Raw genomic sequence first — 144,179 nt, 5'->3', positions numbered from 1 at the left:
GTGTCATCTGCATACAGGTGGTCCTGGAAGCCATGGGACTTTGAGTTGTCCTAGGCCAAGAGTATAGATGGAAAAAAGTAGGGGCCCCAAGACAGAGCCTTGGGGGACTCCAACAGATAGAGGGCGGGATGAGGAGGTAGTGTCGGAGTGGGAAACTCTGAATGTGCGGTCAGAAAGGTATGAGGAAATCCAGGACAGGGCGAGGTCTTTGATGCCAAGAGAAGAAAGAATCTGTAGTAGGAGGCAGTAGTCGACTGCGTCAAAGGCAGAGGACAGGTCAAGAAGGAGGATGGAGAACTGTCTGCTAGCTTTGGCTGTAAGTCATTAGTAATTTTGGTCAGGGCAGGTTCAGTGGAGTGGTGGGGGCGGAAGCCAGATTGCAGGATGTCAAGGAGGGAGTTAGATGAGAGGTGGGAGGAAAGTTGAGCATGGACGTGCTGTTCAAGGAGTTTGGAAGCAAACGAGAGCAGTGATATTGGGCAATAGCTGGGCAGAGCAGTTGGGTCAAGGTTTGATTTTTTGAGGATGTGTGTTATTGGTGGCATGTTTGAAGGCAGAGGGGAAGGTACCAGAAGTTAGGGATAGGTTGAAGAGCTGGGTTAGGGCTGGAATGATCATGTTAGTGAGGTTGGGGAGCAGGTGGGAAGGGATGGGGTCAAGTGCACAGGTGGTGAGGCGTGATTTGGAAAGGAGATGTGTAAGCTCTCCTTCAGTGATGTTGGAGAGGGAGGTTATTAGGGAAGGGCAGAGGTCTGGTATGTGGAGCGGATGGGGTGGTGGAACTGTAAAGGTTTGCCTTGTTTGGTCAATCTTGTTTTTGAAGTAGGTGGCAAAGTCCTCAGCAGAGATGAGGGGAGTTGGAGGTGGCAATGGTGGGCGGAGGAGAGAGTTAAATGTGCTGAACAGTTGTTTTGGGTTGTGGGATAATGAAGATACAAGGTTTGTGAAATAGGTCTGTTTAGCAGAGGTGAGGGCTGATTTGAAGGCAAGTGTAGCTTGTTTGAAAGCAGTGAAGTCATCTGGCAGGCGTGTTTTCTTCCAATGCTGCGCTGTGACCCTGGATGCTTGTTGAAGTTTTTTGGTGAGGTTGTTGTGCCAGGGTTGCCTATTGGTTTGTCGCACTTTGCCATGCATGAGAGGGGCGACTGAGTCTATGGCTGATGTGAGGGTGGCGTTGTAGAAAGCGGTGGCACTGTGTGTTGTGGAATGAAGATACAGATACGGTACAGTACAGGGGGATATAAGAGGAGCAGTGATGCATAACAGAGTGTGACAAATCAATAGACAACCCTGGCACAATAACACCACTAAAAAGCTTTGGCAAGCATCCAGAATTGCTGAACGGCGCTGGAAGAAAACGCATTCCCAAGACGACTTCACTGCACTCAAGCAAGCAACACTCGCATTCAAATCTGCCCTCACCTCTGCTAAACAGGCCTACTTCATAACCCTCGTATCATCTTTATCCCACAACCCCACACAGTTGTTCAAAACTTTTAACTCCCTCCTCCGCCCACCACTGCCTCCTCCAACCTCCATAATCTCTGCCGAGGACTTCGCCATGCACTTCAAAAGCAAGATCAACCAAACACGGCAAATCTTTATTATTCAACCACCACAACCCCTTTGTATAACAGACCAATGCCCAAACCCCATAACCTCCGTATCCAACATCACTGAAGGGGAGCTTGCTCATCTTCTCTCCAAATCGCACCTCCCAACCTGTGCACTTGACCCCATCCCATCTTCTCCCCAACCTCGCCACCACTCTTATCCCATCCCTAACCCACCTCTTCAACCTATCACTAACGTCCGGTACCTTCCCTTCTGCTTTCAAACAAGCTACAATCTCGTCTATCCTCAAAAAGCCAACCCTCGATCCAACCGCTATGTCCAGCTGTTGCCAAATATCGCTGCTCCCATTCGCTTCCAAACTCCTGGAACAGCATGTCCACGCTGAACTTTCCTCCCACCTATCATCTAACTCACTCTTTGACAAACTACAATCTGGCTTCCGCCCCCATCACTGCACTGAGACAGCCCTGACCAAAATTACTAACTACCTACTTACAGCCAAAGCTAACAGACAATACTCTATACTCCTCCTTCTAGACCTGTCCTCTGCATTTGACACAGTTGACCACAGCCTCCTAATACAGATCCTCTCCTCCTTTGGCATCAAAGACCTTGCCCTGTCCTGGATCTCCTCATACCTCTGCAACCGCTCATTCAGCGTCTCCCACTCCCACACCACCTCCTCATCCCACCCTCTCTCTGTTGGAGTCCCCCAAGGCTCTGTTCTAGGACCCCTACTCTTCTCAATTTATACACTTGGCCTGGGGCAACTCATAAAGTCCCATAGATTCCAGTACCACCTTTATGCTGATGACACTCAGATCTACCTCTCTGGCCCAGAAGTCACCTCTCTGCTGTCCAGAATCCCAGAGTGTCTATCAGCCATATCCTCCTTCTTCTCCTCTCACTTCCTCAAACTCAATGTGGACAAATCTGAACTCCTCATCTTTCCTCCATCTCACAGATCTTCCTTACCTGACCTATCACAATTAACAACATCACGCTTTCCCCAGTACCGGAAGATCGCTGCCTCGGAGTAACCCTTGCCCTGTCCTTCAAACCGCACTTCCAAGCTCTTTCTACCTCCTGTCGCCTCCAGCTCAAAAATATTTCCAGAATCCGTCCTTTCCTCAGCCCTCAATCTACTAAAATGCTTGTGCACGCCCTCATCATCTCCCGCCTTGACTACTGCAACATCCTTTCCCGTGGTCTCCCTGCTAACACCCTCGCACCTCTCCAGTCCATCCTTAACTCTGCTGCCCGACTAATTCATCTCTCTCCTCGCTACTCCTCCCCTCTGCAAATCTCTTCACTGGCTTCCATTCCCTCAGCATATCCAGTTCAAATTACTAATACTGACCTACAAGGCCATCTATAACCTGTCTCCCACATATGTCTCTGAATTAATCTCCCGATACCTTCCCTCACATAATCTCCGGTCCTCCCAAGACCTCCTTCTCTCCGCCACACTTATTCGTTCCTCACCCAACCGCCTCCAAGACTTCTCCTGGATAGCCCCCATCCTCTGGAATTCTTTGCCCCAACATGTCCGACTATCAACCACATTTGGATCCTTCAGACGGAACCTGAAAACCCACCTCTTCAGGAAAGCTTACAGCCTGCAATGACCCCGCTGCCTCCTCACCACTACCGGAGCTACCGCCTCACCAACAACGGAACTGCTGCAACCCCCCCAACCTACTGTCTCCTTCCCCACCATCCTGTAGAATGTAAGCCCGAAAGGGCAGGGTCCTCTCTCCCCTCTGTATCAGTCTGTGATTGTTAGTTTACTATAAGTGATATAAGTAATTTGTATGTAACCCCTTCTCATGTACAGCACCATGGAACCAATGGTGCTATATAAATAATAATAATAACTCATCTTTTTACAGTACAGGATGATATAAGAGGAGCGGTGATATCACATCTTATTACACTACAGGGTGATATAAGAGGAGCGATGATATCACCTCTTATTACAGTACAGGATGATATAAGAGGAGCGGTGATATCACATCTTATTACAGTACAGGGGGATATAAGAGGAGCGGTGATATCACATCTTATTACAGTACAGGAGGATATAAGAGGAGCGGTGATATCACCTCTTATTACACTACAGGGTGATATAAGAGGAGCGATGATATCACCTCTTATTACAGTACAGGAGGATATAAGAGGAGCGGTGATATCACCTCTTATTACAGTACAGGGTGATATAAGAGGAGCGGTGATATCGCATCTTATTACAGTACAGGAGGATATAAGAGGAGCGGTGATATCACACCTTATTACAGTACAGGGAGATATAAGAGGAGCGGTGATATCACATCTTATTACAGTACAGGGTGATATAAGAGGAGCGGTGATATCACATCTTATTACAGTACAGGGGGATATAAGAGGAGCGGTGATATCCCATCTTATTACAGTACAGGGGGATATAAGAGGAGCGGTGATATCCCATCTTATTACAGTACAGGGGGATATACAGTCATATGTTAAAGTTTGGGCACCCCTATTAATGTTAACCTTTTTTCTTTATAACAATTTTGGTTTTTGCAACAGCTATTTCAGTTTCACATATCTAATAACTGATGGACTCAGTTATATTTCTGGATTCAAATGAGGTTTATTGTACTAACAGAAAATGTGCAATCTGCATTTAAACAAAATTTGACCGGTGCAAAAGTATGGGCACCCTTATCATTTTCTTGATTTGAACACTCCTAACTACTTTTTACTGACTTCCTGAAGCACTGAATTGGTTTTGTAACCTCATTGAGCTTTGAACTTCATAGCCAGGTGTATCAAATCATGAGAAAAGGTATTTAAAGTGGCCACTTGCAAGTAGTTCTCCTATTTGATTCTCCTATGAAGAGTGGCATCATGGGCTCCTCAAAACAACTCTCAAATGATCTGAAAACAAAGATTATTCAACATAGCTTTTCAGGGGAAGGATACAGAAAGTTGTCTCAGAGATTTAACCAGTCAGTTTCCACTGTGAGGAACATAGTAAGGAAATGGAAGAACACAGGTACAGCTCTTGTTAAGCCCAGAAGTGGCAGGCCAAGAAAAATATCAGAAAGGCAGAGAAGAAGAATGGTGAGAACAGTCAAGGACAATCCACAGACCACCTCCAAAGACCTGCAGCATCATCTTGCTGCAGATGGTGTCACTGTGCATCGGTCAACAATACAGCGCACTTTGCACAAGGAGAAGCTGTATGGGAGAGTGATGCGAAAGAAGCCGTTTCTGCAAGCACGCCACAAACAGTCGCCTGAGGTCTGCAAAAGCACATTTGGACAAGCCAGTTACATTTTGGAAGAAGGTCCTGTGGACTGATGAAACAAAGATTGAGTTGTTTGGTCATACAAAAAGGTGTTATGCATGGAGGCTAAAAAACACAGCATTCCAAGAAAAACACTTGCTACCCACAGTAAAATTTGGTGGAGGTTCCATCATGCTTTGGGGCTGTGTGGCCAATGCCGGCACCGGGAATCTTGTTAAAGTTGAGGGTCGAATGGATTCAACTCAGTATCAGCAGATTCTTGGCAATAATGTGCAAGAATCAGTGACGAAGTTGAAGTTATGCAGGGGATGGATATTTCAGCAAGACAATGATCCAAAACACCGCTCCAAATCTACTCAGGCATTCATGCAGAGGAACAATTACAATGTTCTGGAATGGCCATCCTAGTCCCCAGACCTGAATATCATTGAACATCTGTGGGATGATTGGAAGCGGGCTGTCCATGCTCGGCGACCATCAAACTTAACTGAACTGGAATTGTTTTGTAAACAGGAATGGTCACAAATACCTTCATCCAGGATCCAGGAACTCATTAATAGCTACAGGAAGCGACTAGAACTAGAGGCTGTTATTTTTGCAAAAGGAGGATCTACGAAATAATAATGTCACTTTTATGTTGAGGTGCCCATACCTTTGCACCGGTCAAATTTTGTTTAAATGCAGATTGCACATTTTCTGTTATTACAATAAACCTCATTTGAATCCAGAAATATAACTGAGTCCATCAGTTATTAGATATATGAAACTGAAATAGCTGTTGCAAAAACCAAAATTGTTATAAAGAAAAAAAGGTTAACATTAATAGGGGTGCCCAAACTTTAACATATGACTGTAAGAGGAGCGGTGATATCACACCTTATTATAGTACAGGAGGATCTAAGAGGAGCGGTGATATCACATCTTATTACAGTACAGGGGGATATAAGAGGAGCGGTGATATCACATCTTATTACAGTACAGGGGGATATAAGAGGAGCGGTGAGATCACATCTTATTACAGTACAGGGGGATATAAGAGGAGCAGGTGAGATCACATCTTATTACAGTACAGTGGGATATAAGAGGAGCGGTGAGATCACATCTTATTATAGTACAGGAGGATCTAAGAGGAGCGGTGATATCACATCTTATTACAGTACAGGGGGATATAAGAGGAGCGGTGATATCACATCTTATTACAGTACAGGGTGATATAAGAGGAGCGGTGATGTCACATCTTATTACAGTACAGGGGGATCTAAGAGGAGCGGTGATATCACATCTTATTACAGTACAGGGGGATATAAGAGGAGCAGGTGAGATCACATCTTATTACAGTACAGTGGGATATAAGAGGAGCGGTGAGATCACATCTTATTACAGTACAGGGGAATATAAGAGGAGCGGTGATATCACATCTTATTACAGTACAGGGTGATATAAGAGGAGCGGTGATATCACATCTTATTACAGTACAGGGGGATATAAGAGGAGCGGTGATATCACATCTTATTACAGCACAGGGGGATATAAGAGGAGCGGTGATATCACATCTTATTACAGCACAGGGGGATATAAGAGGAGCGGTGATATCACATCTTATTACAGTACAGGGGGATATAAGAGGAGCGGTGATATCACATCTTATTACAGTACAGGGTGATATAAGAGGAGCGGTGATATCACATCTTATTACAGTACAGGGGGATATAAGAGGAGCGGTGATCTCACATCTTATTACAGTACAGGGGGATATAAGAGGAGCGGTGATATCACATCTTATTACAGTACAGGGGGATATAAGAGGAGCGGTGATATCACATCTTATTACAGCACAGGGGGATATTGGTCACATATGATATAACCGTGTATGGGGTTATGAGAGCTGATAATAGAACAGTTGAGTGTCACCTCCCACGCAGGACGGCAGCAGACCTCCCTTTTGTTGTGCCCGGCGCCCTCTTACCCCTCGCTGATTGTTGGCGCCCTCTTACCCTCCGGTGGCGGGGGGCTGCTGGCGGTGGCAGCTCCGGACATCTCTCTCCTGACGTCACAATGGCTTTTCCATTACATCAGAACTTCCTCATTGCTGAAGCAGCAGATAAGGAAGAAGAACGTAAATGGAGGAGACGAGCAGCGTAAAGTCTGAGGCAGGGTCAGCATCACGTGACCCCGGGGGCAGCACCTGCATCCATCCCCCATGATGGAGGACAGATCTCGTAGAGCAGCGCCCCCCGCAGGTAACGCCTCCAGGATTTCCTTATTATGGCAGAAGATGTAATTATTATCAAGGTGTCAGGAATGGCCGCAGGTTCTCACTGCTCCGATCCTGAGGACATAAGGAAAACATCGGCTGGGGCCGTGACGACAGGATTTAGGAAAAACATATTTTTCATTTTACTCCACACACAACTTCCATCTCCACGATTCAAAGAAAGTTCATTCTGAGCCGCCTGCTTCATGAAATGAACACAAGAACCACAGTAAGTACAGACACAGGGAGGCTGAATAGTGGCGACTTGTACATCCAATATGGGGCCAGACGGTGCAAGCGGCCACATTACAGCCAAAGCGGTGGTCACCGGGATCAGCGAGAACACCGGGGACTGACAGATCCGCGATCCCTATCACCCACATAGACAATCCCAACAGGAGGAAGCCAGAGGTGGCACTTCAAGCACGTAGTGCACTAGTCACCTCCAGAGCTGCACTCACTATTCTGCTGTTACATCGTGTCTTATCTTCCAGTCACCTCCAGAGCTGCATTCATTATTCTGCTGTTACATCGTGTCTTATCCTCCAGAGCTGCAGTCACTATTCTGCTGTTACATCGTGTCTTAACCTCCAGTCACCTCCAGAGCTGCAGTCACTATTCTGCTGTTACATCGTCGTGTTAGGGTGTGTGCACTGCGGATTTCTATTTCCACTGATTATAATGGCACTGTACACGGCAGCAGAATCTGCAGCGTGCGCACACAGCCGCACACTCCAGTCTTGGAAATTTCCAGGGGGCAGACACTTGATGAGGGGCTACACAGACCAGCCAGGCCCATAGACCACAGGAGAGAATAAGAGGTCACATGACCGGCGGCGTGGAGTCGCGGCCTTAACGTCTGCAGTAAAGAAGGTAATAACACAAGTGTCCCCACATCCAGGTGACGAGCACCGAGACCCCGAATGCCTGACTCCTCCCCCTCAGCGCCGGCGCTCTAATATCAGACCACAGTGACCGCTCTACACTATATACTCCTATATATCCAGCCCTGACCTCGGCCCCAGAGCTGACGCTCTAATATCAGACCTCAGTGACCGCTCCACACTATATACTCCTATATATCCAGCCCAGACCTCGGCCCCAGAGCTGACGCTCTAATATCAGACCTCAGTGACCGCTCTACACTATATACTCCTATATATCCAGCCCAGACCTCGGCCCCAGAGCTGACGCTCTAATATCAGACCTCAGTGACCGCTCCACACTATATACTCCTATATATCCAGCCCAGACCTCGGCCCCAGAGCTGACGCTCTAATATCAGACCACAGTGACCGCTCCACACTATATACTCCTATATATCCAGCCCAGACCTCGGCCCCAGAGCTGACGCTCTAATATCAGACCTCAGTGACCGCTCCACACTATATACTCCTATATATCCAGCCCAGACCTCGGCCCCAGAGCTGACGCTCTAATATCAGACCACAGTGACCGCTCTACACTATATACTCCTATATATCCAGCCCTGACCTCGGCCCCAGAGCTGACGCTCTAATATCAGACCTCAGTGACAGCTCCACACTATATACTCCTATATATCCAGCCCAGACCTCAGCCCCAGAGCTGACGCTCTAATATCAGACCTCAGTGACCGCTCCACACTATATACTCCTATATAACCAGCCCAGACCTCGGCCCCAGAGCTGACGCTCTAATATCAGACCTCAGTGACCGCTCCACACTATATACTCCTATATATCCAGCCCAGACCTCGGCCCCAGAGCTGACGCTCTAATATCAGACCTCAGTGACCGCTCTACACTATATACTCCTATATATCCAGCCCAGACCTCGGCCCCAGAGCTGACGCTCTAATATCAGACCTCAGTGACCGCTCCACACTATATACTCCTATATATCCAGCCCAGACCTCGGCCCCAGAGCTGACGCTCTAATATCAGACCACAGTGACCGCTCCACACTATATACTCCTATATATCCAGCCCAGACCTCAGCCCCAGAGCTGACGCTCTAATATAAGACCACAGTGACCGCTCCACATTATATACTCCTATATATCCAGTCCAGACCTCAGCCCCAGAGCTGACGCTCTAATATCAGACCACAGTGACCGCTCTACACTATATACTCCTATATATCCAGCCCAGACCTCGGCCCCAGAGCTGACGCTCTAATATCAGACCACAGTGACCGCTCCACACTATATACTCCTATATATCCAGCCCAGACCTCAGCCCCAGAGCTGACGCTCTAATATCAGACCACAGTGACCGCTCCACACTATATACTCCTATATATCCAGCCCAGACCTCGGCCCCAGAGCTGACGCTCTAATATCAGACCTCAGTGACCGCTCTACACTATATACTCCTATATATCCAGCCCTGACCTCGGCCCCAGAGCTGACGCTCTAATATCAGACCACAGTGACCGCTCCACACTATATACTCCTATATATCCAGCCCTGACCTCGGCCCCAGAGCTGACGCTCTAATATCAGACCACAGTGACCGCTCCACACTATATACTCCTATATATCCAGCCCAGACCTCAGCCCCAGAGCTGACGCTCTAATATCAGACCACAGTGACCGCTCCACACTATATACTCCTATATATCCAGCCCAGACCTCAGCCCCAGAGCTGACGCTCTAATATCAGACCACAGTGACCGCTCCACACTATATACTCCTATATATCCAGCCCAGACCTCAGCCCCAGAGCTGACGCTCTAATATCAGACCACAGTGACCGCTCCACACTATATACTCCTATATATCCAGCCCAGACCTCGGCCCCAGAGCTGACGCTCTAATATCAGACCTCAGTGACCGCTCCACACTATATACTCCTATATATCCAGCCCAGACCTCGGCCCCAGAGCTGACGCTCTAATATCAGACCACAGTGACCGCTCCACACTATATACTCCTATATATCCAGTCCAGACCTCAGCCCCAGAGCTGACGCTCTAATATCAGACCACAGTGACCGCTCCACACTATATACTCCTATATATCCAGCCCAGACCTCAGCCCCAGAGCTGACGCTCTAATATCAGACCTCAGTGACCGCTCCACACTATATACTCCTATATATCCAGCCCTGACCTCGGCCCCAGAGCTGACGCTCTAATATCAGACCTCAGTGACCGCTCCACACTATATACTCCTATATATCCAGCCCAGACCTCAGCCCCAGAGCTGACGCTCTAATATCAGACCTCAGTGACCGCTCTACACTATATACTCCTATATATCCAGCCCTGACCTCGGCCCCAGAGCTGACGCTCTAATATCAGACCTCAGTGACCGCTCTACACTATATACTCCTATATATCCAGCCCAGACCTCAGCCCCAGAGCTGACGCTCTAATATCAGACCTCAGTGACCGCTCTACACTATATACTCCTATATATCCAGCCCAGACCTCAGCCCCAGAGCTGACGCTCTAATATCAGACCACAGTGACCGCTCTACACTATATACTCCTATATATCCAGCCCAGACCTCAGCCCCAGAGCTGACGCTCTAATATCAGACCACAGTGACCGCTCCACACTATATACTCCTATATATCCAGCCCAGACCTCTGCCCCAGAGCTGACGCTCTAATATCAGACCTCAGTGACAGCTCCACACTATATACTCCTATATATCCAGCCCAGACCTCAGCCCCAGAGCTGACGCTCTAATATCAGACCTCAGTGACCGCTCCACACTATATACTCCTATATATCCAGCCCAGACCTCGGCCCCAGAGCTGACGCTCTAATATCAGACCACAGTGACCGCTCTACACTATATACTCCTATATATCCAGCTCAGACCTCAGCCCCAGAGCTGACGCTCTATTATCAGACCTCAGTGACCGCTCCACACTATATACTCCTATATATCCAGCCCAGACCTCGGCCCCAGAGCTGACGCTCTAATATCAGACCACAGTGACCGCTCTACACTATATACTCCTATATATCCAGTCCATACCTCGGCCCCAGAGCTGACGCTCTAATATCAGACCACAGTGACCGCTCCACACTATATACTCCTATATATCCAGCCCAGACCTCAGCCCCAGAGCTGACGCTCTAATATCAGACCTCAGTGACCGCTCCACACTATATACTCCTATATATCCAGCCCAGACCTAAGCCCCAGAGCTGACGCTCTAATATCAGACCACAGTGACCGCTCCACACTATATACTCCTATATATCCAGCCCAGACCTCAGCCCCAGAGCTGACGCTCTAATATCAGACCTCAGTGACCGCTCCACACTATATACTCCTATATATCCAGCCCAGACCTCAGCCCCAGAGCTGACGCTCTAATATCAGACCTCAGTGACCGCTCCACACTATATACTCCTATATATCCAGCCCAGACCTCAACCCCAGAGCTGACGCTCTAATATCAGACCACAGTGACCGCTCCACACTATATACTCCTATATATCCAGCCCAGACCTCAGCCCCAGAGCTGACGCTCTAATATCAGACCTCAGTGACCGCTCCACACTATATACTCCTATATATCCAGCCCAGACCTCGGCCCCAGAGCTGACGCTCTAATATCAGACCTCAGTGACCGCTCTACACTATATACTCCTATATATCCAGCCCAGACCTCAGCCCCAGAGCTGACGCTCTAATATCAGACCACAGTGACCGCTCCACACTATATACTCCTATATATCCAGCCCAGACCTCAGCCCCAGAGCTGACGCTCTAATATCAGACCTCAGTGACCGCTCCACACTATATACTCCTATATATCCAGCCCAGACCTCGGCCCCAGAGCTGACGCTCTAATATCAGACCTCAGTGACCGCTCTACACTATATACTCCTATATATCCAGCCCAGACCTCAGCCCCAGAGCTGACGCTCTAATATCAGACCACAGTGACCGCTCCACACTATATACTCCTATATATCCAGCCCAGACCTCAGCCCCAGAGCTGACGCTCTAATATCAGACCTCAGTGACCGCTCCACACTATATACTCCTATATATCCAGCCCAGACCTCGGCCCCAGAGCTGACGCTCTAATATCAGACCTCAGTGACCGCTCTACACTATATACTCCTATATATCCAGCCCAGACCTCAGCCCCAGAGCTGACGCTCTAATATCAGACCACAGTGACCGCTCCACACTATATACTCCTATATATCCAGCCCAGACCTCAGCCCCAGAGCTGACGCTCTAATATCAGACCACAGTGACCGCTCCACACTATATACTCCTATATATCCAGCCCAGACCTCAGCCCCAGAGCTGACGCTCTAATATCAGACCACAGTGACCGCTCCACACTATATACTCCTATATATCCAGCCCAGACCTCAGCCCCAGAGCTGACGCTCTAATATCAGACCTCAGTGACCGCTCTACACTATATACTCCTATATATCCAGCCCAGACCTCAGCCCCAGAGCTGACGCTCTAATATCAGACCTCAGTGACCGCTCCACACTATATACTCCTATATATCCAGCCCAGACCTCAGCCCCAGAGCTGACGCTCTAATATCAGACCACAGTGACCGCTCTACACTATATACTCCTATATATCCAGCCCAGACCTCAGCCCCAGAGCTGACGCTCTAATATCAGACCACAGTGACCGCTCTACACTATATACTCCTATATATCCAGCCCAGACCTCGGCCCCAGAGCTGACGCTCTAATATCAGACCTCAGTGACCGCTCTACACTATATACTCCTATATATCCAGCCCAGACCTCAGCCCCAGAGCTGACGCTCTAATATCAGACCACAGTGACCGCTCCACACTATATACTCCTATATATCCAGCCCAGACCTCGGCCCCAGAGCTGACGCTCTAATATCAGACCTCAGTGACCGCTCTACACTATATACTCCTATATATCCAGCCCAGACCTCGGCCCCAGAGCTGACGCTCTAATATCAGACCACAGTGACCGCTCCACACTATATACTCCTATATATCCAGCCCTGACCTCAGCCCCAGAGCTGACGCTCTAATATCAGACCTCAGTGACCGCTCTACACTATATACTCCTATATATCCAGCCCTGACCTCAGCCCCAGAGCTGACGCTCTAATATCAGACCTCAGTGACCGCTCTACACTATATACTCCTATATATCCAGCCCAGACCTCGGCCCCTGAGCGGACGCCCTACAGCAGCATTCACCCACCCTGTGTGGAGCCGCTCGGTGGCCGCAGACCTCACCCGGTTCCCGGTCGCTGCTCCGGTTGTTGTTCTGCTGCTTCCTCTTCTCCGGAGACTTCAATGAATAGAAGTAAAGTATCTTTTCCGGGATGTGATTGGTCATTAGGCTGCGGAGAGCGACATCTGGTGGAGGCAATGTACAACTGCACCCACCGACCATGCATAACCGTAATTCACCACAAGAGGGCGACCACTATCCACAAGAAGGGGCTGGAAACTTCAGTATACTGTATATGTGATCAGGAAATCAGCAGAAAATCATTATACATAAAAGGTGAAAAAAAAAAAAAAATCTAAACAAATATGAAAGGACTATCTGTAATTCTGTCTATGGAATGCTATGGTGTAAGCAGCCAGTGATGACGCTCCCCCTAGTGGTGGCTGCAGACAGGATCTTATCATGTATCTCTGTATACAGGGAGCTCCCCCTAGTGGTGACTGCAGTCAGGATCATATCATGTATCTCTGTATACAGGGAGCTCCCCCTAGTGGTGACTGCAGACAGGATCTTATCATGTATCTCTGTATACAGGGAGCTCCCCCTAGTGATGACTGCAGACAGGATCATATCATGGATCTCTGTGTACAGGGAGCTCCCCCTAGTGGTGACTGCAGACAGGATCTTATCCTGTATTTCTGTGTACAGGGAGCTCCCCCTAGTGGTGACTGCAGACAGGATCTTATCATGTATCTCTGTATACAGGGAGCTCCTCCTAGTGGTGGCTGCAGACAGGATCTCATCATGTATCTCTGTATACAGGGAGCTCCCCCTAGTGGTGACTGCAGACATGATCTTATCTTGTATCTCTGTATACAGGGAGCTCCCCCTAGTGGTGGCTGCAGACAGGATCTTATCATGTATCTCTGTATACAGGGAGCTCCACCTAGTGGTGGCTGCAGACAAGATCTCATCATGTATCTCTATATACAGGGAGCTCCCCATAGTGGTGATTGCAGACATGATCTTATCTTGTATCTCTGTATACAGGGAGCTCCCCCTAGTGGTGGCTGCAGACAGGATCTTATCATGTATCTCTGTATACAGGGAGCTCCACCTAGTGGTGACTGCAGACAGGATCTTATCATGTATCTCTGTATACAGGGAGCTCCCCCTAGTGGTGGCTGCAGACAGGATCTTATCACGTATCTCTGTATACAGGGAGCTCCCCCGAGTGGTGATTGTAGACATGATCTTATCTTGTATCTCTGTATACAGGGAGCTCCCCCTAGTGGTGGCTGCAGACAGGATCTTATCACGTATCTCTGTATACAGGGAGCTCCCCCTAGTGGTGATTGCAGACATGATCTTAGCTTGTATCTCTGTATACAGGGAGCTCCCCCTAGTGGTGGCTGCAAACAGGATCTTATCACGTATCTCTGTATACAGGGAGCTCCCCCTAGTGGTGACTGCAGTCAGGATCTTATCATGTATCTCTGTATACAGGGAGCTCCCCCTAGTGGTGACTGCAGACAGGATCTTATCTTGTATCTCTGCATACAGAGAGCTCCCCCTAGTGGTGACTGCAGACAGGATCTTATCTTGTATCTCTGCATACAGAGAGCTCCCCCTAGTGGTGACTGCAGACAGGATCTTATCAGATATCTCTTTATACAGGGAGCTCCCCCTAGTGGTGACTGCAGACAGGATCTTATCAGGTATCTCTGTATACTGGGAGCTCCCCCTAGTGGTGACTGCAGACAGGATCTTATCATGTATCTCTGTATACAGGGAGCTCCCCCTAGTGATGACTGCAGACAGGATCATATCATGTATCTCTGTATACAGGGAGCTCCCCCTAGTGGTGACTGCAGACAGGATCTTATCCTGTATTTCTGTGTACAGGGAGCTCCCCCTAGTGGTGACTGCAGACAGGATCTTATCATGCATCTCTGTATACAGGGAGCTCCTCCTAGTGGTGGCTGCAGACAGGATCTCATCATGTATCTCTGTATACAGGGAGCTCCCCCTAGTGGTGACTGCAGACATGATCTTATCTTGTATCTCTGTATACAGGGAGCTGAGGGTCACCGAACCCTCATCCATGCCACCAGGGCGATACGGGTGAGCCCGATGAAAGGCACGCACCAATCTTTCGGCATGAATAGCAGAGGCAGAGACCCAGGAATTATCCTCCTGACCATAACCCTTCCACTTAACCAAATACTGGAGTCTCCGTCTAGCCAGACTGGAATCCAGTATCTTCTCTACCTCATATTCCATGTTACCTTCAACCAATATAGGGTCTGGAGGTGCCACCACAGGAACTACTGGTTCAACAAACCTCTTCAACAAGGACTTATGGAACACATTATGGATCTTAAATGTGACAGGAAGAGCCAAACGAAAAGAGACCGGATTAATAATCTCCAAAATCTTGTAAGGTCCAATAAATCTAGGCTTAAACTTAGGAGAAGCTACCTTCATAGCAATATTTTTTGACGATAACCACACCTTATCACCCACCTTAAACTGGGGACCAATGGTCCTATGTCGATTGGAAAACCGCTGGGCCTTTTCCTGGGAGAGAGATAACTTACCCACTACTTGGTCCCAGATCTGGTGCATTCTCTCCACCACAGTGTCAACACCTGGGCAGGCAGAAGGCTCCACCTGCCCTGAAGAAAATCGAGGGTGAAAACCAAAGTTACAAAAAAAAGGTGACATCAAAGTGGCAGAACTAGCTCTATTATTTAAAGCAAATTCGGCCAAGGGCAAAAATGAAACCCAATCATCCTGATCAGCAGAAATAAAACATCTCAAATACGACTCCAAGGTCTGGTTTGTTCTCTCTGTCTGCCCATTGGTCTGAGGGTGAAAAGCAGAGGAGAAGGACAACTGAATTCCCAGCTTGGAACAGAAAGTCCTCCAAAATCTAGACACAAACTGAACTCCTCTGTCAGATACAATGTTCTCAGGAATCCCGTGCAAGCGAACCACCTGTTGCAAAAACAGAGGCACCAACTCAGAGGAAGACGGCAACTTTGGGAGTGGCCAACAGTTCCCGATTCCCCACATCATAGTTACGTTCAGATGAAGAGAACTTACGGGAAAAGAAAGCACAGGGATTCATTTTAGATGTTACCGGATCCTTTTGGGCTGCTCCACAAGATCAGACACTTCCTTTATCTCCATTGAGAGAAAAAAAAATTCCCCCTACGGCCTCAGAGATATAGAGGAAAGAATATACACCTTTTTCTTTCTTTTTTTTTTTTTTTTTTAAACACAATTCTTTCCTGCTATAGAGTACCCCAGGATCTGCGGTATGGCGGGTGATTCTGTTATGATTGAGTCACCGTAGGAGGCAAAAACAGAAATGCTAGCTAAGTCCAGAAAACCAGAGAAGTTGGCAACTCTCAGATTGCAGACCCCTGAACCTATCAACACAACTAGCAGTAGCCGTGGGGGGTTCCTACGATGACCTAGACCCCTCGATCACAGCCGGAGAGATACATAGGCCTAAAGAAGGAAAGGGGAAAACTAACTGCCCCAGAGCAGACCCCAAAGCAATAGGCAGCCCCCCACATATAATGACGGTGAAGCAAGATGAAAACACTTACACAGACAGAAAGACAGGCTGAGCAAAGACGGGGCCCAAAAACTACCTAGATAGGAACGGATAGGAAGGCTGCTGTCTGCAATCTGCAAAAACCCTATCAGAGACAAAAGCCAACAAGCTGATATAAAAATGGCCCTGAAGCAACTAAGCTTCAAAAACTAAATCAGCACTCAGGTACCTTCAGAAGACAGAGCTCACGGAACACTGCACACTCCAGCAGGGAGTGGCAGAATCCAAAAGCAAGAAAAACAAAAACAAATCTTAGATGCAAAAAGGCAAAACAGAAAACTTAGCTTCAGGAGAGCAGGAATCAGACTGGTGTCCAAGAGTCCACAGAGAAATCACCCGCAGGGCAGAAAGGGTGTAGGCTGCCTTAAATCCAGTCAGTGACTCCACTCAGCCAATCGTCTTCATCAGTCCCAGGTGTCTGATAATCAGGCTCACTACCTTCCTTCACTAGAATAGGGAGTTCACCAGGCCTCAGTGACGGAGGGGAAAATGAACTCACAACAATCGGGTATCGGCTGATATTCGCTGTATCGGAATTCCGATACCGAGTACCGATATTTTTTCAATATCGGAATCGGAAGTTCCCATAATGCAAAGAGCCACTGCTGTGGCTCTGATTGGCTGCCGAAATGACGTCATCATGATGCGCGGTCTGTGCGCATCATGATGCGCCGTCAGTTCGGGCCTTCCGGGGGGTCTGTATCGGTCTGCCCGAGTGTCTGTGCCGGCCTGCCCGGGTGTCTGTGCCGGCCTGCCCGGGGGTCTGTGCCGGCCTGCCCGGGGGTCTGTGCCGACTACTCGGGGGTCTGTGCCGACTGCCCGGGGATCTGTACCGGCCTGCCGGTGGTCTGTGCCGACTGCCCGGGGGTCTGTGCCGGCCTGCCCGGGGGTCTGTGCCGGCCTGCCCGGGGGTCTGTGCCGGCCTGCCCGGGGGTCTGTGCCGACTGCTCGGGGGTCTGTGCCGGCCTGCCCGGGGGTCTGTGCCGGCCTGCCCGGGGGGTCTGTGCCGGCCTGCTCGGGGGTCTGTGCCGGCCTGCCCGGGGGTCTGTGCCGGCCTGCCCTGGGGTCTGTGCCGGCCTGCCCGGGGGGTCTGTGCCGGCCTGCTCGGGGGTCTGTACCGGCCTGCCCGGGGGTCTGTGCCGACTGCCCGGGGGTCTGTACCGGCCTGCCCGGGGGTCTGTGCTGGCCTGCCGGTCGTCTGTGCCGACTGCCCGGGGGTCTGTGCCGGCCCATGTAACATGGCCTGCCATAAGTAACACACTACGCCACCATGGACTCAGATCCTGCAGTGCCAGACGTGTCCCACTGCTTAAGCCTGTACATGTCCGGGCCCGTCTGAAGTTTGCTAGAGAGCATTTGGATGATCCAGAGGAGTTTTGGGAGAATGTCCTATGGTCTGATGAAACCAAACTGGAACTGTTTGGTAGAAACACAACTTGTCGTGTTTGGAGGAAAAAGAATACTGAGTTGCATGCATCAAACACCATACCTACTGTAAAGCATGGTGGTGGAAACATCATGCTTTGGGGCTGTTTCTCTGCAAAGGGGCCAGGACGACTGATCCGGGTACATGAAAGAATGAATGGGGCCATGTATCGTGAGATTTTGAGTGCAAACCTCCTTCCATCAGCAAGGGCATTGCAGATGAAACGTGGCTGGGTCTTTCAACATGACAATGATCCAAAGCACACCGCCAGGGCAACGAAGGAGTGGCTTCGTAAGAAGCATTTCAAGGTCCTGGAGTGGCCTAGCCAGTCTCCAGATCTCAACCCTATAGAAAACCTTTGGAGGGAGTTGAAAGTCCGTGTTGCCAAGCGAAAAGCCAAAAACATCACTGCTCTAGAGGAGATCTGCATGGAGGAATGGGCCAACATACCAACAACAGTGTGTGGCAACTGTGATAAAACACTCCGGGATCGCCTTTGCTGGGGTCAAAGGTCACGTGCATTCAGCATGAAACTCAGGCGCAGAGCGGGGATTCGTGTATAACTGACCCTGGGTCAGGTTTATTAACGGTGAAAGCAATGCAAAAGGAAATAAAACATAAAACAAATCCTTGCCTGTCCGGCACTAACTAAACAATGGACAACCTAACTACCAACTGGCGGGCTTCTCCCGTCCAGCCAAACCACAGTTGCAGTGGGCACTGCTTCCACTCACGTGTGTCTCTCACACAGACAGGCTCTCTGTGTTCCCAGGCTGAGACCCTCACACAACCACCTGGCATCCTTATATATCCACCTCCCATTATCCATTAGTAAGCAGGTGCGATACTGACCAGACTAGGCCACATAGGAGAGGAATCTGGGCGAGATATACCTGCCCTCATCCACTATTCCCACATGATTCTCACATATCCCCCCCCCCTCTGCTCAGACCACTCTGGTCGAGCAATGACACCCGCCAAACAGTGCACTCGGGACAGGGCATCTGCATTCCCCATCTGTACCCCTGGGCGGTGCTCCACCGTAAAAGTGTAGGCCTGCAGGGCAAGGAACCACCGGGTCACCTGGCTATTCCGTTCCTTGTTCAAGTGCATCCACTTGAGAGGGGCATGGTCAGTGATCAGCCTGAACTTTCGGCCCACCAGGTAATATTTGAGGGCCTCTAGAGCCCACTTAATGGCGAGGCACTCTCTTTCTACGACTGCATACCTTTGCTCGTGTTTATTCATCTTCCTGCTGAGATAGAGGACTGGGTGTTCCACTCCGTCCCTCACTTGTGAGAGTACGGCCCCGATACCGGTATCAGAGGCATCTGTTTGTACCACAAACTCGCTGCGGAAGTCTGGAGTCACCAGTACGGGCTGAGAGCAAAGTGCCCGTTTTAGGCTATGGAAGGCTTCTTCAGCCGCTAAACTCCATTTAATCATGACGGAGTCTTTCCCTTTTGTAAGATCCGTCAGGGGGTAGCGATGGCTGCAAAATTGGGTATTAACCGGCGATAATAACCGGCGATCCCCAGGAAGGCTTGCACCTGCTTCTTGTTGACAGGTTGTGGCCAGTCCTGAACCGCCTGAATCTTATCGAGCTGGGGTTTAACAACACCCCTCCCAATTACATACCCCAAATACCGGGCTTCTTCTAGCCCGATGTGACATTTCTTGGGGTTCGCGGTTAGACCTGCCTCCCACAGGTCGTCAATCACAGCTTGTACTTTCTGGAGATGAGTCTCCCAGTCCAAGCTGTAAATGACAATGTCGTCCAAATAGGCCGAAGCGTACCGCCTATGTGGCCTCAAGACTCGATCCATCAGTCTCTGGAAGGTCGCCGGTGCTCCGTGCAGTCCAAACGGCATATACACATACTGAAATAGACCTTCTGGGGTAGCAAATGCCGTCTTTTCTCTGGCAGCCTCCGCCAGAGGGATCTGCCAATACCCCTTTGTTAGGTCTAGGGTCGTAATGTACCGGGCTTTTCCTAACAGATCTATTAACTCATCGACCCGGGGCATAGGGTAGGCATCAAATTTTGAGACTGCATTCAGTTTCCTGAAGTCATTGCAGAACCGGATGGTGCCGTCCGGTTTAGGAATTAGCACAATCGGGCTGGACCACGCACTGTGCGATTCCTCAATGACTCCTAACTCTAACATTGCCTTCACTTCTCGGGAAACGGCTTCACGGCGCGCTTCCGGGATTCGGTAGGGCTTTACGTGAACTGTGACACCAGGTTCCGTTACGATGTCATGTTTCATTAGCATAGTCTGCCCGGGTTTTTCTGAGAAAAACTTTTGGTTGTGAAGTAGAAACTGCCTGACTTCCGTCTTTTGCCGCTCCGAGAGAGTCTCTGCAACCCGTACCTCCGGAACGGTATGCGAGCAGACGGGACGGGCCAGCTCCGCTGACAAGGCAGACCGATCCTTCCAGGGCTTTATCAGATTTACATGATAAATCTGCTCAGGTTTCCGTTTACCTGCCTGGTATACTTTGTAGTTTACTTCACCAACTCTTTCCTTGATCTCAAAGGGGCCCTGCCACTTTGCCAGGAACTTACTGTCCACCGTGGGGACCAGGATCAACACCCTATCTCCGGGTGCAAACGTACGGATCTTGGCGCCCCTATCATAGATTCTTTTTTGGGCTCCTTGAGCCTGTATCATGTGTTCTTTGACGATAGGCATAACAGCCGCAATACGGTCCTGCATTTGTGTGACGTGATCTATCACTGTTTTAAATGGAGTGACCTGACCCTCCCAGGTTTCTTTTGCAACGTCTAACAGTCCGCGAGGACGTCGGGCGTACAATAACTCGAAAGGCGAGAATCCCGTGGAAGACTGGGGTACTTCCCTGATGGCAAAAAGCAAATACAGAAGTAAATAGTCCCAGTTCTTCCCATCCTTGTCTATCACCTTTCTCAGCATCTGCTTCAGAGTTTTATTGAACCATTCGACCAACCCGTCTGTTTGAGGGTGATACACGGATGTGCGTAACGGTTCGATTTGTAACAATCGGCAGAGCTCCTTCATTATCCTGGACATAAAGGGGGTCCCCTGGTCGGTGAGTATCTGTTTTGGTATACCGACCCGACTAAACACATGCACCAGCTCCTTGGCAATCGTCTTGGTGGCCGTGTTACGCAAAGGGATGGCCTCCGGGTAACGAGTGGCATAATCCAAGATGACCAGGATATGTTGGTGTCCACGTGCAGGCCGTGGAAGGGGCCCAACTAAATCCATCCCAATCCTCTCAAACGGGACTTCAATAATAGGTAGGGGTACCAAAGGGCTACAGAACTGGGGCTTAGGTGCAGAGGCTTGGCAGTCAGGACAAGACTCGCAATATACACGAATATCGTGATGCATGCCTGGCCAAACAAAACAGTGTAATATCCTTTCGGTGGTTTTCTGGACTCCCAGGTGACCTCCCATCACATGTCCGTGGGCCAGGTCCAGGACCTGCCGCCGGTAGGGTTTTGGCACGACTAATAGTTGCACCGTATCTTCCCCCTTTTTCTCTATCTGATAGAGTAATTCATTCTCCAGAACCATGTAAGGATATGCCAGCCTAGAGCCAGGTTCTACGGGTACCCCATTTATCACTTTCACATTTGTCCTAGCCTGAGAAAGGGTAGGATCCTTTATTTGCTCGCTTTGGAAGTCATCTTTCTGAACTTCTAAATCCGGCAAACGGGGAGGTGGACGGCTGTCAGCCTCCTCCTCTTCCCCGGTCTCCTCATTATCACCCGCCATGACTGAAAACGGGAACTGCAGGTCATTTCCCGCAGACTCTTCCCCCGAGTCTTCCAGGGAGACCTCTTCCAGGGGTTCGGGACCCACACGCTCCCTGGGAGAAGAATCATGTACACTATTACCCGAGGGCATCAACTGATTCTCCCACAATTGCCAGAAGTGGGGAAAATCCCGGCCCAGGATAACATCATGCAATAACGCCGGGACGAGTCCCACTTTATATTGCACAGACCCATAGGAAGTTGTAATGCATATGACTGTGGTGAGGTACGAACAGGTGTCTCCATGCACACACGTTACAGAGAATTTGTCTGATGGCCCAGTCGGGGTTGGCACCAGACTGGCCTTCACCAGAGTCACCACACTTCCCGAGTCTAACAATGCCACCACATTTTTGCCATCAACAGTTAAATCACACAAGTGTTTTTCCACATCCTTTTGACCGGCATTCACACTCACTACCCGTGCAACCATAGACATGCGGTTTTTAGAGTCTGTGACGTCGCACTGCATGGGTTCAGTAGTGACCGGACAGTTCGCAGCAATATGTCCCATCTCTTGGCAGCGGAAACACCTAACGGGCCCCTTGCTTAGACCATAGTTCGTTACTCTCGGCCTCGCAGTGCGGGCAGTCCCGTTTTCCTCCCCCACTGTCTTAGGGATTTTTCCATCTCCCCTACTCCCTGGAACAGTCTTACCGGTTCCACGTGGAGACGATGAAGAACGAGGTGGGGTAGCGTTGTCTCGGAGTCCTTCCGCCACGGAGTAACGTTCAACCAGATCCACCAGTTGATCTGCCGTCGTAGGATTTCCATGGCTTACCCACTTCCTCAGGGCTGGCGGTAGAGCTCTCAGGTACTTGTCCAGGACGACTCTCTGGATTATCTCTGGCGCTGTCAACACCTCGGGTTGTAGCCACTTCTTCGTCACGTGGATCAGGTCGAACATCTGGGACCGCGGTGGTTTATCCGGCTGATAAGTCCATTGATGCACTCTCTGTGCCCGGACAGCGGTCGTCACTCCCAGCCGGGCCAAGATCTCGGCTTTCAATTTGTCAAAGTCCTGCGCAGCTTCAGGTTCCAGGTCATAATACGCCTTTTGGGCCTCACCGGAAAGAAACGGGGCCATCAGGCCGGCCCATCGTGCCTTCGGCCATTTTTCTCGCACCGCCGTCCGTTCAAACGTGGTCAGGTATGCCTCGACGTCATCATCAGGCGTCATTTTCTGCCAGTACCGACTCACGTGAATCACTCTCGACTCGGCTTCCAGGTTAAGCTCAGGTAAGCTTGCCAAGCGCTGCGCCACCTGCTGGAGAAGCGAACGATCGGTAGCTGTCATGTCCACCAACTCCTTCAGCTGGGCCATCATCACCCGATTTGCTTCTTGCTGGACGGCGGTGGACTGTACCAGCGCTTTCACCACGTCCTCCATGCTCATGCTTGCAACGTGATGCCCGCATTCTCCACCACAATGTGATAAAACACTCCGGGATCGCCTTTGCTGGGGTCAAAGGTCACGTGCGTTCAGCATGAAACTCAGGCGCAGAGCTGGGATTCGTGTATAACTGACACTGGGTCAGGTTTATTAACGGTGAAAGCAATGCAAAAGGAAATAAAACATAAAACAAATCCTTGCCTGTCCGGCACTAACTAAACAATGGACAACCTAACTACCAACTGGCGGGCTTCTCCCGTCCAGCCAAACCACAGTTGCAGTGGGCACTGCTTCCACTCACGTGTGTGTCTCTCACACAGACAGGCTCTCTGTGTTCCCAGGCTGAGACACTCACACAACCACCTGGCATCCTTTTATATCCACCTCCCATTATCCATTAGTAAGCAGGTGCGATACTGACCAGACTAGGCCACATAGGAGAGGAATCTGGGCGAGATATACCTGCCCTCATCCACTACTCCCACATGATTCTCACACAACCTTGTGAAGACTTACAGAAAACGTTTAACCTCTGTCATTGCCAACAAAGGATATATCACAAAGTATTGAGATGAAATTTTGTTTCTGACCAAATACTTATTTTCCACCATAATATGCAAATAAAATGAAAAAAAAAACAGACAATGTGATTTTCTGGATTTTTTTTTCTCAGTTTGTCTCCCATAGTTGAGGTCTACCTATGATCTAAATTACAGACGCCTCTCATCTTTTTAAGTGGTGGAACTTGCACTATTGCTGACTGACTAAATACTTTTTTGCCCCACTGTATGTATGTTGCATGCATGTAGTATATATGTAGTATATATGTATGTTGCATGCATGTAGTATATATGTAGCATGTATGTAGCATGTATGTAGTATGTATGTAGTATGTATTCAACACATTAGCGGATTATGGGACCACTACTGTCCCATCATTGGCTAATGTGTCAATCACCGTCATGGTAGCAGGCATCACCCGATGGGACTTGTAGTCCCATCGGACGATCCTGCACAGACCCCCGGACAGTCGGTACAGACCACCGGCAGGCCGGCACAGCCCACCACAGCCTGCACAGACCCCCGGACAGTCGGTACAGACCACCGGCAGGCCGGCACAGCCCCCCGGCAGGCCGGTACAGACCCCCGGCAGTCCGCACAGACCCCCGGGCAGTTAGTACAGACCACCGGCAGGCCGGCACAGCCTGCCGCAGCCTGCACAGACCCCCGGACAGTCGGTACAGACCACCGGCAGGCCGGCACAGCCCCCCGGCAGGCCGGTACAGACCCCCGGCAGTCCGCACAGACCCCCGGGCAGTCGGCACAGAGCCCCGGAAGGTCCGTACACCCCCCCGAGAGGCTGTACAAGGACAGAAAAGGGTTTTTCTTGTTCCGATACCTGAAGTCCCATAGACTTGAATGGGCGATACCCGATACTTTTTTCGTATCGGGCCGATACCATCCGATCCGATATTTTAGGGTATCGGATGGTATCGCTCAACACTACTCAAGAGGTGTCAGTATGATAGACACACATCTTTAGTTTTTGAGAGGGACTTCGGGAAGTACCGCTCGCCCGACCCTTACAGAAACTGTAAGATGTCAGTGAATTGTAAGATGGTGACAGGACTGATCGACAGTACGGGATCTCTGAACAGATCCAAATCTGGGATCCTGGAGGTGGTCAGGTCCTTCTACTCGCACCTATTGGAAAAGAAGGATATGGATCGGGACAGGATGTTGGCTTTCCTGGCTGAAACCGTCCCTGAGCCAGGGGATGATCCCTCTCTTGGTGTTTTGGCAGAAGAAATCAGGGAAGAGGAAGTGAGACTGGCCATTGATGGGCTTCGGCCCAAGAAATCACCAGGTCCGGATGGCTTAACATCCGAGTTTTACAAGACTTTTAGGGACTCCTTGGTCCCCCTCTTGACAGGGGTGTTTAATGAGTGTCTCTCCTCGGGCACTCTTCCCTGCTCAATGAGGAAGTCAGCCCTGATTATTGGCCAAGGTGCTGTTTAATTGGCTGGTGAAGTTTGCACCCCGGCTCCTTTCAGGGGCTCAGCACTGCTCTGTTCCAGGCCGCAGTAATTTTAGTGCTGTGCTCAGTGTCCGAGAAGCAGTGGAGCAGGGTAGGGCATGTCACTGGAAGGGGTACTTGCTGTCATTAGATCAAGCGAAAACCTTTGACCGGGTCAACCATGAGTACCTCTGGTCCGTCCTTTTGAGGTACGGTCTGCCTGGGAGGTTCGTAAAATGGTTAGAGATCTTGTACCAAGGGGCTGAGACTTTTCAGCTGGTGAACGGTTGGTCGGGACGCCCTTTTGAGGTGGGTTCTGGGGTCCGTCAGGGCTGTCCTCTGAGCCCGCTCTTATACGTGTTCGCGATCGATCCCTTCCTGACGAGGGTAGATCGTGGACAGTTGGCGGGAGTCGGGATGGGCCAGGCGGGCTCTGGGTCCTCTCTGAGGGTGGTGGCATACGCCGATGACGTTTCCCTCTTCGTATACTCGAGAGGGGAGGCGGATTGGGTCATGTCTGAGGTTGTGCGCTACTCGGAGGCATCCGGGTCCATGATCAACCGGGATAAGTGTGAAAGTCTCTGGCTGGGAGGGGGAGATCCTAGCTTTGATCTCCCGGACACCCTTCCAGGGCCCCAGGCCACCACTAAAATTCTAGGCATTGAATTTGGCCCCGGGGACTACCCCCAGCAAAATTGGGAGGGCAGACTTAAGATCGCCTCCGAAAAGGTGGACCAGTGGATAGGTTGGTCTTTGACCCTGAGGGAAAGGGTTGCCCTGGCTAAAGGCTTTCTGCTTCCTTTGTTAATTTACCTGGGCAGCATGTGCATCTTGCCAGAACCTCTCTGGACGCGGGTCTACAGCCTGTTCTTCCAGCTATTGTGGGGGAATAGGCTCAACCTAATCAAGAGAGAAAACTCAAGATAAAAAGCGGACGGCACCGCTGTTACCGTGTGACTTCAAATGATGTGCGGCATACAGAAGCCCAACAGCTGGGAATCTCGGGTGCCAGACCTGGAAACAGTCAATCCTGGGAATCCATGCAAAGAGAAAAGGTCGCACTCATCGAGATGGAAGTTTCACTGATTTATTGACATATCATGAACATGTCAAGTCGGGGGAGTGACATAAGGAGTGCAAGAAAGGCTAACAACGACCGTTTTGCACTGCTCGAGCGCTTCAACGGGTCCGGCTAATCAAGAGAGAGGTTACATACCGCACGAGGAGACTAGGTGGGTTGGGTATGGTCAACCCAGTAGTGTTCTTAGTGAACACCTTTCTTAAGGCCAACATTTCCAACCTCTGGCTAGAGAGGGCTCCTCCGTGGGTAGTCTCCTGCAAGGGTTGGCTTTGGCCTTTCTTCTAGGAATGGGAGACAGGAGGACAGGTGAAGGACCTACGCACACCTCATGGGCATCTCCCGGCTTATGCTACCCCGGTTCTGAAGGTGATCCGCCGGTGGGGTCTGGGAATGTGAGAAATCAGGACCATGTCAAGGCAATGCCTTGACAGAAGGGTTCTGTTGACCCATTTCCAGAATCCCCTGGCCCTTAAGGATCGCCCAGGCCGGGATCTGGAGGTGGGGCTCGGGCTTTAAATTCTAAGCGGATCCCCATGAAGTTTTGGGACTTGGTCTGGGCGCTGCTTCCACGGGAGGCTGTATGTAAAGGACAACTTGAAGTGCAGGAACTCCGATGATCGGGGTTGTCCCCGTGAGGAGTGTGGCGACGTACTGGAAAGCATGGAGCACTTCCTGCTTCAGTGTCCCTTTAATGCAGAGGTTTACAACAGGGTGGATGCTTCCATACGTTGGCCGCGGCTGACGTCCCTCTCCTACGCCGAGTGGGCCTATGGAGCGTTCAGATCCCTGGGTGGCCGGGACCCGTGTACTTTATTCCTAGTCAGTGTAGTGGTTAGGTTCTACACTTGGAATACACGGTGTTTTGTGTCGACGCGGCAGAAAACTCTCCCAAGGGACGAGGTGGTTAGTAACATCCTGGGTGACCTGGTGAAGGTACGTTCTTTGGAGTTCGAGAGGTTGGGTGTGAGGAAGGCCTCTTGGCTTTGGAGGGGTCTTTCCTTTTAAAAGAACACTCTAGGGAGAGCCAGGTTTTGTGTGAATGTGGGTAGGGACAGCATAAGGTGGTGTGGGTCAGAAGTAGGGGCAGATAGGGACAGGCACTGAGGGCCAGATAGAGAGTTAGTTATGATAAGGTAGGTAGAGTAGGGGCAGGTAGGGACAGATATGGACAGTTTCCTTAGGGACAGAAGTATGAACAGTCTTAGTTGTTGAGGGACAGGGTGAATGGGTTAGTGAGGGATGGGGCCTCCAGAACTCCTTTCCTGGTGTTGGGCTGGTGCATGTCACTTTAGCTTTTTGTTTTGGAAGCATGAAATTTAATGGATATTGGGCTTGCAGGCACCAAACTTGGGCCTGTGGCAAGGTTTTTGGAAATGTGGTTAATACTGATTGTTTGGGTAATATTATGGTTGGTTATATAAGCAGGTCGTATCTTAGGTGCATTACAAGTGTAGTATGTGCTTTTTGTGTATATGTATGCAGTATTGTATGTATGTCGTTAGGATGGTGCTTTTAAAATGTATATATTATAGTTAGAAAAGGGGGAAGGGGTACAGTCAGGTTGGGCAGGGGTTTCTTGCGGGGGGAGGGGGGAAGTTTGGACCCTGGAAAGGACCCTGAGAAATCAAGGGCCGAAGATCAGAAGGAAGATGGCCTGGGAACTACACTAAGGACCATGTGAAATACATAAGGAAACGTAGAGACGGGCCATAAACTTTCTTGGACCCTGAAGTGCTGGGTTTTTTTCTGAGGCCATAAACTTTCATGGACCTAGGTGTGGAAAAGGCTACGAACTTGTGGACCTGTGGTGTGGGTGGTGGAGAGGAAAAAAAAAAAGGGGGGGTTTTCTTGATGTGTTGAGGGGAAGTAGTTGAGGGTCTGCCAAGATGGCTGTTTTTTCTGTTTAAGGCAGTGGGCCAGAAAAAGTGTTTACTTTCCTGTTTAAAATCCAGTATATAGGAATGAACGGGAGCATGAGTGAAGGGGTGAATGGGGTTGAATGTGAAGGAATGGATTTTTGTTTGTTTTCTTTGGTTTTTTTTTTGTTTTGTTTTTTTTTTTTGGTTCCTGCTGGGGGTCCCTCAGGCTGCAAAGCCTGGAGACACTGCACTATGTCCTTCAGAGATGGACTGTCGTAAGCTAGCATATTTGCACAAGTTTTTTTTTTGTATGTCGGTGTGGTTTATTTTAGTTCATGTATCATGGTTTTTGATTTCTGGAATGTTGTTTTTGTCTGTCTTATGTATTGTGTTTTTGATATTTTTATAATAAAAGAGATACAGGATGTAACTCAGGATCAGTAATGTACTGTATGTACACAGTGACTGCACCAGCAGAATAGTGAGTGCAGCTCTGGAGTATAATACAGGATGTAACTCAGGATCAGTAATGTAATGTATGTACACAGTGACTGCACCAGCAGAATAGTGAGTGCAGCTCTGGAGTATAATACAGGATGTAACTCAGGATCAGTAATGTACTGTATGTACACAGTGGCAGCACCAGCAGAATAGTGAATGCAGTTCTGGGGTATAATACAGGATGTAACTCAGGATCAGTAATGTAATGTATGTACACAGTGACTGCACCAGCAGAATAGTGAGTGCAGCTCTGGACACGCCCAGGAAGAGGAGGAGCGTCGCAGCTGAGCGTCTGCAGGCTGGGGTTTTGCTAAGCTCCTGGGAAGGGAGGTTTTTTTTCCTGCAAGGACTTTCCATCTGCCCCCTTCCCAGGAAAGAGGACTCTACCTGGGACTGAGCGCCGGGGCTGTGCCCCTGGCTCCCACCCTCCGGCAAGCCAGCTGGGGGTGGGGGGCCTCATCCACCACCAGGAGGCCCAAGGCACAGTCAGCCAGTCCCAGGGATGGGGAAAAAGCGGACCCCCGAAGTGAAGGCTGTGGCGGGCCCTTCCCCCGGAGGTGCAGCAGCCGGCAGAGGTGAGGCAGGGCCCCCCCTTAACATCTGGGGCTCCAAGGTTGCGGGAGAGCCAGCTACCACCTACGCCTCCCGCATTCATGCCCACCTCTCCGAGTACGAGGAGGCCGGCAAGCAGCTCAGGAGACTCCGGGGGGAGTTGGAGGGAGCCCGGGTCATCAGTAAAAACAGGCTCCCTGCCTCAAAGAGAGCGGAGGTCACCGCCACGGTCAAGCGGCTGAAAGGGGAGATTCGGGCCCTGGAGGACCGGCGAAGTACCATCATGGCCGGCAGCGGCCCCTTCCAGGAAAAGCTTCAAAACGAGGACCGGTTCAGGGCCATGGCCGGTGGGTCTCCTGGGGGGTCAGGAGTCCCCATCCAGGTGGAGGAAAGCGAGGAGGAGGAAGAGCAAGATGGCGCCCACACCACATCCGGGCCACCTCCACCTGAAGACCTGGCGGACACCAGCGTGAGTCAGGTAACATGCAGCGGGATAGCCCCCGAGCAGGTGGCCCTCCCGCTGGACTCCAGTAACGCGGAGGAAAGCGGGAGCGAGGGGGAGGATGGAGGGAGCGGGAGTAGTTCTGAGGGGGGCTGCCTCATCCTTAAACAAGTACGGCAGACTGAATCCCCAGCACGGTTTGGCACGCTGTTGTTTGGGTATGAGGTCTGCCAGGAGGATGAGGCAACCGGGAGGAGGAGAAACAGGAGGCGCAGGCGTAAGGCCTCTGAAGGCGTGGAGGAACAACTGGTTTTTGCTCCTCTTCCCGGGGCCCCTCTGTCCCGCTGTGTGGAACCCGCTACCCACCCCGGCTCGAGCGAGGGAGCGGGGAGAGAGATGACTGTTGTGACCTGACTGTCGCATCTGGTGACAGTTCAGACCAGGGCAGCGACATGGAGGTCGGTGCTGGTTGTGGTGTTGGTGGTGGTGTCCAGGCTCAGCCCTCGGTGGCAGGGGAGGCTGGCCTGGCACCAGGTAAAGTTGGTACAGCCAGGGCCGCACCTCCGGCGGCGAGTGCTGGGGCTTCTGGACCCCCCACGTACGGATCCGCTAAGTCTGGATCGCTAGTGGGGGTCCAGAAGCCTAGGAAGGGCGAACAGAACATCAAGCAGCAGCTGAGGCGGTGCAGAGTGCTGGTCGCTCCCATGTCGGCGCCTGTGGTGAGAGCGGGGTCTCCGGCACGTCGACCCAAAAAGGGGTCCGTGCAGGGGGCTCCGCCGCCGCTGGGCGACGAGGGGGAGTGGCCGGCCTTGCCTGTCTCAAGTGGTGGGCATGGGGTGGCAGCGGTGGTCCGTGAGGGGGGCGTGGCCTCCCCGAGTGTTGCCCGGCCTGCAAAGGCTGTGGCGTGCGGGGGGGGCATGTCCTCCTCGGCCGTCATCCCACCCGCTGCGTCTGCGTCGCCCGGGGGGGCATGGCCTCGCAAGGGGTCGCTGCTCTGCCCATGGTGGCTGTGACTGGCGGGGGGGGCGTGGCCTCAGCGGTCACGACTCCGCCCGCTGTGCTCGCGTCACCCGGGGGGGCCGTGGCCTCGCAGGGGGCCGCGGCTCTGCCTGGGGTGGCTGCGACCGGCGGGGGGGGCGTGGCCGCTGCGGGCCCGCTGCCCTCTGTCCCACCCACCCTTCCAAGTAATGCTGTGCTGCCCCCAAAAGCTGGCGGGGAGTTGTCGGGGTCCCCGGCCCACCTACCTTCATCTGAGGGTGCGGGGACTCTGGCGCTCCCTGGCAAGCCGGCGGCGGGGGTGAAGAAAAGTGCAGGGCAGGGAGCGGTGCCAGTGGCCGTCCCTGCCCAGAGTAAACAAAACTCAGCAAAAGAAAAAAAAATGGAGCTGAAACCAGGAGCTGCTGTTGCTCCTAGGCCCAGCCAGGGCAGAGTGCATGATGTCATCTGCACTGAGGCATTTAAAGGGGCAGCGGCGCTCCTGGACAGGAGCTGGAGTAGCTCCCAGCAAGAGAGCTCAGGGCCCCCAGCAGGCAAAGAGAGGAACTACACTGGTTTGGGAAATGTTAAAAATGTAAAAAATGTAAATAATGTTGCTATGTTCACCAATTGTGCGAGTGAGAGTGAGTATGAAAGCGGAGTGGACATATTTGAGGAGATGTTTGCTGAAGTGAATGGTGATATGAGTGACATGGATGAGGGAGTGAGTGCTACTGTGAATGTGGGTGAGTGTGCTGGAGTGAATGCAAATAATAAAAGAGTGAATGGGAGAGTGAGTGGCAGGACGAATGAGGGTGCTGGCACAAGTGGTGGTAGTGGTGGGAGGGCTGGCCCGTCTGCCCCCCTGGCCGCAAGACCCCAACATAGTTATGCGGGGGCCGCGGCTGGGGGTCGGGGTGGTCCTCGGGGGTCTCCTCGCCTCCGTGCTCCAGGGACGGCGCTTTGCACCACCGTTTCCTGGAGGCCCTCAAAAAAGGAGAAAGGTCGATAGTGGTAGAGGGGAGGACAGTGGACTTGTCTTTCTGGATAGAGAGACACGGCCTTGCTGCCTTCCAAAACCAAAGGGAGGGAGGGACTGTTTGGTCTCTCCCCACAGCCGGGCAGGGGCCGCAAAGGAGGAATGTGGTTCGTCTTAGGTGGGGGGGCAGTGAAGCTTGTCCACCTAGGAGCAAGGTGGTGGAGCTCCTCCTTAAGATGGGCTTCGGGGCGAATGACATCTTTGCCCTGATACATCCTTCGGCGTCCCGCTTCTTCGACGTCAGCTTTGTGCGGCCAGAGGGGCTTGAGCTCTTCTGGTCTAACTATGAGCTGGTGCGGGAAGAGCCCGGATGGCGAGACTTCGTTGCACAAGCGGTGTCTCGCCAAAATTCCGTCAAGCGAGTGACCGTGGTCACTTGTAACGAGTCACTTGCCGGCGTGGACATTATGACGTGGCTTTCCCGTTACGGGGAAGTCACCGAGGTCCCCAAAAAGAACAGGGACGAATTCGGCATCTGGTCGGGGGGCTGGACCTTCATGGTTAAACTGAAGGTTTCCGGCGGCACGGTCACCCACATCCCTTCCTCGGCGTTCCTGGGAAGGGACAGGATCCTGGTCTTCTACCAGGGGCAACCGAGGGTCTGCCACAAGTGCGGCGACCCCACTCACTTCAGCGCTAGCTGCAAGGTACAGAAATGTGCCTTGTGTGGTGGGGTAGGTCATCTGGCCGCCTCGTGTAAAGACATTCGGTGTCACTTGTGTGGTGACCTAGGTCACCCTCTCAGCCGCTGCCCTCGCTCCTTTTCTAATGCCGCTGCAGGCCCGGCGGGAGGAGTCCGTGAGGGAGAAACCTCTGGCGGCGCTCCTGCAGCTGTGGCAGGTGGTGGCGGAGGGGAAGGGGCTGAGGGACCGGTGAGGAAGGGCAATGCCAAGGTGAGGGGCCCCGCGTATGTGCGGAGGCAAGAAAAACGCCATGGGGGTGGGGGGCAGGTGAAGTCTCGGGCAACCGGGTCGATGCCTGCTCCTCCCTCCAGGCCCGTGGCAAAAGCCTCTGAGGTCCTGAGGGAGAGTGTGGTGAGAGAGGAGATCAGGAGGATGGAGAGGGAGGATAAAGCGGCTGACTCGGACGGGTCCTCACAGTATGAAAGTGTTGATGAGGAGGTCCAGGAGCAGCCTACAGCAGCGGGTGGCAAAAGTAAACGTGCCAATCGTAACAAATCGGGGGGGAAGAAGGCTGGCAAGCCTTCAAAATCTCCCCCGCCCCCGACCACCAGGGTGCGCACGGAAGGGCCCGCTGACCCCCCTCTCATTGATCTCTCCAACCGGTTCAGCGTCCTCGGAGGCTCGGATGATGGGCCGCAAGACGAGGATGCTGGGCCGGGGGTACCACCGGAGGGTCCTTCGGGGGATGGTGGGGTCCGTCCCTCAGGGGGCAGTGTTCCTCCTGGGGGGGGACAGACCTGGAACCCGGGGGCGAGGACACCGGGGGGGGTGGGATGGACACAACGGGAGCTTCCCTGAAAAGGAAGGTGTCCGACCCCTCCCCAGGTGGAGGTGATAGCAGTGGTAAGAAGTTGGCCATCCAACTTGATCACCCATGATGGCGGAACTCGCCCCGTTGACGCTGGCATCTATTAATGTTGCCAGCATAAAGTCAGATGCGGCTCGCTTCACGGCCTTTGATTTTTTCTCCCGGATTGAGGCAGAAATTTTATTCTTGCAAGAGACCAGACTAACAGACATGGGGGCCATCTATAAAGCACGGAGGGAGTGGAGGTGCGGGCCCTCATACTGGCCTCTTGCGGCCGAGCCGTATAGCGGGGTGGCAGTCCTTTTTAAGACTGCAGCTGTTGAATGCCGACGGGTTACTGAGTTGGAAATGGGGAGGTGCCTGATCCTAGATGTCTTCATGAGGGGACAAGAGCTCCGGCTCATCAACATCTACGGCCCGCAGTCCAAGTGGGACCGCAAATGTCTCTTCCTGAGGATCAAGCCCTTTCTTTTTACGAGCCGGCAGGTGGTCTTCGGTGGGGACTTCAACACCATTACGAGGTCCCGTGACCGGGGGGGGTCCCGGAGATCGCCTGGCTTATGATAGCGTCGCGTTGAATAGCATAGCCAGTGAAGCTCGCCTGGTGGATGTCCACATCCGGCACACCCCAGGTCACGGAGGTTTCACCTACCATAGGGGTAGCTGTAGGTCTAGAATAGACAGGTTTTTTTTGAAGGAGGACGCCATCTTTTCTGCTGTGTCCGCCGTTGAGGTGGAGTTCTCCGATCACTGTCTAATTTTCTTTTCTCTGAATGTTGCAGAGACTCATCGGATGGGAAGAGGGCTGTGGAAGCTCAATTCGTCCCTGCTGGAAGAAGCGGAGGTGAGACAATCCTTCGAGGACTTTCTTCAGAGCCAGGTACCGCTGTTGGATCTCTGTAGTAGTAAGTCAGAGTGGTGGGAGATCTTCAAAAAGCGGGTGGCAGGGTTCTTCCGTCAGCTCTCGAGCCTCAGGAGTCTGAACAGGCACCGCTTGTACCAGGCCCTGGGGAGGAAACTCGAGCAGCTTGTCTCGACTGGAGGTGACCGTGAGGAAATCTCCAGAGTGAAATCTTTGCTCAAGAGGTGTCAGTATGATAGACACACATCTTTAGTTTTTGAGAGGGACTTCGGGAAGTACCGCTCACCCGACCCTTACCGAAACTGTAAGATGTCAGTGAATTGTAAGATGGTGACAGGACTGATCGACAGTACGGGGTCCCTGAACAGATCCAAATCAGGGATCCTGGAGGTGGTCAGATCCTTCTACTCACACCTCTTGGAAAAGAAGGATCTGGATCGGGACAGGATGTCGGCTTTCCTGGCTGAAACCGTCCCTGAGCCAGGGGGTGATCCCTCTTTTGGTGTTTTGGCAGAGGAAATCAGGGAAGAGGAAGTGAGACTGGCCATTGATGGGCTTCGGCCCAAAAAAAATCGCCAGGTCCGGATGGCTTAACATCCGAGTTCTATAAGACTTTTAGGGACTCCTTGGTCCCCCTCTTGACAGGGGTATTTAATGAGTGTCTCTCCTCGGGCACTCTTCCCGACTCAATGAGGAAGTCAGCCCTCATTATTCTGTCAAAGGGTAAGGATCCGTCCCGTATCGAGAATTGGCGTCCCATAGCGCTTCTCGATACGGACCGGAAGGTTCTGGCCAAGGTGCTGTTTAATCGGCTGGTGAAGTTTGCACCCCGGCTCCTTTCAGGGGCCCAGCATTGCTCTGTTCCGGGCCGCAGTACTTTTAGTGCTGTGCTCGGTGTCCGAGAGGCAGTGGAGCAGGGTAGGGCAGGTCACTGGAGGGGGTACTTGCTGTCATTAGATCAAGCGAAAGCCTTTGACCGGGTCAACCACGAGTACCTCTGGTCCGTCCTTTTGAGGTATGGTCTGCCTGGGAGGTTTGTAAAATGGTTAGAGATCTTGTACCAAGGGGCTGAGACTTTTCCGCTGGTGAACGGTTGGTCAGGTCGCCCTTTTGAGGTGGGTTCTGGGGTCCGTCAGGGCTGTCCGCTGAGCCCGCTTTTATACGTGTTCGCGATCGATCCCTTCCTAAGGAGGGTAGATCGTGGACCGTTGGCGGGAGTCGGGATGGACCAGGCGGGCTCTGGGTCCTCTCTGAGGGTGGTGGCGTATGCCGATGATGTTTCCCTTTTCGTGTCCTCGAGAAGGGAGGCGGATTTGGTCATGTCGGAGGTAGTGCGCTACTCGGAGGCATCCGGGTCCATGATCAACCGGGATAAGTGTGAAAGTCTCTGGCTGGGAGGGGGAGATCCCAGGTTTGATCTCCCGGACACCCTTCCAGGGCCCCAGGCCACCGCCAAAATTCTAGGCATCGAATTTGGCCCCGGGGATTACCCCCAGCAAAATTGGGAGGGCAGACTTAAGATCGCCGCCCAAAAGGTGGACCAATGGAAGGGTTGGTCTTTAACCCTGAGGGAAAGGGTTGCCCTGGCTAAAGGCTTTCTGCTACCTTTATTAATATACCTGGGCAGTGTGTGCATCTTGCCGGAACCTCTCTGGACACGGGTCTATAGCCTGTTCTTCCAATTGTTATGGGGGAATAGGCTTAACCTAATCAAGAGGGAGGTTACATACCGTACGAGGAGACTAGGTGGGTTGGGTATGGTCAACCCGGTGGTGTTTCTAGTAAACACCTTTCTTAAGACTAACATCTCCAACCTCTGGCTAGAGAGGGCTCCTCCGTGGGTAGTCTCCTGCAAGGGTTGGCTTTGGCCTTTCTTCCAGGAATGGGAGACAGGAGGGCAGGTGAAGGACCTACGCACACCTCATGGGCACCTCCCGGCTTACGCTACCCCGGTTCTGAAGGTGATCCGCCGGTGGGGTCTGGGAATGTGGGAAATCAGGACCATGTCGAGGCAATGCCTTGACAGGAGGGTCCTGTTGACCCATTTCCAGAAGCCCCTGGCCCTTAAGGATTGCCCAGGCCGGGATCTGGAGGTCGGGCTGGGGCTTTTAAATTCTAAGCGGATCCCCATGAAGTTTTGGGACTTGACCTGGCGTTGCTTCCACGGGAGGCTGTATGTAAAGGATAACCTGAAGTGCAGGAAATCCGATGATCGGGGTTGTCCCCGTGAGGAGTGTGGCGACGTGCTGGAAAGCATGGAGCACTTCCTGCTTCAGTGTCCCTTTAATGCAGAGGTGTACAACAGGGTGGGTGCTTCCATACGTTGGCCACGGCTGGCGTCCCTCTCCTACGCTGAGTGGGTTTATGGAGCGTTCAGATCCCTGGGTGGCCGGGACCCGTGCACTTTATTTCTAGTCAGTGTAGTGGTTAGGTTCTACACTTGGAATGCACGGTGCCTAGTTTCGACGCGGAAAAAAACCCTCCCAAGGGATGAGGTGGTAGGAAACATCTTGGGTGACCTGGTGAAGGTCCGTTCTTTGGAGTTCGAAAGGTTGGGTGTGAGGAAGGCCTCTTGGCTTTGGAGAGGCCTCTCCTTTTAAAAACGCACTCAAGGGAGAGCTAGCTCCGTGTGAATGAGGGTAGGGATAGCATAAGTTTCACTGGGTGTGCTAGGGACAGAAGTAGGGGCAGATAGGGACAGGGAGGGACAGGCACTGAGGGACAGATAGAAAGTTAGTTATATTAAGTTAGGTGGAGTAGGGACAGGAAGGGACAGATAGGGACAGTTTCTTTAGGGACAGAAGCAGGGACAGTCTTAGTTGTTGAGGGACAGGGTGAATGAGTTAGTGAGGGACGGGGCCTCGAGAACTCCTTTTCCTGGTGGTGGGCTAAAGCATGCCACTCTAGACTTTTGTTTTGGAAACATAGAGCATTAATGGATATTGGGCTTGCAGGCACTGATCTTGGGTCTGCAAAGGAAAGTGTGTGGTGGCAAGCCAAAACAAATATGGTAATAATGTTATGTGGTGTATATGTAGATATATATCGTATATTTGTATTTTTGTGTATTATACATACTTTCTTTTGTTTTAGTTAGGAGTGCATGGGAGGGTGTAGTGAGGTTGGGAGGGGGGTGAATGGGGGGGTGAGAATGGGAAAAGAGGACCTTTATCCGAAGGGAAAGTGGATGGACAAATCGTGGAAAGGAAAAGAAGAATGGACCACGTGGTAAATAGCATAGGTTTTGGGTGGAGCCGGGTGAGGGTTTTCCTCTTGGAGCATAAACTGTTTTTGCCAAGAGATAGATGTGATAGGCCATGAACATTGATGGACCTTGTGTGTTTCGTGTAATGGGCCATGGACTTTTGGACCTTGGGTGTGGTGGGGGGATGATAAATAAAAAAAAAAAAATAAAAAAAAAAATTTATTAAAATTTAAAAAAAAAAAAAAAAAAAAAAATTCGTAGAGGTGTTAGGCTGGTGCTGGGGTTTTGCCAGTATAAGTGGCTATGGTTTTTTTTTTTTAAGGCAGAAGGGCCGGAATATGGTTTTTTTTGTTTATTACTTGTATATAGGTATGGGTGCAAAGCGCGAATGGAGTGTGAAAGGGTGTGCGTAGGGGATGAATGTGTTACATAGGGGTTTCTTTATTTCAAGTTGTATAGGGGTGGAGGGATCCTGCTGGGGCCCTCTAGGCTGGAAAGCCTGGGGGATCAGGTAAAATTGCGAGGTTTGCACAAATATTTATGTCGGGAGCATTGTTTGTCTGCTATGTATTGTGTTTTGTATTATGTAGTCTGTTATGTATTGTGTTTTGATACTTTTATAATAAAAAAGAGCTACAGGATGTAACTCAGGATCAGTAATGTACTGTATGTACACAGTGGCAGCACCAGCAGAATAGTGAATGCAGCTCTGGGGTATAATACAGGATGTAACTCAGGATCAGTAATGTAATGTATGTACACAGTGACTGCACCAGCAGAATAGTGAGTGCAGCTCTGGACATGCCCAGGAAGAGGAGGAGCGTCGCAGCTGAGCGTCTGCAGGCTGGGGTTTTGCTAAGCTCCTGGGAAGGGAGGTTTTTTTTCCTGCAAGGACTTTCCATCTGCCCCCTTCCCAGGAAAGAGGACTCTCCCTGGGACTGAGCGCCGGGGCTGTGCCCCTGGCTCCCACCCCCCGGCAAGCCAGCTGGGGGTGGGGGGGGGCCTCATCCACCACCAGGAGGCCCAAGGCACAGCCAGCCAGTCCCAGGGATGGGGAAAAAGCGGACCCCAGGGGGCCGCAAGGCTCCAGGGTCCGGGACCCCTGAAGTGAAGGCTGTGGCGGGCCCTTCCCCCGGAGGTGCAGCAGCCGGCAGAGATGAGGCGGGGCCCCCCCCTTAACATCTGGGGCTCCAAGGTCGCGGGAGAGCCAGCTACCACCTACGCCTCCCGCATTCATGCCCACCTCTCCGAGTACGAGGAGGCCGGCAAGCAGCTCAGGAGACTCCGGGGGGAGTTGGAGGGAGCCCGGGTCATCAGTAAAAACAGGCTCCCTGCCTCAAAGAGAGCGGAGGTCACCGCCACAGTCAAGCGGCTGAAAGGGGAGATTCGGGCCCTGGAGGACCGGCCAAGTACCATCATGGCCGGCAGCGGCCCCTTCCAGGAAAAGCTTCAAACCAGGACCGGTTCAGGGCCATGGCCGGTGGGTCTCCTGGGGGGTCAGGAGTCCCCATCCAGGTGGAGGAAAGAGAGGAGGAGGAAGAGCAAGATGGCGCCCACACCACACCCGGGCCACCTCCACCTGAAGACCTGGCGGACACCAGCGTGAGCCAGGTAACATGCAGTGGGATAGCCCCCGAGCAGGTGGCCCTCCCGCTGGACTCCAGTAACGCGGAGGAAAGCGGGAGCGAGGGGGAGGATGGAGGGAGCAGGAGTAGTTCTGAGGGGGGCTGCCTCATCCTTAAACAAGTACGGCAGACGGAATCCCCAGCACGGTTTGGCACGCTGTTTGGGTATGAAGTCTGCCCGGAGGATGAGGCAACCGGGAGGAGGAGAAACAGGAGGCGCCGGCGTAAGGTCTCTGAAGGCGTGGAGGAACAACTGGTTTTTGCTCCTCTTCCCGGGGCCCCTCTGTCCCGCTGTGTGGAACCCGCTACCCACCCCGGCTCGGGCCCTGTGGTGGGTCCGCAGCGAGGGAGCGGGGAAAGAGATGACTGTTGTGACCTGACTGTCGCATCTGGTGACAGTTCAGACCAGGGCAGTGACATGGAGGTCGGTGCTGGTTGTGGTGTTGGTGGTGTCCAGGCTCAGCCCTCAGTGGCAGGGGGGGCTGGCCTGGCACCAGGTAAAGTTGGTACAGCCAGGGCCGCACCTCCGGCGGCGAGTGCTGGGGCTTCTGGGCCCCCCACGTACGGATCCGTTAGGTCTGGATCGCTGGTGGGGGTTCAGAAGCCAAGAAAGGGCGATCCAGCAATTAAATCGCAGCTCAAGCGGTGCAAGGTGCTGGTAGCTCCCCTATCGGCGCCCGTGGTGAGAGCGGGGTCTCCGGCACGTCGACCCAAAAAGGGGTCCGTGCAGGGGGCTCCGCCGCCATTGGGTGACGAGGGGGAGGTGCCGGCCTTGCCCGTGTCGAGCGGTGGGCATAGGGTGGCGGCGGTGGTCCGTGAGGGGGCGAGGCCTCCCCGAGTGTTGCCCGGCCTACAAAGGCTGCGGCATGCGGGGGGGGGCGTATTCTCCTCGGCCATAGTCCCGCCCGCTACGTCCGCATCACCCGGGGGGCGTGGCCTCGCAAGGGGCCGCTGCTCTGCCCGTGGTGGCTGTGGCTGGCGGGGGGGCATGGCCTCGGCGGTCGTGGCTCCGCCCGCTGTGCTCGCGTTACCGGGGGGGCGTGGTCTCGCAAGGGGTCACTGCCCAGCCTGGAGTGACTGCGACTGGCGGGGAGAGCGTGGCCACGGCGGGCCCGCTGCCCTCTGTCCCACCCACACTTCCCAGCAATGTAGCACGGCCCCCAGAAACTGGTGGGGAGTTGTCGGGGTCCCCGGCCCACCTACCGTCATCTGGGGGTGCGGGGGCTCCGGCTCTTCCTGGGATGCCAGTGGCGGGGGCGGAGAGAGGAGATGCAGGGCAGGGAGCGGTGCCAGTGGCCGTCCCTACCCAGAGAGTACAGACGGGAAAGGACGACTGTGGTGCTTTGGACAAAAGAAAAAAAAAATGAGCTGGGGAAACCAGGAGCTGCTGCTCCCAGGCCCAGCCAGAGTAACATGCAGGCTAACATGGAGGCCCTTAAAGGAGCAGCAGCACTCCTGGCCAGCAGCACTGTCCAGGCCAGACCAGGAGCACCGGGCAGCCAGAGAGGGCCCCCAGCAGGAGGGAGGGAGAACTGCGGGGATAAAACTAATACAGTAAATAATGCAAGCACCATTTGTGTGAGTGATAGTGAGTATGAGAGTGGCGTGGATATTTTTGAAGAGATGTTTGCAGAGGTGAATGGAGATATGAGTGACATGGATGAGGGAGTGAGTGCGGGTGTGAATGGGTCTGAAAGTGCTGGAGTGAATGCCAATAATAAAAGAGTGAATGGGAGAGTGAGTGGGCAGATAAATGAGGGTGCAAGCATGAGTGGTGGTGGGAGGGCTGGCCCGTCTGCCCCCCCGGCCGCAAGACCCCAACATAGTTATGCGGGGGCTGCGGCTGGGGGTCGGTGTGGTCCTCGGGGTGGTCCTGGGGGGTCTCCTCGCCTCCAGGCTCCAGGGACGGAGCTTTGCACCACCGTTTCCTGGAGGCCCTCAAAAAAGGAGAAAGGCCGATAGTGGTAGAGGGGAGGACAGTGGACTTGTCTTTCTGGATAGAGAGACACGGCCTTGCTGCCTTCCAAAACCAAAGGGAGGGAGGGACTGTTTGGTCTCTCCCCACAGCCGGGCAGGGGCCGCAAAGGAGGAATGTGGTCCGTCTTAGGTGGGGGGGCAGTGAAGCTCCTCCTTAAGATGGGCTTCGGGGCGAATGACATCTTTGCCCTGATACATCCTTCGGCGTCCCGCTTCGACGTCAGCTTTGTGCGGCCAGAGGGGCTTGAGCTCTTCTGGTCTAACTATGAGCTGGTGCGGGAAGAGCCCGGATGGCGAGACTTCGTTGCGCAAGCGGTGTCTCGCCAAAATTCCGTCAAGCGAGTGACCGTGGTCACTTGTAACGAGTCACTTGCCGGCGTGGACATTATGACGTGGCTTTCCCGTTACGGGGAAGTCACCGAGGTCCCCAAAAAGAACAGGGACGAATTCGGCATCTGGTCGGGGGGCTGGACCTTCATGGTTAAATTGAAGGTTTCCGGCGGCACGGTCACCCACATCCCTTCCTCGGCTTCCTGGGAAGGGACAGGATCCTGGTCTTCTACCAGGGGCAACCGAAGGTCTGCCACAAGTGCGGCGACCCCACTCACTTCAGCGCTAGCTGCAAGGTAAAGAAATGTGCTTTGTGTGGTGGGGTAGGTCATCTGGCCGCCTCGTGTAAAGACATTCGGTGTCACCTGTGTGGTGACCTAGGTCACCCTCTCAGCCGCTGCCCTCGCTCCTTTTCTAATGCCACTGCAGGCCCGGCGGGAGGAGTCCGTGAGGGAGAAACCTCTGGTGGCGCTCCTGCAGCTGTGGCAGGTGGTGGCGGAGGGAAAGGGGCTGAGGGACCGGTGAGGAAAGGCAATGCCAAGGTGAGGGGCCCCGCGTACGTGCGGAGGCAAGAAAAACGCCATGGGGGTGGGGGGCAGGTGAAGTCTCGGGCAACCGGGTCGATGCCTGCTCCTCCCTCCAGGCCCGTGGCAAAAGCCTCTGAGGTCCTGAGGGAGAGTGTGGTGAGAGAGGAGATCAGGAGGATGGAGAGGGAGGATAAAGCGGCTGACTCGGACGGGTCCTCACAGTATGAAAGTGTTGATGAGGAGGTCCAGGAGCAGCCTACAGCAGCGGGTGGCAAAAGCAAACGTGCCAATTGTAACAAATCGGGAGGGAAGAAGGCTGGCAAGCCTTCAAAATCTCCCCCGCCCCCGACCACCAGGGTGCGCACGGAAGGGCCCGCTGACCCCCCTCTCATTGATCTCTCCAACCGGTTCAGCGTCCTCGGAGGCTCGGATGATGGGCCGCAAGACGAGGATGCTGGACCGGGGGTACCACCGGAGGGTCCTTCGGGGGATGGTGGGGTCCGTCCCTCAGGGGGCAGTGTTCCTCCTGGGGGGGGACAGACCTGGAACCCGGGGGCGAGGACACCGGGGGAGTGGGATGGACACAACGGGAGCTTCCCTGAAAAGGAAGGTGTCCGACCCCTACCCCAGGTGGAGGTGATAGCAGTGGTAAGAAGTTGGCCATCCAACTTGATCACCCATGATGGCGGAACTCGCCCCGTTGACGCTGGCATCTATTAATGTTGCCAGCATAAAGTCAGATGCGGCTCGCTTCACGGCCTTTGATTTTTTTCTCCCGAATTGAGGCAGAAATTTTATTTTTGCAGGAGACCAGACTAACCGACATGGGGGCCATCCATAAAGCACAAAGGGAGTGGAGGTGCGGGCCCTCATACTGGTCTCTTGCGGCTGAGCCGTATAGCGGGGTGGCAGTCCTTTTTAAAACCGCAGATGTGGAATGCAGACGGGTTACCGAGTTGGAAATGGGGAGGTGCCTGATCCTGGATGTCTTCATGAGGGGACAAGAGCTTCGGCTCATAAACATCTATGGCCCACAGTCAAAGTGGGACTGTAAGTGTCTCTTCCTGAGGATCAAGCCCTTTCTTTTTACAAGCCGACAGGTGGTCTTCGGTGGGGACTTTAACACCATTACGAGGTCCCTTGACCGGGGGGGTCCCGGAGATCGCCTGGCTTATGACAGCGTCGCGTTAAATAGTATAGCCAGTGAAGCTCGCCTGGTGGATGTCCACATCCGGCACACCCCAGGTCACGGGGGTTTCACCTATCATAGGGGTAGCAGCAGGTCTAGAATAGACAGGTTTTTTTTAAAGGAGGACGCCATCTTTTCTGCTGTGTCCGCCGTTGAGGTGGAGTTCTCCGACCACTGTTTAATTTTCTTTTCTCTGAATGTTGCAGAGACTCCTCGGATGGGAAGAGGGCTGTGGAAGCTCAATTCGTCCCTGCTGGAAGAAGCGGAGGTGAGACAATCCTTCGAGGATTTTCTTCAGAGCCAGGTACCGCTGTTGGATCTCTGTAGTAGTAAGTCAGAGTGGTGGGAGATCTTCAAAAAGCAGGTGGCGGGGTTTTTCCGTCAGCTCTCGAACCTCAGAAGTCTGAACAGGCACCGCTTGTATCAGGCTCTGGGGAGGAAACTCGAGCAGCTTGTCTCGACTGGAGGTGACCGTGAGGAAATCTCCAGAGTGAAATCTTTACTCAAGAGGTGTCAGTATGATAGGCACACATCTTTAGTTTTTGAGAGGGACTTCGGGAAGTACCGCTCGCCCGACCCTTACAGAAACTGTAAGATGTCAGTGAATTGTAAGATGGTAACAGGACTGATCGACAGTACGGGGTCCCTGAACAGATCCAAATCAGGGATCCTGGAGGTGGTCAGATCCTTCTACTCACACCTCTTGGAAAAGAAGGATCTGGATCGGGACAGGATGTCGGCTTTCCTGGCTGAAACCGTCCCTGAGCCAGGGGGTGATCCCTCTCTTGGTGTTTTGGCAGAAGAAATCAGAGAAGAGGAAGTGAGACTGGCCATTGATGGGCTTCGGCCCAAGAAATCGCCAGGTCCGGATGGCTTAACATCCGAGTTCTATAAGACTTTTAGGGACTCCTTTGTCCCCCTCTTGACAGGGGTATTTAATGAGTGTCTCTCCTCGGGCACTCTTCCCTACTCAATGAGGAAGTCAGCCCTCATTATTCTGTCAAAGGGTAAGGATCCGTCCCGTATCGAGAATTGGCGTCCCATAGCGCTTCTCGATACGGACCGGAAAGTTCTGGCCAAGGTGCTGTTTAATCGGCTGGTGAAGTTTGCACCCCGGCTCCTTTCAGGGGCCCAGCATTGCTCTGTTCCAGGCCGCAGTACTTTTAGTGCTGTGCTCGGTGTCCGGGAGGCAGTGGAGCAGGGTAGGGCAGGTCACTGGAAGGGGTACTTGCTGTCATTAGATCAAGCGAAGGCCTTTGACCGGGTCAACCATGAGTACCTCTGGTCTGTCCTTTTGAGGTATGGTCTGCCTGGGAGGATTGTAAAATGGTTAGAGATCTTGTACCAAGGGGCTGAAACTTTTCCGCTGGTGAACGGTTGGTCAGGTCGCCCTTTTGAGGTGGGTTCTGGGGTCCGTCAGGGCTGTCCGCTGAGCCCGCTTTTATACGCGTTCGCGATCGATCCCTTCCTAAGGAGGGTAGATTGTGGACCGTTGGCGGGAGTCGGGATGGACCAGGTGGGCTCTGGGTCCTCTCTGAGGGTGGTGGCGTACGCCGATGATGTTTCCCTTTTCGTGTCCTCGAGAGGGGAGGCGGATTGGGTCATGTCGGAGGTAGTGCGCTACTCGGAGGCATCCGGGTCCATGATCAACCGGGATAAGTGTGAAAGTCTCTGGCTGGGAGGGGGAGATCCCAGGTTTGATCTCCCGGACACCCTTCCAGGGCCCCAGGCCACCGCTAAAATTCTAGGCATCGAATTTGGCCTCGGGGATTACCCCCAGCGAAATTGGGAGGGCAGACTTAAGATAGCCGCCCAAAAGGTGGACCAATGGAAGGGTTGGTCTTTAACCCTGAGGGAAAGGGTTGCCCTGGCTAAAGGCTTTCTGCTACCTTTATTAATATACCTGGGCAGTGTGTGCATCTTGCCGGAACCTCTCTGGACACGGGTCTATAGCCTGTTCTTCCAATTGATATGGGGGAATAGGCTTAACCTAATCAACAGGTTGGTTACATACCGTACGAGGAGACTAGGCGGGTTGGGTATGGTCAACCCGGTGGTGTTTCTAGTAAACACCTTTCTTAAGGCTAACATCTCCAACCTCTGGCTAGAGAGGGCTCCTCCGTGGGTAGTCTCCTGCAAGGGTTGGCTTTGGCCTTTCTTCCAGGAATGGGAGACAGGAGGGCGGGTGAAGGACCTACGCACACCTCATGGGCATCTCCCGGCTTATGCTACCCCGGTTCTGAAGGTGATCCGCCGGTGGGGTCTGGGAATGTGGGAAATCAGGACCATGTCGAGGCAGTGCCTTGACAGGAGGGTCCTGTTGACCCATTTCCAGAAGCCCCTGGCCCTTAAGGATTGCCCAGGCCGGGATCTGGAGGTCGGGCTGGGGCTTTTAAATTCTAAGCGGATCCCCATGAAGTTTTGGGACTTGACCTGGCGTTGCTTCCACGGAAGGCTGTATGTAAAGGATAACTTGAAGTGCAGGAAATCCGATGATCGGGGTTGTCCCCGTGAGGGCCTGTCTGCGGGGGGGAAGTTTGGACCCTGGAAAGGACCCTGAGAAATCAAGGGCCGAAGATGAGAAGGAAGATGGCCTGGGAACTACACCAAGGACCATGTGAAATATAGGAAACGTAGAGCCGGGCCATAAACTTTCTTGGACCCTGAAGTGCTGTTTTGTTTTTTTTCTGAGGCCATAAACTTTCATGGACCTAGGTGTGGAAAAGGCTACGAACTTGTGGACCTGTGGTGTGGGTGGTGGAAAGGGAAAAAAAAAATATAATAAAAATAAAAAAAATTTTAAAAAAAAGGAAAAAAAGGGGGGGTTTTCTTGCTGTGTTGAGGGGAAGTAGTTGAGGGTCTGCCAAGATGGCTGTTTTTTTTGTTTAAGGCAGTGGGCCAGGAAAAGTGTTTACTTTCCTGTTTTAAATCCAGTATATAGGAATGTACGGGAGAATGAGTGAAGGTGTGAATGGGGTTGAATGTGAAGGAATGGATTTTTTTTTTTTCTTTGTTTTTTTTATTAAGAGGTTCCTGCTGGGGGTCCCTCAGGCTGCAAAGCCTGGAGACACTGCACTATGTTCTTCAGAGACGGACTGTCGTAAGCTAGCATATTTGCACAAGGTTTTTTTGTATGTCGGTGTGGTTTATTTTAGTTCATGTATCATGGTTTTTGATTTCTGGATTGTTGTTTTTGTCTGTCTTATGTATTATGTATTGTGTTTTTGATATTTTTATAATAAAAGAGATACAGGATGTAACTCAGGATCAGTAATGTAATGTATGTACACAGTGACTGCACCAGCAGAATAGTGAGTGCAGCTCTGGGGTATAATACAGGATGTAACTCAGGATCAGTAATGTAATGTATGTACACAGTGACTGCACCAGCAGAATAGTGAGTGCAGCTCTGGGGTATAATACAGGATGTAACTCAGGATCAGTAATTTAATGTATGTACACAGTGACTGCACCAGCAGAATAGTGAGTGCAGCTCTGGAGTATAATACAGGATGGAACTCAGGATCAGTAATGTAATGTACTGTATGTACACAGTGACTGCACCAGCAGAATAGTGAGTGCAGCTCTGGGGTATAATACAGGATGTAACTCAGGATCAGTAATGTAATGTATGTACACAGTGACTGCACCAGCAGAATAGTGAGTCCAGCTCTGGAGTATAATACAGGATGTAACTCAGGATCAGTAATGTAATGTATGTACACAGTGACTGCACCAGCAGAATAGTGAGTGCAGCTCTGGGTTATAATACAGGATGTAACTCAGGATCAGTAATGTAATGTATGTACACAGTGACTGCACCAGCAGAATATTGAGTGCAGCTCTGGGTTATAATACAGGATGTAACTCAGGATCAGTAATGTAATGTATGTACACAGTGACTGCACCAGCAGAATAGTGAGTGCAGCTCTGGGTTATAATACAGGATGTAACTCAGGATCAGTAATGTATGTACACAGTGACTGCACCAGCAGAATAGTGAGTGCAGCTCTGGGGTATAATACAGGATGTAACTCAGGATCAGTAATGTAATGTATGTACACAGTGACTGCACCAGCAGAATAGTGAGTCCAGCTCTGGAGTATAATACAGGATGTAACTCAGGATCAGTAATGTAATGTATGTACACAGTGACTGCACCAGCAGAATAGTGAGTGCAGCTCTGGGGTATAATACAGGATGTAACTCAGGATCAGTAATGTAATGTATGTACACAGTGACTGCACCAGCAGAATAGTGAGTGCAGCTCTGGGTTATAATACAGGATGTAACTCAGGATCAGTAATGTATGTACACAGTGACTGCACCAGCAGAATAGTGAGTGCAGCTCTGGGGTATAATACAGGATTGAACTCAGGATCAGTAATGTAATGTATGTACACAGTGACTGCACCAGCAGAATAGTGAGTACAGCTCTGGGGTATAATACAGGGTGTATGCTGGGATCAGTACACAGGACAGGTTCATTTGTCGTTTCGTCGTCTTCTTTCTGCCGCAGTTGCTGTTTTCATTCTTTCCCGGATTTTGCTCATTTCTCTCCAGTGTCTCGGCTGGAGGTTGCGATGTAGCAGAGCTGAGCGGGTTTTTTATGGTCTGAGGATATTAGTTTAGCTTCATGCCGCGCCGCTTTATCCTAGGGGAAGCTCATTATTTCTGCAGCGAGTGTTGTGCGGAGGGGTAACGAGGGGCGGCTTGGCGGATCAGATACAGGGCGACGGTGGGAGGTAAATCCGGGGGCTGAAGCTAAAGCTTTACTGTTCCCGATACATAACCTCTAAGTGCAGAGCGCAGCGCCTGAAGACGTCACTAGCCTGGGGGTCCGCTGTATCACTACAGTTTGCTGTGAGCAGCCCCCGGGGTATATCTGCTAGTGCAGGGGCAAAGACCTATGACCACATCTATAGTGTATTGCCCATTCAGATTCCTGGCCCTGCAGTGTTGTCATGGGGACATTATCCGTCTTAGGTTCTGCTAGCTATAGCTGGCCAGGCAGCTGAGATACCAGGAGCTGTTTGCAGAAGCTCCTGCTGTGCTGCCTGTGACCTGCAGGGGGCGCTGTGGTCCCCATGATTTACACTGTTTATCAGTGACCCTGGAAAGCGGCTGGAATCTGAGCTCCAGGCCAGGAGGTGGCGCTCTCCCCTGACAGACATCAGCCCTCTGTCTCCGTGTTGTCATGGTGATGGTGCTGACAGTCTCTCAGATGACTCTGCACAGGGTCAGATTTTCGCTGATAAAATGTATTAACCCCTTGTTGGCCGGGACAAGGAAGGATCAGGGTCCAGCCTTTATTTTCCCCACAATGCACCTCATCAGAGATTGTCCTGATTGACCCTGAAGCCTTTCATGTGATTCCAGCTGAATTACGAATGCAGCTCTGGATGTGATTGGAGTGTGAGATTTAAGCAGGTACGGGCTGGGACTGAAATCCAGCCCTGGCATTTGCAATCACACAGGCCCATGCTGTCCCCGTCCCCAAGCACTAGATGGGATATATTACTAATATTACCCTGGATGGAGGAAAGGAAGATTTACTACAAGACCAATATTTCTAATGATACCTGTGGCCTGCTGGGGTAAGTGATGGAGTCAGCGACTTTGTGCTCCATCACAACTCTTAACAGTATGGGTGTCATGAGAACACCGATTCTGTTAACAACATAGCAGACAGGGCGGCCCATGACCAGACAGGCCCTTCTGGCATTTGCCAGAATTGCCAGATGGCCGGTCCGGCCCTGGATTTAAGTGACCATTAGAGAAAAAGCAGAACTCATCACATGAGGACATAAGAATAAAGGTTTAATGTCCGTATGGAGGGCGGAGGAGCGGGCGCTGCCACCTCGCCCCGGTGCCTGCCCGTCATGAAGCCAGATGTGCCGCTGCGTCCTCCCGGCTACAGTCATGGCGGCGACACTGACAATCACATAGGAAACAACGGAGACATTACAGTGATGTGCCGGACCCTGGCTCTGCGGACTCGTCACAGTGTTATAGGTGACCCCCGCTCAGAGCCGGAGCCTCGTCATCCGCAGATCTTCCCAGAGAAGTAGTCACTGACACAAGATACAAGCAGAACCCGGCACCTCCCCCCACCCAGACCCCCTCCGCTGACTGCACATCCACAGAGTGGGGTCCGGTGGGGTCCCCCATATCAGTACAAGTCTGATGGGGGCTCCGCAGTGTCAGTTCATGCTATCCTCGTCGCTGACCTCCCCTCGGTCGTCCTTGGTCTCTGCCACACAACTCTCATCTATATTCTCCAGGGAGTCGGCGTGCTGGACGGACACGTCGGACAGGCGGATGGTGGGCAGCGTGCTCTGCTCCGGGTACAGCCACGGCTTATGCTGCGGGTTGTGCTTCTTCTTCCACTCCGAATACTTCAGGCACGCCTTATACATCTTCTTCATGGCCTAGAGGAAGAAGACAGTGGTCAAAAAAAGACCACCTGAGCCTGGTACCAGACCCCAATACCCCGACCATGTGCAACTGGCCTGCTCCCCCCCACACACACACACAGCGCTCTCCATCCTGCTCCCCCCACACACACACAGCGCTCTCCATCCTGCTCCCCCCACACACACACAGCGCTCTCCATCCTGCTCCCCCCACACACACAGCGCTCTCCATCCTGCTCCCCCCACACACACAGCGCTCTCCATCCTGCTCCCCCCACACACACAGCGCTCTCCATCCTGCTCCCCCCACACACACAGCGCTCTCCATCCTGCTCCCCCCACACACACAGCACTCTCCATCCTGCTCCCCCCACACACACAGCACTCTCCATCCTGCTCCCCCTCCACACACAGCGCTCTCCATCCTGCTCCCCCACACACACAGCGCTCTCCATCCTGCTCCCCCCACACACACAGCTCTCTCCATCCTTCCCCCCCACACACACACAGCACTTTCCATCCTGCTCCCCCCACACACACAGCACTCTCCATCCTTCCCCCCACACACACGCACAGCGCTCTCCATCCTGCTCCCCCCCACACACAGCGCTCTCCATCCTGCTCCCCCCCACACACACAGCGCTCTCCATCCTGCTCCCCCCACACACAGCGCTCTCCATCCTCCCCCCCACACACACATACAGCGCTCTCCATCCTGCTCCCCCCCACACACACAGCGCTCTCCATCCTGCTCCCCCCCACACACACAGCGCTCTCCATCCTGCTCCCCACACACACAGCGCTCTCCATCCTGCTCCCCCCCACACACACAGCGCTCTCCATCCTGCTACCCCACACACACAGCGCTCTCCATCCTGCTCCCTCCACACACACAGCGCTCTCCATCCTGCTCCCCCCACACACACAGCGCTCTCCATCCTGCTCCCTCCACACACAGCGCTCTCCATCCTGCTCCCTCCACACACACAGCGCTCTCCATCCTGCTCCCCCCACACACACAGCGCTCTCCATCCTGCTCCCTCCACACACAGCGCTCTCCATCCTGCTCCCCCCCACACACAGCGCTCTCCATCCTGCTCCCCCCACACACACAGCTCTCTCCATCCTGCTCCCCCCCACACACAGCGCTCTCCATCCTGCTCCCCCCACACACACACCGCTCTCCATCCTTCCCCCCACACACACAGCGCTCTCCATCCTTCCCCCCACACACACAGCTCTCTCCATCCTGCTCCCCCCCACACACACAGCGCTCTCTATCCTGCTCCCCCACACACAGCGCTCTCCATCCTGCTCCCTCCACACACAGCGCTCTCCATTCTGCTCCCTCCACACACAGCGCTCTCCATCCTGCTCCCCCACACACACAGTACTCTCCATCCTGCTCCCTCCACACACAGCGCTCTCCATCCTGCTCCCCCCCACACACAGCGCTCTCCATCCTGCTCCCTCTCACACACAGCGTTCTCCATCCTGCTCCCTCCACACAACGCTCTCAATTACTACCAATGAGTGGAAACAAGAGTGTCATTCACGGACATCAGAGATATTCCATGGAAAGAACTTGGTCACAAAGATGCAGAACATTTATTTTATCCCTTAAAGCCCAAATGACCAAAGACCACCGAACCCCAGACAGATCCCCCCACCCCCCCAAACCTCTAGATGTTACTTACTTTTGGCGCCAGAAACTGTGAGGACTTGTTGACCACCCACTTAGGCAAAGACCCTACAGAGAAGAGAGTAGAGATGAGAGCCCATCTCCGCACACAGGAGTGCCAGGACACTAGGGTTCTGATCCCCGTAGGAATTTACTCCTCCCATCATCCCCTGCACCAGGAGACATTCGCTACTCACCTCTAGGGTCCACCTGGGCCAGGTACATGAGGGTGCAGCTGTTGGGACCACCTCCCTGAATGAGGTATCCGGTCTGTATGGACACTGCTCGCACCAGGTCCTTTTTGGGGGGATATTTCTGTAAATCAAATTGAAGAAAAATTCAGCTTCTTAAAATGCAAAATATTTATTGAAAAACTAAGTTGTCACGATTCTACTACATAAGTGACGCGTTTCAGACGCACTCGATCTTTGTCAGAGCGAAGTGTCCTGAACTCCATCAATTTATTTATGCAGCAAACCCCCAAAGGACCAAAATAGGAGAATCACATGAGAGTGAACATAGAATCCAGAAATCCATCGGGGCGGAGGGACCGTACGCCCACAGTCGGGGCGGAGGGACCGTACGCCCACAGTCGGGGCGGAGGGACCGTACGCCAACAGTCGGGGCGGAGGGACCGTACGCCAACAGTCGGCGCGGAGGGACCGTACGCCAACAGTCGGCGCGGAGGGACCGTAATCCAGAATGAAACGTGATTGGAGAAATAGAGTTCATCCGGGGACGAGAGCCCAGATTAGAAATCCCAAATCCCTGGCGTGAGGAGGGGTCTCCTGTATCCCACCTCTTTCAGTCACTTGTAGCAATGTCGTTGGTAAATTAAGTGTCTAGACGCATGTGAAATGGAGCGGTGAGACTTGGTCAAACGTAATATCGAAAGGTGTTCAGATATTCGCACTTTTCATCTCCTAGTTCTGCAGCCAACAAGAACAGTATATAATATATTCCTCATTACGGAGCCGCAGATAATATATTACTTGGCTCCAACGTGTTGTGACTCATTAGGATTAGTAAAATGTCGGGTAACAAACGCCTGTCGACATGTTCTGCATCCACATGAGCCACATTTGAAGAACCTGTCACCGTCCAACCGAGTTCTGAGTGATCTATGGGAATAATCTTGGAGAAAGCACGTTACCCGAGGATTTCACCCTTTTGGCTACAACGGATCAGCCTGAATGTAGAGGACGGTATCCTCCTACAAGATTGGTAAAAACCTATTCATAATGGATGGAACCTGATCAGACTGGGAACTGTTGGAGCTACAGAAGAGGTTCTGATGTTTTCAGGATAATGAGCTCATCCTGGTTTTAAAACTTTGCGCAATGTCAGCCCTCTGTAAGATCCAAGCGGAGTCGCACCCGCTGATAATTTAGTTATGGAGTTAAACAATTCTGTGGAAGGCCGATCATTATCGCTGAAGCTCCTCTTTATTCTTGTACATGGCTTTTATAGTATGCTTAGGATGACTACTTGATGTGTGCAGTATGGTGTTACCAGACAAAGGGTTAGACAAAGCAGATGTAATAATCCTGATCATCAACGCCCCCAATTCTAGGTCTAAAAAAGAAATTTGTGTAGAAGATAAGATTACAATGACTGTTATTGTGTTACTGAACAAATGCTGGTATGGCTGACATCTCCCCAGATGAATAGCATGTCATCAATGTACCTGCCATACCACAACACAGTGGAGAACAACAGACTGTTAGAGAAATACAAACTGTCAAAGATTGCAGCCAAGGGGTTATATCTCCGATCCACCCGCTGTTATCTTTGGAGCGAACAGCTCTCTGCTGCCCCCCCATCGTCCCAACAATTACACGATTGACTGTCGATCAACAGAGGAGGCCGCAGGCTGTTTTCACTAAGGCCGGTTATTGGTAAACTAACATTGAGCGCATGGTATATACTCCTCTGATTCCAAAGCATGGAATATATGTATATACCCCTGATAAAAGTCACTGTAAGCTCCAGACTACTCGTTGCCGCCACCAGTCGATTTTTATACAGGCTGACTGGAGGCCTGGTTCTGCTAGCATATAACTTAGGGGTGTGGGTTACAGAACAAAAGGAACAGAAATATTAAATTTGATATTTAATCCAAACAATAGGCAGTGTTTATAAAAAAAAAAAAAATGGACAAAAGATTTTACAAAGGGGACAAAACAATACAGCATATGGAATTACAGAAAATAAAAGGGAATAACTCAAGACTTAATATGCCGATTACAGAGATGATTCAGCTTCGTGAATGAAAGCAATCCGTTTGAAACGTTTGTTTACAGGATCAAGCCTACACTGACATGTATCTTCTGCACTGAACACAGGTCATAATTTCTCTTGACTTTTTATCAGTACCTGAGTTACACCCACATACCTCTCCACCCCGTGATCTCACGTGCACGTGGGCCAGTTTGTCGGATGTTCTCAGCCCTTCAGGATTTTATGAAATTCCCAACTTATGCGATAGCTTAACTCCTGATGATCACAGAAATTTGACATCGTCACCATATTTTCTATTAGGATTTTATCGTTACCCATAGAGCAAACAGGACATTGGCTGTTGACAGTTATCTGGTGGCCACTATGGATTTGGGGCTTATAGGCAGGTGTTGCGGTTATGAAAAACATTCATCTTCTTCCCTGATTATCCCTGAAGCTGAAAATGTATGTTCAATCACTATCTGACCTCAACTCCAATATTCATAATCTTCTTTTGGAGACACCAAGTCTGTTGTAAATGTATAACATTTCCTCTGAGGGAACCCAGGTGTCATTTAAATTCAGGATGTAAGAACAGGCCATTCCAACGCTCCAGGCGTAAATACAAGTATGTTTGTTCCAACCCTCTGGAAGACCACTTCCTGTCTTAACCATTTGTCCAATCTATATACCTCTGTCTCGCGTGCAAAAGGCATCCTCCTTGACACTGTAGAGGACCTTTATTTCCAAAAGGGACTGCCTGCATATTAATTAGGATGGTTCACTTCACACTATAGGCAATTCCCTACTCCTTGTACACTGTCCGCTGTTTGCCTCCTCACTGGAAATCGGTGTGAGAAGAGGAAGGAGGGTGTGAATGCCCCCCTCACTAGTGCACCCGAATGGCCAGAGACAAGGCCACCTCAAGAAAGCCCAGAGTCTCATGCAGGCCAAAGTCATCCATTACCCCCTACAGATAACCCTTAATAGAACTGGCTACGGAGCACGGGGTCATTTCACTTAGTATCTGTGGATCACCTCCAAAACTTGGAGCAATACTCTTCCGCTGGCCGGTCTCCCTGTCGTAGCTTATGTAGCGTGGATTCAGCCACGGAGATGCACTCGGGTTATCGTATTTCGAACGCCTGAAGAAAATTCCTCAACTGTCCAGAGTGACTCAGAGTCGGCCGGAAGAGAAAATGCCCAGGCTTGGGGGTCATCCTGAAGCAGCGAATTTACGATCCCCACTCGTTACTCCTCAGTTCCAGAGTGAGGACAAAGTATAGCTTACAGGCCTCCCTGAACACAACAAACTTATCTTGCCCCTCAGAGAACCAGTCAGGTAAAGCAACCATGGGCTCCACCTGGGGCTGCTTGGGAGAAGCGGTCCACAGACCAACCGTGCTTGATTGTTGCGTGACAACAGAGCGAAGATCTACCACCTCCTGCCTGAGCTGCTGCAGTAGTCCTGTCAGAGCAGTGATAGGATAAAAAAAAATAGTATGGACAGTGTTAATGTAACAACTATGTTAGAAATCCTGGGGCTCCTTCCCCGTCCCTAACGCTAGAGATGCCCTAGCTATCCCTGCTTCGCGGATTACTTCTTATGGTGAAGATGCTGAGGCCATTTATCTTGCTGACCTCCTGAATCAGCCCTATATATGTCCTCCTCCCCCCACCCAGGGAAGTGGGGAGTAATAGTGTACGTATATACACTAACTAGACTAACAAGCGAGGACGTACAGGGATAAATTAAAATAGAAATCATACAAAATATGCACTCATAGACAACAGAGAGGAACACCTGGGAGAAAAGGAAGGAAAACCAAATAGGAGACTGAGGATTTATACACAGCTGAAACACCATGCAACAGTCACAGATCAACCTTCCAAACGCCGCTACCAACAACCAACTCCTCCACACCAGGCAGTACAAGACTAACACTGGCAATCCAGAACACCAGAGGAGAGTGCATGTATATGTGTATATATTGTAATGGTAGCACCGTACGCAGTGAAGAGGCAGTGACTCACAAAGTTCAAACATAAAAGTCTCTTTAATGTGTTATCTTCACACAGAAAGGTTCCAATCCACACAAATGCATATAACTTCAGTGCATATTATCAGTGTTCAAGTCACACCACTTCATAGCACTACATAGTGCATGGCTTTGTATGACAGTCCCTAAACATGCCGCACTTCACCTTGTCCAGTTTTCCTGGGCGAATGCACGCCGTGCCAATGTCTCTCACAGCCTCCTTTAGTCTGCAGTCACGACACACGCTAATCCTCCTGTCTGCCGCTGTGACACACGCCAGTCCTTCCCTTGGGCACAGGACAGTCTACCTCCGGTTCACCTCCGAGAACAAGACCTGTCCACATCCATGACCAGTCATCGTGGATGGCAGCACCACTGTGTACGCTGTGGGTTGTCAGGCCTCTCTCTGGCCCTGACACACCTGGGACTCACTAACCCTTTCCTGCAGCAACCTGTGGCTTTCAGCCACATGGAAAACCTGGGTCCGGAATAGAACAGACTGCACAAACTACTATCCTGCAGTCTGCTTCACACACGACATTCAAAGCAGGTTTTCCCTACATCCGCCTTGGACACTAACATGTCCAAGACTAACACTTATTTCTATTATTTCTTGTCTGAATTGCAGTCAACGCTATGCCCGTGATTGCCATGCACACTTATGGACTTCATACACCTCCGTGCATATCCTGGGGAGATGACACAGCGACCCCTACCTGTGACATCGGTCACTGCTTCACCATTGCAATCCCAGCTACGCCTGTGACTGCAATACATTCCCATGGCCTCTACACGCCTCCGTGCGCATCCTGGGGAGAACATACAGCGCCACCTAGCTGTAACAGGGGTCAAATATACATATGAGAGCGGAGAGATCAACACAGCTTAGATCATCCAAGCTGAAAAGCTACAGAGACTCTAAGCTGAAAAGTTTAACCCCTGCACTGATGACAGAAACCTGTACCATTTAATAAGGTGGTGAAGGGCTTCTAATCAATGCAGGAGTACATGAAATGAGACACTGCGGTCTCCTTTAGGCGGTTGTGACAGCCATTGCCAAGATTTGTGACCTATATGTTGTGGATTCCATAACAACGACAACTCCACCTTTGTCTGACATTTTGATGATAATGTCATGCATATTTCTAAGCTCATTCAATGCCGCATATTTTAAAGGTGGAAAACTAGAAGTTCTTGAGGCGATTGTACATTCAGGAGAGACAATTCACAGAATCCTCTGTGAAAAAAATGTCAAGTTTCTAATGAATCTATTAATATCAAGAAGAATGGAAAAAATATGGAAGTTCTTATCAGGTACAAAACGGGTCCATAGGCAAGAACACGCACCGGATCTGGAGCGAAGCTTCAGCTGGAAAGATTCAAGACCTTAGAAGAATGACCTGAATCTCGGGCATGTTCTGGCGGGGTCACACCTTATAAGAGCCGGAAACACTAATCAGGACAAAGCGGCACTGATGAGGAGAACGTACAAGATCAGGTGTGAACGGCGTCAGACAGTAAGAGTGAAAAGAGAAGACCCAGCTCAGCGCAGCTCTAGAGGCTTCCACGGGACCAAGACGTGAAGAAAAAGGAATCTAAAAAAAAATTCAGCTTCTTAAAAATGCAAACAATTTTGCGTTTCGGACGCACTCGCCGTTCTCTGTCAGAACAAAGTGACCCGAGCTCCAGCTATTCATTTATGCTGCAAATCCCCAAAGGACGGAAACAGAAGAATCACATGAAACGGAACACAGAATCCAGACACTGAAGGCAAATAAATGAAAAAAAAATTAGATTTTCAATTTGATTTTCATGTTTTGGTCCCATGGAATATTCCAGAGCCTTCGTGAGCTGGATTCTTTAATTTTTGACTTTGACATATTTCTGTAATGGCAGAAAATAAAGAGTTGTAAAATCTTCACCATCAAGTTTTTGGCAATTGAAAGTGACACTGTGGCTTTAAGACACATTTTTGTCTGGTAAATAACTTCCTAAATACTTTACATTATGTCTAATCATCCAGTCACCTCCAGAGCTGCACTCACATCATGTCTTATCCTCCAGTCACTGCTGTTACATCGTGTCTTATCCTCCAGTTACCCCCAGAGCTGCAGTCACTATTCTGCTGTTACATTGTGTCTTATCCTCCAGTCACCTCCAGAGCTGCAGTTTCTATTCTGCTGTTACATTGTGTCTTATCCTCCAGTCACCTCCAGAGCTGCAGTCACTATTCTGGCAATACATAATGTGTTATCCTTCAGTCACCTCCAGAGCTGCAGTCACTATTCTGCTGTTACATCGTGTCTTTCTTCCAGTAACCTCCATAGCTGTAGTCACTATTCTGCTGTTACATCGTGTCTTATCCTCCAGCCACCTCCAGAGCTGCCCTCACTATTCTGCTGCTACATCGTGGCTTATCCTCCAGTCACCTCCAGAGCTGCCCTCACTATTCTGCTGCTACATCGTGGCTTATCCTCCAGTCACCTCCAGAGCTGCAGTCACTATTCTGCTGTTATATCATGTCTTATTCTCCAGTCAACCCCAGAGCTGTAGTCACTATTCTGCTGTTACATCGTGTCTTATCCTCCAGTCACCTCCAGAGCTGCCCTCACTATTCTGCTGTTACATCGTGTCTTATCCTCCAGTCACCTCCAGAAATGCACTCACTATTCTGTTGTTACATCGTGTCTTATCCTCCAGTCACCTCCAGAGCTGCACTCACTATTCTGCTGTTACATCGTGTCTTATCCTCCAGCCACCTCCAGAGCTGCACTCACTATTCTGCTGCTACATCGTGGCTTATCCTCCAGTCACCACCAGAGCTGCCCTCACTATTCTGCTGCTACATCGTGGCTTATCCTCCAGTCACCTCCAGAGCTGCCCTCACTATTCTGCTGCTACATCGTGGCTTATCCTCCAGTCACCTCCAGAGCTGCCCTCACTATTCTGCTGCTACATCGTGGCTTATCCTCCAGTCACCTCCAGAGCTGCAGTCACTATTCTGCTGTTATATCATGTCTTATTCTCCAGTCAATCCCAGAGCTGCAGTCACTATTCTGCTGTTATATCATTTCTTATCCTCCAGTCACCTCAAGAGCTGCAGTCACTATTCTGCTGTTACATCGTGTCGTATCCTCCAGTCACCTCCATAACTGCAGTCACTATTCTGCTGTTACATCGGGTCTTATCCTCCATTCACATCTACAGCTGCATTCAGAACTGTACTGGCTTCTCCTACCATTGCCCCGGTGGGTGCAGTCTCTGGCCAGATTGTGCCCTTTTTGTTGAGCTTATATTATATCATGGACAGAAATCTGATCTAGATAAAATAATACAGTCTGAGAACCTAGGAAGCTGCAGCTCTGGATGTGACTGGAGTAGAGCGATTTAACTTGGGACGGGTAGATGATCTGCAGCACTTTATGAAGGGAACACACAGAGGAGATGAATATAACGTGATAAGATGGAGAACGAAAAAAGTGGTTTGGTACCGTGTTAGGCTACTGTCACACTTGCGTTTTTTTTTTCCTATACTTAACATGGGTGCGCATTGTCATGCGTTTGTATGCGCATGCGTTTCTTTGTAGTGTGCGCCGGGGCGCACAAAATGCATCCTGCTGCATTTTTTGTGCGTCCGACCTGTCTCAAAAAAAGCATGCGCACGAAATTCACCCAAAACCCATTTAAGTCTATGGGAGCGCTGACGTAGCGCAAAAAACTGCAAGTGTGAAGGGAGCCTTAGCCAGTAGAAAAAATATCTAAAGTGCTCTCAGTGAGAGAAACAAAATAGGAATCTTGTGGGTGCGATACCTTTTAGTGGCTAACAAATAGCAGTAAATGATGTTACAAGCTCCCGGGACTGCGGACGTCCCTTCATCAGGCTGAGGTAACACAATATTTGCAGAAACCTTATTTATATACAGTTTAAAGCACATGCTGGGGTGAGACACGGACATTTCAGTAGACAAATACTGAGCCTGAAGACAGAATCCTTAAGGTATGTGCACACGCTGCGGGTTCTGCTGCGGTGTACAGTACCATGATTCCCTATGGGAATCAAAAACCGCAATGCAGACGGTGCGGTTTTTCTGCAGTTTTGAAACCGCAGAAAGAATTGACATGTCAATTCTTTCTGCGGATTCCGCTGCGGTTTACCATCTCCTCCATTGAGGAGATGAAAAACCACAGGGCAATCTGCAGGTTAAACCGCAGGTCTTTTCACCTGCGGATTTGACAAAATCCGCGCGGCCAAATCCGCACTACAATCCGCAGCGTGTGCACGTACCCTAAGTTAGGTAAGATTACATCAGAGGTGTGAAAGTTCTGTGGGATTAAAGGGCTGTCTACTGAAATGTCCGTGTCTCACACCAGCATGTGCTTTAAACTGTATATAAATAAGGTTTCTGCAAATATTTTGTCATATCAGCCTGATGAAGGGTCGTCCGCAGTCCCGGGAGCTTGCTTTGTAACATCATTTACTACTATTTGTTAGCCACTAAAAGGTATCACACCCACAAGATTCCTATTTTGTTTCTCTCACTGAGAGCACTTTATAAGATGGAGAACAGGCCACAAGGTAGGCGGCAGCAGATCCTTCTCCATGGTCCTGATCTGAGCCGAGCACAGACAGCGTCCTGCCATAGATATATCATCTATCCAATACCACATTACTAAAGACTCCCACAAATGACACTCCATAACAAAATCATTCAAGACCATGTTGGAAAAAATGAGTGCACCCCAGAGAAAGTCTTAGGAGAAAAGCTAAAGTTTAGAGTCCAAAATTCAAACGAGCAGGAATTCCCCCACAGATAAGTCTAATACTTCATCACATCGGTGTCCTGGAGACGGGCGACTAGAAAGGGACAATACATAAAGAAAGAACACCCCTTCCCATTTCTTGATGTCAGCAATGGCACCACATAGAAGAGAAATGTCACAAGACCTGAGAAAGAAAATCATTTCTTTACACAAGAAAGTGACGGCGCCAAGAAGATCAGAAAATCTTTACTGATCAGTCAGATGCTGGAAAGAAAGTGATAGGAAATGTAATAAAGATGGAGCTGCGGCATTTCACGGAGTCGTCCATGAAAGTCATCACCTAAACAGGGGCGTCTCCTGATGAGAAGGGAAGAAAATCCACATGTAAGTTCCCTGCAGTTATCTAAAGACACAGAAAGCCGAAATGGGGGCACAATCTGGCGCACACTGTAGATGAGGGAGGAAGACACTACCAAAGCCTAGACGCAAAAAATGCCGCCTACATTGTGCCAGGGCTTATTATTGGCAGAGTCCATATGTGGGGGCACAGGAGCTGCGTACTTTATAGGACCACCTTTCCCTTCAGTATTTTGGGGTCTGTCTCTCCCACCTTTCCCTGCAGTCTTTTGGGGTCTGTCTCTCCCACCTTTCTCTGCAGTCTTTTGGGGTCTGTTGCTCCCACCTTTCTCTGCAGTCTTTTGGGGTCTGTTGCTCCCACCTTTCTCTGCAGTCTTTTGGGGTCTATCTCTCCCTCCTTTCTCTGCAGTCTTTTGGAGTCTGTCTCTCCCACCTTTCTCTGCAGTCTTTTGGGGTCTGTTGCTCCCACCTTTCTCTGCAGTCTTTTGGGGTCTGTTGCTCCCACCTTTCTCTGCAGTCTTTTGGGGTCTATCTCTCCCTCCTTTCTCTGCAGTCTTTTGGGGTCTGTCTCTCCCACCTTTCTCTGCAGTCTTTTGGGGTCTGTCTCTCCCACCTTTCTCTGCAGTCTTTTGGGGTCTGTCTCTCCCACCTTTCCCTGCAGTCTTTTGGGGTCCATGAGGAGAACATAATTTTACCTCTATATAAGTCACTAGGGCGACCACACTTAGAATACTGTGTACAGTTCTGGTCTCCGGTGTATAAGAAAGACATAGCTGAACTGGAGCGGGTGCAGAGAAGAGCGACCAAGGTTATTAGGGAACTAGGGGGTCTGCAATACCAAGACAGGTTATTACACTTGGGGTTATTTAGTTTGGAGAATCGAAGGCTTAGGGGTGATCTTATTACAATGTATAAATATATGCGGGGACAGTACAAAGACCTAATGATCTTTTTACTCTTAGACCTGTGACGGGGACAAGGGGGCATCCTCTATGTCTGGAGGAAAGAAGGTTTAAGCATACTCACAGACGCGGATTCTTTACTGTAAGAGCAGCGAGACTATGGAACTCTCTGCCATATGATGTTGTAATGAGTGATTCCCTACTAAAATTTAAGAAGGGCCTGGATGCCTTTCTTGAAAAGTATAATATTACAGGGTATATACACTAGTTTCCTTAAAATTGCGTTGATCCAGGGAGCTAGTCTGATTGCCGTATGTGGAGTCGGGAAGGAATTTTTTTCCCCAATGTGAAGCTTACTGTTTGCCACATGGGGTTTTTTTTGCCTTCCTCTGGATCAACATGTTAGGGCAAGTTAGGATAGGATATGGGTTGAACTAGATGGACTTAAAGTCTCCCTTCAACCTTAATAACTATGTTACTATGTTACCTTTCTCTGCAGTCTTTTGGAGTCTGTCTCTCCCACCTTTCTCTGCAGTCTTTTGGGGTCTGTCTCTCCCCCTTTCTCTGCAGTCTTTTGGAGTCTGTCTCTCCCACCTTTCTCTGCAGTCTTTTGGGGTCTGTCTCTCCCACCTTTCTCTGCAGTCTTTTGGGGTCTATCTCTCCACCTTTCTCTGCAGTCTTTTGGGGTCTGTCTCTCCCACCTTTCCCTGCAGTCTTTTGGGGTCTGTCTCTCCACCTTTCGCTGAAGTCTTTTGGGGTCTGTCTCTCCACCTTTCCCTTCAGTCTTTTGGGGTCTGTCTCTCCCACCTTTCTCTGAAGTCTTTTGGGGTCTGTCTCTCCCACCTTTCCCTGCAGTCTTTTGGGGTCTGTCTCTCCAACCTTTCCCTTCAGTATTTTGGGGTCTGTCTCTCCTTCTTTCTCTGCAGTCTTTTGGGGTCTGTCTCTCCCCCTTTCTCTGCAGTCTTTTGGAGTCTGTCTCTCCCACCTTTCTCTGAAGTCTTTTGGAGTCTGTCTCTCCCCCTTTCTCTGCAGTCTTTTGGAGTCTGTCTCTCCCACCTTTCTCTGCAGTCTTTTGGGGTCTATCTCTCCACCTTTCTCTGCAGTCTTTTGGAGTCTGTCTCTCCCACCTTTCCCTGCAGTCTTTTGGGGTCTGTCTCTCCCACCTTTCCCTGCAGTCTTTTGGGGTCTGTCTCTCCACCTTTCGCTGAAGTCTTTTGGGGTCTGTCTCTCCACCTTTCCCTTCAGTCTTTTGGGGTCTGTCTCTCCCACCTTTCTCTGCAGTCTTTTGGGGTCTATCTCTCCACCTTTCTCTGCAGTCTTTTGGAGTCTGTCTCTCCCACCTTTCCCTGCAGTCTTTTGGGGTCTGTCTCTCCCACCTTTCCCTGCAGTCTTTTGGGGTCTGTCTCTCCACCTTTCGCTGAAGTCTTTTGGGGTCTGTCTCTCCACCTTTCCCTTCAGTCTTTTGGGGTCTGTCTCTCCCACCTTTCGCTGAAGTCTTTTGGGGTCTGTCTCTCCACCTTTCTCTGCAGTCTTTTGGGGTCTGTCTCTCCAACCTTTCCCTTCAGTATTTTGGGGTCTGTCTCTCCTTCTTTCTCTGCAGTCTTTTGGGGTCTGTCTCTCCAATTTTCTCTGCAGTCTTTTGGGGTCTGTCTCTCCACCTTTCACTGCAGTCTTTTGGGGTCTGTCTCTCCACCTTTCTCTGCAGTCTTTTGGGGTCTGTCTCTCCCACCTTTCCCTACAGTCTTTTGGGGTCTGTCTCTCCACCTTTTGCTACAGTCTTTTGGGGTCTGTCTCTCCCTCCTTTCTCTGCAGTCTTTTGGGGTCTGTCTCTCCCTCCTTTCTCTGCAGTCTTTTGGGGTCTGTCTCTCCAGCTTTCTCTGCAGTCTTTTGGGGTCTGTCTCTCCCACCTTTCCCTGCAGTCTTTTGGGGTCTGTCTCTCCCACCTTTCCCTGCAGTCTTTTGGGGTCTATCTCTCCACCTTTCTCTGCAGTCTTTTGGGGTCTGTCTCTCCCACCTTTCCCTGCAGTCTTTAGGGGTCTGTCTCTCCACCTTTCGCTGAAGTCTTTTGGGGTCTGTCTCTCCACCTTTCCCTGCAGTCTTTTGGGGTCTGTCTCTCCCACCTTTCCTTGCAGTCTTTTGGGGTCTGTCTCTCCCACCTTTCCCTGCAGTCTTTTGGGGTCTGTCTCTCCACCTTTCGCTGAAGTCTTTTGGGGTCTGTCTCTCCACCTTTCTCTGCAGTCTTTTGGGGTCTGTCTCTCCCACCTTTCTCTGCAGTCTTTTGGGGTCTATCTCTCCACCTTTCTCTGCAGTCTTTTGGAGTCTGTCTCTCCCACCTTTCCCTGCAGTCTTTTGGGGTCTGTCTCTCCCACCTTTCCCTGCAGTCTTTTGGGGTCTGTCTCTCCACCTTTCGCTGAAGTCTTTTGGGGTCTGTCTCTCCACCTTTCCCTTCAGTCTTTTGGGGTCTGTCTCTCCCACCTTTCGCTGAAGTCTTTTGGGGTCTGTCTCTCCACCTTTCTCTGCAGTCTTTTGGGGTCTGTCTCTCCAACCTTTCCCTTCAGTATTTTGGGGTCTGTCTCTCCTTCTTTCTCTGCAGTCTTTTGGGGTCTGTCTCTCCAATTTTCTCTGCAGTCTTTTGGGGTCTGTCTCTCCACCTTTCACTGCAGTCTTTTGGGGTCTGTCTCTCCACCTTTCTCTGCAGTCTTTTGGGGTCTGTCTCTCCCACCTTTCCCTACAGTCTTTTGGGGTCTGTCTCTCCACCTTTTGCTACAGTCTTTTGGGGTCTGTCTCTCCCTCCTTTCTCTGCAGTCTTTTGGGGTCTGTCTCTCCCTCCTTTCTCTGCAGTCTTTTGGGGTCTGTCTCTCCAGCTTTCTCTGCAGTCTTTTGGGGTCTGTCTCTCCCACCTTTCCCTGCAGTCTTTTGGGGTCTGTCTCTCCCACCTTTCCCTGCAGTCTTTTGGGGTCTATCTCTCCACCTTTCTCTGCAGTCTTTTGGGGTCTGTCTCTCCCACCTTTCCCTGCAGTCTTTAGGGGTCTGTCTCTCCACCTTTCGCTGAAGTCTTTTGGGGTCTGTCTCTCCACCTTTCCCTGCAGTCTTTTGGGGTCTGTCTCTCCCACCTTTCCTTGCAGTCTTTTGGGGTCTGTCTCTCCACCTTTCTCTGCAGTCTTTTGGGGTCTGTCTCTCCAACCTTTCCCTTCAGTATTTTGGGGTCTGTCTCTCCTTCTTTCTCTGCAGTCTTTTGGGGTCTGTCTCTCCCACCTTTCCCTGCAGTCTTTTGGGGTCTGTCTCTCCAGCTTTCTCTGCAGTCTTTTGGGGTCTGTCTCTCCAACCTTTCCCTTCAGTATTTTGGGGTCTGTCTCTCCTTCTTTCTCTGCAGTCTTTTGGAGTCTGTCTCTCCACCTTTCACTGCAGTCTTTTGGAGTCTGTCTCTCCACCTTTCTCTGCAGTCTTTTGGGGTCTGTCTCTCCCACCTTTCCCTGCAGTCTTTTGGGGTCTGTCTCTCCACCTTTTGCTACAGTCTTTTGGGGTCTGTCTCTCCCTCCTTTCTCTGCAGTCTTTTGGGGTCTGTCTCTCCCTCCTTTCTCTGCAGTCTTTTGGGGTCTGTCTCTCCAGCTTTCTCTGCAGTCTTTTGGGGTCTGTCTCTCCAGCTTTGCACATCTAGAGGTGACATTTTGCCCCTTCCTCTTTGAACACTCGCTCTCGCCCAGTGACATTGGGTGGAGACGTCTGTGATCAGTAATTTTCAGGTCTTGTCACAGATTCTCGGAGATTTGGGTCTGGACGGTGACTGCATCATTCACACACAGGAATATGCTCTGATCTAAACCCTCCATCATAGCTCTGGCAGGATGTTGAGGGTCGTTGTCCTGCTGGAAGATGAACCTACGCCCCAGTCTCAAGTCTTTTGCAGCCTCTTACAGGTTTTCCTCCAGGATTGCCCTGTGTTTACATCCATCCATCTTCCCATCAACTCTGACCAGCTTCCGCTTCCGCTGGAGAAAAGCCTCCCCACAGCAGGATGCTGCCACCACCATGTTTGATGGTGGGGATGGTGCTTTCAGTGTGAGGTGCAGTGCTAGTTTTCCACCACACATGCCGTTTTGCATTTAACCTAAAACGTTTTCCTTTGGTCTCATCTGATCAGAGCCCCTCCTCCACATGCTCGCTGTGTCCCCTACATCGATTTTTGCAAAATGCAAACTGGACTTATTATGGCTTTCTAACATGACTTTCTTCTTGAACAGATTTGTGGAGCCTATGACAAATAGTCGTCCTGTGGACAGATTCTTCCCCCTGAGCCGCGTATCTCTGCAGCTCTTCCAGTGACCATGGGCCTCTCAGATGCTCAGTGCACAAAGTGCCATCCAGCACTCATTTAGTGTATATGGTGCCCAAATATTGAGCAAGGTGCACAGATAAAGTACAAATGTTGCTCACATACAGTGGCATGTAAAAGTTTGTGCATCTCTGGTCAAAATTACTCTTATTGTGAACAGTTAAGCAAATTGAATATGAATATCTAAAAGGCCTAAAGTTACAGATGACACATTTCCTTTGTATTTTAGGCAAAAAAAAATGCCATTCCCCCATTCTAAAAATTGCAAAAAGGATAATGGGAGATTTGTGTGCTCAGATAACTTTCCCATTAATTATCCTGTTAGGGTTACAGCTTGTTCACTATCATCACTAGGAAAGGAGAGGTGATGCAAATTTCACAGCTTTCTAAAAACCGAGCCTCCTCTAACCTTGTGCCAAAAAACAGCAAGCATAAGTTCTTCTACGCAGCTGCTGACCACTCGGAGAATGAAAATGGTGGCGGCCCACAAAGCAGGAGAATGCTATAAGAAGATAGCAAAGCGTTTTCAAGTTGCCCTTTCCTTAGTCTGAAATGTAATTAAGAAATGGCATTTACCAGGAAGAGTGGAGGTCAAGATAAGGTCTGGAAGACCAAGCAAAATCTCAGAGCGCTGCTCATAGGACTGCTAGAGAGGCATATCAGAACCCCACATGGCTGCAAAAGACCTTCAGAAAGACTTAGCAGACTCTGGAGTTGTAATACATTGTTCTACTGTTCAGAGACACCTGGACAAATATGGCCTTCATGGAAGAGTCATCAGGAGAAAACCTCTCCTGCGTCTTCACCATAAAATTCAGCATCAAAAGTATACACAAGAACATCAAGTCTTGTGTACTGATGAGGATAAAGTAGAACTCTGACCACAATGATCACAGGTATGTGTGAAGAAAAAAAAAGGGCACAGAATTTCAGGAACAGAACATCTCACCTACCATTAAGCATGGCGGTGGACCAATCAGGCTTTGGGGTTGTGTTACAGCCAATGACACAGGGAACATTTCATGGGTAAAGGGAAGAATGGATTCAATGAAATTTCAACAAATTCTTGATGGAAACATAAAACCATCTGTAAAAAAGCTGAAGGTGAAAAGAGGCAGAGGATAAGGATGGCTTCTATAAATGGGTAATAATCCTAAACACACATCAAAATCCACAATAGATTACCTCAAAAGGCACAAGCTGAAGGATTTACAATGGCCCTCACAGTCCCCTGGATCTGAACATCATTGAAAATCTGTGGCGAGACCTCAAAATAGCAGAGGAAGCGAGACACCCCAGGAATCTCACAGAACTGGAGGAATTCTCCAAGGAAGAAAGGAGGTATATGTATACAAGCTGTACATATATAATTATATATAGAAGATACTCAGGTTATACCGGCTGCACATATATAATTATATACAGTATGTACAGACCATGTACCAGAGTCTACAGAGAGACTACAGACTAGCCCCATATCTGGAGAAACTCCCGGACCCCAGAGACCACAAAATCCTGAGCCGATATAGACTCAGTGCCCACAGTCTGGCCATCGAATCCGGCTGACACAGGCAGATCTACAAGCCCAGGGAGGAAAGACTGTGCCAACACTGTGACCAGGAGGCCCTGGAGGATGAGACCCACCTCCTGCTACACTGCACCAAATACTCAGCAGTGAGGGACACTCACTTCAGGAGACTCTCACATCTCTTCCCGGATTTCATCACCATGAAGGAGGAAGAGAAAACATATCCTGCTGGGGGAAGAAGAGAGAGCAGTGGAGATAGTGGCGCGGTATGTGAGCGAATGTCATAGACTGCGAGAAATAGAACTATGATATGTCATGGACTTCTATGGCCCCCACCCTGGATCTGCCCCATCCACCTTCCCTATGCCATGGACTTCTATAGCCCCATCCACCTTTCCTACAGCCCCTACCCAACATCCCTACAGTCCCTATCCCTACTCCCTTTTGTACACTTGCTTTGGCAAAACTAATGTGTATTTAGTCCTGCCAATAAAGCTTCTTTGAATTTGAATACAGTAGATGCTCAGGTTATACCAGCTGTACATATATAATTATATACAGGAGATGCCCAGGTTATACCAGCTGTACATATATAATTATATACAGGAGATGCCCAGGTTATACCAGCTGTACATATATAATTATATACAGGAGATGCCCAGGTTATACCAGCTGTACATATATAATTATATACAGGAGATGCCCAGGTTATACCAGCTGTACAGATATAATTATATACAGGAGATGCCCAGGTTATACCAGCTGTACAGATATAATTATATACAGGAGATGCCCAGGTTATACCGGCTGTACATATATAATTATATACAGGAGATGCCCAGGTTATACCGGCTGTACATATATAATTATAGACAGAAGATACCTAGGTTATACCATCTGTACATATATCATTATATACAGGAGATGCCCAGGTTATACCAGCTGTACATATATAATTATATACAGGAGATGCCCAGGTTATACCAGCTGTATATATATAATTATATACAGGAGATGCCCAGGTTATACCGGCTGTACATATATAATTATATACAGGAGATGCCCAGGTTATACCAGCTGTACATATATAATTATATACAGGAGATGCCCAGGATATACCAGTTGTACACAGCATGCCAGGTTATACCAGCATGCCCGGGTTGTATACTAACACTCACCGCATGCTTCACAGAGTAGTTCATGATGATGTAATCATTCCCCACTGGAAGCCAGGAGCGCAGTGTGACGACATCACGATTTTTCAGCGGTTTAGGACACTTCCCTGTGGTGCAGAGGATGGAAAATATTAATTATGACAAAATGTCATCACTTTCAGCTTTTCCTACAATATCTAGAGGGGGGGGAGGGGCATTTACTCTGAATGTAGCCGGCAGGGCATACTCTCTGACCACAGAGGTGGCGGTCTAAGGTATCATACAGGTGGCGCTATTTTTCCAACCCCAGGAGCGGGATTCAGCTCTTCTCCGAGCCAGTTGTTAAATGTGTGAGGAGACCGTATGGAGAGGAGAGGGGATATGTGCAGAGACCGTATGGAGAGGAGAGGGGATATGTGCAGAGACCGTATGGAGAGGAGAGGGGATATGTGCAGAGACCGTATGGAGAGGAGAGGGGATATGTGCAGAGACCGTATGGAGAGGAGAGGGGATATGTGCAGAGACCGTATGGAGAGGAGAGGGGATATGTGCAGAGACCGTATGGAGAGGAGAGGGGATATGTGCAGAGACCGTATGGAGAGGAGAGGGGATATGTGCAGAGACCGTATGGAGAGGAGAGGGGATATGTGCAGAGACCGTATGGAGAGGAGAGGGGATATGTGCAGAGACCGTATGGAGAGGAGAGGGGATATGTGCAGAGACCGTATGGAGAGGAGAGGGGATATGTGCAGAGACCGTATGGAGAGGAGAGGGGATATGTGCAGAGACCGTATGGAGAGGGGGAGGGGATATGTAAGGAGAAAGTATGGAGAGGAAGGGGGTAATATGTGATGAGGCAGCATGGGCAGGGGGGCAATATGGGTAGAAGGGGAAGGTATGTTTGAAGAGACAGTAGGAGAGAAAAGTAGAAGGGCAGTATAGAGTGGGGAGGCAATTATTCAGGAGCACAACGTAGGGCAGATATCTTTATTCAGGAGCATCATAATAACACTGCTATTTTTAGAGGGCACCATGTCCCGATATACTGCAGAAGACCGGAGTAGATGCAAGGCTATAGAGAAAAGCTGTGGAAGTGAAAGGTCATCATGGCATCTGGTCAAGATGAGGAAGAAAAGAAATCGAGCAACTCCAAATCAGAGAAGACGTCATCTTTATGGTACTTGGTAATATTTATTTGTGATCCTGCCTGTGTCCCATCAGTACTGTGACTCCTGTATGGTCTGCAGTCCACGGATGACCGGTAACAACTCCCAGTATCTCCTTACCACTGTTAATGGCATAATGGGAAATGCACGTTTATGGGATAAATAAATGTCCTGTATTTCTGTACCGATGATGGTTCTGGTGACGCATTCATGTAGTCATGATGGCTCTGGTGACACATTCATGTAGTCATGATGGCTTTGGTGACACATTCATGTAGTCATGATGGCTCTGGTGACATTCATGTAGTCATGATGGCTCTGGTGACACATTCATGTACTCATGATGGCTCTGGTGACACATTCATGTAGTCATGATGGCTCTGGTGACACATTCATGTAGTCATGATGGCTCTGGTGACATATTCATGTACTCATGATGGCTCTGGTGACACATTCATGTAGTCTTGATGGCTCTGGTGACACATTCATGTAGTCATGATGGCTCTGGTGACACATTCATGTAGTCATGATGGCTCTGGTGACACATTCATGTAGTCATGATGGCTCTGGTGACACATTCATGTAGTCATGATGGTTCTGGTGACACATTCATGTAGTCATGATGGCTCTGGTGACACATTCATGTAGTCATGATGGCTTTGGTGACACATTCATGTAGTCATGATGGTTCTGGTGACACATTCAGGTAGTCATGATGGCTCTTGTGACACATTCACGTACTCATGACGGTTCTGGTGACATATTTATATACTCATGACGGTTCTGGTGACATATTTATATACTCATGATGGTTCTGGTGACACATTCATGTAGTCATGACAGTTCTGGTGACACATTCATGTAGTCATGACATTTCTGGAGACACATTCATGTAGTCATGATGGCTCTGGTGACACATTCAGGTAGTCATGATGGCTCTGGTGACACATTCATGTACTCATGATGGTTGTGATGACACATTCATGTACTCATGATGGTTCTGGTGACACATTCATGTAGTCATGATGGTTCTGGTGACACATTCATGTAGTCATGATGGCTTTGGTGACACATTCATGTAGTCATGATGGCTCTGGTGACACATTCAGGTAGTCATGATGGCTCTGGTGACACATTCATGTACTCATGATGGTTGTGATGACACATTCATGTAGTCATGATGGTTCTGGTGACACATTCATGTAGTCATGATGGCTTTGGTGACACATTCATGTAGTCATGATGGTTCTGGTGACACATTCAGGTAGTCATGATGGCTCTTGTGACACATTCACGTACTCATGACGGTTCTGGTGACATATTTATATACTCATGACGGTTCTGGTGACATATTTATATACTCATGATGGTTCTGGTGACACATTCATGTAGTCATGACAGTTCTGGTGACACATTCATGTAGTCATGACATTTCTGGAGACACATTCATGTAGTCATGATGGCTCTGGTGACACATTCAGGTAGTCATGATGGCTCTGGTGACACATTCATGTACTCATGATGGTTGTGATGACACATTCATGTACTCATGATGGTTCTGGTGACACATTCATGTAGTCATGATGGTTCTGGTGACACATTCATGTAGTCATGATGGCTTTGGTGACACATTCATGTAGTCATGATGGCTCTGGTGACACATTCAGGTAGTCATGATGGCTCTGGTGACACATTCATGTACTCATGATGGTTGTGATGACACATTCATGTAGTCATGATGGTTCTGGTGACACATTCATGTAGTCATGATGGCTCTGGTGACACATTCATGTAGTCATGATGGCTTTGGTGACACATTCATGTAGTCATGATGGTTCTGGTGACACATTCAGGTAGTCATGATGGCTCTTGTGACACATTCACGTACTCATGACGGTTCTGGTGACATATTTATATACTCATGACGGTTCTGGTGACATATTTATATACTCATGATGGTTCTGGTGACACATTCATGTAGTCATGACAGTTCTGGTGACACATTCATGTAGTCATGACATTTCTGGAGACACATTCATGTAGTCATGATGGCTCTGGTGACACATTCAGGTAGTCATGATGGCTCTGGTGACACATTCATGTACTCATGATGGTTGTGATGACACATTCATGTACTCATGATGGTTCTGGTGACACATTCATGTAGTCATGATGGTTCTGGTGACACATTCATGTAGTCATGATGGTTCTGGTGACACATTCATGTAGTCATGATGGTTCTGGTGACACATTCATGTAGTCATGATGGTTCTGGTGACACATTCATGTAGTCATGATGGTCCTGGTGACACATTCATGTAGTCATGATGGTCCTGGTGACACATTCATGTAGTCATGATGGTCCTGGTGACACATTCATGTAGTCATGATGGTTCTGGTGACACATTCATGTAGTCAAGATGGTTCTGGTGACACATTCATGTACACAACGGTCCTGGTGACACATTCATGTAGTCATGATGGTTCCGGTGACACATTCATGTAGTCATGATGGTTCTGGTGACACATTCATATACTCATGATGGCTCTGGTGACACATTCATGTACTCATGATGGTTGTGATGACACATTCATGTAGTCATGATGGTTCTGGTGACACATTCATGTAGTCATGATGGTTCTGGTGACACATTCATGTAGTCATGATGGTCCTGGTGACACATTCATGTAGTCATGATGGTCCTGGTGACACATTCATGTAGTCAAGATGGTTCTGGTGACACATTCATGTACACAACGGTCCTGGTGACACATTCATGTAGTCATGATGGTTCCGGTGACACATTCATGTAGTCATGATGGTTCCGGTGACACATTCATGTAGTCATGATGGTTCTGGTGACACATTCATGTAGTCATGATGGCTCTGGTGACACATTCATGTACTCATGATGGCTCTGGTGACACATTCATGTAGTCGGTGACACATTCATGTAGTCATGATGGCTCTGGTGACACATTCATGTAGTCATGATGGCTCTGGTGACACATTAATGTAGTCATGATGGTTCTGGTGACACATTCATGTAGTCATGATGGCTCTGGTGACACATTCATGTAGTCATGATGGCTTTGGTGACACATTCATGTAGTCATGATGGCTTTGGTGACACATTCATGTAGTCATGATGGCTCTGAAGACACATTCATGTACTCATGATGGCTCTGGTGACACATTCATGTAGTCATGATGGTTCTGGTGACACATTCATGTAGTCATGATGGTTCTGGTGACACATTCAGGTAGTCATGATGGCTCTTGTGACACATTCACGTACTCATGACGGTTCTGGTGACATATTTATATACTCATGACGGTTCTGGTGACATATTTATATACTCATGATGGTTCTGGTGACACATTCATGTAGTCATGACAGTTCTGGTGACACATTCATGTAGTCATGACATTTCTGGTGACACATTCATGTAGTCATGATGGCTCTGGTGACACATTCAGGTAGTCATGATGGCTCTTGTGACACATTCACGTACTCATGACGGTTCTGGTGACATTTATATACTCATGATGGTTCTGGTGACACATTCATATACTCATGATGGCTCTGGTGACACATTCATGTACTCATGATGGTTGTGATGACACATTCATGTACTCATGATGGTTCTGGTGACACATTCATGTAGTCATGATGGTTCTGGTGACACATTCATGTAGTCATGATGGTTCTGGTGACACATTCATGTAGTCATGATGGTCCTGGTGACACATTCATGTAGTCATGATGGTCCTGGTGACACATTCATGTAGTCATGATGGTCCTGGTGACACATTCATGTAGTCATGATGGTTCTGGTGACACATTCATGTAGTCAAGATGGTTCTGGTGACACATTCATGTACACAACGGTCCTGGTGACACATTCATGTAGTCATGATGGTTCCGGTGACACATTCATGTAGTCATGATGGTTCTGGTGACACATTCATATACTCATGATGGCTCTGGTGACACATTCATGTACTCATGATGGTTGTGATGACACATTCATGTAGTCATGATGGTTCTGGTGACACATTCATGTAGTCATGATGGTTCTGGTGACACATTCATGTAGTCATGATGGTCCTGGTGACACATTCATGTAGTCATGATGGTCCTGGTGACACATTCATGTAGTCATGATGGTTCTGGTGACACATTCATGTAGTCAAGATGGTTCTGGTGACACATTCATGTACACAACGGTCCTGGTGACACATTCATGTACTCATGATGGTTCCGGTGACACATTCATGTAGTCATGATGGTTCCGGTGACACATTCATGTAGTCATGATGGTTCTGGTGACATTTATATACTTATGATGGTTCTGGTGACACATTCATGTAGTCATGATGGCTCTGGTGACACATTCATGTAGTCATGATGGTTCTGGTGACACATTCATGTAGTCATGATGGTTCTGGTGACACATTCATGTAGTCATGATGGTTCTGGTGACACCTTCATGTAGTCATGATGGTTCTGGTGACACCTTCATGTAGTCATGATGGTTCTGGTGACACATTCATGTAGTCATGATGGTCCTGGTGACACATTCATGTAGTCATGATGGTCCTGGTGACACATTCATGTAGTCATGATGGTTCTGGTGACACATTCATGTAGTCAAGATGGTTCTGGTGACACATTCATGTACACAACGGTCCTGGTGACACATTCATGTAGTCATGATGGTTCCGGTGACACATTCATGTAGTCATGATGGTTCTGGTGACACATTCATGTAGTCATGACGGTTCTGGTGACACATTCATGTAGTCATGACGGTTCCGGTGACACATTCATGTAGTCATGACGGTTCTGGTGACATTTATATACTTATGATGGTTCTGGTGACACATTCATGTAGTCATGATGGCTCTGGTGACACATTCATGTAGTCATGATGGCTCTGGTGACACATTCATGTAGTCATGATGGTTCTGGTGACACCTTCATGTAGTCATGATGGTTCTGGTGACACCTTCATGTAGTCATGATGGTTCTGGTGACACCTTCATGTAGTCATGATGGTTCTGGTGACACCTTCATGTAGTCATGATGGTTCTAGTGACACATTCATGTAGTCATGATGGTTTAGGTGACAAAGTCATGTAGTTATGATGATTCTGGTGACACATTCATGTAGTCATGATGGTTCCGGTGACACATTCATGTAGTCATGATGGTTCTGGTGACATGTATATACTTATGATGGTCCTGGTGACACATTCATGTAGTCATGATGGCTTTGGTGACACATTCATGTAGTCATGACGGTTCTGGTGACACATTCATGTAGTCATGACGGTTCTGGTGACATTTATATACTTATGATGGTTCTGGTGACACATTCATGTAGTCATGATGGTTTAGGTGACACAGTCATGTAGTCATGACGATTCTGGTGACACATTCATGTAGTCATGATGGTTCTGGAGACACATTCATGTACTCATGATGGCTCCGGTGACACATTCATGTAGTCATGATGGTTCCGGTGACACATTCATGTAGTCATGATGGTTCCGGTGACACATTCATGTAGTCATGATGGTTCCGGTGACACATTCATGTACTCGTGACGTTTCTGGTGACACGTTCATGTACTCATGACGTTTCTGGTGATACATTCATGTACTCATGACGGTTCTGGTGACACATTCATGTACTCATGACGGTTCTGGTGACACATTCATGTACTCATGATGGTTGTGATGACACATTCATGTACACATGATGGTTCTGGTGACACATTCATGTAGTCATGATGGTTCTGGTGACACATTCATGTACACATGACGGTTCTGGTGACATTTATATACTTATGATGGTTCTGGTGACACATTCATGTAGTCATGATGGCTCTGGTGACATTTATATTCTTATAATGGTCCTGGTGACACATTCATGTACTCATGACGGTTCTGGTGACATTTATATACTTATGATGGTTCTGGTGACACATTCATGTAGTCATGATGGCTCTGGTGACATTTATATTCTTATAATGGTCCTGGTGACACATTCATGTACACATGACGGTTCTGGTGACATTTATACACTTATGATGGTCCTGGTGACACATTCATGTAGTCATGATGGTTCAGGTGACACATTCATGTACTCATGACGGTTCTGGTGACATTTATACACTTATGATGGTCCTGGTGACACATTCATGTACTCATGACGGTTCTGGTGACATTTATATACTTATGCTGGTCCTGGTGACACATTCATGTAGTCATGATGGTTCCGGTGACACATTCATGTAGTCATGATGGTTCTGGTGACATGTATATACTTATGATGGTCCTGGTGACACATTCATGTAGTCATGATGGCTTTGGTGACACATTCATGTAGTCATGACGGTTCTGGTGACACATTCATGTAGTCATGACGGTTCTGGAGACACATTCATGTACTCATGATGGCTCCGGTGACACATTCATGTAGTCATGATGGTTCCGGTGACACATTCACGTAGTCATGATGGTTCCGGTGACACATTCATGTAGTCATGATGGTTCCGGTGACACATTCATGTAGTCGTGACGGTTCCGGTGACATATTCATGTAGTCGTGACGTTTCTGGTGACACGTTCATGTACTCATGACGTTTCTGGTGATACATTCATGTACTCATGACGGTTCTGGTGACACATTCATGTACTCATGACGGTTCTGGTGACACATTCATGTACTCATGACGGTTCTGGTGACACATTCATGTACTCATGATGGTTGTGATGACACATTCATGTACACATGATGGTTCTGGTGACACATTCATGTAGTCATGATGGTTCTGGTGACACATTCATGTACACATGACGGTTCTGGTGACATTTATACACTTATGATGGTCCTGGTGACACATTCATGTACTCATGACGGTTCTGGTGACATTTATACACTTATGCTGGTCCTGGTGACACATTCATGTAGTCATGATGGTTCAGGTGACACATTCATTTAGTCACGATGGTTCTGTGATGGGCTCATGTAGCGATGACGATTCAGGTAATATATTTCTGTACTGATGGTGATTCATGTACTGAATGTGGTTCTGGTGATGCCAACTAGCCTCTCTCCCCGCTTCTCTCAATAATGCAGGGGTTGTAGTTTTTTTTATGATTATTTTGAGACTTAGGAGGAGCAGCTTTTCAGCATATGACTAAGTATGTAAATTGCATATGAGCTGTCACATGGCTACTCAAACCTCAAAGTTTTGCATAGAAGGCGGCATTAAACTGAATTATTGCCACAGGTGCAGGAAAACCTAGATTTGCCTCTCTACGCCTCACAATATTAAGTTATATCTTATAATATATGCCTCAGCTGATGCAGAAGATCTTTAAGAAGGGAAATAGGAAGCGGGAACTGCAATCATGCAATTACAGACTTACATGAATAATATCCAATATCTGCATTCACGGTCAGCTTCCCAATATCGAAAGTCTCGATGACATTGGTGTCCCACTTCTTACGATATTCCACGTCGTGTAGAATGTCATAAAGGACCTCAGCGGACACGTCCTTACAATCCATCCGACACTGCAGAGATAAGGCAGAGCACGGTCACTATACATACAGCCACAGTATATACAGGAACTATATCCTATCGGTACAGAGATCAGGCAGAGCGCGGTCACTATACATATAGCCTCAGTGTATAGAGGACCTATATCCTATCAGTATAGAGATCAGGCAGAGCGCGGTCACTATACATATAGCCTCAGTGTATACAGGACCTATATCCTATCGGTATAGAGATCAGGCAGAGCGCGGTCACTATACATACAGCCACAGTATATACAGGAACTATATCCTATCAGTATAGAGATCAGGCAGAGCGCGGTCACTATACATACAGCCACAGTATATACAGGAACTATATCCTATCGGTACAGAGATCAGGCAGAGCGCGGTCACTATACATATAGCCTCAGTGTATACAGGACCTATATCCTATCAGTATAGAGATCAGGCAGAGCGCGGTCACTATACATATAGCCTCAGTGTATACAGGACCTATATCCTATCAGTATAGAGATCAGGCAGAGCGCGGTCACTATACATATAGCCACAGTATATACAGGAACTATATCCTATCAGTATAGAGATCATAGCCACAGTATATACAGGGTCTATATCCTATCGGTACAGAGATCAGGCAGAGCGCGGTCACTATACATGTAGCCTGAGTATATACAGCGCCTATATCCTATCGGTACAGAGATCAGGCAGAGCACGGTCACTATACATATAGCCACAGTATATACAGCAACTATATCCTATCAGTATAGAGATCAGGCAGAGCGCGGTCACTATACATATAGCCTCAGTATATACAGGAACTATATCCTATCAGTATAGAGATCATAGCCACAGTATATACAGGGTCTATATCCTATCGGAACAGAGATCAGGCAGAGCGCGGTCACTATACATGTAGCCTCAGTATATACGGCGCCTATATCCTATCGGTACAGAGATCAGGCAGAGCGCGGTCACTATACATATAGCCTCAGCATATACAGGAACTATATCCTATCAGTATAGAGATCAGGCAGAGCGCGGTCACTATACATATAGCCACAGTATATACGGCGCCTATATCCTATCAGTACAGAGATCAGGCAGAGCGCGGTCACTATACATATAGCCACAGTATATACAGGACCTATATCCTATCAGTACAGAGATCAGGCAGAGCGCGGTCACTATACATATAGCCACAGTATATACAGGACCTATATCCTATCAGTACAGAGATCAGGCAGAGCGCGGTCACTATACATATAGCCACAGTATATACAGGACCTATATCCTATCAGTATAGAGATCAGGCAGAGCGCGGTCACTATACATATAGCCACAGTATATACGGCGCCTATATCCTATCAGTACAGAGATCAGGCAGAGCGCGGTCACTATACATATAGCCACAGTATATACAGGACCTATATCCTATCAGTACAGAGATCAGGCAGAGCGCGGTCACTATACATATAGCCACAGTATATACAGGACCTATATCCTATCAGTATAGAGATCAGGCAGAGCGCGGTCACTATACATATAGCCACAGTATATACGGCGCCTATATCCTATCAGTACAGAGATCAGGCAGAGCGCGGTCACTATACATATAGCCACAGTATATACAGGACCTATATCCTATCAGTACAGAGATCAGGCAGAGCGCGGTCACTATACATATAGCCACAGTATATACAGGACCTATATCCTATCAGTACAGAGATCAGGCAGAGCGCGGTCACTATACATATAGCCACAGTATATACGGCGCCTATATCCTATCGGTACAGAGATCAGGCAGAGCGCGGTCACTATACATACAGTTCCAGTATATAGACAGCATCAGTCGCTGCTATAAGTGTCATGAATTAAGAGTTTGCTCGGTGAGGTCTGTTTCACACATCCGTTTTTGTTCATCAGTCAAAATCCGCCAATTTTATTAAAAAACGGATCCCCCCAAAAAGTGGCGGATTTTGGCTGATGGTCGTCCGTTGGGTCCATCATTTGACGGATCCGTGAGAAATTTAGCGGCTCCTGGGCGGACCAGACGGACACTGCAACTTTTTTTGGGTTGACGGTCCGCTATTTTTAACTGCGCATGCGCGGGAGGTGAAAGCCGGGAGCAGTTTTAACCCTGAATTTCTCTTTCTCTCGCGCACGGGTTCCTTTATTTAGCTCACGTCTTAATGTACAAACTAGATGTGCCCTATGGCATTGGGAGGGCAGTAACATCACGATGGGGGCAGCTTTGTGGCTCTGGGGTGGCGGCCCACCCACCTCTGTGCAGTCACGACCGGCAGGAAAGATGGTGTTTTGCGGCCTGTGCTGGAGATGGTGTGCGGCGCCACCAGAGGATGACTGCACCCAATCTCCAGCACAGGCCTCAATCCGCGGTCTTTCCTGCCGGCTGTGACTGCACAGAGGTGGGTGGGCAGGCAGCGGCAGGATCCAGAGCGTGTAGTCAGGTGGTGGGTCCTGGAGGGGGTCCAGCGGCGGCATCCCTCATTACACCCCTGTCGTTATACCCCCTTGTTACACCCCTTTCACAGCCTTGTGATCACAGCGGCGGTCGGGATCGCAGCAGCAGCCTGGATCCGAGTGGCAGCTGGGATCCGAGTGGCGGCCGGGATCCCAGCGGTGGTCGGGATCGCAGCGGCAGCCTGGATCCGAGTGGCAGCTGGGATCCGAGTGGCGGCCGGGATCCCAGCGGTGGTCGGGATCGCAGCAGCAGCCTGGATCCGAGTGGCAGCCGGGATCCGAGTGGCGGCCGGGATCCCAGCGGTGGTCGGGATCGCAGCGGCAGCCTGGATCCGAGCGGCGGTCGGGATCGCAGCGGTGGCCTGGATCAGAGCAGCAACTGGGATCCCAGCGGCATCACTTGGGTGTGCCAAAATGGCGATCGGTGTACTTCCGGTGCGGCACGGTGGATTGTGGGATTCGGGGACATCCAGATGGAAGTGGATGATGGACAATTTAAGACAATTATGTATACAGATGACGTCCAGAACGTTCAGGAAGCGAAACTCCTGGCGAAATCTCCAGAAAACCGGATTACACTGATGATCCACAGATCACACAAACACGAGGTAGAGATCTCAGAATGTAGATCACACAGTACCCCTCCTCCTGTATATACACACTGCACAGTACCACTCCTCCTGTATATATACACTGCACAGTACCACTCCTCCTGTATATATATATACACTGCACAGTACCACTCCTCCTGTATATATACACTGCACAGTACCACTCCTCCTGTATATATACACTGCACAGTACCACTCCTCCTGTATATATATACACTGCACAGTACCACTCCTCCTGTATATATACACGGCACAGCACCACTCCTCCTGTATATATACACTGCACAGTACCACTCCTCCTGTATATATATACACTGCACAGTACCACTCCTCCTGTATATATATACACTGCACAGCACCACTCCTCCTGTATATATACACTGCACAGCACCACTCCTCCTGTATATATACACTGCACAGTACCACTCCTCCTGTATATATACACTGCACAGTACCACTCCTCCTGTATATATATATATATACACTGCACAGTACCACTCCTCCTGTATATATACACTGCACAGTACCACTCCTCCTGTATATATACACTGCACAGTACCACTCCTCCTGTATATATATACACTGCACAGTACCACTCCTCCTGTATATATACACGGCACAGCACCACTCCTCCTGTATATATACACTGCACAGTACCACTCCTCCTGTATATATATACACTGCACAGTACCACTCCTCCTGTATATATATACACTGCACAGCACCACTCCTCCTGTATATATACACTGCACAGCACCACTCCTCCTGTATATATACACTGCACAGTACCACTCCTCCTGTATATATACACTGCACAGTACCACTTCTCCTGTATATATACACTGCACAGTACCCCTCCTCCTGTATATATACACTGCACAGCACCACTCCTCCTGTCTATACACTGCACAGCACCACTCCTCCTGTCTATATACACTACACAGTACCACTCCTCCTGTCTATATACACTACACAGTACCACTCCTCCTGTCTATATACACTGCACAGTACCACTCCTCCTTTATATATACACTGCACAGTACCACTCCTCCTGTATATATACACTGCACAATACTACTCCTCCTGTCAATACGCACTGCACAGTACCAATCCTCCTGTATATACACTGCACAGTACCACTCCTCCTGTATATACACTGCACAGTACCATTCCTCCTGTATATACACACTGCACAGTACCACTCCTCCTGTATATATACACTGCACAGTACCACTCCTCCTGTCTATATACACTGCACGGTACCACTCCTCCTGTCTATATACACTGCACAGTACCACTCCTCCTGTATATACACACTGCACAGTACAACTCCTCCTGTATATACACACTGCACAGTACCACTCCTCCTGTATATACACACTGCACAGTACCACTCCTCCTGTATATATACACTGCACAGTACCACTCCTCCTGTATATATACACTGCACAGTACCACTCCTCCTGTATATACACACTGCACAGTACCGCTCCTCCTGTATATACACACTGCACAGTACCGCTCCTCCTGTATATACACACTGCACAGTACCGCTCCTCCTGTATATATACACTGCACAGTACCGCTCCTCCTGTATATATACACTGCACAGTACCACTCCCCCCGTATATATACACTGCACAGTACCACTCCTCCTGTCTATATACACTGCACAGTACCACTCCTCCTGTCTATATACACTGCACAGTACCACTCCTCCTGTCTATATACACTGCACAGTACCACTCCTCCTGTCTATATACACACTGCACAGTACCACTCCTCCTGTATATATACACTGCACAGTACCGCTCCTCCTGTATATATACACTGCACAGTACCGCTCCTCCTGTCTATATACACTGCACAGTACCACTCCTCCTGTATATATACACTGCACAGTACCACTCCTCCTGTATATACACACTGCACAGTACCGCTCCTCCTGTATATATACACTGCACAGTACCGCTCCTCCTGTATATACACACTGCACAGTACCACTCCTCCTGTATATGCACTGCACAGTACCACTCCTCCTGTCTATATACACTGCACAGTACCACTCCTCCTGTATATACACACTGCACAGTACCGCTCCTCCTGTATATATACACTGCACAGTACCGCTCCTCCTGTATATATACACTGCACAGTACCACTCCCCCTGTATATATACACTGCACAGTACCACTCCTCCTGTCTATATACACTGCACAGTACCACTCCTCCTGTCTATATACACTGCACAGTACCACTCCTCCTGTCTATATACACTGCACAGTACCACTCCTCCTGTCTATATACACACTGCACAGTACCACTCCTCCTGTATATACACTGCACAGTACCACTCCTCCTGTGTATATACACTGCACAGTACCACTCCTCCTGTCTATATACACACTGCACAGTACCACTCCTCCTGTCTATATACACTGCACAGTACCGCTCCTCCTGTCTATATACACTGCACAGTACCACTCCTCCTGTGTATATATACACTGCACAGTACCATTCCTCCTGTATATATACACTGCACAGTACCACTCCTCCTGTATATATACACTGCACAGTACCACTCCTACTGTATGTATACACTGCACGGTACCACTCCTCCTGTATATATACACTGCACAGTACCGCTCCTCCTGTATATATACACTGCACAGTACCACTCCTCCTGTATATATACACAGCACAGTACCACTCCTCCTGTATATAAACACAGCACAGTACCACTCCTCCTGTATATATACACCGCACAGTACCACTCCTCCTGTATATATACACTGCACAGTACTACTCCTCCTGTCTATATACACTGCACAGTACCACTCCTCCTGTATATACACTGCACAGTACCACTCCTCCTGTGTATATACACTGCACGGTACCGCTCCTCCTGTATATACACTGCACAGTACCACTCCTCCTGTGTATACACACTGCACAGTACCACTCCTCCTGTATACACTGCACAGTACCACTCCTCCTGTATATATACACTGCACAGTACCACTCCTCCTGCATATACACACTGCACAGTACCGCTCCTCCTGTATATACACACTGCACAGTACCGCTCCTCCTGTATATATACACTGCACAGAACCACTCCTCCTGTATATATACACTGCACAGAACCACTCCCCTGTATATATACAATGCACAGTACCACTCCTCCTGTCTATATACACTGCACAGTACCACTCCTCCTGTCTATATACACTGCACAGTACCACTCCTCCTGTCTATATACACACTGCACAGTACCACTCCTCCTGTATATACACTGCACAGTACCACTCCTCCTGTGTATATACACTGCACAGTACCACTCCTCCTGTCTATATACACTGCACAGTACCGCTCCTCCTGTCTATATACACTGCACAGTACCACTCCTCCTGTCTATATACACTGCACAGTACCACTCCTACTGTATATATACACTGCACAGTACCACTCCTACTGTATGTATACACTGCACGGTACCACTCCTCCTGTGTATATACACTGCACGGTACCGCTCCTCCTGTATATACACTGCACAGTACCACTCCTCCTGTGTATACACACTGCACAGTACCACTCCTCCTGTATACACTGCACAGTACCACTCCTCCTGTATACACAGCACAGTACCACTCCTCCTGTATATATACACCGCACAGTACCACTCCTCCTGTATATATACACTGCACAGTACTACTCCTCCTGTCTATATACACTACACAGTACCACTCCTCCTGTCTATACACACTGCACAGTACCACTCCTCCTGTATATACACTGCACAGTACCACTCCTCCTGTGTATATACACTGCACGGTACCGCTCCTCCTGTATATACACTGCACAGTACCACTCCTCCTGTATATACACACTGCACAGTACCACTCCTCCTGTATACACTGCACAGTACCACTCCTCCTGTATACACTGCACAGTACCACTCCTCCTGTATACACTGCACAGTAGCACTCCTCCTGTATATATACACTGCACAGTACCACTCCTCCTGTATATACACACTGCACAGTACCAATCCTCCTGTATATACACACTGCACAGTACCAATCCTCCTGTATATACACACTGCACAGTACCACTCCTCCTGTATATACACAATGCACAGTACCACTCCTCCTGTCTAGATACACTGCACAGTACCACTCCTCCTGTCTAGATACACTGCACAGTACCACTCCTCCTGTCCTGTATATATGCACTGCACAGCACCACTCCTCCTGTATATATACACTGCACAGTACCACTCCTCCTGTCTATATACACTGCACAGTACTACTCCTGTCTATATACACTGCACAGTACCACTCCTCCTGTCTATATACACTGCACAGTACCACTCCTCCTGTCTATACACACTGCACAGTACCACTCCTCCTGTATATACACAATGCACAGTACCGCTCCTCCTGTATACAGTGGGGGAAAAAAAGTATTTAGTCAGTCAGCAATAGTGCAAGTTCCACCACTTAAAAAGATGAGAGGCGTCTGTAATTTACATCATAGGTAGACCTCAACTATGGGAGACAAACTGAGAAAAAAAAATCCAGAAAATCACATTGTCTGTTTTTTTTTCATTTTATTTGCATATTATGGTGGAAAATAAATATTTGGTCAGAAACAAGCAATCAAGATTTCTGGCTCTCACAGACCTGTAACTTCTTCTTTAAGAGTTTCCTCTTTCCTCCACTCATTACCTGTAGTAATGGCACCTGTTTAAACTTGTTATCAGTATATAAAGACACCTGTGCACACCCTCAAACAGTCTGACTCCAAACTCCACTATGGTGAAGACCAAAGAGCTGTCAAAGGACACCAGAAACAAAATTGTAGCCCTGCACCAGGCTGGGAAGACTGAATCTGCAATAGCCAACCAGCTTGGAGTGAAGAAATCAACTGTGGGAGCAATAATTAGAAAATGGAAGACATACAAGACCACTGATAATCTCCCTCGATCTGGTGCTCCACGCAAAATCCCACCCCGTGGGGTCAGAATGATCACAAGAATGGTGAGCAAAAATCCCAGAACCACGCGGGGGGACCTAGTGAATGAACTGCAGAGAGCTGGGACCAATGTAACAAGGCCTACCATAAGTAACACACTACGCCACCATGGACTCAGATCCTGCAGTGCCAGACGTGTCCCACTGCTTAAGCCTGTACATGTCCGGGCCCGTCTGAAGTTTGCTAGAGAGCATTTGGATGATCCAGAGGAGTTTTGGGAGAATGTCCTATGGTCTGATGAAACCAAACTGGAACTGTTTGGTAGAAACACAACTTGTCGTGTTTGGAGGAAAAAGAATACTGAGTTGCATCCATCAAACACCATACCTACTGTAAAGCATGGTGGTGGAAACATCATGCTTTGGGGCTGTTTCTCTGCAAAGGGGCCAGGACGACTGATCCGGGTACATGAAAGAATGAATGGGGCCATGTATCGTGAGATTTTGAATGCAAACCTCCTTCCATCAGCAAGGGCATTGAAGATGAAACGTGGCTGGGTCTTTCAACATGACAATGATCCAAAGCACACCGCCAGGGCAACGAAGGAGTGGCTTCGTAAGAAGCATTTCAAGGTCCTGGAGTTGCCTAGCCAGTCTCCAGATCTCAACCCTATAGAAAACCTTTGGAGGGAGTTGAAAGTCCGTGTTGCCAAGCGAAAAGCCAAAAACATCACTGCTCTAGAGGAGATCTGCATGGAGGAATAGGCCAACATACCAACAACAGTGTGTGGCAACCTTGTGAAGACTTACAGAAAACGTTTGACCTCTGTCATTGCCAACAAAGGATATATAACAAAGTATTGAGATGAAATTTTGTTTCTGACCAAATACTTATTTTCCACCATAATATGCAAATAAAATGAAAACAAAACAGACAATGTGATTTTCTGGATTTTTTTTTCTCAGTTTGTCTCCCATAGTTGAGGTCGACCTATGATGTAAATTACAGACGCCTCCCATCTTTTTAAGTGGTGGAACTTGCACTATTGCTGACTGACTAAATACTTTTTTTCCCCACTGTATACACACTGCACAGTACAGCTCCTCCTGTATACACTGCACAGTACAGCTCCTCCTGTATACACTGCACAGTACCACTCCTCCTGTATATATACACTGCACAGTACCACTCCTCCTGTATATACACACACTGCACAGTACCACTCCTCCTGTATATACACACTGCACAGTACCACTCCTCCTGTATATACACACTGCACAGTACCACTCCTCCTGTATATACACACTGCACAGTACCACTCCTCCTGTATATATACACTGCACAGTACCACTCCTCCTGTATATATATACTGCACAGTACCACTCCTCCTTTATATATACACTGCACAGTACCACTCCTCCTGTATATATACACTGCACAGTACCACTCCTCCTGTCCTGTATATATACACTGCACAGTACCACTCCTCCTGTCCTGTATATATACACTGCACAGTACCACTCCTCCTGTATATATACACTGCACAGTACCACTCCTCCTGTATATATATACACTGCACAGTACCGCTCCTCCTGTATATATACACTGCACAGTACCGCTCCTCCTGTATATATACACTGTACAGTACCGCTCCTCCTGTATATATACACTGCACAGTACCACTCCTCCTGTATATATACACTGCACAGTACCACTCCTCCTTTATATATACACTGCACAGTACCACTCCTCCTGTATATATATACACTGCACAGTACCGCTCCTCCTGTATATATACACTGCACAGTACCGCTCCTCCTGTATATATACACTGTACAGTACCGCTCCTCCTGTATATATACACTGTACAGTACCACTCCTCCTGTATATATACACTGCACAGTACCACTCCTCCTGTATATATACACTGCACAGTACCACTCCTCCTTTATATATACACTGCACAGTACCACTCCTACTGTCTATATACACTGCACAGTACCACTCCTACTGTCTATATACACTGCACAGTACCACTCCTACTGTCTATATACACTGCACAGTACCACTCCTCCTGTCTATATACACTGCACATTACCACTCCTCCTGTATATATACACTGCACAGTACCACTCCTCCTGTATATATACACTGCACAGTACCACTCCTCCTGTATATACACACTGCACAGTACCACTCCTCCTGTCTATACACACTGCACAGTACCACTCCTCCTGTCTATATACACTGCACAGTACCACTCCTCCTGTCTATATACACTGCACATTACCACTCCTCCTGTATATATACACTGCACAGTACCACTCCTCCTGTATATATACACTGTACAGTACCACTCCTCCTGTATATATACACACTGCACAGTACCACTCCTCCTGTCTATATACACTGCACAGCACCACTCCTCCTGTATATATACACTGCACAGTACCACTCCTCCTGTATATATACACTGTATAGTACCACTCCTCCTGTCTATATACACTGCACAGTACCACTCCTCCTGTCTATATACACTGCACAGTACCACTCCTCCTGTATATGTACACTGCACAGTACCACTCCTCCTGTCTATATACACTGCACAGCACCACTCCTCCTGTCTATATACACTGCACAGTACCACTCCTCCTGTCTATATACACTGCACAGTACCACTCCTCCTGTATATATACACTGCACAGTGCCACTCCTCCTGTATATATACACTGCACATTACCACTCCTCCTGCATATATACACTGCACAGTACCACTCCTCCTTTATATATACACTGCACAGTACCACTCCGCCTGTCTATATACACTGCACAGTACCACTCCTCCTGTATATATATACACTGCACAGTACCACTCCGCCTGTCTATATACACTGCACAGTACCACTCCTCCTGTATATATACACTGCACAGTACCACTCCTCCTGTATATATACACTGCACAGTACCACTCCTCCTGTATATATACACTGCACAGTACCACTCCTCCTGTCTATATACAGTCATGGCCAAAAGTTTAGAGAATGACACAAATATTAATTTTTACAAAGTCTACTGCTTCATTTTTTCTAATGACAATTTGCATATACTCCAGAATGTTATAAAGAGTGATCAGCTTAACAGCAATTACTTGCAAAGACAATATTTGCCTAGAAAATTAACTTTATCCCCCAAAACACATTTCAACATCATTGCAGCCCTGCCTTAAAAGGACCAGCTAACATCGTTTCAGTGATCGCTCCATTAACACAGGTGTTGATGAGGACAGGGCTGGAGATCAATCTGTCATGATTAAGTAAGAATGACACCACTGGACACTTTAAAAGGAGGCTGGTGCTTGGCATCATTGTTTCTCTTCTGTTAACCATGGTTATCTCTAAAGAAACACGTGCAGTCATCATTGCACTGCACAAAAATGGCCTAACAGGGAAGAGTATCGCAGCTAGAAAGATTGCACTTCAGTCAACAATCTATCGCATCATCAAGAACTTCAAGGAGAGAGGTTCCCTTGTTGCCAAAAAGGCTCCAGGGTGCCCAAGAAAGACCAGCAAGCGCCAGGACCGTCTCTTAAAAGTGTTTCAGCTGCGGGATCGGGCTACCAGCAGTGCAGAGCTTGCTCAGGAATGGCAGCAGGCAGGTGTGAGTGCATCTGCACGCACTGTGAGGCGGAGACTCTTGGAGCAAGGCCTGGTCTCAAGGAAGGCAGCAAAGAAGCCTCTTCTCTCCAGAAAAAACATCATGAACAGACTGATATTCTGCAAGAGGTACAGGGAGTGGACTGCTGAGGACTGGGGTAAAGTCATTTTCTCTGATGAATCCCCTTTTCGATTGTTTGGGACATCTGGAAAACAGCTTATTCGGAGAAGACCAGGTGAGCGCTACCACCAGTCTTGTCTCATGCCAACTGTCAAGCATCCTGAAACCATTCATGTGTGGGGTTGCTTCTCAGCCAAGGGAATGGGCTCTCTCTCAGTCTTGCCTAAAAACACAGCCATGAATAAAGAATGGTACCAGAATGTCCTCCGAGAGCAACTTCTCCCAACCGTCCAAGAGCAGTTTGGCGATCAACAATGCCTTTTTCAACATGATGGAGCACCTTGCCATAAAGCAAAGGTGATAACTAAATGGCTCAGGGAACAAAACAGAGATTTTGGGACCATGGTCTGGAAACTCCCCAGATCTTAATCCCATTAAGAACTTGTGGTCAATCATCAAGAGACGGGTGGACAAACAAAAACCTTCAAATTCAGACAAAATAAAAGCATTGATTTTGCAAGAATGGACTGCTATCAGTCAGGATTTGATCCAGAAGTTGATTGAGAGCATGCCAGGGAAAATTGCTGAGGTCCTGAAGAAGAAGGGTCAACACTGCAAATATTGACTTGCTGCATTAACTCATTCTGTCAATATAACCTTTTGTTACTCATAATATGATTGCAATTATATTTCTGTATGTGATAAAAACATCTGCCAAACACACATAAAAACCAGAGGGCAGCAGATCATGTGAAAATATAATATTTGTGTCATTCTCAAAACTTTTGGCCATGACTGTACACTGCACAGTGCATCATCTCCTGGGTGCAGCTCAGGAAGGATGACGCAGCCACCTTGAGGGATCAGATGACAGTCCTGCAGGTAGAATAACACAGGTGTGGGGGACATCATACTGTGTATGTGGGGGGGACATAATACTGTGTATGTGGGGGGGACATAATACTGTGTATGTGGGGGGACATCATACTGTGTATGTGGGGGGACATCATACTGTGTATGTGGGGGGACATCATACTGTGTATGTGGGGGGGGATATCATACTGTGTGTTTCTGCTTTATATAAACTGTATACAATGGCAGGCACGGTACCGCACAGTGAACGGGCCTCGGACTGCGGAGCCCCTATGGCAAAGTTAGGAGAAAACACTGTGTGGTGCCAATTCCCTCCTCCTACTACTCCCCCCAAGCGATGCTTTAGGTTGGACGCCCAACAGGAAGGAAGAGGAAGGGGCGTCCGGCCACACCTACAAGGGTTAAACCCAGTTGCCGGGGTCTGTATCTTCCTCATTCTCCCTGGCTGACCCCCTTGGAAGCAGTTGTAGCAGTTGTTCCTGACCTTCTGACAACCAAGTCCGAAGCCATGATCGCGGCCCTGCAGCAGAGAGCAGCACAGGAGGTGAGCAATGGGTTATAGACCTCTTATCTGGCCTGGATGCTCACCCTCCTGTGCCCTCTCGCGACCCCCTAGCCTCCCCATCGTCCCCCGGGGCTCCGTCCTCTCCCATCCTGTTTTCGGGTCACACGGGGAGCTTCTCCAGATCTCCCTCTGCCCCCTTCCCTGGACTGCCAGTCCTCCCCGCCTCGGGCGAGTACTTGCCTCTGTCCAGTGCCGAGACGGCGGGCAGTCCATCCTCCCCCACCGCGCTGGGGCCCACGATCTCGGCCTCCAGCGCTCCTATCGCCGGCTGTGCAGCGTTGTCGCCGGGTAGATGCTCGGCGCGCTCCTCCCGCCCTCCCGAGCGCCTGCGTGTCGGCGGGGAGCCGGCGCTTCCAAGTCGCCGCGCTCCTTCTGCCGCCCCACGCATCGCTCTGGGGGGCGCAGCGATGTCGGTCGTCGGGCCAGTGCACGCCCGGCTCCCTCCTCCACGGCTGTGCGGGCTCCAGTCACTTCCGGTCCCCGGCTCGCACGTGTGGCGGAGGCCCCACCCACTTCCGCTACACAGGCCCGCCCTGTCACCCAGAGCTCAGTGCGAGCCTGGGAAACCCCGCCCACTACTGGCCCGCAGGCCCACGCTGCTGTCCAGAGTGCAGCGCGGGCCAGGGAAGCACCACGCACCTCCACGCCCATACAGCACACAGGCCGCGCCATCAAGCCCCTTTTCCCCGGCCCACCATCTTATGCCCCACTCCCCCAGGCCCGAGCATCCACCCTGGGGACACAGCGTGCCGGCGGCAACCCGCCCATCCCACCCGGCGTGGCGCAGCACAGGCCGTGGCGCACCACAGGTCGTGGCCCACAACCCCCTCAGCCAACTCCCCTAGGCCTGACCTAGGTCCCGCTCACCCTGCCCCCACCCCAGCACAGGCCACTAGACGTCCACGACTCGCCCCACAACGTTCCCCCCGCGAACGTGGCTACGACGTCCGCACCGGGGGCCGCGGAGTCAAGCCGTACATCCGCCAACGCGGTCGCGGAGCGCAACGACCGGTCCAGGGTGACCGATTGTCGCGCTCCGCAACCGATGCAGTACGTATCAAGCACGTGCACGGTCGCACGCAACAGGAACACCCCAATAATAGACGGTGCACCGCCAACACCCCCAGACACTCAGTCTCAAATCGGCTACAGTCCAACGCCAACCCAAGCCCCCTCCGTCACATCCCACCCGGCTCACCCCCCCGCTTCAGCGCCAACACGCCCCACACCCCCAGTCGCGTACCATGTCCAGCGCAACGCCCCCCCCTTAGCACCGAAATAACCGCCACCAAAACATTCCCTAACCACGACAGTCGTAGGCACATACGCCGCAGACCGTCCCCATCCTCCTCCGAAGACTCCTGAAACCATGTTCGCCGCCCCTCTAACTCCTAATATTCCCCCCGGCGACGCAGACACAGCACACATACAGTTGTGGCCAAAAGTATTGACACCCCTGCAATTCTGTCAGATAATACTCAGTTTCTTCCTGAAAATGATTGCAAACACAAATTCTTTGTTATTATTATCTTCATTTAATTTGTCTTAAATGAAAAAACACAAAAAGAATTGTCCTAAAGCCAAATTGGATATAATTCCACACCAAACATAAAAAAGAGGGTGGACAAAAGTATTCTCACTGTTCGAAAAATCATGTGATGCTTCTCTAATTTGTGTAATTAACAGCACCTGTAACTTACCTGTGGCACCTAACAGGTGTTGGCAATAACTAAATCGCACTTGCAGCCAGTTGACATGGATTAAAGTTGACTCAACCTCTGTCCTGTGTCCTTGTGCGTACCACATTGAGCATGGAGAAAAGAATGAAGACCAAAGAACTGTCTGAGGACTTGAGAAACCAAATTGTGAGGAAGCATGAGCAATCTCAAGGCTACAAGTCCATCTCCAAAGACAAGAATGTTCCTGTGTCTACCGTGCGCAGTGTCATCAAGAAGTGTAAAGCCCATGGCACTGTGGCTAACCTCCCTAGATGTGGACGGAAAAGAAAAATTGACAAGAGATTTCAACGCAAGATTGTGCGGATGTTGGATAAAGAACCTCGACTAACATCCAAACAAGTTCAAGCTGCCCTGCAGTCCGAGGGTACAACAGTGTCAACTGTTGTGAGTTCATTTTCCCCTTCGTCACTGGGGGCTGGTGAACTCCCTATTCTGGTGAAGGAAGGTAGTAAGCCTGATTATCAGGCACCTGAGTCTAATGAGGATGACTGGCTGAGTGGAGTCACAGACTGGATATAAGGCTGCCGACGCCCTTCTGCCCTGCAGGTGATTTCTCTGTGGACTCCTAGGACACCAGTCTGATTCCTGCTCCCTAAAGCTAAGTTTTCTGTTTTGGCTTTTGCCTTTTTGTTTTGTTTTTTGTTTTCCTTGCTTTTCAGTATTCTGCCATCCCCTGCTGGGGTGAGCTGAATCTCCTTTTGCCTGTAGCTCTGTCTTCAGTATATTCCTGAGTGCTGACATAGCTTTCTGAAGCCTAGCGTCTTCAGGGCCTTTTTCACTGTCAGTTTGCTGGCTCTTATTTTCATAGGGTTTTTCACGGATTGCAGACAGTAGCCTTCCTGTCCTTTCCTATCAAGTTAGCTTGGGCCCCTCTTTGCTCAGTCTATCCATCTGTCTGTGTTAGTATTTTCATCTTGCTTCACCGTCATTATATGTTGGGGGCTGCCTATTGCTTTGGGGTCTGCTCTGGGGCAGTTTAGATTTCCCCTTTCTTTCTTTAGGCCTATTTGATTCTCCGGCTGTGATCGAGGGGTCTAGGGCATCGTAGGAACCCCCCACGGCTACTGTTAGTTGTTGTGGATAGGATCAGGGGTCTGCAATCAGATAGCTGCCAACTTCTCTGGTTTTCTGGACTTAGCTAGCATTTCTGTTTTTGCCTCCTACGGTGACTCAATCATAACAGAATCACCCGCCATACCGCAGATTCTAGGGTACTCAATAGCAGGAAAGAATTGTGTTTAAAAAAAAAAAAAAAAAGGTGTGTGTATATTCTTTCCTCTATATCTCTGAGGCCGTAGGGGGAATTTTTTTTTTCTCTCTCAATGGAGATAAAGCAATTGTCTGATCATGTGGAGCAGCTCGCTGTGGAAGTGCGGGGAATTTCCGCCTACCTTGCTCGTTCGCATGCTGTTGAGCCAAAGATCCCTACACCTGATGTATTTTTTGGGGATCGATCTAAATTTTTGAGTTTCAAAAATAATTGTAAATTATTTTTTGCCTTGAAGCCTAACTCGTCAGGGAGCTCCGCGCAGCAGGTTAAAATTGTCATCTCTTTGCTGCGTGGCGATCCCCAGGATTGGGCGTTTTCTTTGAAACCAGATGATCCTATTCTGACTAATGTGAACGCATTCTTTCAAGCTTTGGGGTTGTTGTATGACGAACCTAATGCTATTGATCAGGCTGAAAAGACCCTGTTGGCATTGAACCAGGGTCGAGATTCCGCAGAGTTGTACTGTCAAAAGTTCCGAAAGTGGGCGGTCCTTACTACCTGGAATGATAATGCCTTGGCTGCTCTCTTTCGGAAGGGTTTGTCAGAAGCCGTAAAAGATACTATGGTGGGATTTCCTGTTCCCTCTGGTCTGGACGATTCTATGTCATTAGCCATTCAGGTTGATCGGCGTTTACGTGAACGCAGGATTGCACGAGAGGTGTTGCCACCAGTTGAACAGACGTCTGAACCTATGCAATGTGATAGAGTTTTGTCTAAGGCGCAACGTCAGGAGTTCAGAAGGCGTAATAAGTTGTGTTTTTTCTGTGGAGATGCCTCGCATATTATTTCTGTTTGTCCTAAACGAGAGAAACGCATTGCACACACGTTTTCTGTTGGTGGTGTTCAACCTAAGTTTCTTCTGGCAATTACTCTGATCTGCTCCCTGTCCACATTTTCCACCAAGGCTTTTGTGGATATAGGAGCAGCGCTAAACCTAATGGACTTGGATTTTGCTAAACGTTGTGGATTTCCGATGACACCTCTGCAGACGCCTATCCCTTTGAGGGGGATTGATGCTACTCCTTTAGCTAAAAATAAACCTCAGTTTTGGACCCAGGTGGTCATGCGGGTCGCCCCAGACCATCAAGAAAATTGCAGATTTTTGGTATTGCATGGTCTGCATGATGCCGTTGTTCTGGGGTTTCCCTGGTTGCAAATTCATAATCCAGTTTTGGATTGGAAATCTGTGTCTGTGGTGAGTTGGGGTTGTCGGTGTACCTTTAGTGAGGCTCCTGTTTTCTCCACCTCTCCCCAGTCGCATGATGTTCCTGACTATTTGGCGGACTTTTATGATGTATTTAGTGAGAATGAGTCTGCGTCTTTGCCTCCTCATAGGAGTTATGACTGTGCAATTGAACTAAGCCCGGGGTGTAAATTTCCCAAGGGTCGGCTCTTCAATTTATCTGTACCCGAGCACGAGGCTATGTGGTCCTATATTAAGGAGGCGTTGGAGAAGGGTCATATTAGACCATCCTCTTCACCCTTAGGTGCCGGTTTTTTTTTGTGGCCAAAAAAGATGGTTCTTTAAGGCCTTGTATTGATTATCGTGCCCTCAATAAAATTACTATTAAATATCAGTATCCGTTACCCCTGATTTCGGATCTATTCTCTAGAGTTAGAGGTGCTTGCTGGTTTACCAAGCTTGACCTCAGGGGGGCGTATAATCTTATCCGCATTAAGCAGGGGGATGAATGGAAGACGGCGTTTAATACTCCGGAGGGACATTTTGAGTACCTGGTGATGCCTTTTGGGCTCACTAATGCCCCTTCTGTCTTCCAGTGCTTCATGAACGATATTTTCCGAGACATTGTCGATAAATTTTTGATTATTTACCTGGATGATATTTTGATCTTCTCCAAGGATTGGGATTCTCATGTGGAACATATTCGGACTGTGTTCCGGATCTTGAGGGAGAATTCCCTGTATGTCAAAGGATCGAAATGCCTTTTTGGAGTACAGAGGATTTCATTTTTGGGATTTATTTTGTCTCGGTCAACTATTGAAATGGACCCGGCCAAGGTACAGGCCATTTATGATTGGGTTCAGCCCACTTCTTTGAAGGCCCTCCAGAAGTTTTTGGGTTTTGCTAATTTTTATCGGAAATTTATAGCAAAATTTTCTAGTATTGCCAAGCCATTGACTGATCTGACTAAGAAGGGTGCTGATGTGTTGAATTGGTCTCCTGAGGCTGTTGCTTCCTTTCAGGAGCTGAAGCGAAGATTTACCTCCGCCCTGGTTTTGCGGCAACCTGATGTCTCACTCCCGTTCCAGGTAGAGGTGGATGCTTCTGAGATTGGTGCAGGCGCTGTTTTGTCCCAAAAGGATCCTGTAACATCTAAAATGAATCCCTGTGCTTTCTTTTCCCGAAAGTTCTCTCCATCTGAACGTAACTATGATGTGGGGAATCGGGAACTGTTGGCCATGAAATGGGCATTTGAGGAGTGGAGACATTGGTTGGAGGGAGCTAAACATCAAGTTGTGGTCCTCACTGACCACAAGAATTTGATTTACCTAGAGTCGGCTAAACGCTTGAACCCTAGACAGGCTAGGTGGGCCTTGCTTTTTTTAAAAGTTTTGATTTTGTGGTCTCTTTTCTTCCTGGAACTAAGAATGTCAAGGCAGACGCCCTATCTAGGAGTTTCATTGCTGATTCTCCTGTGGTGACCAAGCCTGCTACAATCTTAGGCGAAGGGGTAGTTCTTTCTGCCATCTCGCCCGATTTGAGACTTGCTCTGCAAGAGTTCCAGGAGGACAAACCTGAGCGTTGTCCCAGTGGAAAGTTGTATGTTCCTGACCAGTGGAAGAAGAGAGTGATGTCTGAAGTTCATTGCTCTGCATTGGCTGGTCATCCAGGTATTTTTGATACAAGAGATCTGGTGAGTCGCTCTTTTTGGTGGCCCACCTTGTCTCATGATGTCAGGAATTTTGTGCAGTCCTGTGGGACTTGCTCCCGGTCTAAATCTTGTTCTCGCTCTAGTGGGTTGTTGATGCCTTTGCCGGTCCCCAGGAGGCCATGGACCCATATTTCAATGGATTTCATCTCTGATATGCCGGTCTCTCAAAGAATGACTGTTATTTGGGTGATTTGTGATAGGTTCTCTAAGATGGTTCATCTTGTCCCACTCCCTAAGTTGCCATCTTCCTCTGAGTTGGTGCCCCTGTTTTTGCAACAGGTGGTTCGCTTACACGGGATTCCTGAGAACATTGTATCTGACAGAGGAGTTCAGTTTGTGTCTAGATTTTGGAGGACTTTCTGTTCCAAGCTGGGAATTCAGTTGTCCTTCTCCTCTGCTTTTCACCCTCAGACCAATGGGCAGACAGAGAGAACAAACCAGACCTTGGAGTCGTATTTGAGATGTTTTATTTCCGCTGATCAGGATGATTGGGTTTCATTTTTGCCCTTGGCCGAATTTGCCTTAAATAATAGAGCTAGTTCTGCCACTTTAATGTCACCTTTTTTTTGTAACTTTGGGTTTCATCCTCGATTTTCTTCAGGGTAGGTGGAGCCTTCTGCCTGCCCAGGTGTTGAAACTGTGGTGGAGAGAATGCACCAGATCTGGGACGAAGTGGTGGATAAGTTATCTCTCTCCCAGGAAAAGGCCCAGCGGTTTTCCAATCGACATAGGACCATTGGTCTCCAGTTTAAGATTGGTGATATGGTGTGGTTATCATCAAAAAATATTGCTATGAAGGTGGCTTCTCCTAAGTTTAAGCTGAGATTTATTGGACCTTACAAGATTTTGGAGATTATTAATCCGGTCTCTTTTCGTTTGGCTCTTCCTGTCACATTTAAAATCCATAATGTGTTCCATAAGTCCTTGTTGAAGAGGTTTGTTGAACCAGTGGTTCCTGGGGTGGCACCTCCAGACCCTGTATTGGTTGAAGGTAACATGGAATATGAGGTAGAGAAAATAATGGATTCCCGTCTGGCTAGACGGAGACTCCAGTATTTGGTTAAGTGGAAGGGTTATGGTCAGGAGGATAATTCCTGGGTCTCTGCCTCCGATATTCATGCCAAAAGATTGGTGCGTGCATTTCATCGGGCTCACCCTGATCGCCCTGGTGGCGTGGTTGAGGGTTCGGTGACCCCTCCTCAAGGGGGAGGTACTGTTGTGAGTTCATTTTCCCCTTCGTCACTGGGGGCTGGTGAACTCCCTATTCTGGTGAAGGAAGGTAGTAAGCCTGATTATCAGGCACCTGAGTCTAATGAGGATGACTGGCTGAGTGGAGTCACAGACTGGATATAAGGCTGCCGACGCCCTTCTGCCCTGCGGGTGATTTCTCTGTGGACTCCTAGGACACCAGTCTGATTCCTGCTCCCTAAAGCTAAGTTTTCTGTTTTGGCTTTTGCCTTTTTGTTTTGTTTTTTTGTTTTCCTTGCTTTTCAGTATTCTGCCATCCCCTGCTGGGGTGAGCTGAATCTCCTTTTGCCTGTAGCTCTGTCTTCAGTATATTCCTGAGTGCTGACATAGCTTTTTGAAGCCTAGCGTCTTCAGGGCCTTTTTCACTGTCAGTTTGTTGGCTCTTATTTTCATAGGGTTTTTCACGGATTGCAGACAGTAGCCTTCCTGTCCTTTCCTATCAAGTTAGCTTGGGCCCCTCTTTGCTCAGTCTATCTTTCTGTCTGTGTTAGTATTTTCATCTTGCTTCACCGTCATTATATGTTGGGGGCTGCCTATTGCTTTGGGGTCTGCTCTGGGGCAGTTTAGATTTCCCTTTTCTTTCTTTAGGCCTATTTGATTCTCCGGCTGTGATTGAGGGGTCTAGGGCATCATAGGAACCCCCCACGGCTACTGCTAGTTGTGTTGATAGGTTCAGGGGTCTGCAATCCGATAGCTGCCAACTTCTCTGGTTTTCTGGACAAGGCTAGCATTTCTGTTTTTGCCTCCTACGGTGACTCAATCATAACAGTCAACCCATACTATCCGTCGGCGTCTGGATGAAAAGGGACTGTATGGTAGGAGACCCAGGAAGACCTCACTTCTTACGCCGAGACATAAAAAAGCCAGGCTGGAGTTTGCCAAAACTTACCTGAAAAAGCCTAAAACGTTTTGGAAGAATGTTCTCTGGTCAGATGAGGCAAAAGTAGAGCTTTTTGGGCAAAGGCATCAACAGAGTTTACAGGAGAAAAAAAGAGACATTCAAAGAAAAGAACATGGTCCCTACAGTCAAACATGGCGGAGGTTCCCTGATGTTTTGGGGTTGCTTTGCTGCCTCTGGCACTGGACTGCTTGACCGTGTGCATGGCATTATAAAGTCTGAAGACTACCAACAAATTTTGCAGCATAATGTAGGGCCCAGTGTGAAAAAGCTCGGTCTCCCAGCAGGACAATGCCCCAAAACACACTTCAAAAAGCACTAGAAAATGGTTTGAGAGAAAGCACTGGAGACTTCTAAGGTGGCCAGCAATGAGTCCAGACCTGAATCCCATAGAACACCTGTGGAGAGGTCTAAAAATGGAAGTTTGGAGAAGGCACCCTTCAAATATCAGGGACCTGGAGCAGTTTGCCAAAGAAGAATGGTCTAAAATTCCAGCAGAGCATTGTAAGAAACTCATTGATGGTTACCGGAAGCGGTTGGTCGCAGTTATTTTGGCTAAAGGTTGTGCAACCAAGTATTAGGCTGAGGGTGCCAATACTTTTGTCTGGCCCATTTTTGGAGTTTTGTGTGAAATGATCAATGTTTTGCTTCATTCTCTTTTGTGTTTTTTCATTTAAGACAAATTAAATGAAGATAATAATACCAAAGAATTTGTGTTTGCAATCATTTTCAGGAAGAAACTGAGTATTATCTGACAAAATTGCAGGGGTGCCAATACTTTTGGCCACAACTGTAGGTACCACCACAGGTCTTGGTCCGCCAGGTGGCGTTCACCGTCCACGTCAGGATGGTCCAACAGTTCAGTGAGCCACGATAGGCGGTACCGTAGAAGACGGCGGTCATCCCAAGGACGCATCTGGGTCGCCCCTCCCAGGACCGTGGGGTACTCGGTACCGGGCCGGTGTCAGCGGGATGTGTCACAGCAGCGGGGACCCGGTCCGTGGCCCTGGGTGCTCAAGTAATGGTGGAGTGTAATGGTTTGAATGCAATGAATGGAATAGTTCGTGACGCCACCTGTGGTGTTCGGCAAGTGAGATGTTAAGCCGACGCTGCTTGCAGATCCTCTGGGGCTGGTGGTGTGTTGCAGCCAAGATGGTGAAACTCCCCACAGGTGGAGCTGTAGCCCCAGGGCAGTGTAGATGTGGAATTGGAGAGGCACAAGCGGTGTAGATGCTGGTACCCAGATGTAGCGGTGCTAGGTGCGTTGGCGCGATAATGAATGGAGGACACCAGGGCTTGGAGTTCCAAAGCTTTACTCACATTCTGTAGTACACACAGGTGCCTGCCTCCGGGCCGTGTCCTCCGGGTCAGGGACTCAGTCAACCTCCAGGCAAGATGGAATGCTCCCTTCCAACACTCCGCCAACATGTGCCTTTCTAAACGTCTCCTCTATAGCGCCTTTAAGTGTGAAGTACTCCCAGTACTGAGTTACACTGGAGTGCCTCCTGACAGATGTTCCCAAGAACTCTACTTGTAAGGCAGACAGCTGTAGTCTGCTTCGGGGACTCCTTACTCCTGAGTCCTGGCTCACTATCCAAGTTGCTGTTGTGCCCTCAAGTCTTAGATGGGAGTAGTGCATTTAAAGCCCACTACTCCACCGGTGTCTGCTGCAGAACCATTAGTGTCCATACAACCTCGGGGACCGGTCCCCGGCCTTGCGCTTAGAACTTCTAGGCAGGGTTCTTCCTCTAACCCACGTCCTCTCTGTTCCCTTTTACTCCTTCGTTCCGTTCTAATCTCTCTCTCTTATGGAAGATCAGGTTTCAGTTCAATGTCTTTCTCCTTCTTTCCTTTCCCGTGCCTCTCCCAGACTGACCTGTAATCCTAAACCTTCCCGCTCTTTTATGTATTCTAACTCTACCCGCCTCCCAGCACATTTCGTGTTCCAAGCAGGGAGCCACCAAAGGTGCTCTGCTACACTCCAAGCAGGGAGCTGCAGTGTGGCTTTGCTGAACTACTGTCTTGTGTGGGATGCGAGTGTTGGAGCGTGGTCAGGAGCCTCCAACTTACCTGGATGGTGGGGCACCACACCTCAGGAGGAGGTGCAGTACCTCTGTGGCGACTGAGCCTCAGGGGCGCCACACATCGCCGGGGCTGGAGCGACACCATCCGCGGTAACCGCTCAGGCACGCGACGAGCCCCCGCTGTCATGTGCCCCATCCGCAGCTGCCGGCAGGGGATACCCACCCTCATCTCCCCGGGCTACCGGCCAACATCAACAATCCACTGCAACGGGAGCCCAGGCGTACGGCTGCCTACAACCAGGTGCTGTGTCATTGGCTACCTGCCAGGGAACCCCATCTCCACCTCCCTGGGCTTCCTGCACACAAGTCGCCGCGACGACGGGAGTTGGAGTCCCTCCGCCACCGGGAGACACTCGGCCTGCGTCAGACAGCGGTAAGTGTTCCGAACTCAGCGAGCACCACGCCATACACATCGCAGGAGAAGGCGAATTAGCTTCCACCATCAGGGCGCTAGTCCACTAGCTGACTCGCCCTGCCGGATCGACTAACTCACGGACAATCCAATCAGCTAGCCTCCACAAAGACGCCTTTTTCTGCTGTATTAGCCCCCTAGGTACACAAGTAGATCTAGAGATAAAACAGAAAATATGGGTTAACAATTACGTGGATATATGGTCGCTATTACCGGCAGACCAGTCTGTAGATAAGGAGAGGGGGACAGGGTACGAAAGAAACAGACCAAAAGTAGCCCAAACAATGAACAACTGGCTCCAGGCCTTCGCAGTCCTAGGCTGCATCATGGGTCAGAAGCACCCGGAACGATGTTCCGAGCTATTCATCTACCAGGACCTTGTATATAACTCATAAAAGTCTCACGGCGGTTCAGCATGGAAGCGGTAGGACGAAGAATTCCGCAGGCGGCTGGCGATGCAACCGGACCTCGGCTGGGGCGTAAAAGCGACGGACATTTGGTTAAGACTCATGCTATCCCAAAAACAGCCCCCCTTTTCGTCATCGGCCACTAATTACCCAGCCACCGCAGGCCAAAATTCAGTGGTCGTACGGAGACCAGGGGCCTGCTTGCTGTATAACGAGGGGTACTGCCGCTTCCATGGGGCCTGTAAATATAAGCACGACTGCTCCGCCTGCGGAGGAGGACACCCTGCAGCAAGATGTACACGCCAAGCACCTACAAGGCATAACCCCGGTGAACGTAACCGCAATGGCCCCCTGGCTAAGCCTCTACCCCGATAGAGAGGCAGCGCAGCACCTTGAGCACGGTTTCAAAATCGGTTTCTTTGTCCCTTTTAATTTTAGTCGCGCTCCAACATCGGCGAATAACCTGAAATCCGCTCGCGAATTCCCCGAGATCTTACGGCAAAAAATTGAGAAGGAAGTAGAACTAGGCAGGATGGCGGGCCCATATACATCGCTGCCATTCACAAATTTCAGAATCTCACCCCTAGGTATCGTCCCCAAAAAAGAACCGGGAAAATATCGGTTAATACATCACCTCTTATACCCCAAAGGCAACTCGGTTAACGACGCAACACTCCCAGAAGAAGCGTCCGTAACCTATGCTTCATTTGACAGGGCAGTCGAACTCGTGCTATCAGCTGGGCCCGGCGCCCTGCTGGCAAAATCGGACATAGAGTCAGCATTCCGCCTACTACCCGTTCACCCCGAGTGCTTCCACCTCTTAGGTTGTAAGGTGGACCAGCTCTTTTACTTTGACAGGTGCCTACCGATGGGCTGCTCCATCTCCTGTCACTATTTCGAACTTTTCAGTACCTTCCTGGACTGGGTAGTACGTTACGAAACCGGCAGCAATTCCACGGTTTACCACCTCGACGATTTTTTGTTCGTTGGACCAAAAGACTCCAAACTTTGCTCCTTCCTCCTCCAAAAATTTAAGTTCCTAACCAGTCATTTCGGTGTACCGCTCTCTACCGAAAAAACAGTCGGCCCGTGCAATGTGCTGCCTTTCCTCTGCATCGAAATAGATACCAACGCAATGGTTTTTAGATTGCCAGAGGATAAATTGCAAAGAACTCGGCAAATGGCAGAAGATTTCTACGGAGTTAAAAAAGTCACCCTCCATCAGATGCAATCCCTGCTAGGATTACTCAATTTCGCTTGCCGCGTAATGCCGGCGGGCAGAGCCTTTTCACGCCGTTTATCGCTGGCAACGAAAGGCATCTCCCAGCCAGGCCATAGAATTAGGCTCACTCGCACACTGAAGGAAGACTTTCTAGTCTGGAAATCATTCCTAGATTCCTACAACGGACATACCTGCGTCATGGCTCGAGAAACGCTAAGCAAAGATTTAGGACTAGCAGCAGGAGGAACTCTCAGAGGCGGTTTTGTGGCAATCTACCAAGACCAGTGGTGCAAAGGCAGCTGGCCAGCACTATAGATCACAGCCGGCTGGGGCCGCGACCCAGAACTGCTAGAAGTCTTCGCAATAGCGGCAGCAGTCGAGCTCTGGGGCGCACAACTAGAGAACAGAAACATCAGATTCTTAACAAAACACCCCGGCACGGCAAAGAGCTTAAACAGCATGGCCTCTGCATCCCCACCTTTACTCTCCTGCGCCACCTAGCATTACTATGCTTAAACACAACATCTGGTGTCGCGCCACAGTAACGTCGGCGGTCGACGATAACCTTGTTGACTCTTTGTTATTTTCCGATTGGCAGGCCTTCAAAGCTCTCCTACCCAACGCGCAACCATCGGGCGTCCAGCACTCCTTTTGGACACAGTAGCCAATCAATGATGCCATTGATCCGTGCATCGGTTACTCCAGCTACCTGGCAGGGTTACGGTAAGGCGTGGCACGAGTGGTGCTCTTTAATTAACGGAAGATCGGTCGATAGGTGCGATCGGGCAAGATGTGAGGTGCTGGTCGACCTCTTGAATCTGCTCAAAGAGGCGCATCAGGAACGTCGGTGCAGCGTCATCTTTCGGGAATAGCCTTTTTCTTCCAGCTAATGGGGTGGGCGGACGTGACAAAATATTTTTTCATCAGACAAGCCGTTAAAGGCTGGAAGAGACTCCAGCCTAGTCAGGAGTGTCGGCGCCCCATTTCTTTAAGGCTTTTGCACAATATTATCGCAATTTCCCCATCGGTGTGCAAGTCCCAATATGAGTCATTCCTATTATCAGCTGCGTTCGCCATCGCCCTTTTTGGAGCTCTTCTTATTAGCGAGCTCGTGCCGCGGTCTAAAACTTCGTTAGAAGGCGGCCTAATCAACGAAGACCTCGTTGTATGCAGCGACGCACTGCGCATTAGGGTGCGCAAATCCAAATGCGACCCCACGGGTAGAGGGACGTGGGTCCTCGTCAAGTCAGAGGTTGGTTCCGTATGCCCACTTAGCATAGTCAGACGTTACACGGCAGTAAGATACGCAAGTAGATTCTGTCACATACAGACGGGTCCCCCCTTACTAAATACCAGTTTCACACAATTTTCAATCGGTGTCTCGAGGCAGTTGGCGTCGACCCCTCGGAATACGGCACACATTCCTTCCGAATAGGGGCCGCTACCGAAGCAGCTAAGGCCGGGATTCCAGAGGCCGAAGTGCAGCGATTGGGCCGATGGAAATCCGCATGCTTCGCCAGATACATAAGACCCGACTTGCTCAAGTAACAAATCGTGTCTCTTTCAGGCGTCCAAAAACCAGTAGTTTGGGTGGTCGGACACTTGTACGTCCACTGGGCTAAGAAAAGGGCCGAACATCGGCCGGACGGCGTGAATTTAGGCTTCCGGAACGTAGAGGTCAACTGGAGAGGGATAAGAGGGCTACAATGGCAAAAGATCTTCCCAGAAGTAGTCGGCATCGCTAAGAGGGCTAAAGCACCAGTGATACTAGTCTTGCACGCTGGCGGAAACGACCTGGGTAAACGGAGATGTGTCAAGCTCAGTTCAACGATGACGGCTGACCGAGCGTTTTTTCTATCTGCTACCGGATATAATATTGGTATGGTCGGAGATAGTGCCACGAGTTGTCTGGCACGGAGCCAAGGACCCAAAAGCCATAGAACGATCAAGAAGAAAGGTCAACCTGAGAGTGGCAAGATTCGTAAAGGGAAAATATGGCATCGTAGTTTGCCACCACCAACTGGAAGGCGACAACTCAGGGTTACTAAGGTCCGATGGCATTCACCTCACGGACATTGGGCTCGACATATTTTTGTCAGGTCCGCAGGATGGAATCGAACAGGCCCTGATGCTGATGGGTGGGGGTCGGCGTCACGTGTAGGTAGTACACCTGATCCTCCATGGCGGAATTTGAGGGGGGGGGGGCAAAGGTTCCTAGCCACTCATTGGCTGCCCGCCTGTCCGTCACAGACTGGGCCTCCGGCGGTGAGCATGTTGCGAGACGTAATTGCCACTCCCCGCTTATCAAATTAATAAACTGTGACCGGCCTGTTACAACCCATGTAGGCCTGTTTTGCGTTGTCATTTCGGGATTGGTGGGAGGGGGGAAGGCACCGTTTACGACACACGGGTCTCCACAGTCTTATTCATTACTACAGGTAAGAGTACAGGACACGATCTGCCCTATGGTAACACGTATCAGCAGCCGTCACCAGACTTAATTCTGTTCAATATTAAGTGATAAATATAAACTCAAAAGTAAAATCAAGCTCAGGCTCTTGGTGCGGCCTCCACAACCATCCGAGTTTACCAATAACATTCTTATATGACGGCATCAAATATACTTCACATAATTTCCCTTAAAAACACATTATAGTTTTATTAAAAATTATTTAACTATCGGCAACACACAAAATGACAACAAAATAAAATTAAAATAAGATAGGTAGGTAATGAGTAATAAACCAGTCCCAAAAAACTGAAAATCTACCTAATCCGCAGAGGTTGGCACACTAATCAAGATGCAATTGTTGGCCCCGCTCCCGGACCTACAGTTAGGTCCATATATATTTGGACAGAGACAACATTTTTCTAATTTTGGTTCTAGACATTACCACAATGAATTCTAAACAAAACAATTCAGATGCAGTTGAAGTTCAGACTTTCAGCTTTCATTTGAGGGTATCCACATTAACATTGGATGAAGGGTTTAGGAGTTTCAGCTCCTTAACATGTGCCACCCTGTTTTTAAAGGGACCAAAAGTAATTGGACAATTGACTCCAAGGCTATTTCATGGACAGGTGTGGGCAATCCCTTCGTTATGTCATTCTCAATTAAGCAGATAAAAGGCCTGGAGTTGATTTGAGGTGTGATGCTTGCATTTGGAAGGTTTTGCTGTGAAGGAAACATGCGGTCAAAGGAGCTCTCTATGCAGGTGAAACAAGCCATCCTTAACCCCTTCCTGACATCAGACGTACTATCCCGTCCATGGGACCCGGGCCCCTATGCCCATGGACGGGATAGTACGTCTAGTGCGATCAGCGGGCCCACGTGGTGAGCGCCGCTGATCGCGGCTGGGTGTCAGCTGATTATCACAGCTGACACCCGGCACTATGTGTCAGGGGCGGTCACGGACCGCCCCCGACACGTTAACCCCTTGCACACCGCGATCAAACATGATCGCGGTGTACCGGGAGTTAAAGGGAAGCATCGGCAGGGAGGGGGCTCCCTCCGTGCTTCCCTGAGCCCCCCACGGCAGCGCAATGTGCAGCGCTGCTGCGGGGGACTCCTTTCCTCCAGGCCCCCGGATCCAAGATGGCGACAGGGGCCTTCGGGGGCCTGGAGGAAGCTGGCTTCCTCAGTGCCTGCAAAGCGCAGGCATGAGGAAGCCTTGTGCACTGCCTGTGACAGATTGCTGATCTGTCACAGTGATCTGTGATGTGACAGATCAGCGATCTGTCACAGGACAGTGATGTCCCACCTGGGACTATGTAATAAAGTTAAAAAAAAAATAAAAAAAAAGTGTTAAAATAATTTTAAAAAAATCTCCAAATAAATTAGTAAAAAAAAAAAATAAAAAATATTCCCCCAATAAATTCATTTTTTGAAAATAAAAAAAACCCAAAACAATAAAAGTACACATATTAGGTATCGCCGCGTCCGTAACGACCCGCCCTATAAAACTGTCCCATTAGTTAACCCCTTTAGCGAACCCCTTAAAAAATAAAAATAAAAAACGAAGCAAAAAATAATGATTTATTATCATACCGCCAAACAAAAAGTGGAATAACGCGCAATCCAAAAGACGCATATAAATATCCATGGTACCGCTGAAAACGTCATCTTGTCCCGCAAAAAACGAGCCGCCACACAGCATCAGCGAAAAAATAAAAAAAAGTTATAGCTCGCAGAATAAAGCGATGCAAAAATAATTATTTTTTATATAAAATAGTTTTCATTGCATAAAACCGACAAAACATAAAAAAACGACCTAAATGAGGTATCGCTGTAACCGTACTGACCCGAAGAATAAAACCGCTTTATCAATTTTACCGCACGCGGAACGGTGTAAACGCACTCCCCCAAAAGAAATTCATGAAACGCTGGTTTTTGTTCATTCTGCGTCCCAAAAATCAGAATAAAAAGCGATCAAAAAATGTCACGTGCCCGAAAATGGTACCGATAAAAACGTCAACTTGTCCCGCAAAAAATAAGACCTCACATGACTCGGTGGGTCAAAATACGGAAAAATTATAGCTCTCAATATGTGGTGATGCAAAAACTATTTTTACAATAAAAAGTGTCTTTTAGCGTGCGACAGCTGCCAAACATAAAAACCGCCATAAATAGTAAATCAAACCCCCCGTTATCACCCCCTTAGTTAGGGAAAAATAATAAAATTAAAAAAATGTATTTATTTCCATTTTTCCATTAGGGCTAGGATTAGGGCTAGGGTTAGGGCTAGGGCTTGGGTTAGGGCTGAGATTAGGGTTAGGGGTGTGTTGGGGTTCGGGTTGGAGTTAGAATTGGGGGTTTCCACTGTTTGGGCACATCAGGTGCTCTCCAAATGCAACATGGCGTTTGATCTCAATTCCAGCCAATTCTGAGTTGAAAAAGTCATATGGTGCTCCTTCCCTTCCAAGCTCTGCCTTGCGCCCAAACAGTGTTTTACCCCCACATGTAGGGTATCAGCCTACTCAGGACAAATTGCAAAACAATTTTTGGGGTCCAATTTCTCCTGTTACCCTTAGGAAAATAAAAAATTGGGGGCAAAAATATCATTTTTGTGGAAAAAAATGATTTTTTTATTTTCACGTCCGAGCGTTATAAACTTCTGTGAAGCACTTGGGGGTTCAAAGTGCTCACCACACATCTAGATAAGTTCCGTGGGGGGGTCTAGTGTCCAAAATGGGGTCACCTGTTGGGAGTTTCAATAGTTTAGGTACATCAGGGGCTCTCAAACGCACATGACACCCGCAGACCAATCCATCAAAGTCTGCATTCCAAAACGTCACTACTTCCCTTCTGAGCCCTGACGTGTGTCCATACAGTAGTTTTCTCCCACATATGGGGTGTCAGCTTACTCAGGACAAATTGGACAACAACTTTTGGGGTTCAATTTCTCCTGTTACCCTTGGGAAAATAAAAAAAATTGGGGAATAATTGATCATGTTTGTGGAAAAAATAAGATTTTTTTATTTTCATGCCCGGGCATTATAAACTTCTGTGAAGCCCTTGGGGGTTCAAAATGCTCACCTCACATCTAGATAAGTTCCTTAGGGGGTCTAGTTTTCAAAATGGGGTCATTTGTGGGGGGTTTCCACTGTTTAGGTACATTAGGGGTTTTCCAATCGCGACATGGTGTCCGATCTCAATTCCAGCCAAAAACGTCAAATGGCGCTGCTTCCCTTCCGAGCTCTGCCATGCGCCCAAATAGTGGTTTACCCCCACATGTGGGGTATCAGCGTACTCAGGACAAATTGCACAATAACTTTTAGGGTGCTGTTACCCTTGGAAAAATAAGAATTGAGGGTAAAAAGATCATTTTTGTGGAAAAAATATGATTTTTTAATTGTACGGCTTTATGTTATAAACTTCTGTGAAGCCCTTGGGGGTTCAAAGTTCTCACCACACATCTAGATAAGTTCCTTAGGGGGTCTAGTTTCCAAAATGGTGTCATTTGTGGGGGGTTTGCACTGTTTTGGTACATCAGGGGTTTTCCAATCGCGACATGATGTCCGATCTCAATTCCAGCCAAAAACGTCAAATGGCGCTGCTTCCCTTCCGAGCTCTGCCATGCGCCCAAATAGTGGTTTACCCCCACATGTGGGGTATCAACATACTCAGGACAAATTGCACAATAACTTTTAGGGTCCTGTTACCCTTGGGAAAATAAAAATTGGGGTGAAAAGATCATTTTTGTGGAAAAAATATGATTTTTTAATTGTACCGCTGTACGTTATAAACTTCTGTAAAGCCCTTGTGGGTTCAAAGTGCTCACCACATATCTAGATAAGTTCCTTGGGGGGGTCTAGTTTCCAAAATGGGGTCACTTGTAGGGGGTTTCCACTGTTTAGGTACATCAGGGACTCTCCAAACGTGACATGGCGTCCGATCTGAATTCCAGCCAATTTTCCATTGAAAAAGTCAAACGGCGCTCCTTCCATTCTGAGCTCTGCCATGCGCCGAAACAGTCGTTCCCCCCCACAAATCAGGTATCAGAGTACTCAGGACAAATTGCACAATAACTTTTGCAGTCCAATTTCTCCTGTTACCCTTGGTAAAATAAAAAAAAATTGAACCTGAAGTATTTTTTTTGTGAAAAAAAGTTAGATGTTCATTTTTTTTTAAATATTCAAAAAAATTCCTGTGACGCACCTAAAGGGTTAATAAACTTCTTGAATGTGGTTTTGAGCACCTTAAGGGGTGCAGTTTTTAGAATGGTGTCACTTTTGGGTATTTTCTATCATATAGACCCCTCAAAGTGGCTTCAAATGTGATGTGGTCCTAAAAATAAAATGGTGTTGTAAAAATGAGAAATCGCTGGTCAACTTTTAACCCTTATAACTTCCTAACAAAAAAAAATTTTGGTTCCAAAATTGTGCTGATGTAAAGTAAACATGTGGGAAATGTTAGTTATCAAGTTTTTTTGTGTGCCGTATCTCTGTGATTTAAGGGCATAAAAATTCAAAGTTGGAAAATTGCGAAATTTTCAAAATTTTTGCCAAATTTCCATTTTTTTCACAAATAAACGCAAGTTATTTGAATGAAATTTTACCACTAACATGAAGTACAATATGTCACGAGAAAACAATGTCAGAATCACCGGGATCCATAGAAGCGTTCCAGAGTTATGACCTCATAAAGGTACAGTGGTCAGAATTGTAAAAATTGGCCCGGTCATGAACGTGCAAACCACCCTTGGGGGTGAAGGGGTTAAGCTGCAAAAACAGAAAAAAACCCATCCGAGAAATTGCTACAACATTAGGAGTGGCAAAATCTACAGTTTGGTACATCCTGAGAAAGAAAGAAAGCACTGGTGAACTCATCAATGCACAAAGACCTGGGCACTCACGTTAGACAACAGTGGTGGATGATCGCAGAATAATCTCCATGGTGAAGAGAAACCCCTTCACAACAGCCAACCAAGTGACCAACACTCTCCAGGAGGTATCAATATCCAAATCTACCATAAAGAGAAGACTGCATGAAAGTAAATACAGAGCGTTCACTGCACGGTGCAAGCCGCTCATAAGCATCAAGAATCAAAAGGCTAGACTGGACTGTGCTAAAAAACATCTAAAAAAGCCAGCACAGTTCTGTAAGAACATTCTATGGAGAGATGAAACCAAGACAACCTCTACCAGAATGATGGAAAGAGAAAAGTATGGCGAAGGCGTGGTACAGCTCATGATCCAAAGCATACCACATCATCTGTAAAACACAGCGGAGGCAGTGTGATGGCTTGGGCATGCATGGCTGCCAGTGGCACTGGGTCACTAGTGTTTATTGATGATGTGACACAGGACAGAAGCAGCCGAATGAATTCCGAGGTATTCAGAGCCATACTGTGCGCTCAGATCCAGCCAAATGCAGCCACACTGATTGGTCGTCGTTTCATACTACAGATGGACAATGACCCAAAACATAAAGCCAAAGCAACCCAGGAGTTTATTAAAGCAGAGAAGTGGAATATTCTTGAATGGCCAAGTCAGTCACCTGATCTCAACCCAATTGAGCATGCATTTCACTTGTTAAAGACTAAACTTCAGACAGAAAGGCCCACAAACAAACATCAACTGAAAACCACCGCAGTGAAGGCCTGGCAGAGCATCAAAAAGGAGGAAACACAGCGTCTGGTGATGTCCATGAGTTCAAGTCTTCAGGCAGTCATTGCCAACAAAGGGTTTTCAACCAAGTACTAGAAATTAACATTTTATTTACAATTATTTAATCTGTCCAATTACTTTTGGTCCCTTTAAAAACAGGGTGGCACATGATAAGGAGCTGAAACTCCTAAACCCTTCATCCCATTTTAATGTGGATACCCTCAAATGAAAGCTGAAAGTCTGAACTTCAACTGCATCTGAATTGTTTTGTTTAAAATTCATTGTGGTAATGTCTAGAACCAAAATTAGAAAAATGTTGTCTCTGTCCAAATATATATTGACCTAACTGTATATAGAGTCCACCCAATAAACAATACTAAGGTGATGGATATGAGCCATCTACAGTGTAACAATAGGATTCCAGTGTGATCCAGCACCATGTGGGCACGGTTATACCGTAAGGGTATGTGCACACGTTGCGGATTGTGGTGCAGAATTTTCTGCGTGGAATCTGCATCTCTTGGCAGAACCCACAGGTCAAAATCAGCGCTTTTTTAATGCGGATTTATTGTGGATTTATTGCGGATTTTGTGCGGCTTTCCCCTGCGTTTTTACACCTGCGGATTCCTATAATGGAAGAGGTGTAAAAACGTTGTGGAATCCGCACAAAGAATTGACATGCTGCGGAAAATAAACCACTGCATTTCCGCGCTGATTTTTCCGCAGCATGTGCACAGCAAATTTGTTTCCCCATAGAATAACATTGTACTGTAAATCAGTAGGAAATCTGCAACGTGTGCACATGCCCTCAGGCTGCGTTCAGACGTCGCGTTTTTTTCACAGCAGTTTTAACACGTGTTTTTGCCGCAAAAAAAACAGCATCCCATGCATTCCTATGCCCACATAGGAATGCATTGTTCTGCTTACATTCCGCATGTGGCTGTGCCCACCATGCGAAAAGTAAGCAGAACATTTGCGGATGGTACCCATGGTCCGGAGGAGAGGAGACTGTCCTCTGGGCTGTGGGTACCATATCCCTGTAAAAAAAAAGAATAAAAAATTTCGGGTTATATTCACCTTCCGGCGTCCCGCACAGCCTTCCTGGGCCTCAGCGATGCTCCCGTTCTTAGTAATGCCTTGCGAGACCTTTGATGACGTCGCAGTCTCGCGATTACTGTAGCGGTCTCGCGAGGAATAGGGATCGCTACAGTATCGTGAGACCGCGAAGTCATCAAAGGTCTCGCAAGGCATTACTGGGAACGGGAGCATTGCTGAGGCCCGGGAAGGCTGTGCGGGACGCAGAAAGGTGAATATAACCCGATTTTTTATCGGGTTATTTTATCATTAGATCTTTTTACTACTGATGGTGCATAGGCGGCATCAGTAGTAAAAAGTTGGTCACACTCGTCATACACTGTGTTTGACGAGTGTGACCAACCGGTCAATCAGTTCTCCAAGCGATGCTACAGATCACATGGAGAACGCTAGCATTCTGCAAGCTAATTACGCTTGCAAATTGCTAGTTTTTCCGCTGGAAAATCACGGGAATTTATAATGCGATTTTCCCGCAGAATGGAATTCCGGAATTCCCGTGGAAGTTATAGCGGGAATTCCGCAGCGTGTGCACATAGCCTAAAGGCCCCGTTACATTTAGCGATGCACCAGCGATCCCGACCACGATATGACCCGGTCAGGATCGCTGGTGCATCGCTAAATTGTCGCTAGTGAGCTGCCACACAGGCAGATCTCACCAGCGATGCAGCAGCGGTTGGCAGTCGTACTCACCTGTCAGAAGCGGTGAGGGTGACAGTCTTCCGCCTGCGTCCATGGCTCGCTCGTCGGCGCCAGGAGGAAGTCAACGACGAGAAATGGACCAGGCCGATCTCGCGCGATCAGCAATAGCCAGCGGGGGGCCGGTCGGAGGTGAGTGTCACATGTAGCGAGATCGTTAGTGATATCGCTGCTGCGTCAAAAAATCCGTGACGCTTTAGCGATATCGCTATGTGTAAAGGGCCCTTAAGTCAGGCTTTGCCATGAGAACATTGTGAGATTAGACAGTTGGGACCAACCTTATAGAAAAAGGAAAAGCAGCAGGAGCTCCCCACAAGCGGCATCAAAACCACCTCACGAAGCACTGCTCCTTCACTCCACACAAACATGTCTGATACACACTTCGCTGCTGCGCGGATTGTTTCCACGTTTCCCCTGGTTTGGTATAAGGGTCATCAGGAGATCATGATGAAGGACGCTCCCATGTGGAGTCATATCCTGCTCGGAGGTGTTAGGTAGGTGACATGTGCTGCGTCTAGAGTGTCGCCAATATCTGACCGTGTGCACAGACCCTTAAAGATCTATCACTAACCTGATTAGGTTGGATCACTTATCGGGGACGTCTTCACATTGCAGGAAGGGGTTTCTAGATTGAATTTTAATTTTATTGTGTAAAATTAAAAATTGTGTAAGTCCACAACAGTTACAGTATTTCATGTGACTCATTGGGGAAGTTAATTGCCCCCCAACCCAGGGTCTGGGGTGTATTGTCCGCACCGGACACAATGTTTTTGGCCCGTGGTGTCCGCACCGGACACAATGTTTTTGGCCCGTGGTGTCCGCACCGGACACAATGTTTTTGGCCCGTGGTGTCCGCACACGGACACAATGTTTTTGGCCCGTGGTGTCTGCACCGGACACAATGTTTTCGGCCCGTGGTGTCCGCACCGGACACAATGTTTTTGGCCCGTGGTGTCCGCACCGGACACAATGTTTTTGGCCCGTGGTGTCCGCACCGGACACAATGTTTTTGGCCCGTGGTGTCCGCACCGGACACAATGTTTTTGGCCCGTGGTGTCTGCACACGGACACAATGTTTTTGGCCCGTGGTGTCTGCATCGGACACAATGTTTTTGGCCCGTGGTGTCCGCACCGGACACAATGTTTTTGGCCCGTGGTGTCTGCACCGGACACAATGTTTTTGGCCCGTGGTGTCTGCACACGGACACAATGTTTTTGGCCCGTGGTGTCTGCACACGGACACAATGTTTTTGGCCCGTGGTGTCCGCACCGGACACAATGTTTTTGGCCCGTGGTGTCTGCACCGGACACAATGTTTTCGGCCCGTGGTGTCCGCACCGGACACAATGTTTTTGGCCCGTGGTGTCCGCACCGGACACAATGTTTTTGGCCCGTGGTGTCTGCACCGGACACAATGTTTTCGGCCCGTGGTGTCCGCACCGGACACAATGTTTTCGGCCCGTGGTGTCCGCACCGGACACAATGTTTTTGGCCCGTGGTGTCTGCACCGGACACAATGTTTTCGGCCCGTGGTGTCCGCATCGGACACAATTTATCAGGCCCGTGGTGTCCGCACCGGACACAATGTATCAGTCGGGGGATTGTCTGCACTGGAGACAACAGTAACAAGCCCTCAGCTGTGAGCTGCATTAGGACAGGTTGGATTTTCGGCCCCCCGTTCAGGGTCGGCACCTGTTGGCGAGGTTTGGCACAGCGCTGGCCCAAGTGTTGCGGCACGGAGACATGGTGTCGTGCTCGGCTCGCTCTGTCCCTGTGGATGGGATGTTGCCGGGCAGGGATGGAGAAGCTCCATGTTACTAGGCAACAGGGATGCTGAGGACATGGAAAAACTTAACCCTGCGTGTGCTGTAGAGGTGCTACCGCCAGAGATGCCCCGCCGGGCGTCCATCACAGCAGTGTGGATCTAATGGGTTTATAACGATGGTGGGTGATGTCCCCGGGGGCTGCATTATCTATTTAGGACACCGATTGCAGCATGTGATGAGCGTCCTGGGAGCTGACAGCGGGGGGCGGCGGCGTGGGCGATGACTGCACGCTGGGGACTTAAAAGAGAACATCAGGACAGTCATAAGTGGCAGCCACCAGTAATGATTGGAACAGACAGCAGGGGGCGCTGTGCAGAGCTACGTATGGACCATGTGCCGTCCACAATCACCCCTCATGTGTCTGCGTCACAGGCTGCTGCAGGAGGGAAATGTGGCCCCCCGCACCTCCTGGGCCCCAGGATGCACCATCGGTATCTTGGCCCCTGAGCCGGTCGTGCAGTTATTAGGACTTAGGGGCAGTTGTATCCATAAAATCCCAGAAGGAACAACAGAGGAACGGGACAAACTAGAAGTCTAAGAAGAGATCCGGGGTCGGTGTTGGGACCTATTCTCTTCATCATATTTATTAATGATCTGGTAGAAGGTTTGCACAGTAAAATATCAATATTTGCAGATGATACAAAACTATGTAAAGCAGTTAGTACAAGAGAAGATAGTATTCTGCTACAGATGGATCTGGATGAGTTGGAAACTTGGGCTGAAAGGTGGCAGATGAGATATAACAATGATAAATGTAAGGTTACACACATGGGAAGAAGGAATCAATATCACCATTACACACTGAACGGTAAACCACTGGGTAAATCTGACATGGAGAAGGACTTGGGGATCCTAGTTACTGATAAACTTACCTGGAGCAGCCAGTGCCAGGCAGCGGCTGCCAAGGCAAACAGGATCATGGGGTGCATTAAAAGAGGTCTGGATACACATGATGAGAGCATTATACTGCCTCTGTACAAATCCCTGGTTAGACCGCACAAGGAGTACTGTGTACAGTTTATGGCACCGGTGCTCAGGAAGGATATAATGGAACTAGAGCGAGTACAAAGGAGGGCAACAAAATTAATAAAGGGGATGGGGAACTACAATACCCAGAGAGATTAGCAAAATTAGGATTATTTAGTCTAGAAAAAAGACGACTAAGGGGCGACCTAATAACCATGTATAAGTATATAAGGGGATAATACAAATATCTCTCAGAGGATCTGTTTATACCAAGGAAGGTGACGGTCACAAGGAGGCATTCTCTGCGTCTGGAGGAGAGAAGGTTTTTCCACCAACATAGAAGAGGATTCTTTACTGTTAGGGCAGTGAGAATCTGGAATTCCCTGCCTGAGGAGGTGGTGATGGCGAACTCAGTCGAAGGGTTCAAGAGAGGCCTGGATGTCTTCCTGGAGCGTAACAATATTGTATCTTACAGTGATTAGGTTCTTTAGAAGGACGTAGATCTGGGGATTTATTCTGACAGGATATAGGGTGAACTGGACGGACACAGGGCTTTTTGCGTCCTAACTATGTTATAATCCTCCAGGAGAAGTAAAAGCATTTGCTACAGCAGACTTGTCCGGAGAGGGGACCGACGTTCTGGAGGGGCCGCACACATCGGTGGTCCCAGATCCTCGCTCGTTATTCTCCAGAGTTGTGCTGGCGTCCTCGATGTCACATGACCCCGTGTGTCCATCAATGGCCTCTGCTTTCTATTCCTCTCACAACCTTGAGCAAATACAGACAAGCCCTGGAGAATTAACCCCCGCTATTCCTATTAACCTTTCAGCTCCCACAGCGCAGATACGTCCCACGGTGACTATGAACGTTATATTACACCGCGGCTCACAGCTCCCATCCTCCGACCAGGGTAGTTGGCCATCCTGCATCATACATTCCCCAGTATCACAGTCGCCATGTGGCCCTGGGTCGGGGTCACAGAACAGATTGCAGATAGTATGGAGGGGGCAGGGGACAATGTGGCCCTACACGAGAGGGGCTCGATGAGGAGATCACTGCTACAAATGGCATGACAGATGATGCATCAGCTTCTGCTTACACCTGTGGGGCCTCCACATACTACAAAGGGTTAACTCTACATCTCCTCCAGGCAGGACGGGAATCCGGGATGGAGTCCGGGAAAATTATTGGCCAGAAGTGATAGCAAGAAAAGTTATAACTGCACTGCAGGCAGCATAGTGACGGACCACACTACACCCCCCCCAAATAGTGCACGGACCACACTGCACACACCACACCCCCAAATAGTGCACGGACCACACTGCACCCCCAAATAGTGCACGGACCACACTGCACCCCCAAATAGTGCACGGACCACACTGCACACACCACACTGCACCCCCAAATAGTGCACGGACCACACTACACCCCCCCCAAATAGTGCACGGACCACACTGCACACACCACACTGCACCCCCAAATAGTGCACGGACCACACTGCACCCCCAAATAGTGCACGGACCACACTGCACCCCCAAATAGTGCACGGACCACACTGCACACACCACACTGCACCCCCAAATAGTGCACGGACCACACTGCACCCCCAAATAGTGCAGGGACCACACTGCACCCCCAAATAGTGCACGGACCACACTGCACACACCACACTGCACCCCCAAATAGTGCACGGACCACACTGCACCCCCAAATAGTGCACGGACCACACTGCACACACCACACTGCACCCCCAAATAGTGCACGGACCACACTGCACCCCCAAATAGTGCACGGACCACACTGCACCCCCAAATAGTGCACGGACCACACTGCACCCCCAAATAGTGCACGGACCACACTGCACCCCCAAATAGTGCACGGACCACACTGCACCCCCAAATAGTGAACGCACCACACTGCACACCATGCCATCACATGTTGCACCCCCAAATAGTGGCACACCACATAGTGCACATCCCACACTGCACTGCCAAATAGTGCACGCTCCATAGTACACACCCTGACACCTCACACGGCACCCTAAATATTGCACCCCCGACATACTGCACACCCCACAATGGGCTTTATGATGTTAACAGCATCCCCGAGCAGTGATTATGCTGCCATCTATAATGCATGTAGCTCTATATGGGGGGTGTGAGAAAATGCGCCGTACTGCATAATTCATTGCTGATGGAGACATAGACATATCATAATGCAGAAAATACACCGCAAGGTCCATGATTCTCCGCTATGGGGGATCTGCGGTGATGCGCCGTCATTGGGGGGGATCTGCGGGTGTCGCGCCATCATTGGGGGATCTGCGGGTGACACGCCGTTATTGGGGGGATCTGCGGGTGACGCGCCGTCATTGGGGGGATCTGCGGGTGACACGCCGCCATGGAGGGGGGGGGATCTGCGGGTGACACGCCGCCATGGAGGGGGGGGATCTGCGGGTGACACGCCGCCATGGAGGGGGGGGATCTGCGGGTGACGTGCCATCATTGGGGGGATCTGCGGGTGACGCGCCGTCATTGGGGGGATCTGCGGGTGACGCGCCGTCATTGGGGGGGGATCTGCGGGTGACACGCCGCCATGGAGGGGGGGGGGATCTGCGGGTGACACGCCGCCATGGAGGGGGGGGGGGGGGATCTGCGGGTGACGTGCCGTCATTGGGGGGGATCTGCGGGTGACACGCCGCCATGGAGGGGGGGGGGATCTGCGGGTGACGCGCCGCCATGGGGGTAATGGGAACCCCTCTCCTACAGTGCAACTTTTAAAACTACCGCCCCAGTGATTGGTCGGCTTGGGAGTTTCGGAGACATCCATTGCTGTTCCTACAGATGAGAGAACATTTCCCTCTCCCCCGGCTCTGGCTGCCGTCCATTACTGTCAGGTGCAGTGGGAGCGGCGCCAGATCACCGACATATTACGTGACAGAACCGGTCCGTCCAGTCTGAATATGGTGGAGAGTATAATGTCCTGATCTGGACACAAGATCCCCCTCCATCAGGAGCCACCAACCGGAGGCAGAGGAAGGAAGATACTGTATCCGAGTGATGTGTGATACTGAATGCTGAGCCGTGTATCTAATCCTCTCCTGTGTGATACTGACTGCTGAGCCGTGTATCTAATCCTCTCCTGTGTGATACTGACTGCTGAGCCGTGTATCTAATCCTATCCTGTGTGATACTGACTGCTGAGCTGTGTATCTAATCTTCTCCTGTGTGATACTGACTGCTGAGCTGTGCATCTAATCCTATCCTGTGTGATACTGACTGCTGAGCCGTGTATCTAATCCTATCCTGTGTGATACTGACTGCTGAGCCGTGTATCTAATCCTATCCTGTGTGATACTGACTGCTGAGCCGTGTATCTAATCCTATCCTGTGTGATACTGACTGCTGAGCCGTGTATCTAATCCTATCCTGTGTGATACTGACTGCTGAGCCGTGTATCTAATCCTATCCTGTGTGATACTGACTGCTGAGCCGTGTATCTAATCGTATCCTGTGTGATACTGACTGCTGAGCTGTGTATCTAATCGTATCCTGTGGTGCTGGCCGTTGCATGATTACGTGGCGTGAATGGTGCAGACTTGCTGATACTTGTAGTCCCCCCGGCTGGCCACACGCTCCGTGGTGTGATCCCCGTGTGACAGCGTCTCAGTGAGGACAGATTGTTATTTCCAGCAGATCCTCCCATGCAGGTTTCTCCAGATCCAAAAATACTCCACAATCTGCTCCCACCGTGTCCTGGTGGGCTGAGGCGGGTTCATCCTCCCCGCTGGAATCACAGCCACAATGCAGCTATTGAGACCACCAGACAGCCTACATCACACTATATACAGTACGTTTACATATATATTTAATATATATTCCCTATTAAGCTATTTATCTCATGGATTGTTCCTGTGAGCAGTCCCCCATACTCTACACTGCTGCTTTGCTCCATACCTGCACAGTTATACATCACCGACTTCAACTTAGCTGCATTGTCTATTGGGAGTCTGAGGTCATCTGAAATCCACCTGATCACAGGCTGCTGCTCTGCCCGCCCCCATCTCTACACCGCCCCCGCCCCCATGCTGTACATTACCTCAATACCCTACACTGCCCCCATGCTCTACATTACCCCAACACCCTACACCGCCGGTCATAACATGCAAATCAGATGGAAGACACGTAGGCATTACAATAACTGGCTGCTGAGAGGGCCTGAAGGACCCTTCACCTCTGATGAACCAGAGAGACCCTGTCTGACCTGGCCAAGCCCCATTACTAACACCTAGTCCAGATCCTAAGCCAACCTTTAGTAGTCCAGTCTATCATATGGAACAGTCCTAAAGCCCAGTTCTAGTCACCCACCACTAATGGTCAATTGTTCAGGCCAAGCTCTAATAGTCTAACACGAATACAAGGTCACACTAAAGCAACCTAATATATGGACCAGTCCTTACGCCAAGCTCTAGGAGTCCACCACCAATATATGGTCCAGTCCTAAGGCCAAGCTCTAGGAGTCCACCACCAATATATGGTCCAGTCCTTAGGCCAAGCTCTAGGAGTCCACCACTAATATATGGTCCAGTCCTTAGGCCAAGTTCTAGGAGTCCACCACCAATATATGGTCCAGCGCTAAGGCCAAGCTCTAGGAGCACACCACCAATATATGGTCCAGGTCTAAGCCCAAGCACTAGGAGTCCACCACCAATATATGGTCCAGTCCTAAGGCCAAGCTCTAGGAGTCCACCACCAATATACGGTCCAGTCCTAAGGCCAAGCTCTAGGAGTCCACCACCAATATATGGTCCAGTCCTAAGGCCAAGCTCTAGGAGTCCACCACCAATATATGGTCCAGTCCTAAGGCCAAGCTCTAGGAGCACACCACCAATATATGGTCCAGGTCTAAGGCCAAGCGCTAGGAGCCCATCACTAATATATGGTCCAGTCCTTAGGCCAAGCTCTAGGAGTCCACCACCAATATATGGTCCACTCCTAAGGCCAAGCTCTAGAAGTCCACCGCCAATATATGGTGCAGTCCTTAGGCCAAGCTCTAGGAGTCCACCACCAATATACGGTCCAGTCCTAAGGCCAAGCTCTTGGAGTCCACCACCAATATATGGTCCAGTCCTAAGACCAAGCTCTAGGAGTCCACCGCCAATATATGGTGCAGTCCTTAGGCCAAGCTCTAGGATTCCACCACCAATATATAGTCCAGTCCTAAGGCCAAGCTCCAGGAGTACACCACCAATATATGGACCAGTCCTTAGGCCAAGCTCTAGGAGTCTACCGCCAATATATGGTGCAGTCCTTAGGCCAAGTTCTAGTCCACCACCAATATACGGTCCAGTCCTAAGGCCAAGCTCTAGGAGTCCACCACCAATACATGGTCCAGTCCTAAGGCCGAGCACTAGGAGTCAAGCATGGATATTTGGCCTCTCCTTAGATCTAGCACTTGCCCCAAACCTGCCCTCGGTCCAGAGCTCCACAGGTAGCAATTTCAGGGGTGGAGGACAAGTTATTGGAAAATTTCTTCTTAAGAAGTTACAGAACCGGTTTGTCTTGGTCTTATCCGGCTCGGCCAAAACACACAGGAAACACATGTACCGCGCACTTTCACCAAACACGGAAAGTGGTGACTAAGAGGACAGGACACCTGACAGGTGAACATGGTTTACCTCCTTCCTAGGCCGCCATTACCACTTAATAACTGGTCACACCAGTGCAGTCACTGGTTATTGATATTTAAAGGGACAGTACACCTGCAGCAGATCTCACCGCCAACAGCTGCGCAGGTGAATACAACCTACGACTTTAATACCGCCATCTTTAGAAGCCCCCAGTAAACTGCTTCCAGTCACGGCTCTAAATGGATTTAATAGAGAAATCTGCAGAGCTGAACTCGTGATCACCCAAGACTTTCCAGTCACTGAAAGCCAAGAGGTGCGGAGCGGACACCACCATACAGCCAGCGGCCCCTCTACAGGGCACATAGCTTGTAGTGCAGCTAATGACTGACAGGGGGCGCTGCGGCATCCAGATCAGGGAGTGGTGAGCTGGAAGTGTGTGAGTCATCACACGTCACTGCCACATCATGTAGGACCGATGTAATCACACACGAGGATGATGGGGGGGGGGGGGAGAGAGTCATTACACTGTTTGAGTGTGGAGCCCCCAGAGCAGGGGGTGTAGTGTACGGTGCGCGACACTCTGACATCACACGAGGTACCCAGCACACATGCCAAGAAGTGCTGCCAGGTCATGAGTGGCAAAGTGAGGAGCACAGCCAGTGCCATGAACGTGCCGCACACTCACATCATATATACACTCAGCTACACACAGCGCGGTCACACATCATACACCATTCTGCTACACACACACACACATCACACTGCTACATACATTCCTCACACATCAAACACCATACTGCTACATACACGTCATACATCATGCTAATATATACACTCATCACACATCATATACTTCACTTCATACTGATGCACAAATTATACCCATAAATAAACTACACATTGGCCACATATAACGCACATAATATGGATACACAGATCACACAGCTCCAGAAGTAAAGTGCCCACTTGTCACACTAATTACTTACCCACTGCTCATGCTGATCCATGGAGCCCCCACACACGGTACTGATACTAGAGGGTCGGCCCCAGGAGAGGACTACACACCACCCAGATCACACAGCTCCAGGAGCAATCTACAGCACCATCACACATCAGACCTATACTCACCATACTGGTACACTTACTCTTTATTTTTGGGTGGATCTCCACCTCCCCCCGTACACGGAGTCCTGTCCCAGAAGATTACACATGCTCTCCAAACTATTACACATACCGGATAGAAAACCTCATTATGACAACTGCGGACCTCAATTTACTGAAACCAAAATGTCCCTGGCACACGTGGAGGCTGCTACAACTCCTCCTGTCCAAGTATCAAAAGAGATCTCCGCTCTAGATGCATTGTACACACCACGATCTATCCTGCGCTGACACATAGTAACGGCACAGATGAGCCAAGATCCATGGGATCTATGAGAACAAGTGGAATCTGGCCTGGCCGATCTACAGTAATGATGGGAACCGATACAACGTAACAAGTGAGCTCATAGCTGCACCGATACATTGTACCAAGCGGATCCACCAGAAATAACGGGCACCGATACATTGTACCAAGCGGATCCACCAGAAATAACGGGCACCGATACATTGTACCAAGCGGATCCACCAGAAATAACGGGCACCGATACATTGTACCAAGCGGATCCACCAGAAATATCGGGCACCGATACATTGTACCAAGCGGATCCACCAGAAATATCGGGCACCGATACATTGTACCAAGCGGATCCACCAGAAATAACGAGCACCGATACATTGTACCAAGCGGATCCACCAGAAATAACGAGCACCGATACATTGTACCAAGCGGATCCACCAGAAATAACGGGCACCGATACATTGTACCAAGCGGATCCACCAGAAATAACGGGCACCGATACATTGTACCAAGCGGATCCACCAGAAATAACGAGCACCGATACATTGTACCAAGCGGATCCACCAGAAATAACGGGCACCGATACATTGTACCAAGCGGATCCACCAGAAATAACGAGCACCGATACATTGTACCAAGCGGATCCACCAGAAATAACGAGCACCGATACATTGTACCAAGCGGATCCACCAGAAATAACGAGCACCGATACATTGTACCAAGCGGATCCACCAGAAATAACGAGCACCGATACATTGTACCAAGTGGATCCGAGCCCCCCCGATACACAGTAATAATGGGAACCCGATCAATAGAAGCCCTGTCCGGAATTCGGGGGTCCTCACCTTGATCTTGTGCAGCGCGCGCTCCTCCTCCAGGATCTGCACCCACACGGTGATCCCGGACTTGTTGTAGGTCAGGGTCCATCCGGCCTCAGAGTGACACTCCGTCCTGAAGTTCTCAAAGTCCTGGTCATCTGGGATCTGGACGCTGTCCCTGGCCATGGTGCTGGATGATGGGGTCACTCACAGATTACTCGCAGGTCTGGAGTTCTTCACATCCATATGGCGGCAGCCCTGGGCGCCTGAAGGCAGCGGATCCGGTTGTTCTGGAGCAGCAGGAGGACCTGTGGGCTCAGCACAGTCACCACCTGCAGATCCCCTGGAGACTGGCGGGCAGCAGCGGGGTGATGCGGAGGAGCCTGGAAGACAGCAATATATGGCTTTATATCTATGTACATAGAGCGCCCCCTCCCACACAATGCACACACCCCCCAGCCACATCTGGCGGCCGCTGGGTCCTACTGCCGGCTGCACTGATCAGACAGCTGGGCAGCAGAGCTCACACGCCATCCATGCCTGTGCTCTGCGCCTTTACTTCTACACCGATATCACAGGCAAAAGCATGGGGTGCCGGATATTAAAGGGCCATACACTGCAAAATACCAGAAGATCTATTCAGTGTCCTCCCATTGTCACGGTGTCTGCTTGCTGTTAGTGAATAGAAATCTCTCCTGACCACGTCCTGCTCACACAGCCGCAGAGCGTCACCTGGCTCCGGGATGGGGGGGTGCAGAGCGTCACCTGGCTCCGGGATGGGGGGGTGCAGAGCGTCACCTGGCTCCGGGATGGGGGGGTGCAGAGCGTCACCTGGCTCCGGGATGGGGGGGTGCAGAGCGTCACCTGGCTCCGGGATGGGGGGTGCAGAGCGTCACCTGGCTCCGGGATGGGGGGTGCAGAGCGTCACCTGGCTCCGGGATGGGGGGTGCAGAGCGTCACCTGGCTCCGGGATGGGGGGGTGCAGAGCGTCACCTGGCTCCGGGATGGGGGGGTGCAGAGCGTCACCTGGCTCCGGGATGGGGGGTGCAGAGCGTCACCTGGCTCCGGGATGGGGGGGTGCAGAGCGTCACCTGGCTCCGGGATGGGGGGGTGCAGAGCGTCACCTGGCTCCGGGATGGGGGGTGCAGAGCGTCACCTGGCTCCGGGATGGGGGGGTGCAGAGCGTCACCTGGCTCCGGGATGGGGTGGTGCAGAGCGTCACCTGGCTCCGGGATGGGGGGTGCAGAGCGTCACCTGGCTCCGGGATGGGGGGTGCAGAGCGTCACCTGGCTCCGGGATGGGGGGTGCAGAGCGTCACCTGGCTCCGGGATGGGGGGGTGCAGAGCGTCACCTGGCTCCGGGATGGGGGGGTGCAGAGCGTCACCTGGCTCCGGGATGGGGGGTGCAGAGCGTCACCTGGCTCCGGGATGGGGGGGTGCAGAGCGTCACCTGGCTCCGGGATGGGGGGGTGCAGAGCGTCACCTGGCTCCGGGATGGGGGGGTGCAGAGCGTCACCTGGCTCCGGGATGGGGGGGTGCAGAGCGTCACCTGGCTCCGGGATGGGGGGTGCAGAGCGTCACCTGGCTCCGGGATGGGGGGGTGCAGAGCGTCACCTGGCTCCGGGATGGATGGTGCAGACCGTCACCTGGCTCCAGACCCTGCACCTCACAGGGGACATCATGGGGGTTGTAGTTAACGTTCTCCATCGTGACGGCACCTAATATGGGGGAGCGGTGTGTACAGTCTGGGGTCCTGGTAACAGTACTACTGATGAGCAAGTGCCCTGCTAAATATCCAACCCATATAGATAAATAGGCCAATCACTGCTGACCTAGTGGGTAAGCGCGCTGGCTTCTGGTGACTAAATAGGAACATATCCTTTCCCTGGCAATCAGGAGGGCAAATTGTACAATCCAGGAGGCTAAATGGGCAAGAGGTTAGCTCACTGACCCAGTCCCTGAAAACCAAGCCAGGTCTTTGTTGGACCCAGGTGACCAAGTGGGCAAATGCTGAGCATTTCCAATCCCTGGTGACCAAATGAGCAACAGTTCTGTTCAAATGGATGATGTATTTAATTCCTTGTGAGCCAGTGGTCAAATATTTGGTCCCTGACGACTAAGTAGGCAAAAATGTCTAGGATTACTGGCTGCCATCAGATTAGGAACTGTAGGAAGGAAAGGGTTAATAGATCTCCCCCTGGAGCGCCAGAAATTCCAAACTGCCCACCAATCACATGAGAGATGGATCCAGGGATGGTGACATTATTAGTGCCTCTACAGGAGGAGCGCTCCCAACATCGCGCACCCTCTGATCGGGTCAGCCACATCCATGTGTGTCAGTGCTTACTGCAGCGCTGGCATTCTGTTCATGAACCAGGGAGCTCAGGATGAGCACAGCCATAAATCCCCACCAGTAAACCAGCTGCAGCTCTAGCAGTCACCTGTGTGACAGGTTATGGAATATCTCTTTAAGAATAATTCTGCTCTTCAAGTGAAATCTCAGCCAGAACCGGTAAAACCTGCGCAGCATCGGGAAATAAATGTGAGTACACCCTGAGAACCGCGCTCACTGAGCGTCCACGTCAGTCCTGTGCCGTCACCAGCGGAGCGCCAAACTGCAGCGATCCGTCATTAACCCCATACGTGCCATGCTCCTACAGAGTGCGGCTGTAATCCGCGACTCCAGCTCAGCTGCATTGTCTACTGGAGTCTGTGGTGGTCTCAATCCCCCCGTGTCTTACCAAAGGCTCAGGTTCCTGCTCTGTCCCCCATGCTGTACACTGCAGCTCTGCTCTATTATCATACACCCTGTGATCAGTGACTTCAGCTACATTACACTGACTGTTGCTACAACTGTTCCCCCATGCTTTACCCTGAAGCTCTGCTTGGACAGATTATCTCCTGTGTATGATCCTGGAACATGGAGGGTGGATCACATTAGAAGTTAGTGAACCCCCAGGAGAACCATGAGGTTGTCAGAAAAATGCTGCACCTGTGCTGAGGGGGAGGAGCCTGAGCAGAATTAAAGGGCTTTTACATCTTTGGTCATTGAACATGGGATAGAATTCCCAGGATTCCACTGTGTGGGGTGTAACCTGGGGACACTGCCCGGGGCGACCATTGTCTGTTAGTTCCCGAACAATGTCCACAGATCAAAACCAAATATTTTAGAATAATTTTCCCAGAAAACAAAATCAGGTTGGTAACATTGTGTATTATCACGATATGTTTCCCATGGCGTTACATGGGACTGCAGGTAAACAGGTCAGAATCCAAAAATGGATCAGACACTATAAGGCATTAATGTATCGTCAGAATAGTGACTGCAGCTCTGGAGGTGACTGGAGGTTAAGAAATGATGTAATAGCAGAATAGGGACTGCAGCTCTGGAGGTGACTAGAGGATAAGACACGGTGTAACAGCAGAATAGTGCGTGCAGCTCTGGAGGTGATTGGAGGATAGAGCACGCCCAGGAAGAGGAGGAGCATCTGTGCTGAGGTCTGCAGGCTAGGGCCTTGCTAAGCTCCTGGGAAGGGAGGTTTTTTTCCAGCAAGGACTTTCCATCTGCCCCCTTCCCAGGAAAGAGGACTTTCCCTGGGACTGAGCGCCGGGGCTGTGCCCCTGGCTCCCACCCTCCGGCAAGCCAGCTGGGGGTGGGGGGCCTCAGCACCATCCAGAGGCCAGGGTGCAGCCAGCCAGTCCCAGGGGGATGGGGAAGAGACGGACCCAGGAGAGAGGGGGTCGCAGGACCCAGGAGCCCCGGGACACCGGGCCCCCCGAAGCTGGTACCGTGGCGGCTCCTCCTCCCGGAGGAGTGGCGGCCCAGAGCAGAGGTGCAGTGGCAGAGCCCCCCAACATCTGGGGCTCCAGAGCTGAGGGAGAGCCATCCACCATCTACGCCTCCCGCATCCATGCGCACCTCTGCGAATATGAGGAGGCCGCCAAACAGCTGAGAAAACTCCGGGAGGAGTTAAGGGGAGCACGAGCGGTGGCTAAGAACCGGCTCCCCGCCTCGAGACGAGCTGAGGTCTCCGCCACGGTGGAGAGGCTGAAGGGGGCTATCAGGGCCTTGGAGGAGATACGGGCGGCTATCCTGAGTGGGAGCGGCCCCTTTGCAGAGAAACTGAAAAACGATGACCGGTTTAGAGCCATGACCGGAGGGTCTCCTGGGGGGTCGGGAGGCCCCTGCCAGGTGGAGGGCCAAGAGGAGGAGGATGGCGGAACATCTACGCCTGCCCCACCTGAAGGCCTGGTGAGCAACAACACCCAGGTAACATGCAGCGGGGTGGCCCCTGAGCAAGTGGCTCTCCCACCGGACTCCAGTTACTCGGAGGAAAGTGGGGGCGAGGGGGAGGCTGGTGGGAGTGGGGACAGTAGTAGTGAGGGGGGCTGCCTCGTCCTACAACAGGTGAGGCAGATCGAGTCCCCAGAGCGGTTTGGCACACTGCTCTTTGGGGATGAGGTCTGCCCTGAGGACGAGGCAACCGGAAAGAGGAAAAAGAAAAAAAACAAGCGCAAGCCAAAAAACACCGTGGCTGACAAACTTATGTTTGTCCCTCTTTCCGGGGTCCCTCTGTCCCGCTGTATGGAACCCGCTGCCCACCCCGGCTCGGGCCCTGTGGTGGGTCCGCAGCGGGGGCGCGGGCAGAGTGATGTGTGCCTGGACCTTACCGTCACATCTGGTGGTGGCGGTGAGGGTTCAGGCAGCGACATGGAGGTCGGTGCTGGTGCCAGTGGTGTAACAGCCGCTGGCGGTATTGGCAGTAGTGGTGTCCGGGCTCAGTCCCCGGTGGCAGGGGGGGCTGGCCTGGCGCTCAGCACGGGTACAGCCAGGACCGCACCTCCGGCGGTGAGTGCTGGGGTCTCTGGATCCCCCACGCACGGGTCCGTTAAGTCTGGTCCACTTATGGGGGTCCAGAGACCTAGAAAGGGCGTGGAGGCTGCTGTGAAGCAGCAGCTAAAAAAATGCAAGGGGCTGGTAGCTCCTCTGACGGCGCCCGTGGCAAGAGCGGGATCCCCGGCGCGTAGACCCAAAAAGGGGTCCGTGCTGGGGGCACCGCCGCCGCTGGGCGATGAGGGGGAGTGGCCAGCCCTGCCAACATCAAGTGGTGGGTTCAGGGGCGCAGTGACAGTCCGTGAGGGGGGCGTGGCCTCCCCGAGTGTTGCCCAGCCTGCAAAGGCTGCGGCATGCGGGGGGGCGTGTCCTCCTCGGCCGCTGTCCCGCCCGCTGTGCCCGCGTCACCTGGGGAGGGCGTGGCCTCGCAAGGGGTCACTGCTCTGCCCGGGGTGGCTGCGGCCGGCGGGGGGGGCGTGGCCTTGGCGGGCCCACTGCCTCCTGTCCCGCCTACCCCCTCAAGCAGCATAGTGCCCCCAAAAGTCGGTAGGGAGTTGTCGGGGTCCCCAGCCCGCTTACCTCCATCTGGTGGTGCGGGGGCTCTGGCGCTCCTTGGGAAGCCGGCGGGGGCGAACAGCAGAGGGCAGGGTGCGGTGGCAGTGGCCGTCCCTGTCCTCAGTGCAAAGACACCACAAAAAGAAAAAAAAGTGGAGCCAGAGAACCCAGGAGCTGCTGCTGCTCCCAGGCTCGGGCAGGGCGTACTGAGTGCGCTCTGCTCGGAGGTATTTAAAGGGGCAGCGGCACTCTTGGACAAGAGTTGGAGCAGTGCCAGCAGCTCCAAGGAGCAGAGCACTGGCCAGTCAGGGCCCCCAGCAGGCAGGCAGGGGTACTGCAACACCAAGTCTGCTAATGTAAATAGTGGTCTATCTGGAAGTGAGAGTGGGAGTGAGATAGGAGATATTTTTGAAGAGCTGTTTGAGGACATAAATGGTGATGTGAGCGATATGGATGAGGGAGTGAGTGCGAGTGTGAATGTGGCAGTAAATGCTGGAGTGAGTGCCGGAGCGAGTGGAAATAATAAAAGAGTGAACGGGAGAGTGAATGAGGGTGCTGGCACAAGTGGTGGTAGTGGTGGGAGGGCTGGCCCGTCTGCCCCCCCAGCCGCGAGGCCCCAACGTAATTATGCGGGGGTCGCGGCTGGGGGTCGGGGTGGTTCCGGGGGGGTCTCCTCGCCTCCGGGCTCCGGGGACGGCGGTTTGCACCGCCGTTTCCTGGAGGCCCTCCAAAGGGGAGAAAGATCGATCATGGTAGAGGGGAGGACAGTGGACCTGTCTTTCTGGATAGAGAGACATGGCCTAGCAGCCTTCCAAAATCAAAGGGAGGGAGGGACTGTTTGGTCTCTCCCCACAGCCGGGCAGGGGCCGCCAAGAAGGAATGTGGTCCGTCTTAGGTGGGGGGGCAGTGAAGCCTGTCCACCTAGGAGCAAGGTGGTGGAGCTCCTCCTTAAGATGGGCTTCGGGGCGAATGACATCTTTGCCCTGATACACCCTTCGGCGTCCCGCTTCTTCGACGTCAGCTTCGTGCGGCCAGAGGGGCTTGAGCTCTTCTGGTCAAACTACGAGCTGGTGCGAGAAGAGCCCGGATGGCGAGACTTCGTGGCTCAAGCGGTGTCTCGCCAAAATTCCGTCAAGCGAGTGACCGTGGTTACATGTAACGAGTCACTCGCAGGCGTGGACATCATGACGTGGCTTTCCCGTTACGGGGAGGTCACCGAGGTCCCAAAAAAGAACAGGGACGAGTTTGGCATCTGGTCGGGGGGCTGGACCTTCATGGTCAAATTGAAGGTTTCCGGCGGCACGGTCACCCACATCCCTTCCTCGGCGTTCCTGGGAAGGGACAGGATCCTGGTCTTCTACCAGGGGCAACCGAAGGTCTGCCACAAGTGCGGCGACCCCACTCACTTCAGCGCCAACTGCAAGGTGCAGAAGTGCGCGTTGTGTGGTGGGGTAGGTCACCTGGCTGCCTTGTGCAAAGACATTCGGTGCCACCTGTGTGGTGACCTGGGTCACCCTCTCAGCCGCTGCCCTCGCTCTTTCTCTAATGCCGCCACAGGCCCGGTGGGGGGAGACCGCGGGGGGGCAACCCCCGGTGGCGCTGCTTCTGCTGTGGCAGGTGGTGGCGAAGGGGGAAGGGCTGAGGGGCCAGTGAGGAAGGGCAATGCTGCAAGGGGCCCCGCGTACCAGCGGAGGCAGGAAAAACGCCAGGGAGGTAAGGGACAGGTGGAGCCTCGGGCAACCGGGGTGATGCCTGCTCCTCCCTCCAGGCCCGTGGCCAAAGCCTCTGAGGCCCTGGGGGAGAGTGCGGTGAGTGAGGAGATCAGGAGGATGGAGAGAGAGGAGAAAGCGGCTGACTCGGACAATTCCTCTCAGTATGAAAGTGTTGATGAGGATGTCCAAGAGCAGCCTACAGCACCAGGTGGCAAAACCAGGCGTGCCAAGCGCAAAGCGGTGGGGAGGAAGGCTGACAAGCCTTCAAAGTCCCCCCCGCCCCCGACCACAAGGGTGCATACGGAAGGGCCCGCTGACCCCCCTCTGATCAGACTCTCCAACCGGTTCAGCGCCCTCGGGGGTTCAGTTGATGAACCGCAAGACGAGGGTACTGGGCCGGGGGTAACACCGGAGGGTCCTTCGGGGGATGGCGGAGTCCGTCCCTCAGGGGGCATTGCTCCTCCTGAGGGGGGGACAGACCTGGAACCCGGGGGCGAGGACACCGGGGGGGGTGGGATGGACACGTCGGGAGCTTCCCTGAAAAGGAAGGTGTCTGACCCCTCCCCAGGAGGAGGTAATAGCGGGGTAGGGAAGAAATTGGCCATCCAACTCGATCACCCATGATGGCTGAACTCGCCCCGTTGACGCTGGCGTCTATTAATGTCGCCAGCATTAAGTCAGATGCGGCTCGCTTCACGGCCTTTGATTTTTTCTCCCGGATTGAGGCAGAAATTTTATTCTTGCAAGAGACCAGACTAACAGACATGGGGGCCATCTATAAATCACGGAGGGAGTGGAGGTGCGGGCCCTCATACTGGTCTCTTGCGGCCGAGCCGTATAGCGGGGTGGCAGTCCTTTTTAAGACTGCAGCAGTTGAATGCCGACGGGTTACTGAGTTGGAAATGGGGAGGTGCCTGATCCTAGATGTCTTCATGAGGGGACAAGAGCTCCGGCTCATCAACATCTACGGCCCGCAGTCCAAGTGGGACCGCAAATGTCTCTTCCTGAGGATCAAGCCCTTTCTTTTTACGAGCCGACAGGTGGTCTTCGGTGGGGACTTCAACACCATTACGAGGTCCCGTGACCGGGGGGGTCCCGGAGATCGCCTGGCTTATGATAGCGTCGCGTTGAATAGCATAGCCAGTGAAGCTCGCCTGGTGGATGCCCACATCCGGCACACCCCAGGTCACGGAGGTTTCACCTACCATAGGGGTAGCTGTAGGTCTAGAATAGACAGGTTTTTTTTGAAGGAGGACGCCATCTTTTCTGCTGTGTCCGCCGTTGAGGTGGAGTTCTCCGATCACTGTCTAATTTTCTTTTCTCTGAATGTTGCAGAGACTCCTCGGATGGGAAGAGGGCTGTGGAAGCTCAATTCGTCCCTGCTGGAAGAAGCGGAGGTGAGACAATCCTTCGAGGATTTTCTTCAGAGCCAGGTACCGCTGTTGGATCTCTGTAGTAGTAAGTCAGAGTGGTGGGAGATCTTCAAAAAGCGGGTGGCGGGGTTCTTCCGTCAGCTCTCGAGCCTCAGGAGTCTGAACAGGCACCGCTTGTACCAGGCTCTGGGGAGGAAACTCGAGCAGCTTGTCTCGACTGGAGGTGACCGAGAGGAAATCTCCAGAGTGAAATCTTTGCTCAAGAGGTGTCAGTATGATAGGCACACATCTTTGGTTTTTGAGAGGGACTTCGGGAAGTACCGCTCGCCCGACCCTTACAGAAACTGTAAGATGTCAGTGAATTGTAAGATGGTGACAGGACTGATCGACAGTACGGGGTCCCTGAACAGATCCAAATCAGGGATCCTGGAGGTGGTCAGATCCTTCTACTCACACCTCTTGGAAAAGAAGGATCTGGATCGGGACAGGATGTCGGCTTTCCTGGCTGAAGCCATCCCTGAGCCAGGGGGTGACCCCACTCTTGGTGTTTTGGCAGAAGAAATCAGGGAAGAGGAAGTGAGACTGGCCATTGATGGGCTTCGGCTCAAGAAATCACCAGGTCCGGATGGCTTAACATCTGAGTTCTATAAGACTTTTAGGGACTCCTTGGTCCCCCTCTTGACAGGGGTCTTTAATGAGTGTCTCTCCTCGGGCACTCTTCCCGGCTCAATGAGGAAGTCAGCCCTCATTATTCTGTCAAAGGGTAAGGATCCGTCCGGAATCGAGAACTGGCGTCCCATAGCGCTTCTCGATACGGACCGGAAGGTTCTGGCCAAGGTGCTGTTTAATCGGCTGGTGAAGTTTGCACCCCGGCTCCTTTCAGGGGCCCAGCATTGCTCTGTTCCAGGCCGCAGTACTTTTAGTGCTGTGCTCGGTGTCCGAGAGGCAGTGGAGCAGGGTAGGGCAGGTCACTGGAAGGGGTACTTGCTGTCATTAGATCAAGCGAAAGCCTTTGACCGGGTCAACCACGAGTACCTCTGGTCCGTCCTTTTGAGGTATGGTCTGCCTGGGAGGTTTGTAAAATGGTTAGAGATCTTGTACCAAGGGGCTGAGACTTTTCCGCTGGTGAATGGTTGGTCAGGTCGTCCTTTTGAGGTGGGTTCTGGGGTCCGTCAGGGCTGTCCGCTGAGCCCGCTTTTATACGTGTTCGCGATCGATCCCTTCTTAAGGAGGGTAGATCGTGGACCGTTGGCGGGAGTCGGGATGGACCGGGCGGGCTCTGGCTCCTCTCTGAGGGTGGTGGCGTACGCCGATGATGTTTCCCTGTTCGTATCCTCGAGAGGGGAGGCGGACTGGGTCATGTCGGAGGTAGTGCGCTACTCGGAGGCATCCGGGTCCATGATCAACCGGGATAAGTGTGAAAGTCTCTGGCTGGGAGGGGGAGATCCTAGTTTTGATCTCCCGGACACCCTTCCAGGGCCCCAGGCCACCGCCAAAATTCTAGGCATCGAATTTGGCCCCGGGGACTACCCCCAGCAAAATTGGGAGGGCAGACTTAAGATCGCCGCCCAAAAGGTGGACCAATGGAAGGGTTGGTCTTTAACCCTGAGGGAAAGGGTTGCCCTGGCTAAAGGCTATCTGCTACCTTTATTGATATACCTGGGCAGTGTGTGCATCTTGCCGGAACCTCTCTGGACGCGGGTCTATAGCCTGTTCTTCCAATTGTTATGGGGGAATAGGCTTAACCTAATCAAGAGGGAGGTTACATACCGTACGAGGAGACTAGGCGGGTTGGGTATGGTCAACCCGGTGGTGTTTCTAGTAAACACCTTTCTTAAGACTAACATCTCTAACCTCTGGCTAGAGAGGGCTCCTCCGTGGGTAGTCTCCTGCAAGGGTTGGCTTTGGCCTTTCTTCCAGGAATGGGAGACAGGAGGGCGGGTGAAGGACCTACGCACACCTCATGGGCATCTTCCGGCTTACGCTACCCCGGTTCTGAAGGTGATCCGCCGGTGGGGTCTGGGAATGTGGGAAATCAGGACCATGTCGAGGCAGTGCCTTGACAGGAGGGTCCTGTTGACCCATTTCCAGAAGCCCCTGGCCCTTAAGGATTGCCCAGGCCGGGATCTGGAGGTCGGGCTGGGGCTTTTAAATTCTAAGCGGATCCCCATGAAGTTTTGGGACTTGACCTGGCGTTGCTTCCACGGGAGGCTGTATGTAAGGGACAACTTGAAGTGCAGGAACTCCGATGACCGGGGTTGCCCTCGTGAGGAGTGTGGCGACGTGCTGGAAAGCATGGAGCACTTCCTGCTTCATTGTCCCTTTAATGCAGAGGTTTACAACAGGGTGGGTGCCTCCATACGTTGGCCGCGGCTGGCGTCCCTCTCCTACGCTGAATGGGCCTATGGAGCGTTCAGATCCCTGGGTGGCCGGGACCCGTGCACTTTATTCCTAGTCAGTGCAGTGGTTAGGTTCCACACTTGGAATGCACGGTGCCTAGTTACGACGCGGAAAAAAACCCTCCCAAGGGATGAGGTGGTAGGAAACATCTTGGGTGACCTGGTGAAGGTCCGTTCTTTGGAGTTCGAAAGGTTGGGTGTGAGGAAGGCCTCTTGGCTTTGGAGAGGCCTCTCCTTTTAAAAACGCACTCAAGGGAGAGCTAGCTCCGTGTGAATGAGGGTAGGGATAGCATAAGTTTCACTGGGTGTGTTAGGGACAGAAGTAGGGGCAGATAGGGACAGGGAGGGACAGGCACTGAGGGACAGATAGAGAGTTAGTTATGATAAGTTAGGTAGAGTAGGGGCAGGTAGGGACAGATAGGGACAGGTTTCTTTTTTTAGGGACAGAAGTAGGGACAGTCTTAGTTCTTGAGGGATAGGATGAATGTGTTAGTGAGGGATGGAGCCTCTAGAACCCCGTTTTCCTGGTGGTGGGCTGGTGCATGCCACCTTAGCTTTTTGTTTTAAAAACAGGACATATAATGGATATTGGGCTTACAGGTGCCAAACTTGGGCCTTGGGTATGTAAATGCTGTGTTTAGTTTGTATATTAATGCGTAAGTAGATGGGATGGTATTGAGAGTTTTGGAAAATGTCTTTTGGTTGTGCTTTGGTAAAAGGAAAAACATATAACACACGTTTTTTTTGTTTTTTTTTGTTTTTTTAGTTAGAATGTGTGGATGGGGTGTAGTCAGGTTGGGAGGGGGGTGCATGGGGGGTGGTGGATGGATGACCGGATGCCAAGAGCAACATGAAGGAGCAGAGGAGCAGGGCAGGAGAAGTAGACTCTGCGGACCCTGGAAATAATTTTTGTGTGGAATCAAAAGGCCATAAACTTTCGTGGACCAGATTTTGCAGTGACAAGGCTACAAACTTGTAGGACCTGCGGTGCAAGGTGGTGGGGAAAAAAAAGGCTGCGAACTTGTTGCCATGTGTGGGAGAGGAAAAAAAAAAAAAAAAAATAAAAATAAAAATCTTTGCTGTGTAATAGGAGGTAAGGTTTGTCGGCCAAAGTGGCAGAGTTCTTGTTTTTTTCAAGGCGGAGGGCCAGGAAAGGGTTATTTTCGTTTGGTTTTTGTAAATAGTAAAATTGTAAATAGTAAACTAGTAAAATCGGTGAGGTGTGAATGGGGGTGAATGGGGGTGAATGGAGTGAGAGTGGGGAGTGGGGTTTATGTTTCTTTGTATTTTCTTTTAAGTGGATTCCTGCTGGGGGACCCTAAGCTGCCGAGCTTAGTGGAGGACAAGGAAAGGATTTGGACTTTCAGTTGTTTGCGCATGTTTTGCACATTTTATGTCTGTCTATGTTGGTTTTCTTTAGTTTATGTATTGTGGTTTGTTTCTGAGTGTAATTTTGATAATTTTGTAAAATAAAAGAGTTGGAGGATAAGACATGATGTAACAGCAGAATAGTGACTGCAGCTCTGGAGGTGACTGGAGGATAAGAAATGATGTAATAGCAGAATAGGGACTGCAGCTCTGGAGGTGACTAGAGGATAAGACACGGTGTAACAGCAGAATAGTGCGTGCAGCTCTGGAGGTGATTGGAGGATAAGACACAATGTAACAGCAGAATAGTGACTGCAGCTCTGGAGGTGACTGGAGGATAAGACACGATGTAACAGCAGAATAGTGACTGCAGCTCTGGAGATGACTGGAGGATAAGACACGATGTAACAGCAGAATAAAGCGTGCAGCTCTGGAGGTGACTGGAGGACAAGACATTATGTAACAGCAGAATAACGCTCCACTCCGTCACACTCACCTGCGGCACCGAGGATGGAGGATAAGACGCGATGTAACTGCAGAATAGTGAGTGCAGCTCTGGAGGTGACTGGAGGATAGAGCACGCCCAGGAAGAAGAGGAGCATCTGTGCTGAGCTCTGCAGGCTAGGGTCTTGCTAAGCTCCTGGGAAGGGAGGTTTTTTCCTGCAAGGACTTTCCATCTGCCCCCTTCCCAGGAAAGAGGACTTTCCCTGGGACTGAGCGCCGGGGCTATGCCCCTGGCTCCCATCCCCCGGCAAGCCAGCTGGGGGTGGGGGGCCTCAGCACCATCCGGAGGCCAGGGTGCAGCCAGCCAGTCCCAGGGAGATGGGGAAGAGACGGAGCCAAGAGAGAGGGGGGTCGCAGGACCCAGGAGCCCCGGGACACCGGGCCCCCCGAAGCTGGTACCGTGGCGGCTCCTCCTCCCGGAGGAGTGGCGGCCCAGAGCAGAGGTGCAGTGGCAGAGCCCCCCAACATCTGGGGCTCCAGAGCTGAGGGAGAGCCATCTACGCCTCCCGCATCCATGCGCACCTCTGCGAATATGAGGAGGTCGCCAAACAGCTGAGAAAACTCCGGGAGGAGTTAAGGGGAGCACGAGCGGTGGCTAAGAACCGGCTCCCCGCCTCGAGACGAGCTGAGGTCTCCGCCACGGTGGAGAGGCTGAAGGGGGCTATCAGGGCCTTGGGGGAGATACGGGCGGCTATCCTGAGTGGGAGCGGCCCCTTTGCAGAGAAACTGAAAAACGAGGACCGGTTTAGAGCCATGACCGGTGGGTCTCCTGGGGTGTCAGGAGGCCCCTGCCAGGTGGAGGGCCAAGAGGAGGAGGAGGATGGCGGAACATCTACGCCTGCCCCACCTGAAGGCCTGGTGAGCAACAACACCCAGGTAACATGCAGCGGGGTGGCCCCTGAGCAAGTGGCTCTCCCACCGGACTCCAGTTACTCGGAGGAAAGTGGGGGCGAGGGGGAGGCTGGTGGGAGTGGGGACAGTAGTAGTGAGGGGGGCTGCCTCGTCCTACAGCAGGTGAGGCGGATCGAGTCCCCAGAGCGGTTTGGCACACTGCTCTTTGGGGATGAGGTCTGCCCTGAGGACGAGGCAACCGGAAAGAGGAAAAAGAAAAAAAACAAGCGCAAGCCAAAAAACACCGTGGCTGACAAACTTATGTTTGTCCCTCTTTCCGGGGCCCCTCTGTCCCGCTGTATGGAACCCGCTGCCCACCCCGGCTCGGGCCCTGTGGTGGGTCCGCAGCGGGGGCGTGGGCAGAGTGATGTGTGCCTGGACCTTACCGTCACATCTGGTGGTGGCGGTGAGGGTTCAGGCAGCGACATGGAGGTCGGTGCTGGTGCCAGTGGTGTAACAGCCGCTGGCGGTATTGGCAGTAGTGGTGTCCGGGCTCAGTCCCCGGTGGCAGGGGGGGCTGGCCTGGCGCTCAGCACGGGTACAGCCAGGACCGCACCTCCGGCGGTGAGTGCTGGGGTCTCTGGATCCCCCACGCACGGGTCCGTTAAGTCTGGTCCACTTATGGGGGTCCAGAGACCTAGAAAGGGCGTGGAGGCTGCTGTGAAGCAGCTGCTAAAAAAATGCAAGGGGCTGGTAGCTCCTCTGACGGCGCCCGTGGCAAGAGCGGGGTCCCCGGCGCGTAGACCCAAAAAGGGGTCCGTGCTGGGGGCACCGCCGCCGCTGGGCGACGAGGGGGAGTGGCCAGCCCTGCCAACATCAAGTGGTGGGTTCAAGGGCGCAGTGACGGTCCGTGAGGGGGGCGTGGCCTCCCCGAGTGTTGCCCAGCCTGCAAAGGCTACGGCATGCGGGGGGGGCGTGTCCTCCTCGGCCGCTGTCCCGCCCGCTGTGCCCGCGTCACCTGGGGAGGGCGTGTCCTCGCAAGGGGTCACTGCTCTGCCCGGGGTGGCTGCGGCCGGCGGGGGGGGCGTGGCCTTGGCGGGCCCACTGCCTCCTGTCCCGCCTACCCCCTCAAGCAGCATAGTGCCCCCAAAAGTCGGTAGGGAGTTGTCGGGGTCCCCAGCCCGCTTACCTCCATCTGGTAGTGCGGGGGCTGTGGCGCTCCTTGGGAAGCCGGCGGGGGCGAACAGCAGAGGGCAGGGTGCGGTGGCAGGGGCCGTCCCTGTCCTCAGTGCAAAGACACCGCAAAAAGAAAAGAAAGTGGAGCCAGAGAACCCAGGAGCTGCTGCTGCTCCCAGGCTCGGGCAGGGCGTACTGAGTGCGCTCTGCTCGGAGGTATTTAAAGGGGCAGCGGCACTCCTGGACAAGAGTTGGAGCAGTGCCAGCAGCTCCAAGGAGCAGAGCACTGGCCAGTCAGGGCCCCCAGCAGGCAGGCAGGGGTACTGCAACACCAAGTCTGCTAATGTAAATAGTGGTCTATCTGGAAGTGGGAGTGAGAGAGGAGATATTTTTGAAGAGCTGTTTGAGGACATAAATGGTGATGTGAGCGATATGGATGAGGGAGTGAGTGCGAGTGTGAATGTGGCAGTAAATGCTGGAGTGAGTGCCGGAGCGAGTGGAAATAATAAAAGAGTGAACGGGAGAGTGAATGAGGGTGCTGGCACAAGTGGTGGTAGTGGTGGGAGGGCTGGCCCGTCTGCCCCCCCAGCCGCGAGGCCCCAACGTAATTATGCGGGGGTCGCGGCTGGGGGTCGGGGTGGTTCCGGGGGGGTCTCCTCGCCTCCGGGGACGGCGGTTTGCACCGCCGTTTCCTGGAGGCCCTCCAAAGGGGAGAAAGATCGATCATGGTAGAGGGGAGGACAGTGGACCTGTCTTTCTGGATAGAGAGGCCTAGCAGCCTTCCAAAATCAAAGGGAGGGAGGGACTGTTTGGTCTCTCCCCACAGCCGGGCAGGGGCCGCCAAGAAGGAATGTGGTCCGTCTTAGGTGGGGGGGCAGTGAAGCTTGTCCACCTAGGAGCAAGGTGGTGGAGCTCATCCTTAAGATGGGCTTCGGGGCGAATGACATCTTTGCCCTGATACACCCTTCGGCGTCCCGCTTCTTCGACGTCAGCTTCGTGCGGCCAGAGGGGCTTGAGCTCTTCTGGTCAAACTACGAGCTGGTGCGAGAAGAGCCCGGATGGCGAGACTTCGTGGCTCAAGCAGTGTCTCGCCAAAATTCCGTCAAGCGAGTGACCGTGGTTACATGTAACGAGTCACTCGCAGGCGTGGACATCATGACGTGGCTTTCCCGTTACGGGGAGGTCACCGAGGTCCCAAAAAAGAACAGGGACGAGTTTGGCATCTGGTCGGGGGGCTGGACCTTCATGGTCAAATTGAAGGTTTCCGGCGGCACGGTCACCCACATCCCTTCCTCGGCATTCCTGGGAAGGGACAGGATCCTGGTCTTCTACCAGGGGCAACCGAAGGTCTGCCACAAGTGCGGCGACCCCACCCACTTCAGCGCCAACTGCAAGGTGCAGAAGTGCGCGTTGTGTGGTGGGGTAGGTCACCTGGCTGCCTTGTGCAAAGACATTCGGTGCCACCTGTGTGGTGACCTGGGTCACCCTCTCAGCCGCTGCCCTCACTCTTTCTCTAATGCCGCCACAGGCCCGGTGGGGGGAGACCGCGGGGGGGAAACCCCCGGTGGCGCTGCTTCTGCTGTGGCAGGTGGTGGCGGAGGGGGAAGGGCTGAGGGGCCAGTGAGGAAGGGCAATGCTGCAAGGGGCCCCGCGTACCAGCGGAGGCAGGAAAAGCGCCAGGGAGGTAAGGGACAGGTGGAGCCTCGGGCAACCGGGGTGATGCCTGCTCCTCCCTCCAGGCCCGTGGCCAAAGCCTCTGAGGCCCTGGGGGAGAGTGCGGTGAGTGAGGAGATCAGGAGGATGGAGAGAGAGGAGAAAGCGGCTGACTTGGACAATTCCTCTCAGTATGAAAGTGTTGATGAGGATGTCCAAGAGCAGCCTACAGCATCAGGTGGCAAAACCAGGCGTGCCAAGCGCAAAACGGTGGGGAGGAAGGCTGACAAGCCTTCAAAGTCCCCCCCGCCCCTGACCACAAGGGTGCATACGGAAGGGCCCGCTGCCCCCCCCTCTGATCAGACTCTCCAACCGGTTCAGCGCCCTCGGAGGTTCAGATGATGAACCGCAAGACGAGGGTACTGGGCCGGGGGCAACACCGGAGGGTCCTTCAGGGGATGGCGGAGTCCGTCCCTCAGGGGGCATTGCTCCTCCTGAGGGGGGGACAGACCTGGAACCCGGGGGCGAGGACACCGGGGTGGGTGGGATGGACACGTCGGGAGCTTCCCTGAAAAGGAAGGTGTCTGACCCCTCCCCAGGAGGAGGTAATAGCGGGGTAGGGAAGAAATTGGCCATCCAACTCGATCACCCATGATGGCTGAACTCGCCCCGTTGACGCTGGCGTCTATTAATGTCGCCAGCATTAAGTCAGATGCGGCTCGCTTCACGGCCTTTGATTTTTTTCTCCCGGATTGAGGCAGAAATTTTATTCTTGCAAGAGACCAGACTAACAGACATGGGGGCCATCTATAAAGCACGGAGGGAGTGGAGGTGCGGGCCCTCATACTGGTCTCTTGCGGCCGAGCCGTATAGCGGGGTGGCAGTCCTTTTTAAGACTGCAGCAGTTGAATGCCGACGGGTTACTGAGTTGGAAATGGGGAGGTGCCTGATCCTAGATGTCTTCATGAGGGGACAAGAGCTCCGGCTCATCAACATCTACGGCCCGCAGTCCAAGTGGGACCGCAAATGTCTCTTCCTGAGGATCAAGCCCTTTCTTTTTACGAGCCGACAGGTGGTCTTCGGTGGGGACTTCAACACCATTACGAGGTCCCGTGACCAGGGGGGTCCCGGAGATCGCCTGGCTTATGATAGCGTCGCGTTGAATAGCATAGCCAGTGAAGCTCGCCTGGTGGATGTCCACATCCGTCACACCCCAGGTCACGGGGGTTTCACCTACCATAGGGGTAGCAGTAGGTCTAGAATAGACAGGTTTTTTTGAAGGAGGACGCCATCTTTTCTGCTGTGTCCGCCGTTGAGGTGGAGTTCTCCGATCACTGTCTAATTTTCTTTTCTCTGAATGTTGCAGAGACTCCTCGGATGGGAAGAGGGCTGTGGAAGCTCAATTCGTCCCTGCTGGAAGAAGCGGAGGTGAGACAATCCTTCGAGGATTTTCTTCAGAGCCAGGTACCGCTGTTGGATCTCTGTAGTAGTAAGTCAGAGTGGTGGGAGATCTTCAAAAAGCGGGTGGCGGGGTTCTTCCATCAGCTCTCGAGCCTCAGGAGTCTGAACAGGCACCGCTTGTACCAGGCTCTGGGGAGGAAACTCGAGCAGCTTGTCTCGACTGGAGGTGACCGAGAGGAAATCTCCAGAGTGAAATCTTTGCTCAAGAGGTGTCAGTATGATAGGCACACATCTTTAGTTTTTGAGAGGGACTTCGGGAAGTACCGCTCGCCCGACCCTTACAGAAACTGTAAGATGTCAGTGAATTGTAAGATGGTGACAGGACTGATCGACAGTACAGGGTCCCTGAACAGATCCAAATCAGGGATCCTGGAGGTAGTCAGATCCTTCTACTCACACCTCTTGGAAAAGAAGGATCTGGATCGGGACAGGATGTCGGCTTTCCTGGCTGAAGCCGTCCCTGAGCCAGGGGGTGATCCCTCTCTTGGTGTTTTGGCAGAAGAAATCAGGGAAGATGAAGTGAGACTGGCCATTGATGGGCTTCGGCTCAAGAAATCGCCAGGTCCGGATGGCTTAACATCTGAGTTCTATAAGACTTTTAGGGACTCCTTGGTCCCCCTCTTGACAGGGGTCTTTAATGAGTGTCTCTCCTCGGGCACTCTTCCCGGCTCAATGAGGAAGTCAGCTCTCATTATTCTGTCAAAGGGTAAGGATCCGTCCCGTATCGAGAACTGGCGTCCCATAGCGCTTCTCGATACGGACCGGAAGGTTGTGGCCAAGGTGCTGTTTAATCGGCTGGTGAAGTTTGCACCCCGGCTCCTTTCAGGGGCCCAGCATTGCTCTGTTCCAGGCCGCAGTACTTTTAGTGCTGTGCTCGGTGTCCGAGAGGCAGTGGAGCAGGGTAGGGCAGGTCACTGGAAGGGGTACTTGCTGTCATTAGAAAAAGCGAAAGCCTTTGACCGGGTCAACCACGAGTACCTCTGGTCTGTCCTTTTGAGGTATGGTCTGCCTGGGAGGTTTGTAAAATGGTTAGAGATCTTGTACCAAGGGGCTGAGACTTTTCCGCTGGTTAACGGTTGGTCAGGTCGCCCTTTTGAGGTGGGTTCTGGGGTCCGTCAGGGCTGTCCGCTGAGCCCGCTTTTATACGTGTTCGCGATCGATCCCTTCTTAAGGAGGGTAGATCGTGGACCGTTGGCGGGAGTCGGGAAGGACCAGGCGGGCTCTGGCTCCTCTCTGAGGGTGGTGGCGTACGCCGATGATGTTTCCCTGTTCGTATCCTCGAGAGGGGAGGCGGACTGGGTCATGTCGGAGGTAGTGCGCTACTCTGAGGCATCCGGGTCCATGATCAACCGGGATAAGTGTGAAAGTCTCTGGCTGGGAGGGGGAGATCCTAGTTTTGATCTCCCGGACACCCTTCCAGGGCCCCAGGCCACCGCCAAAATTCTAGGCATCGAATTTGGCCCCGTGGACTACCCCCAGCAAAATTGGGAGGGCAGACTTAAGATCGCCGCCCAAAAGGTGGACCAATGGAAGGGTTGGTCTTTAACCCTGAGGGAAAGGGTTGCCCTGGCTAAAGGCTATCTGCTACCTTTATTGATATACCTGGGCAGTGTGTGCATCTTGACGGAACCTCTCTGGACACGGGTCTATAGCCTGTTCTTCCAATTGTTATGGTGGGCACTGTACTGATTAAGGAGAGTGCCCCTGACTGTGGTGCCTTTCCTCCCCTCCCCTTCCATTATGGGTTAAAGTTGAACTCGCCCACCCATGTCATGCTGGGGCGGAGTATTATGTATGGGGGCTAATGGGATTGGGTAGGGATTAGCACAACCCCTTCCTGGGGGTTATATAGCACCAAATCCGTGGCTACCCTCCCTCTTTCCTTTTGACCGGATCCCGGAGGTGCTTGTCACAAGCACTGTCTGGCGGCATTATGAGTGACCCGCTGTTGGAGGCATTGCGCCTGCGGGTCTTACAGGAGGGAGAGCCCTGGCTACATGGCGTCCTGGCGGAGATCGGCGCTCACCTGGCGGCCTCTCAGGCCCCGGCCTCTGATGGGGTGCCCGGTCCTGACGCGTCTTCATGGCGCTATGGCCCGGCCGCCGCCTCCGGGTCGCGGCAAGAACAGCCGGCGGCGGCGGGGTCGCGGGGAGGCAGGCGGTCCGCCCGGGAAACCCGCCCTCCTCTGCGGCTGCGCGACGCTTCGCCGGCGTTGGCCGGTGCTTCCCAGCGACGTGCGGCTGGGCGGAAGTCACCGCCCCCCGACTTCCGGTCTGGCGGCGCTGACTGTGCAGGGGCTCCTGCATGTGGGAGAAGCGCGCGAAGGTGCAGTGCGGCATCGCGGCGGGGGGGCAGGGACGTAGTGGCCTCGGGGCGGGTGCCCACGTTGCTATCAGCAGGGGAGAAGGGTGGGGAGCCCAGGGGGGTTAAGCGGACCGGGGCGGCGAGTGTAATTATGGGGGGTAGGCACAGTGCGACCTCCTCTGCTTCAGCAGGGGAGCAGATTAGCGAGCAGCCGGAGCGGCCCTTGGTGCTTGGGGTGGAGGAGCGGGGGCAGGTCTGTGTATCACAGACACCTGTCGCTAGGGTTAGTCAGCCGTCCCCTTCTCTGGGGGGGTCGGGTACGCTGAGTGCCGGGGTGCTCGCTCCTGCGCCGCATAGAGAGGGGGCTCATGAGGACGTTCGCGGCCCGGCTCCGGCTATTGCCGTACCTGGTGGTAGCGGGGAAGTTTCAGTGGCTGCTGCTCCTGTAGATGACGGTCCCTTGAGGGGGAGGCGGGACAGGCGTAGACGCCGGAGATCTTCTTCCTCCTCCTCTTATTCTTCATCCCCGCAGTTGCGTCGCCATGGGCGCCATGCTTCGCAGCGGCGTCATAAAAGATCTAGGCGCTCCGGCCACAAAGGTTCCTCCCGTGGTCGTCCCCGGTCCTCGAGACGTGGCTATCCATCTTCGTTGTCAGAGGTGTCCAGCGCGTCTGCGAGTCCCGAGCATGT

At 50.7% G+C, this 144,179-nt stretch overlaps 2 protein-coding genes across 10 annotated transcripts in view; both read right to left on the bottom strand.

Moving 5' to 3' along the window:
* Positions 1-13,476, bottom strand: part of ARAP1 (ArfGAP with RhoGAP domain, ankyrin repeat and PH domain 1) — a 252,136-nt gene extending 238,660 nt beyond the window's left edge. For 3 of the 4 annotated variants that reach the window (XM_073548484.1, XM_073548488.1, XM_073548487.1), the window contains exon 1: positions 13,297-13,445. The gene's annotated coding sequence lies outside the window, so the exon portion shown is untranslated. Of the gene's footprint in view, positions 1-13,296 lie in introns of all 4 variants that reach the window. The other variant, XM_073548485.1, reaches the window with a different exon arrangement.
* Positions 13,477-48,992: 35,516 nt separating this feature from the next.
* On the bottom strand, positions 48,993-136,320 carry STARD10 (StAR related lipid transfer domain containing 10). Of its 6 annotated transcripts, none has more exons than XM_073548480.1 (7): positions 126,192-126,208; positions 123,348-123,703; positions 77,195-77,342; positions 68,609-68,712; positions 51,488-51,605; positions 51,307-51,359; positions 48,993-49,624 (listed from the first exon to the last, which is right to left on the bottom strand). In XM_073548480.1, exons 2-7 carry the CDS (start codon positions 123,504-123,506, stop codon positions 49,397-49,399), a joined length of 810 nt encoding a protein of 269 aa, XP_073404581.1. In that variant the 5' UTR covers positions 123,507-123,703; positions 126,192-126,208; the 3' UTR covers positions 48,993-49,396. The 6 variants fall into 6 exon arrangements, with proteins under 6 accessions (XP_073404581.1, XP_073404582.1, XP_073404579.1 ...); XM_073548481.1 differs by lacking the exon at positions 126,192-126,208 and adding an exon at positions 125,761-125,777; XM_073548478.1 differs by lacking the exons at positions 123,348-123,703; positions 126,192-126,208 and adding an exon at positions 136,057-136,320.
* Between the last annotated feature and the right edge of the window lie 7,859 nt (positions 136,321-144,179).

The sequence above is a fragment of the Dendrobates tinctorius genome, unplaced genomic scaffold (assembly GCF_039654945.1).
Source record: "Dendrobates tinctorius isolate UK_male_01 unplaced genomic scaffold, ASM3965494v1 ptg000157l, whole genome shotgun sequence".
Classification (NCBI taxonomy): domain Eukaryota; kingdom Metazoa; phylum Chordata; class Amphibia; order Anura; family Dendrobatidae; genus Dendrobates; species Dendrobates tinctorius.
This window is presented reverse-complemented; position numbering and strand designations above follow the sequence as displayed.

Coding starts and splice junctions, on each gene's coding strand:
- STARD10 (XM_073548478.1), bottom strand. CDS start 136,305: ATGGGAGCCAGGGGCATAGCCCCGGCGCTCAGTCCCAGGGAAAGTCCT. Junction 51,606..68,608: donor ACTACTCTGTGAAGCATGCG/GTGAGTGTTAGT, acceptor TTTGATTTACAG/AAATATCCCCCCAAAAAGGA. Junction 49,625..51,306: donor CACAGTTTCTGGCGCCAAAA/GTAAGTAACATC, acceptor TTCTTCCTCTAG/GCCATGAAGAAGATGTATAA.